The sequence below is a fragment of the Poecilia reticulata genome, chromosome 12 (genome assembly GCF_904066995.2).
Source record: "Poecilia reticulata chromosome 12, P_reticulata-male-v2, whole genome shotgun sequence".
In the NCBI taxonomy this organism is placed as follows: Eukaryota; Metazoa; Chordata; class Actinopteri; order Cyprinodontiformes; family Poeciliidae; genus Poecilia; species Poecilia reticulata.
The window spans coordinates 22,476,358-22,596,713 of NC_088841.1; the positions used below are offsets into that span (position 1 = coordinate 22,476,358).

General features: G+C 38.5%; 7 protein-coding genes and 2 long non-coding RNA genes across 13 annotated transcripts; 2 read left to right on the forward strand and 7 right to left on the reverse strand.

The window, feature by feature from the left end:
* Positions 1–16,673: 16,673 nt before the first annotated feature.
* Positions 16,674–34,303, forward strand: adra1ab (adrenoceptor alpha 1Ab). Its single transcript, XM_008424673.3, has 5 exons — positions 16,674–16,913; positions 17,303–17,357; positions 19,347–19,448; positions 23,493–24,668; positions 29,691–34,303. Exons 4-5 carry the CDS (start codon positions 23,750–23,752, stop codon positions 30,167–30,169), a joined length of 1,398 nt encoding a protein of 465 aa, XP_008422895.2. The 5' UTR covers positions 16,674–16,913; positions 17,303–17,357; positions 19,347–19,448; positions 23,493–23,749; the 3' UTR covers positions 30,170–34,303.
* Positions 25,623–35,775, reverse strand: LOC145554168 (uncharacterized). The gene is made up of 3 exons (XR_014090209.1): positions 35,719–35,775; positions 35,504–35,569; positions 25,623–27,464 (listed from the first exon to the last, which is right to left on the reverse strand). It is a non-coding gene; the product is annotated as an uncharacterized LOC145554168 (long non-coding RNA).
* Positions 35,776–41,075: 5,300 nt separating this feature from the next.
* Positions 41,076–43,505, reverse strand: LOC145554412 (tripartite motif-containing protein 16-like). Its single transcript, XM_081614079.1, has one exon. It carries the CDS (start codon positions 43,478–43,480, stop codon positions 41,762–41,764), a length of 1,719 nt encoding a protein of 572 aa, XP_081470205.1. The 5' UTR covers positions 43,481–43,505; the 3' UTR covers positions 41,076–41,761.
* An 848-nt stretch (positions 43,506–44,353) lies between these two features.
* Positions 44,354–47,898, reverse strand: LOC145554380 (E3 ubiquitin/ISG15 ligase TRIM25-like). Its single transcript, XM_081613967.1, has one exon. It carries the CDS (start codon positions 47,884–47,886, stop codon positions 46,177–46,179), a length of 1,710 nt encoding a protein of 569 aa, XP_081470093.1. The 5' UTR covers positions 47,887–47,898; the 3' UTR covers positions 44,354–46,176.
* Positions 47,899–54,408: 6,510 nt separating this feature from the next.
* Positions 54,409–56,662, reverse strand: LOC103473974 (E3 ubiquitin/ISG15 ligase TRIM25-like). The gene has a single exon (XM_081613989.1). The coding sequence runs from the start codon at positions 56,495–56,497 to the stop codon at positions 54,824–54,826; it is 1,674 nt and encodes a 557-aa protein (XP_081470115.1). The 5' UTR covers positions 56,498–56,662; the 3' UTR covers positions 54,409–54,823.
* Positions 56,663–59,593: 2,931 nt separating this feature from the next.
* Positions 59,594–87,427, reverse strand: LOC103474003 (dihydropyrimidinase-related protein 2). 3 transcript variants are annotated; one of them, XM_081614070.1, is made up of 15 exons: positions 87,273–87,427; positions 86,631–87,040; positions 74,275–74,363; positions 74,015–74,199; positions 72,199–72,363; positions 71,742–71,803; positions 70,223–70,303; positions 69,195–69,263; positions 68,648–68,768; positions 67,653–67,809; positions 67,395–67,536; positions 65,976–66,146; positions 64,180–64,359; positions 63,934–64,099; positions 59,594–62,801 (listed from the first exon to the last, which is right to left on the reverse strand). In XM_081614070.1, the coding sequence occupies exons 2-15, from the start codon at positions 86,901–86,903 to the stop codon at positions 62,710–62,712; spliced, it is 1,953 nt and encodes a 650-aa protein (XP_081470196.1). In that variant the 5' UTR covers positions 86,904–87,040; positions 87,273–87,427; the 3' UTR covers positions 59,594–62,709. The 3 variants fall into 3 exon arrangements, with proteins under 3 accessions (XP_081470196.1, XP_081470195.1, XP_081470197.1); XM_081614069.1 differs by having other exon boundaries at positions 86,631–87,427; XM_081614071.1 differs by lacking the exons at positions 86,631–87,040; positions 87,273–87,427 and adding an exon at positions 83,736–84,068.
* Positions 75,507–83,964, forward strand: LOC145554410 (uncharacterized). 2 transcript variants are annotated; one of them, XR_014090372.1, is made up of 2 exons: positions 75,507–75,786; positions 83,165–83,964. It is a non-coding gene; the product is annotated as an uncharacterized LOC145554410 (long non-coding RNA). The 2 variants fall into 2 exon arrangements; XR_014090373.1 differs by having other exon boundaries at positions 75,507–75,777.
* Positions 87,428–91,106: 3,679 nt separating the features above from the next.
* Positions 91,107–103,940, reverse strand: bnip3lb (BCL2 interacting protein 3 like b). The gene is made up of 6 exons (XM_081614075.1): positions 103,687–103,940; positions 99,473–99,698; positions 96,502–96,577; positions 96,288–96,391; positions 94,668–94,817; positions 91,107–93,914 (listed from the first exon to the last, which is right to left on the reverse strand). Exons 1-6 carry the CDS (start codon positions 103,742–103,744, stop codon positions 93,866–93,868), a joined length of 663 nt encoding a protein of 220 aa, XP_081470201.1. The 5' UTR covers positions 103,745–103,940; the 3' UTR covers positions 91,107–93,865.
* Positions 103,941–105,330: 1,390 nt separating this feature from the next.
* LOC103473972 (serine/threonine-protein phosphatase 2A 55 kDa regulatory subunit B alpha isoform-like) lies at positions 105,331–117,933 on the reverse strand. 2 transcript variants are annotated; one of them, XM_081614074.1, is made up of 10 exons: positions 117,628–117,931; positions 114,742–114,810; positions 113,230–113,327; positions 112,980–113,145; positions 112,226–112,338; positions 111,939–112,116; positions 110,539–110,703; positions 109,093–109,262; positions 108,002–108,093; positions 105,331–106,900 (listed from the first exon to the last, which is right to left on the reverse strand). In XM_081614074.1, the coding sequence occupies exons 1-10, from the start codon at positions 117,632–117,634 to the stop codon at positions 106,621–106,623; spliced, it is 1,338 nt and encodes a 445-aa protein (XP_081470200.1). In that variant the 5' UTR covers positions 117,635–117,931; the 3' UTR covers positions 105,331–106,620. The 2 variants fall into 2 exon arrangements, with proteins under 2 accessions (XP_081470200.1, XP_081470199.1); XM_081614073.1 differs by having other exon boundaries at positions 112,980–113,327; positions 117,628–117,933.
* Between the last annotated feature and the right edge of the window lie 2,423 nt (positions 117,934–120,356).

Consider the following 120,356-nt stretch of genomic DNA (forward strand, 5'->3'; position numbering starts at 1 on the left):
ACCTGGCCATTGGACTGGGGTGGTGACCTGAAGTGAGTGACACCTTGGCGTCAAGGGCGCGACAAAACTGCCTCCATACCTGTGACGTGAACTGCGGTCCCCGGTCAGACAGGATCTCCGTAGGTATTCCATGTAGGCGAAAAACGTGTTTAACGAGCAGCTGCGCCGTCTGAAATGCTGACGGGAGCCTTCTGAGAGGAACAAGGTGGCAAGCCTTCGAAAAGCGGTCGATAATAGTGAGTATAGTGGTCATACCTTGGGATTGGGGAAGCCCCGTTACAAAGTCGATTGCAATGTGCGACCAGGGGCGCCTTGGGATGGTCAGTGGCTGGAGAAGGCCGGCCGGCGGGCGATGAGACGGCTTGTTGCGGGCACATGCTTGACAGGCTAGAACATATTCCCTTATGTCCCTGTGCATGGCGGGCCACCAGAAGCGGTGCGAGACGAGCGCTATCGTCCTGCTGACTCCAGGATGGGCGGCGAACCTAGAGGTGTGGAACCACTTAATTAAACGTGACCGTACCTTAGAAGGACGTACATCTTGTCCGGAGGTCCGTTCCCTGGGCCGGGCTCGTTCTGTTGAGCTCGCCTCACCAGATCCCTAATTCCCCAGCTGAGCGCACCCACGGTGCAACTAGGTGGGAGGATGGTGGTGGGTCCCTTCTCGGAATCCTCCGGAGAATGCTGGCGGGACAGCGCATCGGGCTTGACGTTTTTGGATCCTGGGCGATAAGTGATAGAAAGGTTGAACGGGAGAAGAACAACGACCAGCGGGACTGGCGAGTATTGAGACGTCTTGCAGTCTGCAGGTAGGCAAGATTCTTATGGTCGGTCCCAAACTAAGACCGGGTGCTCGGAACCCTCCAGCCCAGTGGCGCCACTCCTCGAGGGCCAGCTTTATCGCCAAGAGCTCCCTATCCCCCACGTCATAATTCCTCCTCTCCGCAGGGGTTAGCCTACGGGAAAAAAAAGGCGCAGGGCGGCAGCATTCTTCGTCGGGGGCTGCGTGTTGAGAGAGAACTGCTCCTGCCCCCGTGTCTGAGGCATCCACCTCCAAAATGAATTGTCTGTGGGATCCGGCTGGGTCAAAACGGGAGCCTGAGCGAACCTCCTCTGAGGTTGTTAAAGGCCCGATCCGCACCCTCAGTCCAGGAGAAGGCAACCTTAGGGGAAGTGAGACCGTTTAGCGGGGCGGCCGTCTGGCTGAAGTTTCTTATAAAGCGTCTGTAGAAGTTTGCGAAACCCAGGAACCTCTGGAGCTGCTTTCGTGAGTTGGGAGTGGGCCAGTCAATCACTGCCTTAATTCTCTCGGATCAGGTCTAACTCGCCCCGCCTCGAGGATGTATCCCAGGAAGCTGATCGAGGTCCTGTGGAACTCGCACTTTTCAGCCTTGACAAAAAGGCGGTTCTCGAGGAGGCGCTGGGAGACGAGACGGACATGCGTGCGATGGTCAGAGAGATTACGGGAGTAGATTAATATGTCGTCCAAGTAAACAAAAACAAAACGTTCAGGAAGTCGCGCAGGACATCATTGATCAGGGACTGGAAACTGCTGCAGCATTAGAAAGGCCGAATGGCATAACCAAATATTCAATTGTCCATAGGAGTCTTAAAAGCCGTCTTCCACTCATCTCCGTGACGAATACGAACGAGGTGATATGCGTTGCGGAGATCTAACTTGGAGAAGATAGCCGCTTCCTGCACTGGTTCAAAGGCAGATGAAATGAGGGGGAGTGGGTATTTGTTCTTAACAGTGATGCGGTTGAGCCCTCTGTAATCGATGCAGGGTCGAGGACCCGTCTTTCTTACTAACAAAGAAAAACCCGCCCCACAGGAGACGAGGAGCGCCTGATGATGCCGGCTGCTAGGGATTCCCTGATATAATTCTCCATAGCCTGGCGCTCGGGGAGAGAATATTGAAGAGACGGCTGGAAGGAAGAGGCGCACCCGACAGAAGGTCGATGGCGCAATCGTAAGGGCGATGGGGGGGTAAAGAGAGAGCTTTGTCCTTACTAAACACTTGTCTTAAGTTGTGGTATTCCGCCGGAACCAGGGAGATGTAAGCGGGATCCGCCCCTCATCGCTGGCCGACGGAGAACTTGGCTGGACTGCGGATTGGAGACATGAGGAGAGGCAGTTAGCGGACCACGACTCGAGACGGTTGTTAACCCAGTCCACGTGGGGATTGTGCTGCTGTAGCCAGGTGAGACCTAAAACCAGAGGTGACTGGGTGGTGGGAAAAACAAAAAAGGAGATAGTCTCACAATGATTGCCGGAAACCACTAACTGAAGCGGCTGGGTCCGGTGAGTGATCTTGGGAAGACGCCCCCCATTTAATGCGGCAACATCGAATGAGACGGGAAGCCTTACTGTTTCGATGTTAAACTGTTCGACTAGGGATTGATCAATGAGGTTTTGTTCGCTGCCTGAATCTATGAGTGCTGAGAGGGACAAAGACTGGTTATTGAGTTGCAGGATCGTAGGGAGTAAAAAACGGGAAGGGGTTGGTGAGCGAGTTCGGCCCATCAGTTTCCCCATTCTGACTGACGGACCTTCGTGTTTGGGCGGACCGGACACAAAGCAATATAATGGCCCGGCTTGCCACAGTACAGACACTGATTTAACTCTCTACGCCGCTGCCGTTCCTCCGGGGTCAAGCGCGTACGGCCAATCTGCATGGGCTCCGGCTCTGGGTCGGGTGCCAGATCCCCGGGCCGCGCGGGTTGGGACACCTGCTGAATAGCTGAGCCAGGGAATCTGACAGGCTGCCTCTCCTGCCTCTGGCTTCGGCGCTCCCTGATTCGGTTATCCAGGCGGGTGGCGAGAGTTATTAATTCATTTAATGTCTTGGGCTCGTCTAAAGGAGCCAGCTCGTCTTTTATGCCCTCACTAAGTGCGTGAAAAAATGCGCTCTTAAGGGCGCAGCCGTTCCAGTCTGAAGCCGCTGCTAGAGTGCGGAACTCGATCGAGAACTCTGCCACGGTTTTTTGCCCCTGCTTAAGGGACCATAAGCGACGGGAAATACTTGCTTGATCGGTAGTGTTCCCAAAGACCAGCTTGAGCTCATCCACAAATTCTGAGAAGGAGCAGCCAAACCTTGTGGGGTCCGTAAACCTTGCCTCCGCCCACCTGAGCGCCTTGCCCGTTAGGAGACCTAAAACGAAGGATATCTTGGCATCGTCACTTGGGAAGGAGGGCGGGGAGCGGTGGAAAACCAGCGAACACTGAAGTAAAAATCCACCAACCCCTCCGGTCTCCCCGGAAAATTTATCCGGAGTGGGCGCCCGGTAATCGGCGCTCACACTCGGTTGAGGAGTTGGCTGAGGAGGCGCCTTGTCACCCGCCGAGGGCGTCTGTTCGGGCTGCTGCTTCTGGAGTAGAGATGCCAAGTACTCTAGGCGCTGATTCGTGACGTTTTGTTGTTTACTCAGGGATCGTAGCACAGCCTCATGAGACTGGATTAGTGAATGCTGCTCTGCGAGGGTCTCACTGAGTGCGTCTGCTAGGTTCGCTTGGCCAGAGTGTTCTGTCATGGTTTTAGAAGTATACTGAACCCACATGCAGCAAAACACCCAGGAGAAAGCTCGAGATCAAAGGTTTATTAACAAACAGATCCGGAGAACTGTGGACGGGAGGCGGAACAGAAACGTCAGGGCTGGGGAGCAGGAACCAGAGCGATGCCAGTCCGGGGAGCTGAGGGAGAGAGGGGCCAGCCCGAGGGTGCTTGTCAGAGAAATCCGGGTCCGGCTGGCGGATGGGTCGGGTTCGGATTCGATCCGGCTCTCGGACTCGGTTTAACCTGGAGCGAGGAGATGGAATAGTTAGAGCACGTAGAATTAACAATGCAAGGCCTTCTTACTAGTTTCCGTTACCGCGGATATCAACACTCTGGCGAGGAAGTGTTGTCAGGTGGCTCCTCTTAAGCTCCTGGTGATGATCTGATGATCGGCAGGTGCGTGGTGGCACACCCGTGGGGTGGAGCGTCGGAAGGGAGCTGGGGAAACCCCCCTCTGGTGGTAGCTGGCGGTGGCGCAGGGACGCAGGACGACAACAGTCTCCTGTCCTAACATAACATGAACTTCACTTTTTTTGCCACACATTTATTTTGAAAGAAATCCAACTGGCAGAGGAGGACATGGAACCAAGGAGCCTCGTAGCAGAGTTGTAGTCTGGACCACTGAACCCAAGACCAAATCAAAACCAGCACCCCGTGCTATATGACAATAAAATTTAGTGCACCTATCAAAACTGCTTCTCAAATTGATCTGAAAGATTCACTTTCCCATAAAAATACTTATTAAATACTTAGAGCTGAAATAAATGTAACCAGTATCAATTCAAACTCATCTTCATTCTGTTTTGCTTTCATCTCTGTGCCACAATACACAGATCTCCTGCCATCCCTAAAAAAATAACACCCTGGGCGGTTGCCCATATTGCCAATGTCAGAAATTGCACCATTAAACATAGCAATTAACAACGCTCAGCTATGAACACTGTCCAAGGCCCAATAAGCAAGAAGTAACCAACCAGGAGGAGCACCGTGACTGTTCTCATCCTCCCTCCTGCTGCAACGTCTGCCACCATGACAGGTGACGAAAACAGAGCAATGAGCATGCTCTGTGTTCCTACGTTGTTTTATTTATTCACCAATTAAATATAAATATATTTTAATGAAATAAAATAGCTACCGCAGTGTACGCAGAGCATTACAAGAACAAAGAACGGCTCTCAGTGAGGCTTCAGTACTATAGGACTTAGTCAAGATCCGTCCAGAAGAATCGGATCATCCATGAATGTCATATTACTATATTGCACTTTGGTCACAGCGTTGTCCCATATCTGCAACATGTCAGTCATCATAGATGCAACATGTGTCTCTGTACAGCTAGCTTTGCTAGCATCACCTCCACAGATCTTACCTTTCTTTAAGCTTTCCTTCCAAGTGACGTTAAAAGTTGGACGAAGTCCCACCGTCTGCTGCTGATTTTACATGTCGCCATATCTTATGATTTATGCAGCGCTATTATATTACTGACGCTCAGAGGAAACCACTGCGCATGTCTGGAGCTCCGCGTGCGAGTAAAGGTGGAGCCGATGGGTGACAACAGACACTAAGTCACGTTATTGCTTGGATTTTACGGCGCCACCTTAAATCCCTGAACTTCACATTTTAACGGAAAAAAAGAGCAACTCGACTTGGATGTAACGAGTAACGAGACAGTTTTGTAGAAATGTAGTGAAGTAGAAAGTACAGATACTTACTGTAAAATGTAGTGGAGTAAAAGTAGAAAGTATCCATTATTAAATCTACTTAAGTAAAGTACAGATACACGAAAATTGTACTTAAGTACAGTAACGACGTACTTGTACTTCGTTACTTCCCACCACTGCCTGTATTAGACATGAATGGAGAGCATTCCTATTTCTAAACTTGAGAAACTGGTCTCCTCTGACCCCAGACGTCTGTTGAGTGTTGGAAGAAGAAGGGGAGACGCCACACAGTGGTACAAATGGCCTTGTCCCAACTTTTTTGGATTTGTTGACGCCATGAAACATATTTTTTCTCTTAAAATGATACATTCTCTCAGTTTAAACTTTTGATCTGTGATTTGTGTTCTATTGTGAATAAAATATTAGATGCTGGCACCTCCACGTCATTGCAATCAGTTTTTATTCACAATTTGTTTAGTGTCGCAACTTTTTGGGGATCCGGTTTGTATGTTTGCAGCCAGCTTCCTTAGTAATACTTTTTTTAGTTTACCCTGTATTCTGGATAACTGCCAAGTTATCCAGAACACTTAACAGTTATCCAGAATAACTGGATAAGTTATCCAGAATAACTGGATAACTGTTATCCAGTTATTCTGGATAATAACTGGATAACTGCTAAGTGTTCTCAGCAGTTATCCAGAATTCTTAGGAGTTTTCTGAAAAATTGTTAATTTTTCAGATAAATTAAATGTTCTTGTTTGCGCACATTTTTTCCTTCCACTCAACTTTCTATTAATGTGCTGAGCTTTATGGCTTACTCTTTTTTGGAAGGTGTCTATAACTATCAGCTTTCTCCTTAATCTTAATAATGTATTAAGCATCCTCTTTGTTTCTCTTATGCAACATCCACATTTTACTTTAAGTACAATGAGTTTAACCTTGTGAATAAATAACCAGCAGCATTGGAGGCTGGTATTTATTCTATTATTTGGATGCAGATAAAATAAATGATACTCTGCGGAAGGCTGACTTGTTTGCCGTGGGAGCATGACTAAGCCTGACTGCTTTAAAATGCACCAGCATCATGAAATAAATGCAGGAGCGGATAGCAGATGTCTCAAACATTTACGTAGTTTTACAGAAATAAACAGAAAAGTAAAAAAAATTTTCACAAATCTGCAAAATTCACACAAAATCAACAAATCTCCACATTTTTTCTTGAAAGAAACTGATTTGGAAACTTTTTATTGTGCCTGATTTTGTTATTTTTTGTTACTTATGTAAATTATTGTCATTTTGGTTATTACAATACCAAAATTTCCACTCAAATTTATATTTTGGTCTGTGTGACGATGTCATTTTTAAATACTAAATCTTTGATAATTATTTCAGTTACACTGTAGACTTACTACCGAACACCTGTTTACTCTGAGTAATTTTTGAGTAAAAATACTACTAGAGTACTTTTTTTTTTGTTGAAAAAACTGAATTGGAAAAATTTTCTTTTACTTTATTTGTTCCTTTTTGTTACTTAAATTAATTATTGTAATTTTTCTCTTTAAAATACCATAAATGTCCATTTAACTTTACATTCTGGTCCGTCTGATGTAATTATTAAATAATTTGATCAGTTATTCAGTACTCGAGTCGCCTTTTTACCAAATACTTTTTACTCTTAAGTCATTTCTTTTTTATTTCTTCTTGAGTAAAAACATGTTGCTACTCTGCCCACCTCTGAATGTAATTAAGTAAATGTAACTGGTTACTTCCCAGCTCTGGTTTCCCTCTTCCTGAGCCGGCGCCGTGACGATGCGGACCGTTAACGGAGGTCAGGACGCGCCGAACGCATCAATAACATCGTAAGGATGATGAACAGGCTGCTTCTTCTCTTGGTTTATTGTTTCAGGCTGATTTATTTATAGCCTCTTCGACGGGTCAGCAACTTCACCACAGGTGTTTGAGGCATCTGTGATCAAACTTTCGCCTCCTTCAACGCAGACGTAGAGGTAATATATTTATCTTCAGTGACAGAGACGTCTCGTGTGTCTGCTGCCTCTGGCTGAATCGATCTAAGTTATAGATCCTCCTGCTGTGCGGTTTTCTGTTGCAACTTTTATGTTGTGCATTTTTTGCACATTGTCCTCCCTGAACTCTGAATTGTGTTTTCCAGTTGCTTGAAAATGGGGGGAAACGATGGAGATGTTTGTTAAGAAGCAGACGTATAATTATTAGAAGTGATTGATGTCAATCTGGGAAGGATTGTAAAGTCCAGGACTGACAAATAGAAAGCTTTTCAAACAGCGACCAATTTCCTCAGGACTGGACGTTCCAGCAAATTCACTCCAAGGTCAACCACATGCAATGATTTCTGAAATTACAAAAAAACAAACTAAAAGCTTTACTTTGCGTGCTAAATGTTTACATTTTTTACTAGATGACAGAGTAAATGTGGGCATTTATTGCATCATTTATCATTCGTCATGATCAAAATATGAATTTTTATTTATCATGAAAAATTCCAATTAATGATGTTTGAAATCATCAAGATTGTTAACTTTACTATTTTCTCCACTGTTTTTTCAATTAAAGTATCAATAAATATGAAAATATTTGAGCAGGTTAGTGATGCAAATCTTGATGGTCGGGACACCGAATTGTCCATCATGTTTCTGTAGTAAAAGATGTTAAGTCTATAGAAAATTTATTACTGGGTAATTATCTTATTCCCTTTTTTTGTTTTTATTTTCTGAAACTCCCACTGGTCACACTTTTATTGTCATAAACTTCCATTAGATTTCAGACGGTATTGCTGTGGTTTGAAAAAACAAATCTGTGTTGTATTTAATTCGTCAATCCTCCGTTTTCCTTCCGTTTATCTGCAGATTTTATGATTGAAACTATAAACTTTACATAACCTGCAGCCGAGCCGCTGTTTGGGGAGTTTCTGCGTATTTTTTGCTACCTTTCTAGAAGCAAATATCAGAACTGCTTAAAGGTCAGATTCCTCGCCGTCTTGGCAGACGGGCGTCTGGAAGAGGCATTATTGCACCACGATTCCCACTGCATCCCCTCATAACTGATGATCTCGCTTTGGCCGACTGCAGGCATTGAACCGATTACACTTCGGCAGAGTCTTCCTCTCTCTCCCCACTTCTGCTGCCAGGGGAAGACAAACACACAGCCTCCACTTGGCACAGAAATATGTTTTGTTGCTATCAGCTTCAGCTGGTTAAATACTAAATTATTTATAGGTAGGTAAAGGCTTGTGTTGGTGAGATTGGAGAACCTAATTGTGCCTCCATTTTGTGTGTTTTTGCAGAGACGATTTGCCTTTCAATGAACGTCAAGTTAAGAGGAAATTAAGGGCAGGAATTTACCGTTTAGCTCATCATTTATCATGATCCAGATAAGAATTTAGATTTATTATTTTCATGAGAAAACCTCCAAAAACTGTCCTTATTGTCAGGACTGTTGGTTATACTATTTTCTCCACTGCTCCTTCAATGAAAGTATCAATAAATTTTTAAAATACGTGAGAACTAAAGAAACGTATTACAAATTTGAATGTTTCTAAAGAGCAGTTTTTGTGTTTGTGGGGAAATTTTATTTGAATATTTTATTCACTTTTAATTCTGAGAAAGAGTGGTAGATAATCCAATAAAGTGGATTTCCATTAACATACAGGAAACTGCAAAAGGTTACCTGAAAGTAATAATCAGGGCGCAATTCTTCAGTTTTGTCAATCAGTCATTGGGAGGAATGGTTGCCAAGGCAACAGATATAAAATTGTGACAAGAGTGAAAAATTAAATGAGTAAATATGTAAAATATGGGGCATATTTGGTAGTTTGAATTTAATAAGTGTCTTCTTCCTGCTTCTTTTCGGATATGGAAGTTTTGTTTTTGTAGGTTTTTTTTTATTATTGTTAATGTTTTCTTCTTGTTTGAAATAATTTCATTTTATTTCATATGCCATAAAACCCTGAATGTACACTTGTACATTGGGTGTTTTCACGCCTGATAGTCTGGTAGATTTGATTGGGTTAAGGACCAAAATTGCAACATTTGTTACATTTTCAGCTGCTGCAGTTCGGTTTCACACCGCAATACATGAAGCGATCCAAACTAATTGAATAAAGCTGTTCTCCTCCTCGCCTGTGGGGGCGCTGCACAAAGAACTACTGAAGGAAACGACACAAAAAACTCCTTCACAAAATAAATAAAAATGGAGTAGCGTCAGGTTTTTGTGGTTAGGATTTATGTTTTGTCTTTGGTAAAAAGACTACAAGTTAATTCTCCAGCTAGCACCAGACTCACACGTTTGTTTTGGTTGCATTTACCCAAAATGCCCTGCGTTGTAGTCCACTTCCTGCTTTTGGAGCAGTTGGAGTTCACATATGCATTTGAACCACACCAAAGTTCACTTCAACCAAACCCAGGTTCATAGTTGTTTTATTTAATTGTTACTTTTGTCTCAAGTTAGCTTAATAGTTTTAGTTAGAATGTGTTTAGTATATTTTATTAATTAGTTAATACTGGTTAAACATTGTTTACTTTTAGGCTAGTTTTAATTAGTTACAGGAGTAGTTTAGGCAAACCAGAGTTCATTTCACACCTCATCAAATAAACCGGTGATTTGGATTAAAGTGGACTAAACCGGGTTGATGTGAATCCTTGATTTCAGTTTAGAAACAAAGATTAAGCTAACATGTTTTTGGACTGTAGGAAGCTGAAGAACCCAGAGAGAAACTATGAATACTTGGAGAAAATGCAAAAATCTCTGTAGAAAGACAGAATATCATGGAAAAGTAATTTATTTCAAGAATTTAATTAAAAAGTGAAAATGTAATATATACAGTTATGTATTTACTACCACAGTTTTTCCTTCCACTCAACTTTCCTGCTTTATACACCTAGATACAACCCAGTGTGAACAGCCAGATTCCTCATCTAAGACCTTTTATGTCTGTAACGGACTCTTCTGGTGGAAGGTGTCTGCTGAGTAACACTCACACTTTCTCCTTCCACTCAACTTTCCATTAATGTGCTTGTTTACTGAGAAGAAAAATATGTTTACAAAGCTCGACGTCAGAAAACGATGACGTCTGAGTCAAATGATCCATAGAAGATGAGTGGGAAAAACTCTGCAGAGGTCACCACTCAATCACAGCCACCCACACTAAAGGGCGATTTAGACACTCCAATTAGCCGAACGTCTAATTTATCAGAGTCACTACCTTTCAACCCACATATCAGAACAAATTATCATAACCTAATGAACGGACATGGAGCACCAATGGAAAAAAGACGCAGACATGAATAAACTGAACCTATTTTTATAACATCATACAACATTAAGAGCAGAAAATAGCAGCTAGATGGGTAAATGTGTTGAAAAAGTAGCAATATTCCAACATATTTTTACTCAAGCAAAAGTAAAAAAGTATTTGGTAAAAATTTACTTAAGTACTGACCAATCGTTTAATATTTAAAAATTACATCATTAGATGGACCAAAATATAAAGTTAGGTGGAAATTTTGGTATTTTAAGAACCAAAATGACAATAATTTTATATAAGTAACAAAAAATAAGAAAATCGGGCAAAATAAAATGTTTCCAAATCAGTTTCTTTCAAAGAAAAACTTTAAACTGCAGGTGTGTGTCTGAGACTGGAGAGTTTTTGGTTACAGCATGTTTGTTTTTCATTCAGTGGGTAGAAAATACAGAAATTTTACTCAAGTAAGAGTTGAAATACTTCATAATAAAATTACTCAAGTAAAAGAAGAAAATACAGCTTGGTAAAAATACTCCAAAAGTAAGTAAATAAAAAAAAGTAAATATAACCAACTCTAAGAACCCAACAAAACTATTTCTATAGGTGAAAAAAGCCCCAAAAATCTCAAATATAATTGTTTTTCCATATTTAAAAAAAAAAAAGTTAGTCAAGTAAATGTAATTGAGTAAATGTAACTAACTACCCAACTCTGTGTATATGCAACAATCTTTTCTTTTGCCGTGGTCGATACAGCAACCAGTTGAAGAAAACCCAAAAGCTTTGTTTCCCGTTTCCAGTTATTACTCTTGGAACCATCATTTGTCAAAATGTCAGCTGAGTGAAGCTTGCAATTGCAATTTCCTTGGTCCCAAATCAAAAGGGGTGACAAGTAAGATCGAATTTTACACAGACTGCTTTCCGTTTCGAATGGGGGAGCGTGCATGTAGACTCATTCAGATTTGGCTGGAGCTGAAAATGTCGAGTGAGAAAACAAAGGATCTGCACTAACCAGCATGTGAAGAAAGTTAGCATGTTTTCTACTGCTGATAAAGTTTATTGTAATAGTTTTAAAACATTTTAAACCATACATTGTGTTGAAACCTTAAATAATCCTAAATATCTAAAAGTAACTACCAAGACTATTTGTTGATGATTCCTCATTAAGAATGTTGAAAATGTTTTCTCAAAAGTAGAAAAAAGCAAATTTCTGAGCTGGAGCAAGTTGACAGAGTTTTACGTTTCCTCTGTCAAAATATAGTAGCGATATTTGAATGTCTTTCATGCTGAAACATATGACTGTCATCTGCATTTATCTTTAGCCTTATAGCATAGTTGCCCAAGTCATATTTATTCAAAATATTTTTTAATATTTGAATAAATACAGTTATTAGGCTAACAATACGTAAATTGTAATGCTGTAATGCTGCTCACTGACTATGACTACCCTTGATTTTAGCTGTTAAATTGTCAACATAATCCGCAAAAGTTTAAATGTGCGCGTAATTTATAAAAGAGAAAATGACTACAACACTACAACAACTAAGATAACAAGGTCAGGAAAAAGGTTTTTATAAAAAAAATGACAAGGAAGAGGTATGCAGGTCAGCTATGCTAGCTTGACTATAACAACTTAACATGTGGATGTGCTGTGGAATTCTGTGTTTTGGTTCAGTGAAAGAAACAGAAGGAAAAAAGCAACCTAAACACATCAAATCTGACAGATCGTCAGTAGATCCGGTGTTTAGATTAGCTAATCAATCACCTCTGTGTTAGCTTAGCTAATAGCAGCACTAGCTAATCCACCACAGCAATCAGTTATTAATAATCGCAAGATAAACAACAAGCTTGAAAAAATTTAACTGTAAAGGACTGAATGTTCTTTGTGCAGGAAATGTTTGCGTGTTTCTTGGTGTTGAATCCTGATGCCCTAGTGGAGCTGTTGTCAGTCAGTTGCTATGGGAAAGGGGGTTTGTGTGTAGCAAAGCCGACAGAGTGAGAAAAAATAAGAATATGAGTAATTTTGAGTTTTTCTTCCAACGGTTTTTCTGTTACTTTTAAATTAATAACACATGTGTATCCGGGTTTCGTTTTGCAAGCAGAATTGTTCCACCATAAGTTAAAAAAAATCGCCTTTGAGCGAAATTTCTGGATGTAAATAATAAAATGCAACGTGTTCATAGAGAAAATACAAGTGGGCCAAGAACACAACCATGTGGAATCCCCTAATGGGATTCCACATTAAGTCTGAGAAAAACCAACAACTTACTGAACAAATCAGACTTCAGATGCTATTAGCTTCAAATAATAACTATTTATTATTATTTATTCCCGTCTGGTCTGGGATGTGCCATTTTTTATATGAATAATTTAGACAAAAACTATAAAAACACTGAGGTTCATGTAGGTGAACTGCACTTTATAAAACTGCAGAGGTTCACAGCTGATAAAAAGCACTTCATGGTTTATTCTCAACTTTTTAGAGAATTAGCTTAAAAAAATTAAAGGTTGAGTGGAAAAAGCAGAGCTATATGGTAGATTTATAAATGGAACGGGTTGTTAATTATTTGTCTGTCCCAACCACAGAGCGCACAGAAAAGTCAAACAAATGGCAGCAAAGGAACCGATGAAGAGCAAAGGCCAGATTTACCAAACAACCATGGGCTAACTGGTAAATAATACCAGAAGCTAATATATTTAACATTTTAAGGTATTAAATAATAACCATCATTATTGCTTTAAAGTATTTTTCACACCATTGTCTGAGATATTTGGACAATATCATATTAAAATATGGGTACAGAATTATATTTGAGAGAGTTTGGGCTTTTAGTTTTGTTGGGTTCTTAGAGTTGGTTACATTTACCTTTTGGGGAAAAAATTACATTTAGAAGTATTTTTACTACACTGTACCTTGAGTAATTTTATTATGAAGCATTTCTGCTCTTACTGTAGCAAAATTTGGGGATTTTCTACCAACAGATAGAAAAACAAAAATGTTTTAACCAAAAACTCACCAGACACACACATGCAGGTTTTATTAGTTTCATGAGTTTTTTTAGTGAAAGAAAGTGATTTGGAAAAAAAAAATTTTTTGCCTGATTTTGTTATTTTTTCTTACTTGTATGAATTATTGTTGTTTCTTAAAATACCAAAATTTTCACTAAGCTTTATATTTTGGTCTGACTGATGATGCAATTTTTAAGTATTAATTGATTGATAATTTGACCAGTTTCTCAGTACTTTTTACCAAATACTGTTTTACTTTTACTCGTGTAAAAATATGTTGGAATATTGCTACTTTTGCAACACATTTACCCATCTAGCTGCTATTCTCTGCTCTTAATGTTGTATGATGTTATAAAAATAGGTTCAGCAAAAATATGTTGAAGTTGTGCTACTTTTATTCCAACTCAATCTGGTGATGCATTTAAAGAAACATTGAAACAAAATGGAAACAGAAATTGCAGGTGCTTTTCCACATGGCCCTCTGCAGACGGATTGACTACGCATTGTATATAAACGGCGCTCTCTCTCTAAATGGATATTTTTATCTCTCAGAATTAGTTAATTCGTATTATCTCAATGTTTTAAACGTAGGTGGAAACGGCTGCATTGAAGGAAGGTTTTTCACAGACCAGGACCTGCAAACTGGTACCTGAACATTTGTGGATCTTGCCAAATAAAAGATAATTATAAATGTTGACACACATTAAATGTTCATCTGGCAGAGACCATAAAACCCAGCAGGAGGTGCTGAGAAAACAATCGACAGATGATACAGCAAACATTTCATTTAATCTAGATTCGGCTTCAGTTTAATCATCTCATTGAGAAAAGATGTAAAATGAGAAAAGGGTTTAGTTTATTTTGTTTTACCTTCTCTATCCGCTTTTTCACTCACCCCTATAAATTTAAAACCATATACTTCTTGCTTCAACGTAAAGTTCACTTCTCTTCCTTTTACCTAATTCAGTTGCTGGATTCTTTAACTTTGCTTCTGCAGCCCCTGCTTTATTTGTGAATTTCTCCTTTTCAGTCCATGTTTTTGATCCAGGCTTTCATAGAAACACAGCCGCCAGGGTCAGGTTCTTATTCTTGACATTAGCGCGGAGGCGAAAGCTTTAGACGCGAATTCAAGTTTCTCCTAAACCGCCGACCCACGCAGCGATGCACAAAACAAACTGTCAGCTTCGCAGATTTCCAGGCAAATGTGTCATCCTGCTTCAAGGTCGACGTCGACGTTTAAAAGGCGAAGAGCGTCTCGCAAAAGATGTATTTATCTTTTTTGAAAGATGGAGAAAATACTGAACCATCTATTCTCAACTTATTGCAGGATTTATAGATGTAGTGAATTATATAAATATAGTTTTATGATCCAAAAAATTCTCAATTTCTGGTGTAAACAGTTGAATCAGAGAAATAATGTAAAGCAAAGAACATTCACACAGCAGATTTTTGTTTTGCTAAAATCAGATTTTTTTTCACAACGTTGCTCATATTGCTGACTAAATGTGACAAAACGTGACTACCAGGATTATCAGTATTTACGATTATTGATATTAAATATCACAAAGTCATAACAACACAAAAGAAGCTAATAAAAAGAAAGTAATGGACATTTCTTTGAGCATCTTTTTTTTATAGAAGATGCATTTCACTGACAGACTTCTTTCATCATGTCATAATTATAATCTTTTTCATGTTTTATCATAAATTGATTAATTCTCTAATATTTCTTCTACAGAGTCCCCTCCTTTTTTCTCCTTTGTCTGTTTATTTAGATTTATTTTTATTCTCATTTACATGACGCAGGAGAACGACTCTGTTACCTAAATGAAACCTGGAGTTGTAGGTATTATAGATTTAGTGCAGTGCGCCACAGCAAAGAGGAAAATAACGTAGAAAAACCATTAAATAACTCAAAATCACTGTTTTTCTCACTCTCCGTCGGCTAAGCTGCACGCAGACTTGTTGCCATAGCAACAGACAACAACGGCGCTTTATGTTTCAGGATTCAACACCGAAAAACACTCAAACATTTCCCACAAAAAAGGGAACAGAACATTTGGTCTGTCACGGTTTTATGTTTTTAGACTTGGTGTTAAATTTTTTGATTATTATTAAGTGATCGGTGCGGTAGATTAGCTACAGCTGCTATTAGCTAAGCTAATGCTTAGCTAATCAACCAGCAGGTTGATTAGCTAAGCACCATCAACTGCTCATTTAAACACCTGCTCTACTGATTGATCTGCCAGAGTTTGTGTTGAGGTTGACCTTTTTATAAACTTTTTAACTGAACCGAAACACACAGAATTCCACATCACATCTACATATCAGATTGTCATAGTCAAGCTAGCATAATTGAACTACTTCCTTCAACCACACTATTCTGTTTCCTGAGCTTGTTGTCATAGTGTTGATATTTAGTACCAAAGCAATGGATTGCTTTTCCTGGAATATATCATCTATTTAAGATTTAGCAAATTATATTGACAACTAAACAGCTAAAATCAATGCTAGTCATCGTCAGCCAGCAGCTTTTTGCCCTCCCGCAGAGATATGGAGGCAGGATCAACATCAAGATCCACGCTCTAAGTTGGGAAAGTTATTATTTTAAATTTTTTGAATTAAATATTTGCCACATTAGCTATTCTAGGAAAAAAATTATTTCTATTTCTACCACCAATTTTGGCACCATCGGGTCTCTATAGAATGATAAAAACTTGCACATTTTTACCAAGTTTCTTAGTAAAAACTTGGCAAAGTTTGTGCAGATATTAGCTTAAACTTTGCTGTATTTTCCTTATTGTAGAAACAATACAAAAGAAGAATGAACCAAAAAAAGGATTAATGACAAAAAGGCAACAAATTATAGCAGTGTAGATATTTTTGATTATCTCTGATGTTAGTGAAGCAATGTAATTATTCAAACAAACAAGTCGTTACTATGGAAAAAGATAAGAATCCAATGAGATGTAAAGCACTTTATGAGCTTACTTAGACTTTTAAGTAGTTGTAATGTTTTGCTACAATTTAGTATCAATCAAGACATTTTCTAACCTGTTGTTTTTTATCTCTATTAGCCTCATTATTGGAACCGTAATTACCAGATCCAGCTCATAATGTTATTAAACATGCAGCGCTCCAGAGGAGGTAGTTTGGCTGTTGGTGTGTGAGGACGCAGGCAGACCCTCACACCTCAGAGCGTCTGAGCGGGAGGCGGAGCCTCAGCGGATCAGGTTGGAGGTCCACTCTGGTTGTATTTTCCATCAGAGGAGGCAGCAGGATCGACTGCAGAAAGGAGGAAATGACTTCCTCCACTTCGTTCTCCAGGTTTTCTCTGGCTGCCTCGGTGACGAATGGCTGCCCTCAGAGAAAATTAGCTCAATTCTCCTCTCACACTCCCAAAAAAAATTGAAAAAAGGTAGGACTTTCTTTTTCCTGTTTTTCTCTTTTCATCCTTCCTGTACTAAGCTACCTATCAGTGCAGTGAAGCTTCCAGCTTATAAATATTGTGCTTGTAATTTGGAATGATTAAACATTATGAAAATGTAATCCTTTAAAAGAAATACAACAGGTAGGTTGATTTAGGAGTCGGAAATGAAAATAAAACCCCTAAAACAAAACGCTAATTTAAATTTAGCGGTGGATTCCAGCAGATGCATCCCATCAGGGCAGCGTGATCACGGATGTCGCTCAGGCATTGAATTATGAATTTCAAGCAGTGACTCATCCCTGAGGAGAATGGCCAACGTTTTAGGAAATGGACTTCTTCTGATGTAATTCATCACTCCAGTGCTTTTTGCTCTGCAGACGACTCAACAACTGTTAGCATCACAGAGTTTGGAGACGCGCCGACGAATCTAAAGTGAGTTTTTATTGAGCTGCAGCGTGTAAGTTTTACAGAAATATGTTTGTCTTTTACATATTTGTTAAGTCATGACCAGAGTTGGGTAGTAACTAGTTACATTTACTCCATTTATATTTGCTTGACTAATGTTTTTGTGGGGAGGGGGTTATGTGCTTTTTGCTTTTACTTGAGTAAAATTTCTGGATTTTCTCCCAACTGCATGAAAAACAAACATAATCCACTTAACTTTACATTTTGGTCCATCTGATGATGTGGTTTTTAAGTGTTACATCATTTGTTCAGTTACTCAGATCTTGACTAGACATTTTTTTATTGAGTATTTCTACTCTTACTTGAGTGAAATTTCTGGATTTTCTTCCCACTGAATGAAAATCAAACATGTTTTAACCCAAAATTCAGACACACACCTGCGGGTTTTGTTAAAGTTTCATAAGTTTTTTATGGAAAGAAAACTGATTTGGAAACATTTATTTTGCTTGATTTTATTTTTCTTTTATTATATAAATTATTGTAATTTTTGTCCTTAAAATACCAACATTTCCGCTTAACTTTATACAGATTATGTAATTTTTACATATTAAATTATTGATATTTGAACAGTTACTCTACTTTTTTACTTTTACTTGAGTAAAAATAGGCTAAAGAAGTGATACTCTTACTTGAGTACCTCTGGCCATGACAGTATGATATAAGACATATAATCTGAGGAAATCCATCGCCTCTGTCCAAAAACAACCAATCAGAGCCAGGAGGACGGTCTTAGCGCTGCCAATCAACCTTGTGTATGCGCTGCTAAATGTGTTAATGGTGGAAAAACAACGTACCGTTGCAGGAAAACATGCTCTGCCATCGCAGCATAAAAGAGAGCATTGAACAGCGCGTACACAGGCATTATTGACATCACTGAGGCTTATTTTTCATGAAAGTTCCATACTGCAGCTTTAAACGGGTTAAAACAAATGCATTTCAAACTTTCAGAAGTTTTATTTCTTTGAAGACAAAGCAACTTGTTCCCTCAACCTTTCAAGTATGCTCTGAAACCCATTAAAATATATTAAAATAGTGGCTGAAGTCCCACTAACGTGTCTATTTTTATCTGAATTAACCTCCTTCCTTGTTGGAGTCTTGTACATTGACGAAGAAAATCAGGATTGAAGTTGTGGAGACATCTAAAGCCGTGTTAGGTCTTTATCATGAGATCCCAACATTTTATACAGCTCTGTTCAATTATCACCTAAAATGTGCGATGGGATAAAAAATAAATAAATTTTCTGTTACGAATTTAACAAAATATGAATACTTCTACCAGACCCCGGGCAACATTTAGAGGATAATCTCCCAGAAAAATATTCCTGCTGAAGCAGAAAGCACCAGTGGTTTGCTAATTGCTGTTGACTAGTCTGAAGGAGCTCTGAGGAGGAGCTGCACCTCGAAGGCGGAGCTAGGACCACCCAGGCGTTTTGTTCAGCTGAGTGGTTGCCATGGAGATTAAAAAAATTCTCAAACATTCATGAAAGAATTAAAGCGACAGACCAGGAAATATTAGTAATTGTAAATTAACAAAACATGAATACTTCTATGGCGTTTAGAGGAAAGTGTCTCAGAAAACCTTTAAAAAACATGGCCGCCTTACAGTACATCCACACCATGTGTGATAACGACGCTCCCTCGTTTTTTTCAAGCCACATTAGTCCGACTAACAGCCCCGCTGATGCCCTGCCTGTTTCAAACCGAACGGCGTTTTCTCCATGATGGTTCCCAAGCATCAAGGACGAAGCTTTAGTCCATTACATCCTCGAATGCAGCAACGAGAGCTGAGCCGCCTTTACATTTCACATGTAAATTATACCGCTGGCTGCTGGCTTTTGATCAAATCTTATCTCTGGAGGACGAGAGCAGGTGTTCAGTTTCAGCTACCAGCAGAGAAAATGCCGTTTTCTTGGGAGGCATCATTGTAACATCTCCATTATTGTCGTGTTTTTGCAGCACAAATTGAAGAGAAAGAATGAAGAGGAAGGCGGTGTGATGCTGCTTCCAGTGAAGCGATGAAGGTTGGGAGGGCATGGAGGCGATGACCAGCCTGAAAAGGTCATTTCACACATTATAACCCATCATCATTTCATCTGTGTGCTGCTCTCCGCCTGCTGCCCTGCAACAATCTCACTGTACATGAATGAAACATGAACTGGAGAGTTTGGCTGCATCACGACCAGCCGCCGTGCTGAACCGGGAATTAATGAAGCCGTGTTATCTCCTCAATGTTGTGCAGCTCCATTGCTCATGCTAATTGATTCATTTCTGCACCAGATTCACAAAGCAGATAGCAAATGCAGGAAGGAGGAAGAGAAACTCGTCCCATTAACTTGAAAAGATGGCAGCCATTCTCACCTGTTTTTCTCAGATTCTGTTTTTTTGGCTCTTTTATCTTAAATGTCATACAATTTAAACCCTTCTAGACCTAACGTATCAGTGACGATCCAGCCAAATTTGCGGAAATTTTGCAATTGATCTAAAAGAAATTATAGAAAAAAAAGTCGCAATTTCTTACCTTGAAAAGTCAAAACATTTTCTAGAAAAGAACACAGAAAATTTGAAATTAATCTAAATAAAATTTCTAGAAAATTTTGAAATTCCGAGCTTGAAAAGTGATTTTTTTTTCTAGAAAACAACTCTACAAATTTTGCCTGCTCTAGAAAAGAATTCTACAAAACAATTTGGAAATTTATGAGCTTGAAAAGTCAAAACTTTTCTAGAAATTATTAAACAACTCCAGCTAGAAAAGTGTCATTTTTAAGCCTGAATAAAATTTTAAAATACTGTCTTGTTGATATGAACCGATATTTTGTAAGGAGGTGAATACTCTGCAGAAACATTCAGTTGTGAACCAAATTATCACCCTGCAACAGCAGCAGCAGCATCAATGGCTTCACCTGCCAGTGGTCGTAATGTTATGGGGTTTTAAATATGTGGCTGCAACAACAGGTCTATTTATCAAAGCCCATGCAAGTAAAATCTGCCGATTGTCACCCAGGCGACCTCCCAACATAAACATGTCGCCTGCCGCTGACTTACTGCGCCGCCCATGAATCGCCTCCAAACCAGAGAGCAAACAGCATATTGCTGCAGAGGAGTGAAGCATCACTGATGCTGCTTTTCCTCTGCCCAGCGCTCATTTATTTCCTGGTTGACCCTCATTTCCCTCTAACACACCGACACTCCCACACTCAGACGGAGAACAGAAAACTACACACAGGGGAGCAACTTTGTACTTTCTGAGGTTCCTCTCTTATGAATCATATCATTTACACACACAAACAGCTGCTTAATAGAGGAAATGCTGACGAGAAATAATATTTACACCATTGTTTTGGTGTCCACCTTAGCGCAGCACCTCAACAACATACATTAGATGGCAAAGAAAAAATACAAATTTGGAAACTTCTGAGTTTGGAAAGAAATACGTTCTAAAAAACTCAGACTAATCTTTATTTTAGTACAAAAATAAATTTTTGTAGACAAAATTTAATTTCTGAGCTCGAAAAGTGAAAAATTTGAATGCTGAAAATTTTCAGAAATTTCCTAATTTTTTTCTAAAACATTTTTTAAATTAATCCCACTGGTTCCAGTTGATTTTTTTCTTATAAATATTCAAGTTTTTGTAACTCAGAAAATTTCCAGATTACTTTTAATCTCAAGGTCTCTGAGTTCTTTCTCAATTTTCAGTTTTTCAAACTCAGAAATGTCCAGGTTTTAACCAAAAAACTAGTCCAGTAAAATTTAAAAATGTCAGTTTTTAAATTTTGGCAGAAAACTTTTAGGTTTTCTGCCATAAACCTAAAAGAAGGTTTATGGCAGAAACCTACTTTTATCTACAACAGCCTTAATACTTTACTTACACCCGCTAAACAGGTTGCCACTATAAAAAATCTCTCCACCATTATTTGGCGCCCCTGTAGAGCAGCACCCACATGTGTTGCATGGAGCATAACCTGTTGTTTTACAGCACTGCCTCCTCACACTAAGAAATCTCATTACAACTGTATTCAGAGTCACAGTTCATTCCAAGCAGTTCGCCTCTTTCATTTCTGCTCCGCCTCAGGCTCATGAAATCGCAGCATCCAGTGATAGCGAGTGTGAGGTTCCGCCTCACAACAGGACGTGCAGCACAACAAGTCTTTGATTCTGCGCAAACGTGCGACAATGACTTTTTTCAAAATGCTTTTTCATTCTGCTGCAGCTTATCTCTGTAGGTGACATTTCTCACTCTGAAAGGTACGGAGTGAGACTATCGGCACCTGAAGCGCTCGCAGGGAGCTTGTGTAGCGCCCACCTCACGGTTCAATTCTCCGCCTGTCATCCGACGAATGACATAAAGCCCAACACACACACACACACAGACAGACCTTCAGCAGAGCTGTCGCTGGCGCTTGGTGGACTGTTTGCCCTTAGAAACATAATTATATGGCTTTCATTTATCGCCACGCTGCATGCTTGGTTGGGTTTCTCATAATGCTGCAAATGATTTTGCTATTGCTCCCTGGAGATCAACATTTCCACTCTGGTGTCTTTGTGTTTACATCTTATTTTAATTCAAAGTGACGATGCTGAGCGGTAGTTCAGAGCTTCAATATGGTCAACTCAACTGAACCTACAGTTCAGATAATATTAACCAGGAGGTATTTTGGTCCAAAAACAACTTTTAACTTTAATGTGAAAGAATTAAAAAAACTGGGAAACTAGGAGTAGATCAGTGGATCGGAGCCGGGAAAGTAAAGCAAATCGGCTTGAAAAACTCAGATATTTTCTAGATTAATCTCAGAAATTTTATAGAAAAGAACAAAAATGTCTGAGCTGGAAAAGTCAAAATCTGAAGAGGAGCTCAGAAATGTTAAGATTGATCTCTGAAATTGTATAGAATTTTTCTTTTGAAAATTTCTGAGCTTCAAAAGTCAAAATTTGACAAAAAAAAAAAAAGATTAATCTGAGAAATTTTAAACAAAAGAACCAAATTTCCAAATTCAAAAAGTCAAAAATTTCAGCCAAAAAAAACGATTTTTTATTAATCTCAGAAATTTTGTAAAAAAAAAAAAAAAAAAAAATATATATATATATATATATATATATATATATATATACACTGCTCAAAAAAATAAAGGGAACACTTAAACAACACAATATACTCCAAGTAAATTAAACTTCCGTGAAATCAAACTGTCCACTTAGGAAGCAACACTGATTGACCCGACGAGGGTCCCCGTTGTCAATCAGTGTTGCTTCGTAAGTGGACAGTTTGATTTTACGGAAGTTTAATTTACTTGGAGTTATATTGTGTTGTTTAAGTGTTCCCTTTATTTTTTTGAGCAGTGTATATATATATATATATATATATACATTCATACATATATATATAAAATTGAAAGTTTCTGAGCACAAGAAATCAAAAATTGACATAAAAAACTCAATTTTTCTAGAAATAATTTGGTAGTTTCAGAGTTTGAAAAGTTGACAACTGATGTGGAAAAACTGAAAGACTTTGAAATTAATCTCAGAAACTTTACATAAAAAACTAAATGTCAAAATTCAGAAAGTCAAAAAATTCCACCATTTCAGATAAATATCAGAAATTTAGTAAGAAAAAATTGACATTTTTGAGTTTGAAAAGTTGAAAATTGGTTTGTAAAAAGAATAAAACTTTGTAGAGAATAAATTTCAAAGTCAAACATTAGAAATTTTAATTTAGAAAAATTTGAAAAGTTTAAAAATTTTACGTTCACCAAAGTGGGGTAGTAAATAACTCCTGGATTTAGGCCTTAGGGCTGCAGCTCATTACTAGATCACATATTGGAATCAATACATCTGATCAGTTTCATTCCGTTTGTTTCACACAGTTTTTCCTTGGACTCCATCTGGGTGTCTTTACTTTGATTTCGCTTGCAGAGGCAGAAAGACAACAGGCGGCGATGCTTCTGGATAATTGTGTGTTTTCTCTACTTCATTACTCTGATCTCTGCTGCAGATCTAATGAAGGGAGAAGATTGTTATTTATACCTTTTAACCACGTCTCAGATGTAATGAGCTTTGTTTTGCCATTTGCGTTTAATGTGTTTTGTCATTTGGCTTCTCTACCAACAGAGAAAGAGCATCACTGCGGTTTGTTTACTGCTAAATGTCACTACTATGAATCTTTCTTCTTCTACGGATATCCTGACCAATGGCTGCTTTTTGAGCATTTCCAGACCGACTGTCACCAAACTTGACGTTCAGCCAAAGGACCCAGACCTCATGATCTATGGGTTGTTGGCAAGAGTCAATGGTGCATCTGCAAATGAAGCGGCAGAGCGGTTTGTGCAGCTGGGGAAGCTTTTGTCCTCTGTTGGAGCGCGACCATAATGGTTCCCACTGAGAACACAAGTGTTTTCTCGCCAGATGACTTCTGCCCCAACTGCAGCTCGTCTGCCCAGTCCGAGGTGCATGTGGCGAAGGCGGTGGCGTTGGGGGCGGTGCTGGTGGTGTTTCTGTTGTTTGGCGTCCTCGGTAACATCCTGGTCATCCTGTCCGTGCTGCTCCATCACCAGTGGCGATCCGTGACGCATTATTTCATCGCCAACCTGGCAGCGGCGGACCTCTTGTTGAGTTCGGCCGTGCTGCCGTTCTCGGCCATCTCGGAGGCGCTGGGCCAGTGGGTGTTCGGACGCTCCTTCTGCAACGTCTGGGCCGCCCTGGACGTCCTCTGCTGCACCGCCTCCATCCTCAGCCTCTGTGTGATTTCCATCGACCGCTACCTGGCGGTGAGCTACCCCCTGCGCTACCCGGCGATCGCCACCGGACGGCGCGGCCTGACGGCGGTGGCGGCCCTCTGGGGAGTCTCCGCCGCCATATCGGTGGGCCCGCTGTTCGGCTGGAAGGAGCCCGACCCGGAAGACGAAACAGAGTGCCGAATCACGCAGGAACCTGGATACGCCTTGTTTTCCGCGTTGGGGTCTTTCTACATACCCCTGGCCATCATCCTGGCCATGTACTGCCAAGTCTACACCGTGGCGAGACGAGAAACCAAAAGCATCAGGGAGAGCACAAAGGGAGAGGAGGTGGAAATGGGCGGAGTCACACTGAGGATGCACAGGGGGAACGCGGCGGCTCAGGCGGGGAAACACGAAGACGGCGAGGAGTCGAGGACGCACAAGCGGCCATCGTTTCCTCTGCCGAAGCTGCTGAGGTTCTCAGGGGAAGAAAAGGCGGCCAGGACGCTGGGCATTGTGGTCGGCTGCTTCATCCTGTGCTGGCTCCCCTTTTTTCTGGTTTTACCAATTGGTAGGTAACTACAAAACGACTTTTTCATTACTCATTTTTGCGTGACATTCATGATGCAGGGTTTCCCCCAGTGTATTAAAAGCCTGGCGGGCCACCAGGCTTTACTTGTGCCCCCACCAGGCTTAGCATTGCTTATTTATTTAAGTTTTTTTAAATGTTTGCATTTTTAAGACTTTATAGTTGGTGTTCAGATGTCCATCTTCCAATAACACAGAATTATCAAGTCATATTTCCAAGTTTCCTGTCAACTGTAAACATTTTTTAACTCAAAAACACGCCGGACCACTGGATCATCGCCCCGACCACCTGGTTTAGCCGGTATCATCAAACCTTGTGATGATACTGTTCGATATTCTGTTCTCCTGTCACCTAAAGACGTGGCTATTCGGAGTGGAAAGCTGCAGATATCGCTCGTCTTCTGTAGTTTAATAATTTTCGTTCAAATTACAATTCCTTTCTAAATGGTTTCTTCACACCAGAACACAAGACGTTACAAAGCGAATATGTAGCAATTGAGCTTGCAAGGCGTTTTATAAATGTTTGATTTTTTAATGTAATTACTATAGTCCCACCACCACAGTGTTGTCATAGTGTTGACAATTAGTAGCAAAGCAGCTTTTCTTAAATGCGCATATTTCAGATTTAGCGCATTATATTGACAATTTAACAGCTAAAACCAATGCTAATCATCAATAGCCAGCAACTTTTTGCCCTCCAGCTGAGAGATGGGGTGAAGTCACTCTGCAAGGGGAGATAAATATGATCTATGGATGCACTAAGATTACATTTTCTGACATTTTGGTTTATATATTCACAACTACACATTTTAAAACACGTATAGCTGAAATTTCTACCCAAGTAGAGATTCAGTTTCTTATTTTAAGTGTTTGTTTTTTTTGCTGCGACCATGAGAGCTATGCCTTATGTTGTGACGAGAGTTCAGAGGTGCCAACATAACATGTCTGAGTGTTTATTAAAAGCAAAAGTAACAGAGTTGCAGAGAAACTGCAAAACCACAATTTCAACCTTTTCAGAAGCGAGTATCTAGTAGTAAATTGCCGTCACAAGGCAATTTGTTTGCAGCTGCAGCAGATTTGAGCGATTCAACCAGAGGGAGCAATTAAGCTCTGCTTTTCCAAGCGCGGCTCGGGTTTGATGCGCCTGCCAAGAAAACAAGTTATTATGTCAGATGATTTATGCAGGAGAAAATGGATATGTCTCCAATGTCTTTGTTTGGCCTGGATAGATTCACGCAAATGGAGCACTACTATTATTCAATACCCCTAATCTTATGTTGGCATATACACAGTAAACTTAAAAAGTTCACTTTAAGTCTGGAAAAGTTTTTCAAAATGTTTATTGATGAATTTCCACAAACAGGCAAAGTTAGAGACATAAAGAACATTTTTGTTTGTTTTTTTGCTTTTGTGGCAAAACTGTTAAACTTAACTGTTAAACTTGACAGTTTTAGACAGGAAAAAATTGGATTAAAATACATAAAAGCATATTAAAAATATTTATTAAAGAAGATAACATTTATAATTTGAGAGGATCGCCAAATACGTCAGAACTATCTACTTATAGAATACTCTAAAGAAACCAAAGAGTATGTCCATTTTTACTTAAGTAGAAACAATGTAATATTCTATCAAGGCATAATGAAGTATATTGAGTGAGTAGAGCGAACCCACTGACGTGTGACGCGCGCTAGATCCTGCTAGGTGTTAAGATGCGGTTAGTCAGCATGGGGCGCAGCGCTGCTGACCGCCTCTCCACCGTCATATTGTAGTTAGCACAGGCCTGGATCTGCGTGGTGGTGGCATGCTATGCATTATAGTAGAGTTCAGCTGAGAAACTTTCCACTGATAGTGATTGGTGGAAAGTTAGCTTACCAACAGCAAGGATACATAGCCAAGAGCTAGCTAATGGTATTCAAAAACTAAAGTTCTGAGAAACTTTGCACCGGTAGTGACTCGGTCTTAAGCCACCTATCTATTATTATTTTTTAATACAATCCTTCGGTTAGCTAACTGTTGGCTTGTCAAATAACTGTTGGTAGCAGTTAGTTAGCTTACCAACAGTAAGCTAACTCTCGGCTATGTATTGTAATAGTGTTCAAAAACTAATGATCTGTAACTCACTCTGAGAAACTTTCCACTGGTATCTTCAAGCTTTCATTTTAGTGACCCGGTTTTAAGACACATATTATTTAATACAATCCTTTGGTAAGCTAACTACAATTAGCTTACTAACTACAGCTGGTACCAACTAACCAACTGTAGTTCATAGTTAGTTGGCAACTAACAAATAGAACATTGTGTTTCTATTTAAGCCATCTGTAGCTAGCTTATTGTTTACTATAAGCTAACTCTCAGCAAATAAATGGTTTACATGCAGTACCTCGCAGACCACTAGGGTGTGCCAGTGGGCCACAGTTTGAGAAAGACTGCTCTAAATCATTAAGTCCAGTGGAGCAATTTTAGCCAAGATGTGGAGGAACAAACAAATTGTAGTACAGCAAATGCATCATGTTGCCAAGATGATACCAACCAAAATCCCAGAGGAACGTTGAATCAATGCCACAAAAGAAAAAAGAACAAAGGCAACTTTCATTTAAGGACCAAGGAAAGATTAACTCTTTAAAATGCAAAGCTGTAACATAAATTAGCGCTTTAGCAGCCGCTTTTGTTGAGGCATGAACTATTGGCACTTTAATTAATTTGCTGTGAGCACAACAACAGGGAGGCCATCTTTTTTTGACTCCTGTGTCTTGACCCAACGCGGTCTATTACGTCGCTGAAAGGAGACAAAGAAATTCAATTACAAGCAAGCAAATAGAACAAACAAAACGGTACAATGGGCTTCCTCTGTGAGATGAAATGGAATAACCCACCTATTGCTCTCATCTAAGAGAAAACTATTATAGATAACACGCAGGAGGTTTAATGGACTGCAATAGCAGAGTCACCGCTAACTCCCAAAGCAGCCAGTCATCTAAGGAGAGTCATGCATTTCAATGGAGACAGACCTTCACAGCTCATGAAGCTGCTTTCAGACTATCACCGCCTCAGCGTTTTCTATGACATTCTCAGAAAAACCGCATTTATGTTCAAAACTCTGTAGATGAAAAGCTCGTTTCAAGCCTGCTAATGACAGCTTTCAATGAAGCTGCAGAGTTACTGCAAGAGCGCCAGTTGTTTACAAGGCAGCTCCATTTTCTGAACACCAAAGAGTTTGTAAACGCCTGTGACACATCGATTTAAAGAGAATTAACAGACCAGAAAACTGGACAGATTTGTGAATCTATGAGGAAAAGAACAAAGTGGTTTTCATCGCATTTCGGTTATAAAAGTTAATATTTCGAGCGTTTTGGATGAGTGCACATGCATTTTGAGTCCAGCAGTAGGCAACAGTCCAGCGAACAGGCGGGGAGCCCCAACAGGATTAATTTAGTCTGGAAACGGCTGGGAAAATGCCACATTTAAGCTTTGGATTAACATGCAAACAGAAAAGAGTAAAAATTTTCAGCTTCTGACCCTTATTTCAGGTTATTTTGTCTACATAATAAACACCAGACTTTCTAAACATAAGTTGCTCCAATCAAATGGGTTTGAGCTGCGTTAGTCTTTCCATTACATCTTGAAATTAAGTCACTAATTGACTGAGAATCCTGGAAATTTAAAACCTGACTAGCTCGATGAAAAGCTACTTGTTAGTCAGCTAAATCTTACTTTGTAAAATTTTGTATTTTTGAAGTATTGCTGATGGATTACTATCAAATAAATAACAATAACACTGGGAAGAAACAAGATAGTATGGAGTCGACTTATTGCAATGCTGAGCTCTCCTTCTGCTGAAGAACAGCCAGTTTATAGTTAACATTTCTAAATTAAAATGTATTCTGATTAAATTTTTTTAATCAATTGACTTAAAAATATATATTTGTTTTACATTATTGTCCAAACTGTCACTATGTCATTATGACATTATGGTTTGTGACAGAAAATGTGTGAAAAAATTTCACACATTAACCCTAACCCTAAACCACCAAAAATATCCAAAGCTAGGGGCTGGGTTATAGTGCTGTCAATCATGCCCGTGTACACACCACTGACTCTCCCTTACTTTGCCCTCTGTTTTGGGCCCAAGATGACTTCTAAAGCTAATTAGCATAGCTACAGATTACGATATATAAATGGTTTTCACAAGGATGATTGACAACGCTAAGCCCCGCCTCCCAGCTCTGATTAGTTGTGTTTGGTGCATTTCTTCAGACGACGATAGTATCTCAGGGAGAAGGTGGAGAAGATCAAAATTTTAACAGATTATCTGTCTCACATTATACAACCACCACAATATGGTGACAGCTCTAACAAACATTTTTTTATACAAATTATCTACTGCAGGTTTAAACATAAAATTCTAATGCTGCGTTCACACCAAACGCGATTTGAGCGTCAAGCGTTTCTGGTTTCCATTTAAAGTTTATGTGAAGGCGCGTTTCGAGCGTTTGACATGTGTGAAGCGCGTCCGATGCTGGAGTTGAAAAGTCTAACACCAAGCGTCAACCAATCAGAGAGACTCCGCTAAGTGACGTGGAGGCCTGTAGTTGGTGTCGTACCAGCAAAGTAATCAGAGAGAAAAAAAGACAAGAGGTCCCGTTATCGGCTGTCACTGTTGTTTGTTCAATAGACACTGAACACAAAATGTTCAGCAAAGACACCTGAACCTCTGTTATGATTGCAGAAGTTTTCACTGCATAATATTTTGGTGCCACTCTCTCAATTTCATCAGCCGTACAATGGCAGCTCTGAGACCGGCAACGGAAAATAACGGCTTGTTCCAAAGAGCGTCTAGAGCAAAATGTCAAGCAATTATGATGAGTTTGGTGTGAAAGGACCATAATCCTTTGTGAACTACAGAATAATTTGTGCACCAAATTCTTGCATAGTAACTTTCTGCAACATTTTAGACCCTCCCTTACACTTCTATCCAAGTTATTTTTTACTTCTCTTTCCTCAGGCTCCATCTTCCCATCCTGTAAGCCTCCTGAAACCATCTTCAAGATAACCTTCTGGCTGGGTTACCTCAACAGCTGCATCAACCCCATCATCTACCCGTGTTTTAGCCGGGAGTTCAAAAAAGCTTTCCACAACATGCTGAGAGGGCGCTGCGTAAGAACCGCTGTCCCTGTTACCAAGCAAGGACACATCGCCGCTTATTCCTCCAGCCCAGGTCCGACATCCAAAGCATCCTTTAGCTCTGTCCAAAACCACACCGCCGCTTCTTCTTCTTCATGGGCTTGCTGCAGGACACTGTCAATGTCATCATCGTCTATTGGTGGTCAAGACCAGGATCGGGTTGGACACGTTCAGGGGAAAGGTCTGTTAAAGGCCTGGTGCCTTTCAGCCCGGCGAACCTCGGTACCTCAGAACCCATCCACAAACGGGTCAGCTAAAGTCTTACGCCTCTCTCTTGGCATTTCCGGCGACGCCGTTTAATTGGCTTCTCGGAGTTCGGGACATTCGGTCTTGTTATCCAGCCTCCTTGGAGGAACAATTATCTACAACTCTGTCATCAAACGCGAGATAAAAATGACTGCAGATAGAGAAACATGCATGCTCAGCAGGAAACTTCTGGACCGGTTCTGCTGTTGGACTGAGCCAAGCCTCAACACAAAGATAAACGGCATTTCCTCGAGTGCTTGCCAAGGATTAAAAGAGATGCAAGCAATCTGCTAAAAAAGAAACTGCAAAGCAACAATGGGATGTGATTGATCCAAACATTCTGTAGTTTGCACCAAAAGGAACAACTGTAGGGATAATTACTACGAAGGAAGCTGGTGTCGGACTGAAGCCTTTTAAACGACAATGTCACAACAGAAATTTGTGGTGCCTTGTTTTCTTCACACTCATTTGTCAGGCTATTGCCAACATGTTTGGTTTTTGAAATTTAATGTGACAGAACATCATGGAGTAAAAATCCAGCTGTACTTTGATAATGTCAGAGGATTGAGAGAGAATATTAGTGAACTTTAGCGCCAAAATTCAGACTACTGTGCACCCAAAGGTGGCTATTCCTTGTCACACGAGATTATATCGAGTCTATATTATTGAGTCTATATTATTATAATATTACTGATCTGAATAATGATAAACAATCGTACTGGTATGTATGGTGGTCGTTAGCCTCTCCAAGCTAACTTGGCGGTCAAGACCCGGATTTGGTAATAACTAGAAATGTGCCGATCAGGTTTTTTCCTGCCGATACCGATACCGATCACCCATGAGTGCCGATCACCGATACCGATCACCGATACCGATCACATAATTATTTTTTTATTTTTTTGTCATAAACACTACCGGTTACGTTATGTGGAAAAAGGAACCATGAATTCACCTTAATTTAGACAAAAACTTGTTTTTAATAACTTTTCCCAAGAAGAAAACGAAACAAAACAGGCATTGTGTAAATTGTACTGCTATCAGTAATACTATCTTTAACAGACTGATAACATATGGAGGCTCTGAAGAGGCTAAATAATGCAAAGAGCCAAAATAAAACCTCTCAGCATTGCCAAAAAAATTCAAGTATAAAACTTAATATTCAAAGGCAAATACAGGTTCCATTACAATAAACAATCCAGAGTTACTGAATGAAAACTTCCTGATAGCATGGCGGCTAGCTGATTACTGCTAGTTCTGAGTGGCTGTTTCTGACTGAGCGGAGTAATTATGCAGAACAGAGAAGAGATCGATTATTTTTTTTAGAGATTATGTGTCTCATGTTAGGACAGCGAAAGTTTTAATACTTATGTAAAATGTATTTTTTTAGGTTAGATGCTGCAGCTTTAAACAGAAGTTCGGTGTGAGAGTCACTACCAGGTGGAGCAGAAGCGGCGCTCCGTCTGTGAAATATTACTACCTGTAGCGTAGCAGCGGTTCAACAGCGAGAGCAGAACCAGCGTCTTACATCGCAGCTCGAAGACTTAAATAATTTTGTGGGTTATTTGTTTAGCTTTCTGACCGTCATGCTAATCCGGGTGAGTGTTTGTAGCTGTGCGCTGCTTTACCTGCTGTCTGATCCTCCATATGTCTTTTTTACTGCAGTGAGCCTCGATGTAGCCAAACTCCGTCAAGTATGGCATTGTTTTTATGTCGTATTAGCTTCGTTGTGTTGATGCATTTTGAATTTTCCGCCGCAACACACAAACTTCCCCATTCACTCAGTGTGTTATAGTTACACATCGCTTAGGATTTGTTGCTGCACTTTTGCGCAGTGTGAAGGAAAGAGGAGACCAGCTGCACAGGCAGGCTGAGAAATGAGATGCAGGTGATCGGTATCTGCAACAAGAGCCAATGATCGCCGATCACCGATCATGTACTTTTTCACGAAAATCGACCGATTATGATTGGTGACCGATCGATCGGCACACCTCTAGTAATAACTTAAGTGATTACTCTCCTCCTCATTTGCTCATTACTATCTCCAGTTTAGGATATAAAGTTTCACAACAAGAAAGTAGCCACTGCTGCTTCCGCAATAGCCTTAATTTTGGCCCTAATGACGCACCATATTCAACAAATCGCATCATGAAGACCAAGGAAAAGATCAGGCAGGCCAGGAAAGAAGCCAGAGAAGTTATAGGGTGTTTTCACACCTGATAGTCCAGCAGGTTTGGTTCGATTGGGACCAGAATTGACACATTTGTTAGATTTTCAGCTGCTGTGATTGTTATTCAAACTGCACTGCGTCAATTTCAATCCAAACTAATTGAAAAAGCTGTTCCCCTCCTCACTTGTTGGGGTGTTGCACAAAGAACTACTGAAGGAAACGACACAAAAACCTCAAGAGAAGACACTGAGCGCAACTTCACAACACGTAAACAAATAAAAGCAGTCGTAGGATTTCTCTTTTGTCTTTCGTAAAAGACCACAAGTCGTTTCTACCGCTAGCGCTGGAATCAAACATTTATTTGTTTTTAGTTGTGTTTGCCCAAAATGCAATGTGCTGTAGTCCTCTTCCTGATTTTGGAGCGGTCTCCGGTCCACTTAGTGTTCACATACGCATTTGAACCACAACAGAATTCACTTTAACCGAACTGAGACCAAGGTTTATAGGTGGACCATAGTTCGATTTCCAGATTATACAGAAATTATACAGAAACTAGAATTATAAATTACAAAACACAATGGTGTGAATTCACCATTAGTGTCACTTTGGGTTGTTTGTAAAAACACAAATGAACAACCGACGTCTCTATCCTTCACTCCCATACGTTAAATCCTCACACAATCCTTGCGCAAGAGCAGCTAATAAACCAAGATTCCTAAACGCTCGAGTCTTGCTAGCTTAAGAATTTGGTTTTAATGTTGAAAACGTTTTTAAAATGTTCTTTTGAGAGTTGAACATGAGCCTAAAGTGGAAACTCTGCTTTAATTTCACTCTACCCACACCAAATTAATTAAAAGGAGAAGATTGGAAATTATAGTTTTGTACCAGTCATTTGACGATAATTAAATGTTTGTTACTCCGCAATCACTCCTCGAGCTTTGAAACAGTTTAATCAAATAAACTTTAGTGAAGCACATTGCCAGGTTTAAAATATTCTGAAGTTACCCAGAACTTGCTTCATTTTGTGAAGAAGAAAAAAGGTACATTTTTATTTTTCAAGTCAATATAAAAGCAGCTCTTGTTGTGGTGAAAGCTTTAAACACTGCTAGCCTAAACCGAGCGTATCCATCATGTCTGCATCTGTTTTTCGCCTTTACAGCTGGTTTCTCGAGTGATTGTCTTGAAATTAAGTCAAGTGTCACATCTGACTACATCAGTTTGGACATTAGTCATGGAAATAAATGCACAAACCCCCTACTAGACATTCAGCTCTCATTTTTCGAGAAGCAGCAGATCCAAAGGGTGATGCTGCAGCCGTCGCATTAAGTGATGAATAGATCCAGGTTCCCGTTACTGGAAAGTCGGGCTTTAACCCAATCAGTCGACTGAGGAATGTGAAGTGTCGTCACAAAGGGTGATTATGATGAATCCTGTCGAGGCAGCAGAGCAACGCAGATTGAAACTGAATCGACAGCCTGTGGTTTGTGTCAAACTGGAAGTCTTTTGCTGCTAGAGTATCAGGGTTTCTCCGAGTGAATTAATGTGAAATTTTCATTGATAAAAAAAACCCTTACTGGATTTGATGACTTGTAAAAATAATTTTCATTGCAAGACTTTTGTGAAAATGTGCAAAAATTGACATTCTTTGTTTGCAACACAAGAAAAACACCAAATCCTTTTGCCTTGTTTATAGTGCAAATATCTTACTACATGTTAAATAAGACAAAACTAAGTTTTAGCAAGATATAGGAGCTTGTTTAAAGCCAATAATCATTGAATAGTGATCAAAATATCATTTCACTTGTGGGAAAATGTCTTATTTTAAGTTTAACTAATACTTTGAAAAAACTATTTTAAGGAATTAAAACAAGCTAATAAAACTTACTTTTAAATTAGTTTTGTCTTATTTAAAGTGTAATAACATATTTGTACTAGAAATACTTGGTAAATGTTGATGTATTTGCAGCATATTTCATGTTCTGGAAAGAATCATCCTGATAAAGTTACCAAAGTTTCCTTCAGTGTTGTCTTCTGGAATTATTTTCTGTCTTGTTAAATGTAACAACAATATATTGCAATGCACCAGATGTCTAATCCTGACAAAATGCAACACAATACCTGGGTATGGGAGACTAAAATGATACTGCAAAGCTAAATAAATGTCATCAACCTGCTCAGTAAAACATGTTCTTCTGATACAGCAAGACAGGGACTCTATTGGATAACAAATCAAATATTGATCTACCATATTTCATTAATCAACAAGAATGATACAATCCCACAGAGTAATCAACTTATTATGGATCTTATAATAAGACACTTATTATGTCTTTTGTCAGTTCAGCTGCTTTCTGGGTTCCCAAACTTTCATACTTGTCCAACAAAATGGATCATTTTGTAGGTAGAAAAAATTTATTAAATAAATTCTACCCCCCAAAATTTTTTATTTGTGTTCCAAAAGATGAACATTTGCAAGAAACAAACTCAAAATTTGAGATTAATCTCAGAAGTTTTCTTAAAAATCTTGACATGTTTTGAGCTCCTAAAGCCAAAAATGTTTAACTCCACTAAAGTTGAAAGTTTCAAAAGTTGAACATTTTGAACTTTGAGCTCAGAAATGTCCAAGTTATTGATTAAAACCTTCAAAGATTAGTCTTAAAATTCCTGAGGCTTTTCACTAAATTTTTTTTACTTTTGGAGCTTAAAATGTTTTCATGTTTTTTCGAGAAAATGTCTTAGATTAATCTGAAAATTTCTGAGTGAAAATTAGTGTGAAAATTTCGCACTAATTTTAGACTTTTGGAGCTGAAAAATTTCCAAGTGTTTTATAGAAAATTTCTGAGGTTAAGCTCAAACTTTGAAGTTTTTTTGGCTGAAATTTACTGTTTATTTTTCCATTTTCAAAAGCCCTAATATGAAGTCATAGACCCGTTCTACTGTACAGTTAGTTAGCCTCAGCCTTTTTATGTTACTGCAGTTAAACCATCATGTTTGATGCCGTTAAAGCAAAATAAACAACCTAGTACTAAGAGATCATATAATATCCCACAAAATCTTATGTCACTTACAAAAGTGGCTTGAATTGGCTCAACACGATCGATAAATGTTACACAATATAAGCTAAATATTAGCTGAAAAAGACAGCAAACACAGGATAAACACATTTTACTAAATAAAAATAGTTCTCTATTATCTCTCTATTATCCATTTATCATCTTTACCTGCGTATTCTCCCAGGATCCAGCGGCCACTGAGCCTGAAGTACGGACTCTGGACGGGTCACAATCCTTCACGGACAAATACGACAAGTTAGCTAAACATGCTACTCGCTACATTAGCTATTAATTTAAGGTGATTTATCTCTCGACAGTCTTAGATACATGTCAGGATGGTGAAGAGTACGAAGTACAGTTCTTCTATGAACAGGATCTCCCACCTGAACTGTTGGTTCTCAGAAAGGAGCTCCAGATTGATTTCAACATGCTAAACATGAACAAGTAAAAATTAGCTTAAAATGAGGTCTCTGTCTCCCTGTAACATCAGGCAAGGAATAAATAAATATTTTTAGGATGGTGCGTAAAACATATCTTAAAAATCAAACATTTTATATTACTTTTTGATAGGTATTTTTTGACAACCTACTTAAAAAGAACCACAGACAACTTTTGTGAGTTTTTACCAAGCTTACCAAGAGAAGACGCTCGCGCGTCCTGAAACCCTGCAGTTAGAGCTCGTCTTTTATTTTCAGAGAAAGGAGAGATAGAAAGAAGGGACAAGTTATCAACAAGTTCTTCACACACAACGTCATCTCGTCTTTTCCCTCGGTAGCGATTTCTCAAGGTTGGAGGGCTGTTATCAGTGTGAGAAAGTTTTAACACAGACAGTGAAAGGCCAACGCTTCTAAATGAAGATCACAATTATCTATAGTAGTATAAGACTGCTAAGGTAGAATTAATAATCTAAAGTAATATTATAAATGTAAGGATTATAACACAAAAATCCTCACACTCTCCCTCCTCTTTCTCATTTTACATGTGTGTAACTATTAAAAGAAAAGAAAAAGAACAAAGGAAAAAGGAAACAAACAATAAAATGCATAAAAGAAAAATATCAGATATAAAAGAAACTCCACAAAACAAAATGCTATTTTTCTTTTTTTATCGCCAACACCATTTGTTTTCACATTCTCAGTGTAGGAATCATTCAGCAAATGGTTTAATCTGTTTATTGATTACAGATCATTATCATATAATCGTCTTTTCAGCGCGTCTTCATCCATATTGAGCAAGTCGTTCTCATGTGTGTCAGATGTTGGTCTGACCAGCTGATAGCTGATCACAGCCGTGTTAAACGTCTTAGGCATCAGGCTACGAATGCATGGAATGATGCAACTTCTGAACTGGCAAAAACGGATCAGAACACCCAGAATAGGAGCTCCAAGCTTCAACAGCTGGTTCCACCAGGATACAGAAGTGAGCCATGAAAGAAAATCAAAAGAATGTGATCCATGCGTTGAACTTTCCATGTAGTGTTTAAGTTCCTCCAGCTCATGTAGAGCGTCAGAAATATTTCCACCGGTTCCTGTTTCATCAGGAACAAATGTGCAGCACGATGAGCCAATGATTTTCAAACTCCCCCCTGAGAGGCTGTGAGGAAGTCTAGTACAACACGGTTTCTCAGTTCAGTCAGCTCTCTCACGGCGCCATTGGCCAGCTCAGGCGTGCTGTTGATGAGTCGTAGTAGGCCGTACTTGTTGATCTCAATGTGGCCTTGAATCTCAGCTAACAAGCCAGATATCCACACAGGAAGTACCAGTCAGCCATCGGTGAACAGCTCATAGCTCCCAAAGTGTCTGTGTTGCTTCTCCAGTCCAAAGCAGAATAGAATAATCCCTTTTACTCCACTTGTCGTTTCTTCCTGCTGAGAAGCTGTGCCGTGGATGGGCACTCAGGCCATGGAGACACATCTTTTCCTCATCAGTGATGTTCCCTAGTTGAAGACCTGAGCTGTGTGCAGCATAGGGCAGCTGTGCACATACATAGCAGTTGACTTGGTTCCCCTTATAAGCGGTCCTGTTCATCAGTTGGCAGCATAGATTGGTGCTGTAGTCGTGTGGGTGTCACTGAAGGGGGGGACACGTCTGCTTCCTTCTTTGTCCTGCTGAAGGTGAAGGTCTGGGTAAGGGTTACACGTCTCAGCTGGGACTGGACAATTACAACAAATTATGTTTTTTTTTCTTCTGATGTGTCTCCGCTTCTCCTTTGTTCTTAGTGGAGAGTCTAAATATGAAATAAAAATAAAAAGAACGACCGCCATCTTCTTCCCCAGACTCTGTCTCTTTGTTACAAATTCTTGAAATCATGAACATTTATTTCTGCAATCATGTCCTTGTGTCCTTCTGCTGATCTCAAACAACCACATAGCTTCCACCTCAGTGAATAGCACCAGGTCCCACCAACTGTGGCAGCACCAAAAGGACAAATCAAAACAATTTACCAATCAATTTAAAGCTTAGAGATTTATATAATTAAATTTACATACATTTTCCAATTTTCCTTTAACAATATATTTTTTAATGATTTGTTTGGTCTCTAGTCTTCAGGATCATATTTAAAAAATATGTGCACATTCAAAAAGATATCTCAACATATGTTTTTGGATTCCGCAACAAACTAATCAATTTTCTGTTGCTGAAACATTTCACCAATTTGAATAAAATCAATTTTCTGTTATAATATTAAAATCTAATTTATCTGTTCAACTCAAAAGCAAACACACATTTTATGCCATATGAATAGTCTTCAACACTTAAAAATATATATTTTAATTTCAAACAAATCCCTTCAATCAATCAATCAAATTTTATTTGTATAGCACATTTCATCAGCAAGGCATTTCAAAGTGCTTTACATAATTAAAATAAAAACAGAAATAAACAGTGAGAAAGAGAGAGATTTAAAAAAAAACATTACATCATTAAAACGTCGAAAAGAAAGATAAAGAAATTAAAAACATTAAAGACATAAAAACATGGAAGACATCAAAACCTGCACTCTAACCCTAATTTAGCTATAAACAACTCTAAACAGGTGGGTTTTAAGTTGAGATTTAAAGGCACCCAGTGTTTCAGCTGTTTTACAGTTTTCTGGAAGTTTGTTCCAAATCTGTGGTGCGTAGAAACTGAATGCTGCTTCTCCTCGTCTGGTTCTGGTTCTGGGGATGCAGAGCAGAACCAGAACCAGAAGATCTGAGGGGTCTAGACGGTTGGTACAGTAATAACAGATCTTTAAGGTATTGTGGTGCTAAACCGTTCAGTGATTTATAAACTAACATCAGTATTTTAAAGTCTATTCTCTGAGCTACAGGGAGCCAGTGTAGGGACTTTAAAACTGGTGTTATGTGCTCTATCTTCCTGGTTTTAGTGAGAACCCGAGCAGCAGCATCTGGATCAGCTGCAGCTGTTTAATTGATTTATTAGTCAGACCTGTGAAGACGCTGTTGCAGTAATCAATGCGGCTAAAGATAAACGCATGGATGAGTTTCTCTAGATCGCGCTGAGACATAAGTCATCTAATCCTGGAGATGTTCTTCAGGTGATAGAAGGCCGACTTTGTGACTGTCTTAATGTGGCTCTGAAGGTTCAGGTCAGAGTCCATCACTACTCCCAGGTTTCGAGCTGATCGCTGGTTTTTAGTTGTAATAACTGAAGCTGTGCATTGATTCTAGTTCGCTCCTCTTTAGGTCCAAAGATAATAACTTCAGTTTTGTTTCTGTTCAGCTGGAGAAAGTTTTGGCACATCCACACATTGATCTGTTCTAAGCATCTATTCAGTGATTGGATGGGTTCAGAGTCACCTGGTGACATCGTGATGTAGAGCTGTGTATCATCCGCATAATTGTGGTAGCTAATCCTATGTCCTGTTATAATCTTTGCCAGTGGGAGCATATAAATATTGAAAAGAAGGGGTCCTAGGATTGAACCTTGGGGTACCCCACATGTGACCTTTGACCTCTCTGATGAGAAGTTTCCGATTGAAACAAAGAAATCCGTTCTTTATGTAAGATTCAAACCAGTTGAGCACTGGACCGGAGAGTCCGACCCAACTCTCCAGTCGATTCAGTAAAATGTCGTGGTCAACAGTGTCGAAAGCTGCACTGAGGTCCAACAGAACCAGCACTGTGGTTCTCCCACAGTCTGTGTTTATATGGATGTCATTGAACACTTTTACAAGGGTCGTCTCCGTGCTGTGGTGAGCACGAAAACCAGACTGGAAGGAGTCAAAGCAGTTTGTTATTGTTAGGAAGTTATTTAATTGTTTAAAAACAGCTTTTTCAATAACTTTGCTGATGAATGGGAGGTTGGAGATCGGCCTGTAATTCTGCAGTAGGGATTTGTCCAGATTGTTCTTTTTTATCAGTGGTTTGACAACTGCTGTTTTCAAAGCCTGGGGGAAAACACCTGAAGAGAGCGATAAGTTTACTATTTGGATCAGATCATTAGCAACAACAGGCAGGACTTTCTTAAAGAAATGTGTGGGTAGGACATCCAGACAGCAGGAACCGGAGCTTAAACTAAAAAAAACAACAAAAAAAAACTGTCAGCTGGTTTCCAAAACTTAGAAATAGTCTGGAACATTTTTTTTTTCAGGACTGTAATTCAATAATTCTCACTGATAACATTTTTATTTTCATTTTCATTACTAGCTTTTTTTAAAAAAGATAAACTAACATCAGGGCTTCCAAATGCCCTTCTATGGGGCCAGAGGAGTAACGCCTGTGGATCTTGTTGATCATTTTTATCAGCTAGTAATGTGAGAGGGACATCATCTAGTCCATAGGATAGGAGGACAAGCTTGTCAAACCAGGGTCCAAACTACATTCCACACGTCAGTCCTTTAAGACAATCACCAGATCAAGCATTTTACCCAAGACGTCTTCAGGCCTCTTCTGCTATCACAGTTGTGGAAACATCTAAACATTATCTGCAAACTTATTTAATGGACAAACACATCTTGCAGAAATACAAAAAAGCAGATATAATATGTAAATAAATGACAAAAGTATCATCAGTTCCATCAAAAATGAAATAAGACTGAAAATGAAACGTTCTATTACATTGGATTCAGCTGAAAACAGATACATGCTGCATGTTTCATGTTCTTAATGTGTATTTTTGTTTACATTTCACAATTTACTCACCACTTTTTGTTGATCTGCCACATAAACTGAATCCTAACAGACTAAATGTTGGTTATACTTCATCCTGAGTGTTTCTGACTTGTTGCTGCAGCGCCCCCTGCCACTTTTCTCTCCACTTCTCCTCCTGAGAGGGTGAAACCTGCTCCCAGCTCTCCATCTAATGGGTACATTGAGTTTCCTAAACCTGCTGGGTATCACCCTGTCCAGAACTGAGGAAAACTGCTGGCCTGTGGAGAAAGACTCACCTGGTTCCTGACGATCTCCATCCAGGTGTCCCACCCTTCTTCCCCCTGTGAGTTAGTCAGACTGAACCTCCTGCAGCCAACTAGTTTCACAGACCACGCATGTTAACAGTCGCTCGTTCTCTTTGTTACAACCTGCACTTTTAACCAGGTTGGTTTTAGTGACTCCAGCGAGTCTTAAGGATGTTTTACATATAGTTTAGGGCTAAAAGCAACGTATCAAACTTTTTCCACCTTTTCTCTCCAGAATCAAACATCATAACTATTTTACGACTATCAAAGAACTTTGAGGTGACACATTAATTGAATGTCCACAACATGTTTTAGATTTTTCTTTATGCTGAATATTTATTAGTAAGACAATTTTGCGAGGATCAGTACAGCTTAATGCAGTAGCAGAAATAATCAAATAAGTAAAATCAACCATCTATCCTACCTTTCCCTAATGCTGACACTGAGAACTAAAAAGGGAACCTTGGAGAGACGGACAGAGCGTAGGATTGTTGGAGCTCAGAACCGGCCTGATGATGAGGAACATGTTCCAGCAGAGGTTTCACTTGCTAAAGCAAAACTGCTGTCAGATAAAAAACTCACCAAAGAATCAAACCAGTGGGTTCAAAGATTTGGATGAATTTGTGAGGAAGACGCCAACAGCAAGACACAATCACAGTGGAAACAGGGGAGGAAGTTCAAACTGCGATTAGAAAAGATTAGAAAACTTTCAACATTTCTATGTAATTTTGGATCACAATATAGAAAACAGAATCAAGTTCAGATCACTTTGATCCAAACTGATTTAACAACAAATAAAACATCAAAATACATGGATAAAAAAATTAAAGGAAAACCTTTAGAGTCCAGAGAAGTTTTGATTTTCATGAAATGTTTCTGTCATCAGAATGAAATAAATCATCAGCAGTGATTTCCTTAATGGTTCCTGTAACACAAAGAACTAAACCGGAAAAATAAAGAAGATCAGAACAGCAGAGACACCAGAACCATGAACCCTGATCAACAACCTGAGAGACAAGAGGAAATCTATCTGGGTTTACAGAACTCTGCTGAGGATCCCAACTGAATCCACACACCAGCCAGTATCGGTTCAGTGAATGTGGTCTGGACTTTGTGGAGGAGAGTCATGGTTTCAGAGACGCTGTAGAAGGACAGAATACCTGCTGTGTGATCCAGGTACACTCCGACTCTGGAGGAAACTGGACTTGAGATGGAGGTTGAAATGTTGTTGTGTTTAAATTCATAACCGAATAGAGAACAATAAAATGCCCAAGATTTGTCATTAAATCCAAAAGCACATTCATCCCCATCTCCTTCTCTGCTGATACTCTTGTATGCAACTGATACATAAACTGCCCCTCTCCTCTCCACCTCCCAGTAACAACGTCCAGTCAGATTCTCTCTACTCAGAACCTGATAATAATAAGTGAATCTGTCCGGGTGACTAGAATAAAACTGAACCTGATTCATCCTTGTCACCTTCCTGTTACCCGCTGATAGTGCCAGAAGTCTGAATGCTGTGTTTGGATCCAGAGTGATTTCACATGAATATCTTAAGAATCCAGCTCTGCTCTTTGGTTCTGGTCCTGACAGTAGAACATCCACCTCAGTGACCATCAGTGAGATGTTTGTCCATGAGTCTCTCAGGACGTCCTGTAGTTTGTCTCTGAGCTCTGACACAGCTGCTGTCACGTCCTCAAAGTGTCTCAGAGGACGGATGTTGATGATGGATGAATGTGTCGACTCACTGAGTGCTGGCAGTGAGGGGTATTTGAGGAGAAGCTGGCTGTGATCCTCTGTGTGTGAGAGCTGCTCCAGCTCAGCATCTTTCCTCTTCAGCTCAGTGATCTCCTGCTCCAGCTTCTCCTGAACATCTTTGACTCGACTCACTTCAGTTTCCTGCTGGGATCTGATCTGCTGCTTCACCTCAGAGCTTCTTTCCTGGAGGAGACGGATCAGCTGGGTGAAGATCTTCTCACTGTCCTCCACTGTTTTATCAGCAGAGCGATTGATGGCCTCCACCTCCTGCTGAAGCAGCTTCACATCTTTCTCCTGGTCCTGGATTCTCTGCTGGATGTTTCCTCGTCTCTCCTCCAGCTCTCTCTGCCTCTCAGTCCTTTCTGCTGCAGGTGGTACTGTTTCATGGCCTTTATGTTCATCCATAGTGCAGATGAGACAGATAAACTCCTGATCAGTGCGGCAGAAGATCTCCAACAACCTATCATGCTTAGAGCAGATGTTCTCCTTGAGGTTCTTGGACGGCTCCACCAGCTTGTGTTTCTTTAATGGAGCCACATCATAATGAGGCTGAAGGTGTTTCTCACAGAAAGAGGCCAGACAGACTAAACAGGACTTGATGGCTTTCAGTTTTCTTCCAGTGCAGGAATCACAGGCCACATCTTCAGGTCCAGCATAACAGTGGTCAGCAGGAGCAGCTTGGAGTCCAGTCTTTTTCAGCTGCTCCACTAAAGCTGCTAGGATGGTGTTTTTCTGCAGGTCAGGCCTCTGTGTGAAGGTTTTCCTGCACTGAGGACAGTGGAAGTTTTCCTTTCTCTCACCTTCATCCCAGAAGTTTTTAATGCAGTTCATACAGTAGCTGTGTCCACAGGAAGTCGTCACCGGATCGTCATCGTCATCTGTCTGCCAGATGTGCCATCTGGCAGACAGATGGCACATCTGTCTGCCATCCAGACAGATGGAACAGGAGAAAGTCTCTCGATCCAGCTGAACTGCCTGCTGCTCCATTTCTGCTCTCAGTAGCACTGACTGTTAGTTTTATTTCCTGAGAACAGAAACAAGCTGGAGCTGTGATCCACCAATCACATGTCAGGGCAGAGAGGCTGCAGGCAATCAGCTTCCAGCTTCAGCAGGTTCCACCCAGACTCTGTGTGTGTTTGAGACCAGGAAGAGGAGCACTCTGAGAGCTGTAATAGTTTAAGCTGAATCATCTTCACAGCAGTTTTCTGCTCAAAATAACCGACTGAGACTCTAAACTCAGGTTGCTAACATGTTAGCTCTCCACAGCTTCAGGAAATAAAATGAAAGAATCGTTTCTGCTGAAGAAACTAGATGTGTTTGGTGGTTCAGGGAAAATATGCCTCCTGTTTCCTAACTGCTCCATAATGACAACAGAGTCCAATGTTTGCATCGCATTCATATTACTTTGTAATCTGACTTTTTATAAAGCTATAAAACTTTAACCAAACAGCATTTAGCCATTCTACTGCCAGCTCTATTTCTACATTTAGTTTTCAGAGAATCATTAATTCAAGGTCCAACATCTGACCAGTTCTTCTGGGTTTTATGACACGTCTCCAACTTTTCTCACAGGTTTAAAGCTCAATTTTCAAAATGTTGACAGTGGAGGAGCTTTAAATTCCTCTTCATTTCTGCTACTAGGATCTTTCTGTGCTGGTGGATGCAGAGTGTTGTTATTGAATGAAGATGAAACCAAACATCTGATCTTTTTCAGCAGCAAATAAGAGACTCTGGAAGAAAAGTTTAGGCACAATAGACGACCAATTTATCTCAATAATGATTAGAAAACTTTCAACATTTCTCTGTAATCAAGTTTCTTTATTGAAGACAAATAACAGACATTTTTTCTGATCTAAATCTAAAAATACGAGAAGAAAACAACATCAATTCAGATTTTATGTTTCAGATTTTCTGGATCACAATATAGAAAATAGAATCAAGTTCAGATCACTTTGATCTAAACTGATTTAACAACAAATAAAACATCAAAATACATGGATAAGAAAGCTAAAGGAAAACCATTAGAGTCCAGAGAAGTTTTGATTTTCATGAAATATTTCTGTCATCAGAATGAAAGAAATCCTCAGCAGTGATTTCCTTTATGGCTCCTGTAACCAGTGTTTTGGTCAAGACCATCTAACTCGAGACCAAGACAAGACCAAGATCAGATCAGAGCGTATCGAGACCAAGACAAGACCAAGACTTTCAGGGTCCAAGACCAAGTCGAGACCAAGACCGAGGGAAGTTGAGACAGAGTCAATACCAAGACCAGCGGCCTGTGCTACAGAACACGATAAAATAGTGAATTATGACCAAAATTACTTCTCAAATTTATCTGAAATATCCATATTCCCATAAAAACACCTAGATATTAAATACTTAATAAATTTTACCAATATTAAAATGAAGTGCTTCCATATTTGTGCTACAATCCGCGGTGGTCTCGTGCTATTCCTAAAAAGATAACACCCTGGGTGTTTGTCCATATTGCTCATGTCAGAAACCATCACTGTTTGCACCATTAAACATAGCAATTGAGGTAATGCCCAGACGGCAAATAACGCTCAACTATGAACACTGACCAAGGAGCAAGAAGTAACAAGGCGCTCATCATGACTGTTCTCACCCTCTCTCCTGCTACATAAAGCCAGGCAGTCTGACACCATGGCACATATTACAGCTGCCACTTTGAACGAAAACAATCATAGATCAATGTGCATGCTCTGCGTGCTCTTTCGTTCTTGTGTTCTATTTATTTGTTCATTTAAAAAATATCAATGTACATGATTAAATAAAATAATGATAGTTACGGCAGTGTACGCAAAGTATTACAAGAACAAAGAACGGCTCTCAGTGACACTCCAGTCCTATTTTCTAAGAAAAGAGCCGTTCAGAAGAATCGAACTGTTCCTGAATGTCACATCACTATATTGCAGACTTTTGGACACCGGGTTGTCCCACATAAGGGACAAATCAGTTAACACCTCCGCATAATAATTAAGTGCAATGAGTGACAACTTTTTTTCTATCACAAATGCTTATGTGTCTCTGTACAGCTAGCTTTGCTGACATCATGTCATCGGAGCTTACCTTTCTTTGAGCTACTTTTCTAAGTGACGAAAAAAGTTAGATGTAGTCCCCACCGTCTGTGAAAGCAAAGCGATGCTGAGTTGGCTGTGGCCATCGGATTTCTTATGATTTATGCAGTGCTATTCTATTACTGATGATTAGACACACATCTTCGGCCGCTCAGAGAAAACCACTGTGCATGTCCTGGAGCGCCACGTGCGAGTGAAAGGTGGAGAGGTGGAGTAACAGAAACACGTTATTGCTTGGCTTTTAATCGGTGCATTTTGCATCCACGGAAAACAAAGATGTTAACAAATAAACTGGATAGTATGCTGTACGTTTAGTGATATTTTCACAGTTGCTGTCTTGACTGGTCTTGAAATAAAATGCAGAGTCCTCAGCGCTCGAGACCGAGACAAGACCGAAACCAAATGCGGTCCAGTCCGAGACGAGACCGAGACCATTAAAAAATGGTCTCGAGACCAAGACCGATCTCGAGTACTAAAACACTGCCTGTAACACAAAGAACCAAACCAGAAAAATAAAGAAGATCAGAACAGTAGAGACACCAGAACCATGAACACTGATCAACAACCTGAGAGACAAGAGAAAATCTATCTGGGTTTACAGAACTCTGCTGAGCATCCAGAGTAAATATAAACTCCAGCCAGTATCGGTTCAGTGAATCTGGTCTGGACTCTGTGGAGGAGAGTCATGGTTTCAGAGACGCTGTAGAAGGACAGAATACCTGCTCTGTGATCCAGGTACACTCCGACTCTGGAGGAAACTGGACCTGAGATGGAGGTGCAGATGTTGTTGTGTCTAAATTCATAACCGGTTTGGTAACAATATAATGCCCAAGATTTTTCATTATATCCAAATTTACATTCATTCCCACCTTCTGCTCTGCTGATACTCTTGTATGCGACTGATACATAAACTGTTCCTCTCCACTCCACCTCCCAGTAACAACGTCCAGTCAGACTCTCTCTACTCAGAACCTGATAACATCCAGTGAATCTGTCTGGATGACTAGAATAAGACTGATACTGATCCATTACTGCCACCTTCTTGTTCCCCTCTGATAGTCCCAGCCATTTGTTTAATGTGTTTGGGTCCAGAGTGATTTCACATGAATATCTTAAGAATCCAGCCCTGCTCTCTGGTTCTGGTTCTGGTTCTGACAGTAGAACATCCACCTCAGCGACCTTCAGTGAGATGTTTGTCCATGAGTCTCTCAGGACGTCCTGTAGTTTGTCTCTGAGCTCTGACACAGCTGCTGTCACGTATTCAAAGTGTCTCAGAGGACGGATGTTGAAGCTGAATGAGTGTGTAGCTGTAGTGTCCTCCAAGTATGGAGGAAGGAATTCTAAGCTGGAAGATTTGGTAGACTCACTGACTGCTGGCAGTGAGGAGTAGTTGAGTTGATCCTCTGTGTGTGAGAGCTGCTCCAGCTCAGCGTCTTTCCTCTTCAGCTCACTGATCTTCTGCTCCAGCTTCTCCTGAACATCTTTGACTCGACTCACTTCAGTTTCCTGCTGGGATCTGATCTGCTGCTTCACCTCAGAGCTTCTTTTCTGGAGGAGACGGATCAGCTGGGTGAAGATCTTCTCACTGTCCTCCACTGTTTTATCAGCAGAGCGATTGATGGCCTCCACCTCCTGCTGAAGCAGCTTCACATCTTTCTCCTGGTCCTGGATTCTCTGCTGGATGTTTCCTCGTCTCTCCTCCAGCTCTCTCTGCCTCTCAGTCCTTTCTGCTATAGCTGACACTGTTTCATGGTCTTTATGTTCATCCACAGAGCAGAGATAGCAGATAAACTTCTGATCAGTGCGGCAGAACATCTTCATCACCTCATCATGCTTAGAGCAGATGTTCTCCTGGAGGTTCTTGGACGGCACCACCAGCTTGTGTTTCTTAAATGCAGCTGAATCATAATGACGCTGAAGGTGTTTCTCACAGAAAGAAGCCAGACAGACTAAACAGGACTTGATGGCTTTCAGTTTTCTTCCAGTGCAGGAATCACAGGCCACATCTTCAGGTCCAGCATAACAGTGGTCAGCAGGAGCAGCTTGGAGTCCAGTCTTCTTCAGCTGCTCCACTAAAGCTGCTAACATGGTGTTTTTCTTCAAAACAGGCCTTGGTGTGAATGTCTCCCTGCACTGAGGGCAGCTGTGGATTCGTTTCTGATCCTCTTCATCCCAGTGACCTTTAATGCAGTTCATACAGTAGCTGTGTCCACAGGTAGTCGTCACCGGATCCGTCAGTAGATCCAGACAGATTGAACAGGAGAAAGTCTCTCGGTCGAACTGATTCTGCTCCATTTCTGCTCTCGGTCACAGTGACTGTCTGAGATTCACTTCCTCGAAACAGAAACTGGTTTGTCCTGATTTATGACTCGTGTTTCAGTGCAGAGAGGCTGCAGCCAATCAGGTTCACCCAAAGCAGATCTTGGTTACGCCTCTTAGTTCAGATCATAAAAATAATCCTGCCAAGGTTACACCCAAAGTTTTATCAGACCATGAGGTTTATCTTAGTTAAAAAAGACAATAATGGATACAAATGGGCCAAACTGATCATGAGAAATATACTGAATAAAGGAAACATGATTGTAAAGTAATATTATTAAAGAACATGATTAAATATTACCATTTACAATAGCACAAGCACTCCTGGATGTCCATATTTTTTTAGCTCACTGTGGACATGAACTTGAGGTGAAAATGTCGAACCCTCCATAATTTCTAAGTTGGAGAACTTGCAAAGTCACAGGATCTTCAAATACTTGTTTTCCTTTCTTTTCTAGAAAATTATAGTTTAAAGTCTGATCATTCTTGCTGCTAAGTTTAACTGAACTGTGCAATGAATTTATTTGTTGCAATATATGTTTTTAACTTGCATTGTTTCAAAATTAGCTTCATGTAGCACCACGGCTTAAATACAATATGTTAATGTAGTGTAGTTAATTATTTTTAAGTCTTCCATACTGCTGTTAATTGATGTATTACTGGATTGGACAGCGCCTATTGGTCGCTATGTGATGCATTGAGTCCAAAAAACCTTTCTATTCCAATGCAGGATGAGCAGAAATCTGTCACAAAATACTTGTAGCGCCATCATTTGTAATTAGACATATCTATTAAATACAACTTAAAATGAAGATGAGAAAACTGATGTTTCAGGGGCGGATCTATTGGGGTGGCATCTTACGACTCTGAATTCAATAAATAGTTATGGCAAATCGGACACTAAGTGCATTAAACTCTTTTTTCCGACATTATTGAATGCAAACACAATGTAACCTGACGCCCACTGCAGAGACCACTAAAAGGGCAGGTGCTCAAAAAAAGGGCTCATTTAACCGCATTTTAGGACAGAATATTAAAGCCACACAGCTTTCAGGGTTTAATAAGCAATGATAAATTACAAAATTGTGACATATACAATCAAAGCTAAGGAAAATCTCTATATAGAGCAAACAACTATGCATATGTAAGATATTTTATTAGTAATTTCTTTCTGCAGGTCTATTTGTTATATGAAAGTATTGCAATATTAAAACCCGCAATTTAGCAAGATATGTAAATCAGAGCTAGACCACCAGACATATTTTGTCTTTACAGAATTACACTATTAAAAATATAAACAATTGCAACCTTTTAGTCGACTGTAATCTATAAAAAAAGAGCTGCCTGTTTGCTACACTTGCAGTGGAGATGAAGATGGTCCATTCAGGAAAGCAGAGCTGGATCAAACTTTAACGTGGAACTGCAGAAAAAAAAAAAAAAAGTAAAATTTGAATTGTTAATGCATGTCACCATGAGAAAAGCCTACTGAGTTTTGCTTAAAAAAATAACTTGAAGTTCACGAGACAAAAATGAGTTATTTAATTTAAAAAAAAAGGTTTTTAAACAAACAAACAAACAAAAAATGTCATGCTGAATTTTAGTTTCTTGACCCACTTGCAAGTTCACACATAAAACCAGAGAATGCTGATCAGTGTAAGTTTAATGTATGTTCTTTCCAAAAATCAAATCTGATTGTGCTCCAGAGAACGGGTAGGTCAGCTCGGGTTTGTCTCGTTTGGTGGTAGCGCGGAGGGGAAAGGCTGGGATCCGGCAGCGTACTGCAGATCAAAGATGCAGTCTGGAGGAGAGCGGCAGGTGGAGATGTTCGGTCTTGGCAGGAAGTGATCTCAATGTCCAGACTTGATTCCAACAGCTAGTCGGGTTCTGAGGGAAGACAAAATATTACTTAAGTCTCTTAAAACATCCATAACATAATCTTTGGTTTGACTCTGACCAACAAGTTGGGCCATGGAGCGATGAGTGAGTGCTCCACTGCTTCTTAAAGTCCACCAGCCAATTACTTGGAATCAGCTGCCTGTGCGCCAGCCTGTCACAAGTAGGCTATACCTCGCTGCAGCAAACAGAAAGGGGCAGGGACGGACCACTGTCAGTCTCATACCTTATTTGGAAATGGGACCATTGCAATTCGGAAGCGAAGGCGCGCCATTTCCTGTATTATCCGCGATCTCCTGTTTTTATTTTCTTTTTAAATCTGTGATACATCTTCACCTTTAGGAAGGAGTTTCACTGTCAGCATGTATTTGAACTTCAAACTTTTATTTACTTAAGCGCAGGTCACAGTTTTTGACAAATTCTGTAGTTTTCGGTGTACTTCTAAATCTGCTCCTTGTGTGATAATGCCATGGATTATAAGGTTTTACATCACACATCAGAAAACAGATTGGGTACTTTCTTAAACATTACATCATGATTATCATTTTTTTATTGTTTGCAATTTTAACAAAAATAGTAAAAGGTTATTAAGGTACCTAAAAATTCATACATTTTAGGTACTTAAAAATTATGCCTAAAAATTACATGAAAAGTACCTTAAAGGTGCCTAAAAGACAGACTTCTGCATATAAATCAGTTTTATTTTGTAATCAGGTTGCTGCGGGTTGCAGACTTCTGCCAGGTCCCTCTTGAAAATGAGATCTGGATCCCAGCAGGGTTTACCAGTGAAATAAAGTTAAAAAAGGCATTTTTTATTAGACTAAAATGTACACTGAGATGTAATTTAAAACATACTGAAATTAATAATTTAAAGTAGTGTTAAGTGAATTTTAAAAAAATCTATTTTGAGCATATATTTTAAAATATACACAAAATATATTTTAAATATACTTGAGCAAGTGTATGTTTACACTTGGGTAAATATATATTTTGTTCACTTAAAGTATACTTTTATTTAATATATTTATTAAAAGTGTATTTTGGTACAATTATGTTTGTGTGTTTAAAGTTCTAATTTTGAAATTGGTACAAGTATACTTCAGATATATTTAAAGGTAGTACACTTAATACTTAGTATACTTATAATGTACTTTCACAAATATAAATATGTTTGAAATATACTAAAGTATACTTTTTTTCACCTAGGAATATTGAGCATCTTTTCACACTGATCAGTACATCCAGGATTCTTTGTTTTTGTGTTTCTCTGTAATCCGTCATGATGGATTCGGTTCTTTTAACCCACATACGCAGAACACAACTCTGAAGACAAGTGCAAGTAAAAAGGTTAATTACAAAACCAGGTACAACAGAACGTTCTGAGGGGATGGATCTGGACCTGGTCAGCGGGAGTGCTGGATATCTGAACACAAAGAGGTTGGGTAAGGTGAGTTCAGGTGCTGTGGGAATTTGTCGTCTTGAAGTAACTACAGTCTTATTTGTAGATGGATGAACTGGACCGGGGGAGGCTATTGTGGTTCCGGGGCTGGAGGTGAGGAGAGGCGGAGGATAAGTGGAGGAACTTGTTCTCCTTGGATCCAGGAGGGAGCTGCCGACCGGGAGCTTTGATGAAGGTTTGTAAAAGCGAGGAGGTTCTGGAACTGGGGCCACCAATGGGTAATCTCCACGGGGCCTCGAGGGTTTGGACCAGGCTGCCGATAATTCTGGCAGAACAGGAGCCAAAGGCTTCATGGAGGAACAACCATTCCTGGCTATCACTCTGGCCCTGGAGTGTCGGCTGCTCCCTCCAGATAAACTCCTGCAAACGACGGTAAGTGGCAGCAGGTGTGCAGGTAGGGAGCCACAGGCTGCGCCCTCCAGGAACAGCCCCAGGAAGCTCTCTGGTGGAGAAAACTGGAAAACACCAGCCAGCCTTCCTCACATCCCAACACAATCAACATCACAGATTTTGTGGTGCTAATTTAGAAATATTTGTAAGGAATTTTTACAATATTTGCACTAATATATGATGTTAAGTGTGATCTTTTATTCATTGCTCCAGCGGCCTTGGACTATAACTTGACATTCAGTAAGGCTGAGACAGCAGTCACTTGAACCCAAATGTTCTTGGCCAATTTTGAGAAAAAAAAATTGATACATTCAGAATAAATGGGGGGATCTGTTAATTTTTGTGTGAATTTTTCAGTTGTTTGTGAAAAACTGGGAGGCCTATTGCTATAATTTGGAGTCCAGCCGACACTGGCGGCACCCAGATTCTTGGAGCCTCGTGATTTCTAGAAACTGAGGTTTTACAGAGTTTCAAACTTTTCTTCGCACCAGCCTTGTTGAGTCCACCTTCATCAAACATTGTCTCTTTTGCTTAGGAAGTATTTTGCTTGGGGAGGTTTTGTGCAGTCAAACCCTCATCCACCTACAAACCTTGTTCTCGGTTCGGTTGAAGAGAAATCTGGTGTTGTTTGAATGCATATGTGAATACCAGGCAGACCAGAGACCACTGCAGAAGCAGGAGACGGACAAACAGAAATAAGAATACAGGTAAATAGAGAAAAAATAAATAAATATTGCACAAAAACATGATCAATTACATTCCTCATCAAACACATAAACAGATATTGACACCAGAAAGCAAATAACCAAGCAAAAAAGTAAGACAAGCTTTTTGTTTAAGTTTCCAGAACTCGGCAGATTCTCCAAGCCAAACTCCAGCCAGTAGCGGCGCAGTGGATCTGGACTCTGTGAAGGAGAGTCATGGTTTCAGAGACACCTTTTTCACTGGGACAGGGGTTAAAGGTTATTGTGGTATCAGGGGTTAGAGCTGCTGCTGACTGACTCACCTGTTATTAAGTGTGGTAAAAGGAACACAAGTTAAATACGTTGGTATTTTTTCCTTAACTTATTAAATGCTACTGAAAAGGAGACAAACTGTAGCTAAGCTAACTATGCTAAATGGTTGATAATTTCACACAGTCTACCCTCCTCTTGGAGAACAGCTGGGTTACAAATTGACAGTATTTTCTTTCTCTCGTGTGAAAATCTGACCTTATATATTTCCGTGGCAGCATAATAACTGCCTCAGTTGTTCTTCTCTTGTTCTGACTACTACTGAACACCATTAAGTTAAGCAGGAAATATTTCATGCAAAACCAGGGGGGTTCAGTGAAAATATGGATGTGTGCTTTTTGCTGAGGGAGGGCTAACATTTCATTTTTAATGCTAAAAGTCATATTAAAATCATGATATGATTAAATTTGCAATTGACAGGGCCCCATTTTTTCTATTTCTGTGAAGAAAAAAATATCTATATTTTTATGAGGGCTCCTCTAGCGCAGCGTCCCCCTCTAGCCCAGTGTCCCTCTAGCACAGCGTCCCCCTCTAGCGCAGCGTCCCTCTAGTGCAGCATCCCCCTATAGTGCAGCGTCCTTCTAGTGCAACGCCCCCCTCTAGCGCAGCGTCCCTGTCTAGCGCAGCGTCCCTCTAATGCAGCGTCCCCCTCTAGCGCAGCGTCCCTCTAGTGCAACGTCCCCCTATTGCGCAGCGTCCTTCTAGTGCAACGTCCACCTCTAGCGCAGCGTCTCTCTAGTGCAGCGTCCCCCTCTAGTGCAGCGTCCCCCTGTAGCGGAGCGTCCCTCTAGTGCAGCGTCCCTCTAGTGCAACGTCCCTCTCATGCAGCGTCCCCCTCTAGAGCAGCACTCATCTAGCGCAGCGTCCCTCTAGTGCAGTGTCCGCCTCTAGGGCTGCGTCCCTCTAGTGCAGTGTCCCCCTCTAGTGCAGTGTCCCTGTAGTGTAGCGTCTCGCTCTAATGCAGCGACCCTATAGCACAGTGCCCCCATGTGTCAGGGCTAAGAGGCTGCAGCAATCAGCTTCCAGCTTCAGCAGGTTCCGCCCAGAATCAGTGTGTGTTTGAGACCAGGAAGAGGAGCGCTCTGAGAGCAGTAATAGTTTAAGCTGAATCATCTTCACAGCGGTTTTCAGTTCAAAATAACCGACTGAGTCTCTAAACTCAGGTTGCTAACATGTTAGCTCTCCACAGCTTCAGGAAATAAAATGAAAGAATCGTTCCTGCTGAAGAAACTAGATGTGTTTGGTGGTTCAGGGAAAATATGCCTCCTGTTTCCTAACTGCTCTATAATAATAGCAGAGTCCAATGTTTGCATCGTGTTCATATCAGTTTGTAATCTGACATTTTGTAAAGCTGTAAGACTTAACAAAACAGCATTTAGTAGTTCTACTGCCACCTCTATTTTTGCATTTAGTTTTCAGAGAATCATTTAATTCAAGGTCTAACATCTTACCTGTTCGTCTGGGTTTTATGACACGTTTTCTACTTTTCTCACAGTCAGTTTTTAAGCTCAATTTTCCAAATGTTAACAGTGGAGGAGCTTTAAGCTCCTCTTCATTTCTGCTGGCAGGATCTTTCTGTTTTGGTGGATGCAGAGTGTTGTTGATGAATGAAGATGAAACCAAACATCTGATGTTTTTCAGTAGCAAATAAGAAATTCTGGAAGAAAAGTTTCTGCACAATAGACAACCAAACATTCAATTTATCACAATAATGTTTAGAAAGCTTTCAACATTTCTCTGTAATCAAGTGTTTTTATTGAAAGTGTCCAAAGAGATAAAAAACAGACATTTATTTTCTGATCTAAATCTAAAAATATGAGAAGAAAACAGCATCAGTTCTGACTTGATGTTTAACGTTTTCTGGATCACAATATAGAAAACAGAATCAAGTTCAGATCACTTTGATCTAAACTGATTTAACAACAAATAAAACATTGAAATACATGGATAAAAACATTAAAAGAAAACCTTTAGAGTCCAGAGAAGTTTTGCTTTTAATGAAATATTTCTGTCCTCAGAATAAAAGAAATCATCAGCAGTGATTTCCTTTATGGCTCCTGTAACACAAAGAACTAAACTGGAAAAATAAAGAAGATCAGAACAGCAGAGACACCAGAACCATGAACCCTGATCAAGAACCTGAGAGATAAGAGGAAATCTATCTGGGTTTACAGAACTCTGCTGAGGATCCAGAACCAACATAAACTCCAGCCAGTATAGGTTCAGTGAATCTGGTCTGGACTCTGTGGAGGAGAGTCATGGTTTCAGAGATGTTGTAGAAGGACAGAATACCTGCTCTGCGATCCAGGTACACTCCGACTCTGGAGGGAACTGGACCTGAGATGGAGGTCAAGATGTTGTTGTGTCTAAATCCATAACCACTTTGAGAACAAATTAATGCCCAAGATTTATCATTATATCCAAAAAAACATTCCCTCCCACCTCCTACTCTGCTGACACTCTTGTATGCGACTGATACATAAACTGTTCCTCTCCACTCCACCTCCCAGTAACAACGTCCAGTCAGACTCTCTCTACTCAGAACCTGATAATAAAAAGTAAATCTGTCTGGATGACTAGAATAAGACTGAGCCTTATACATTCCTGTCACCGTCCTGTTCCCCTCTGATAGTAGCAGCCATGTGCTTGCTGTGTTTGGATCCAGAGTGATTTCACATGAATATCTTAAGAATCCAGCTCTACTCTCTGGTTCTGGTTCTGGTTCTGACAGTAGAACATCCACCTCAGTGACCTTCAGTGAGATGTTTGTCCATGAGTCTCTCAGGACGTCCTGTAGTTTGTCTCTGAGCTCTGACACAGCTGCTGTCACGTCCTCAAAGTGTCCCAGAGGACGGATGTTGATGCTGGATGAGTGTGTCGACTCACTGAGTGCTGGCAGTGAGGGGTAGTTGAGGAGAAACTGGTTGTGATCCTCTGTGTGTGAGAGCTGCTCCAGCTCAGCATCTTTCCTCTTCAGCTCAGTGATCTTCTGCTCCAGCTTCTCCTGAACATCTTTGACTCGACTCACTTCAGTTTCCTGCTGGGATCTGATCTGCTGCTTCACCTCAGAGCTTCTTTTCTGGAGGAGACGGATCAGCTGGGTGAAGATCTTCTCACTGTCCTCCACTGTTTTATCAGCAGAGCGATTGATGGCCTCCACCTCCTGCTGAAGCAGCTTCACATCTTTCTCCTGGTCCTGGATTCTCTGCTGGATGTTTCCTCGTCTCTCCTCCAGCTCTCTTTTCCTCTCAGTACTTTCTGCTGCAGCTGACACTGTTTCATGGCCTTTATGTTCATCCACGCAGCAGAGATAACAGATACGCCTCTGATCAGTGCGGCAGAACATCTTCATCACCTCATCATGCTTAGAGCAGATGTTCTCCTGGAGGTTCTTAGACGGCTCCACCAGCTTGTGTTTCTTTAATGGAGCCACATCATAATGAGGCTGAAGGTGTTTCTCACAGAAAGAGGCCAGACAGACTAAACAGGACTTGATGGCTTTCAGTTTTCTTCCTGTGCAGGAATCACAGGCCACATCTTCAGGTCCAGCATTACAGTGGTCAGCAGGAGCAGCTTGGAGTCCAGTCTTCTTCAGCTGCTCCACTAAAGCTGCTAGCATGGTGTTTTTCTGCAGGTCAGGCCTCTGTGTGAAGGTTTTCCTGCACTGAGGACAGTGGTAGTTTTCCTTTTTCTCACCATCTTCCCAGAAGTTTTTAATGCAGTTCATACAGTAGCTGTGTCCACAAGGAGTCGTCACCGGATCCTTCAGTAGATCCACACAGATGGAACAGGAGAAAGTCTCTCGATCCAGCTGAACTGCCTGCTGCTCCATTTCTGCTCTCAGTAGCACTGACTGTTAGTTTCATTTCCTGAGAACAGAAACAAGCTGGAGCTGTGATCCACCAATCACATGTCAGGGCAAAGAGGCTGCAGCCAATCAGCTTCCAGCTTCAGCAGGTTCCACCCACACTCAGTGTGTGTTTGAGACCAGGAAGAGGAGCGCTCTGAGAGCTGTAATAGTTTAACCTGAATCATCTTCACAGCAGTTTTCTGCTCAAAATAACCGACTGAGACTCTAAACTCAGGTTGCTAACATGTTAGCTCTCCACAGCTTCAGGAAATAAAATGAAAGAATCGTTCCTGCTGAAGAAACTAGACGTGTTTGGTGGTTCAGGGAAAAAATGCCTCCTGTTTCCTAACTGCTCTATAATGACAACAGAGTCCAATGTTTGCATCGTGTTCATATCAGTTTGTAATCCGTCTTTTTATAAAGCTGTAAAACTTTAACCAAACAGTATTTAGAAGTTCTACTGCCAGCTCTATTTCTGCGTTTAGTTTTCAGAGAATCATTTAATTCAAGGTCCAACATCTGACCAGTTCTTCTGGGTTTTATGACACGTCTCCAACTTTTCTCACAGGTTTAAAGCTCAATTGTCAAATTGTTGACAATTTTGCAGGCGCCTCCTGTAGAAAAAAAATCAAAAGATTCCTGACTTTTTTTGGGGAATTTCAAATTTAATCTAAAGAAAGTCACAATTTTGTCTTTTTCTTTCCAGAATGTGAGATTTAGTTTGGGGAAAAAAAATTATTTGAATTATAACTTTTTTCTTCAAGAATTTGAAATTATTATTTTTTTTTAAAAGAGTCAATATTTTGAATACTGAATAAAGAAGTTTAGACTTCTCCCCCTCATAATCCTGCTTTTAATCTGGAATATAAATATCAGATTATTCCTTTTCTTTCAGCCCTAATCCTCTTCCATACTTTTCACCAGATTTTAAAGAATCCAAACAATTTTTCTGTCCTTTTCCAAGCTAAATATTCTAAGAATTTTCCTTCTTCGAAATAAAATAAACACATGGAAATGTAACTCTTGATGGTTGGAAATATTTACACAAACTGACCACTAGGGGTCACAATACTATCATAAACCTTGTACATAACTTCTTCGAAAGAAAATTCATTAGTTTGGCATTTATAAAATAACAAAAAGTTAATTTAAACATTAAAAGTATCAAGTTAATTCAGACTTCAGAAAAATATGTTGTAGTTGATTCCAATTCGTCACTGATGTATTTTATTCAGCAGCTGCTGTTGAATGATGAAGGATTTACGACAAGCTGGATCTGTAAACAGGACAGCACCGCCCCCTAGTGGAAACCTGTAATATCTCTGGATTCCTCTAAACACGTTGAGATGCCACACGATTAGAGTTACTTGCTTATATTTAATTCAAGTTTGAATTAAGCTATTTGGGAAATTAATTTATTGTTATTTTAGTTTTACAAATAAAAATCTGAATAAGATTTGATGTAATTACAGTTCCAAGACCCTGGGGTGTGTCTGTACCAACTTTACACTTCTTGAAACTGAGGTTTTGCTCTTTATTTATTTATTAATTATTATTATTATTATTATTATTATTATTATTATTATTATTATTATTATTATTTATTTTATAAAAAAATAAAAATCTTTCACAGATTCTCAATTGGATTTAGGGCTGGACTTTGACTGTACCGTTCCAACACATGGATACACATTGACCTAAATCATTACAGTGGGTCAATGGCTCTGACTTGTTGTTTTGAACAACATTATACTTAGTAACAATTAATTAACCAATGACTAATCATTGATGATGTCATTTTGTTCCCATTGCCAGAAGACCTTCTTATAGTTTTTTAAACTTTGACTATAGGTCAGTTTAATTATGTAATAAAAATGTACCTAGCAAATTTTAGAACAGATTTGTAAAAAGAGGAAACAACTTAACCTGAATTTAGATTTTCTTAATATTTAGACTCATTACAGCAGCTGTGGAAATCATTTTAACAATCCTGAATGTGAAATAAATCAATCCAAATGTTTCTTCATCTTACAGAAATGTGAAAGTCATGATGATGAAGGAATATGGAAATGAATGAGCTAATTTTTTTGTTGTGTCATTTTTGCATATTTGAAATCATGGCTGAAAAAAAGCGTTTCTTATCAGTTGATATAGATTATTATTGATTAGCTTTTTGTTTTAAATATCTGAAATACAACATGTGGCGTAACTTTTCTTGTTTTCACTGCACTTTGTTTAGTTTTAAACAGTTATGAAGCACAGTGTTGAAACCTTAAAAAGTGCTGCTGACAAGATGTTGCTAAGTAACCAAAAAGTGAGTGAGTTGCCAGGCAACCAAAGAGCAACTGAGAGTTAGCTGATTTCACAAACTTTGCTCCAGTGAATATTTTATTTATTGAATATTGACTATTCTATCAGATGTATCATCTACTGAGATATATAAAGCTATTGATTAATTTGAAATATATTTAACATACTTAATTTCCCTCTGGAATAAATAAAGTATTTTTGAATTGAATTTTGAATTGTCTTCTGAGTTAAATATCTAATATTCCCTTCATGTATTTACAGGTCAACTATATGTTTATACCTTTTCCTTTATGATTTCCTTTAGTTGTTAAATTAATTATTCATATAGAATTATTTAATTAAAAAAAGAAATTAAATAATTAAAATTAAATAAAATTTCCTTCACAATGAATGAAGTATTTTTAAATTGAATTGAACTGAATCTCTGACGGCAGTTGGTAGAATCAACAAACTCACTCTTTGGTTACCTAGCAACTCACTCACTCTTTGGTTACCTAGCAACAACTTGAGTAACTTGCGCAGCAGCAGTTTAAGGTTTTTGCTTTATAACTTCTTAAAATTAAACTTCATGCTTGAAATAAACAGCAGCAGCTTGAAGTGAAAACTGTATGTGAAACAAGAAAGGTCACTCCACGTTTGGCAGTATTTCAAATATTAAAAAAAAAATACTAATCAATAATCGACTGATATGAATCAAATACGTCGTCACTAATGAGTGAAGCTCCAAGTGTCAAACAAGAACAAAAGTAAACCCTTCTTACTCTGAAGTCCTTGTTTCGTTTATTTTATTTTCCGCTGTTCACATGATCTTTTCGTCATAACAAGCAAGCATCCCAGAAACCCTACAGCCACCAGGACAAACACCATCACACAGTTTCACTTTCACAAAAAGTAGGGGGAGAGCTTACAGAGGAGGAGGTGTGGGGTGACTACGGGCCTCAGGGGGGAAAGGCGGCGTTCAACAGCATCAACAACCTCAGAGCAGAAGGAAGAACCTGTCAGTCTGCAGCATGTTGGGTACATACATGTCACTCATATAGCGTTAGCATAACATGGCATAGAAAGAAAGCGTCCAAGCTGACAGAGCATCAAAGGAGTAAAACTGTGCGTGTAAATGGAGGAGGCATGAGACACACAGAGGACGCCAGTGGAGTCGACTGGCACATCACAGTCGACTCTTCTACGTCTGCAGAATCTTTTCAGAACAGTCTGGAGTCCACACAACAACATAATTAAAAAAATATGTCAGTGCAGAGTTGTCGGTAATAGCGCCGGGTTGCCATGACAAACAGAGGTTAGAGGTTTGTCGCCAACAGCCAAAGGAGTGGTGAGAGAAAAAGTTCAGAGGAAGGGGGTGAAAGCGCGGTTCGCTGCCAAGTCGTGTTACTGTGTTTTTAAACAAACTCAACGGCGTAATAAATCTTTAAAAACAGTGGGCTTTCAAAGGATTTCCAGTCATTACAAATAGGCTAATGCTTCATGTAACGGATGGCAAAAGAGAAAAGTAGTGCTTTATTATTCAATACTATTCACAGCCCAGATGAGCACAGACCAGCTAGCATTAAAGCTAAAGCCATTTGATGCAAATTAAATCTTTTACTTTAACAATATGATTAAAATAAAAAGCTTAACCTGGTCTTAAATGATGAACTGACTGAAATTTCAAATGTTTACTCATTTAATTAAGATACTTTTACTGAATAAGTAGTGGAAATTATTACCCAGCTGTTACTGGGTAAAATTCATGATTTGCACTTTATCCTATAATTTTGCATTTAAATATTTCCCAAATCCTAGAAAAAGTGTGGGCTTTTTTTTCCCTGAAAATTGCAGTTTATAGGTGCGAACACAAGCTTGCTAACATTAGCTACTAGCATGCTAACATCTAGATATTAGAATTAGCTGTGGCTAATCTGCTACTGTGGATGTTGGGTTGGCCTGGTTCCTTTATGGTAAGACTTCACTAATTATCTGGGGCAACATTTTGCTGTGGATATTACTAGCATGTTGTTGTTTTAATTAATAAATTATAGATTAAAATGCTAGCATTTGCTTAAACAGGAGTTAACATCCTAACAGACTACAACTAAATATGACATTATTGAGACTAGTATTAGCAACTATCATGCTAGCATAAAGAGAGACTTGCATGAATTGTCTATCAAAAGAAATCTTTAAATAAAAAATTATGTTTAAAGCTAATCCACTTAATTAAAGAATTAACTCCAGGTTGTGTTTTTACATCTAAATCAAGATGCTAACAAAAGCAGAAGTAGCTTGTTTTTGGGAGCATGAAAATTACAATCATTAGCTTTGAACATTACCACATTACCATACTATAGCTAGTTGATAGCATTCTAATATCCAGATATTAGCTGAGCCTAATACTTAGATGTAGATGTCAATATTAGCATACTAGTGTTAGCATAATAGTTATTAGGCTATTGTTTTTGTGGAAGCTAGTGCTTCTGTAGCATGCTAACAATGAGCACATAATTGTTTATAGCCCATAAAATTAACAATTTTTTAGCAGGCGCCTCCTGTAGGTGTCCCATCCCTCATCTGCATCAACACTAAATATCAGTCAGAACTACGTTAGCTCATGTCTATGTTCAAGCGTAAATCAATAGTGCTCAGCCCTTAGGCACCTAGTTACAGAATAACACTAAAAAGCAGTTTGACAACAAGGTAAAAACTCTAAAACATTAGAACATTTCAAGATATCGATCTCGTTTTTCCTTTGCGTAGGGCTCAGTCGAGCTGAAAAGCCCCTACGAAAGCACAAAAATCTGGCACCTTTGAATCGGTTAATCCTGGCTATTTTACATCTTTTTATCTTACATCCTTCACTTACTTCAACAACAAATAAAAAAAAGAACAAAATCAAAATTTCAGTACAACTTCTGTTTGTTCAGGCACATAAAAAGTGGAAATGAAGGAGAGATTTCGATGAGTAGAAAACAGTCTGTATGCTAAAGCAGCAGTTGGTTGGTTGGTTGGTTGGTTGGTTGGTTGGTTGGTTGGTGGAGGACGGCTGGGATTTCCCAGCTTCCGCTGTGAAATTTGGACCTTTGTGACTCAGGAATGCAAACAAAGTGGAAAATCAGTCACTTCCCAGATGGGACAGATCTCACTAAAAGGATGTAAAGAGACAATAAGGCATGGGAAGGCAAAGTCTGACAGAACAAAACTTCTCAACCACCAATTCTGCAATGCAATTATGACTAAAAACAGAAATGAAACGTGACGGTTTTCCAACCATCACATGCCACAGAAACACTTCAAAACAAACAAACAAAAAAAGATTTAAAAACATCTCTTTAATTATTTTAACTCTTAAGGCAGCATTCATTGTAAATTATCAACAGAATTTGAGATTCGTGACCTTACTGCTGCAACACTGTTAAGACTGATCAATTTGGTACCCATTCTTCATTTTAGCTACAACCAAAACAAAAAGGAAAAGAAATGAACCCAAATACAGCATCTTGTATAAACACGGCCTTTCTTTGTCCTAACTGACTCACCTGAACCCTCAACAAAAACTGCAAAGCAAAAATTAAAAGGGACAAGTGGAATAAAGTAAGTACAATATATAAAAAATCAAAAACAATGCAGTCAAAAGTGCTCAAAAAGCAGTGTTATTTTTTTCTCTTTCTTCCTTTTTGTTTGTTTTCTATTTATTTCTAACTGTGTCCAATAGAGGCTGGGGAAACAGGAAAGTTGGTAGGTGAGAAAAACTGCATAGGAGGAAGTGCCGGAATCAACGGTGAGGCGCAGTGAAAGGTTCGGCTCCTCTCGACCTGATCTCACTGGCTGAACGCCATTATTTGACAAATTTCCTCCTAGGCAGGGTCAAGGGTCAGGGTTTGTGAGGCGGAGCTTTAACCCAGGCTGGTGATGTTGGCCCTGCCACCTGGGGGCGCCACAATGCGCTGGGTGTTCCTGCGTGGAACGTTGTCGTCAATCTGAGCACCTGTGTGACCAAACAGAAAGTCAGCTGTTATGGTTCCTTGAACAGGTCAAAACAAAACATAGTCATTACATTTTCGAGACGTTTTAGGGCGTCCTGTCACTTTAAATCCAAGTAATTTACTTCTGGCCATGCCTCCAACTCAATGTTTACAGATGTGCAAACATACAACCGTACATCTTTGAAAACCAACAAGAATGGAGCAAGTGGTTTCTGGATGGTAAGTCAACAACAAAACATTTTCCAGTAGCCATTGTACAGCACATGTATCCTGACCATCCTCTTCATGAATCTGTATTAGAAAAACAGAGTGTCTTTAGTAAGAGGTTTCTTCAAATTAGCTGTAATATGGACTGCTACAGGCGGTGATCACCATTTACAATAACTCTTGTTTTTGAATTAATATGAGTGACAACAACATTTACTTTCCCTTTGGGTTCAGTAAAGTATTTTTGAATTTGAATTGAATCAACACAGAGTAAAACCAGCTGACCTAATTTCTTGGAGCTCATCTTGTGTTGCTAGGTAGCGAGCGGAATTCCGCTGGTGTTGCTAGGTAACGGGCCGGGATGCTCTGGGATTACTAGGTGAAAGGTCAGTGCTTGTTGATTTGTGACGTTGCATTCCTCAAGTTTTTGAAATGGCTCATTGTCCAGACAACAAAAAATATTAACTTATTGTGAAAAAGCAGTAGAAACCCAAACAGATTCATTAATTCTCAGTTTAATCTACAATTTTTCATATTTATCATGTTAAAATCATGGTATTATCCATGACGGTGGATTAATGGTATTATACGGTTTAAAATAGTTGATTAGATCAGAAATGTCCAGTTATTGACACAGAGAAACTTAAGCCAACCCCATGTCTGACATGGTACAAATAAAGCAAAGCTCCTCATTGGTTCCTTACATTTTCAAATATGAACAAAAATATTCTTCAGGTTTTCTAAAAGTTTTTTACCAATTAGCCAAAAGCTTGGCTTTCTTCAAAGTGGTGGCAGTGCCTTTGAAATCTTCAACTGGGTTATATTTTTGAAATAAACTCAAAGTTTCCCCTCTCTCCTACCAGACAGAAACAAGCTACAGGTTCCTGACTGTGAGTAAAGCTTATGGACTGATGGTTCCTGACTGACCGGACAGGCTGAAGCCAGACTGGTGCAGGTTGCGGACAGGCTGGCTGGGTTGTTTGGCGGGTGAGGTCTTCGCAGAAGAGACGGGGGTCATGGTTTTAGGAGTGACGGACACCTCGCACACCGGACCGTCGTACAGACCTCTAGGTACACCCCTCAGCTCAGCCAGCTGCACAAAGAAAAACAACACGTAATACTCAACACAAGAACCAAAACGACAGTCCTCAAAACAACAGTGCTGAACTATACCCTGCTGCGAGCCTTTATCCTCTTGTAGACGAAGTCAGGGAACGGTTTACGGGCCACGAAGCGTCCTGAGCCCTCGGTGGCGTGGAGAGTCCCCTCCTCCAAAACAATCTTACCCTGGCTGATGACCACCAGAGGCCCGCCACGCACCTCCAGGCCTTCAAAGATGTTGTACTCTACAGTCTAAGAAAAGACAAGTAAGCACATAAAAAACAGGGTTATTTTTCACAAACTAGAAGAATTTGAATTCATTCTGCCAATTTGCATATTTTGGTATTTATCCCAAGTTACAACTGCTGAAATAACAAAACTTAAAAGAAGCTCAAGACAGACTTCCCCCCACCCCGTCATTAAAATGGAGTAATATTTTATCATAAAATGTCAGTTTGTCCACAGATTTAATTAATATGTATTGAAATAGCCAGAACAAGAGATTAATTTGCAACAGAATGTTGAATGAATCTGAGTATCAGTCTAGTAGAACGTAATCTTTAGATAATAACCTGCATAAATTATCAGAAACGCAAGCTAAAAGCTACAAAAGCTAGCAGTGCACAGCTATAAACACTAACAGCTACTTAACTGATATTTGTTAACATTAATGGCTGCCTAAGCTAACATCTAATAATACTAACAGCTATTAAAGCTAACAAATACATAAGCAACTTGAGCTAGCATTTCACAAAATTAGCACTTACCTAAAGCTAACAGACAATAACCAAAATTTAACTGACATCTAGTCAAGCTAGCATCTACCAAGCTAAATTAGTCTAGTAGATATTAAATTGGTAGTTATTAAACTACTCTAGTAGATATTAAAGCTAACAGTGCTTTAATAATAACATCTAATTAAGCTAACAGCTATGGACTAATTCAACTAATGGCTACTTAGGCTAGCAGAAACCTAAAAAAAACATTACTCATGCTAACAACTAGCTTATTTTAAATGACACAAGAACAAACTATTTTCAATTAAGAGAATAGTTGACAATATTAATAGCTTAGAAATGCAAAAAGTGACAAGGCTTAAACATAATCGGTGCATCATCTCTGGAGGTTTTGGGTTTGAGTTCTTTTAGGTTGGACCGGATTCAAGGTCCTGTTATCTTGACTAACATTACAAGTCCTTCCAGATTCTCCAAACTGGAGATCATTCTACCAGATGGACAGATGATGACTCCACAAAAACTGACTTACAACACATCCACAACTATTCCTTTAACCAATTTGTTACAATGTGTTCCCTGTGGTCTAATGCTAATAAAAGAGCTAATTGTATGGACAAGAGGGATAAGCTGATGGGGAACACAAGCGTTCATTTTTATCCCAACAGATGAAGTTTGGCCGATGAAGAGGTTTGTGTGTTTGTGTGTGTCCGCTCTGCTCTCTCCTAAAAGCTACTGAAGTTAACGCTGAGGTCATGGCAATCTGGCAAAACTTTATCCCAACATGAGCTCACCAGAAGGATTAGCCACCCCATTACTCACACGCTGCTATACATAATTTCTCCCATGGAACAAAAAGAGGCTCAAGGACATAACAGGATTAAATTAGCAGATTCCCAGAACATCCACAGCAATGGTCTCCATGTCCTTCTAAAACATACACAGACAGGCAGCCTGCAAACAATCAGACCCTGATCTGTTTCAGTTCTCTGGCAGATTTTATGAATGACATCACTCCCTCGACACCGTGTGAGGCCCACGCCCTGTTCAGCAGTCTTCCCAGCCACTACAGCAGTGGACTAACATCCACTCACTCCCACTGACACCGGTTTCAGAAAATGGAGGACATCGTACGGAGTTGTGGCTCTTGGCAGAGATGATCTTCGTGACGTCCGGGTCCCAGAGCAGCAGATCCGCGTCCGAACCCACTGCGATGCGGCCCTTGCGGGGGTACAGGTTGAAAATCTTGGCTGCGTTGGTGCTGGTGACGGCTACAAACTGGTTTTCGTCCATCTTACCAGTCACCTGGAATACATTACGACTGAGCGTTAGAACTGGCTTGATTCTCTAAGCTTCTATGTTGCATGTTTAGTCGATTGTTCCTGACCAATTGTTTGACTGTTCTCATTTGTTTTGTTTCACCAAAAGTGATTTGTATTTGCCTGAAACATTTTTGAAAGAAAAAACTTTTTGTCAAAAAAATAAGTAAATTAACCAGCTGCTTAGGGCCCCCCACACCACCAGGGGGCCCCCAAGAGCACCAAGCCAGCATAATAAAAATACATATATTTTTAAAATAGCTTTGAATAACACAAACTAAATGGTATTACACATGAAATAAACTATTTCTATATTGTTTTTATAGTTGCAACACAAATAATGGTTAATCTCTTCCTGCTGATGGCTGCTGTTGGTGAAATATTAAATTTATAAATTTATTATTGATCAGCTGATGTCACTTTCACATGGTTAAAATAATATGCTACACTTATGGAGCTAAATTAGTGTCAAAGTTTATTCAAAAGAAAACAATAAACTGAAAAAAATAAATATTTGAAACAGAATAAAAGGATGTGAAGCTGAAAAAAAAATTCAGATCTACAATAAAGCCAGACTGGTGCATGTTGTGGACCAGTTCCTTGAACAGGTCAAGTAGAAGACAGTCTGTATTTGCTTAAACTAGCATTAAAGCTAAAGCCATTTAATGCGAATTAAATCTTTTACTCTAACAATATGATTAAAATAAAAAGCTTAACCTTAAATGATGATTCATCTTAAATGATGAACTGATTTTTATTTTCAGTTTAAAACTTTTTTTCAGTTTCGATTTTTTTCCTGTTTCAAAATAATATTTCAGCTTCATTTTTTCACTTTAATACCTTTTTCAGTTCCAAATCTTTTTTCAGTTTAAAAAAAATATCAAAAATAAATTTTCAGTTTCTAATAATTTTTTTTCGTCACTTGCATATATATTTTTTCTTTTGACCAAACTTTTTGGCCCCAACTTAGCTCCATATTCACTTAAATACCACTTCGCAAACTCAAAATTCAATTTTTTTTTTCCAGTTTGTTACTCCTGTAAAATAAAAATCAATATAATAACATTGGTATGATTTAAGTTAATTAAAAATAATGATAATAGGCATTTACACACATAAAGTAGCTCAGGAATTATAAAGAATTTGGTGTTGACATGTTGGGATGGGGGGTCCCAAATTAAAATCTGCTCTGGCCCCCAAAAAGGCTTGGGCCGGCCCTGGCCAGGACACCTACCACACATTTGTCCCAGATGATTGACATCCTCTCCTCTGTGCCATTGACACCCTCAGGAATCAAGGTGAAGTCATCTTTCCCTACAGCGCGCTGGGCCGTGTTAAAGGGACAGTGCGCACTTCCTGTCACCTGCAGGTCACCACTATAAAGATGAAAAAGGACAGCACACACATACACAGAAAGAAAGAAAGTGAATATAACTGGAATGCTGAGACAGAAACATTTCCAAATGTGTCTCCAGTTGGATCCAACTTGTACCAGGACAGCAGGGAGTTGAGATAGTCCGGAGTGGCCGGGTCAGGGCTCAGCGGAGGGGACGTGACATAAGCTGCAGCCTTGGCCCAGTTCTTACTCCAGTAGTGTGACCCGTCCGTTCCCAGGCTGGCCGTAATCGGCTCTCCATAGACCACAGTGCCTGGAAAAATGGTTAAAGTAAAGTTCTGCTGCCAGACAGAGGCAGGCTACTGCAGCAGCATGTTAGGGACACGGTATGGAGAAAATGTCTGTCAAAAAGTTTTTGAATAATTATGAAAATTTAGGAGATTAATTTCAAAATTTCTATTCTCTCATTCAAATTTTTAACTTTTCAAACTCAAATATTGTAGAAAAAAAGGGAAGTTTATGAGTTTGAAATTTTTTTTAAATTTTTTAGATTAATTCCAAAATTTTTGTCACGTTGATTTTATCGAGTGTCACTGAATAAGCATTTACGACCACTGACAACAAAAACAACAAAAAATGTGGCAGAATGAAAAGTTAGAAAAAATGTAAAATTTTGAGAAAAATGTCAGAATTTAGATTTTTTTTAAATTACGATTATTTTTTCTATTTTTCAGAGGTCCTCTCCTGTTAGCACTTATAGGAGATAATATCAATAAACTTGAAAATTAAAAAATTATATATCACAATGAAAAAGCTTCAACAATTTATTAAATATATAAATAAGATGTTTTTTAAAAATCATAAAATTGGCACTTTCTCAATTTGCATATATGTAAGTATTTTTTATTTCGGGTTGCTGTGTTGCATAGAGGCACAAAATGCCTCAAGCTAATAAAAAATAGCACTTGTCATATAAATATGTATGTATGTAATAGCTTAAATAAAATTGGAAATAATATATTGAGTTATTTACTAAAAATATAATGAATTATCCATGAAATATTTGTATTCACATTATGTTATTGTTTTGCTTTGTAAAATCAGTCAAAATTAGCAAAAAAAAAAACCACATTGATATATCCTTTCCTCACCCTTCTTCCTAGCCTGAGCGATGACATCAGCAGCGCTCTTGCTCATCACCTTGGTAACGTACAGCGGGCAGTTCGTCTGATTGGCCACCGTCACCGCGCGGTTAACAGCTTCCGCTTCCACCTGGAAAACAAAGAAAAACACTGTAGATGTAGACATCAAAAGCTCCTCTAAGTGTCTAATTAGCTGACTTTTATTAGTTGCATCAGTAAAAGAAGGTGAACACAAATCAAATACAATCTTTTTTAGCCCTGACTTATGTTTTACAGTCAAGCTTAGACATTAACATTGTGCTTTTTCCCACCAGGCAGGAGGAAAAAGGGAAGAAAATACATGTTTTAGCAATAACACAGTGTTATCTTTATAACAGATGTCCTGATGACAAACCCCATCCTTTGTTTTGGCGTCTTGTTTTCGCCAAGGCAGAGAGTCGTCCAACGATTATAAAACTGTCAAACACTTTAGTACCAAGCAGTGAACGACTGGAAAGGTCAAACTGTTCTGGCAAAGAAAAAGGCAGGTGTAGAAAGGCAAAGTCCAAGCATTCACCTCCTCTGGATGGCTCAACACGTGTCCTTCAGGTCCGGTGATCCCCTGCTCCAAGATCCGCCTCTGCTCCTAAAAACGCACAAACACACAAACAAACTCGATGGAAAAGTCAACCACTGAGTCATGTCCAGGTGTTTCCGATCAACAGCTGAGAAAACCGATCACAGCCATGACCCCCGTAACCGACTGTCCTCATCTGGTGGCAATTACAAACGTCACGCGGCGGCCAACAAGCGCGACTCGTACATGTTACAACAGGATTACAGGCCACACAAAGCATGGTCATTATGTTTTCTGCACAAAATTATTGTAAAATAATGACGTTTTAGTCTGCGTATCTTGGGCTCCTTTCAGAATTAGCTGTTTGAGTGCGTCTTGTCACTTTAAATCCAAATAAATTCCTGATGGCTACACCGCCAAATCAGCATTTACACATGAAAATAGCTTTATTTTGAGACAAAAAGTAGTCCATACCATTTAAAAATAATAAAAATATACAATGTGTCACAGTTGACAACTATCAGAATCAGAATGAATTGTATTGTCATAAAAAAATAGCAACAGTAATAAACGTGTATATCAATGAATATAAGAATACAGAAACACAGAAACAACTGGGATGTTAAGGCAAAATAAAAATAAATAAAATATAAGATGATTTGCTTTCAAATGAATTAGCTGTGTGTTCAGGGAAACAGCAGCTCTTCAAGCAGCCACTGTCCCGCACATGAAGCAGTAAAACCATTTGGCCAAATGTGCAGGAATTCCTATTGAGTTGCTAGGTAACGGGTGGAACTCTGCTGGGGTTGCTAGGTAACGGCTGGGCAGTGCCTGCTGAATTGTTACATTACATTCAGAAACCAAAAAACTTTTACTGATTGCCAAACAGCGGCTGGCTGGGAGGATTCTTTAAGAGTTTTGTTTGTTTTCAGAAAAAGTAGAAACTCAAAATGGAAGTACAGAAATCTGCAAAATTAGCTAAATTTTTAGATCCTGGTTACGGGGAAACAGACAGCTCAAATTCATACCTCAGCAACGATGTCCCCGTTCTCGGCGTGAACCTGGGCGATGGCTCCCAGATCGCGGATCACGCTGAACACCTCGTACACCTGCATCAAAGAGAAACAGGGAGATTAAAATGTTTTATTTGAAATCAAATACATATAGTGCTGTGAAAAAGTCATTTTTCAGTGATATTTTCACCATGTTACCCTTTTATAAATGTCAGTTTCCAACTGAAAATTTAGTTAGCAAGCTAAATATTGAGTTAGCAAGCATGCTAGCATGTAGTTACTAGTTTAAACAGCAGTTCATAAAACCCACCTTTATTATTAATAAACTTCAGTTTATTAATAAGTAATTTGAATATTAGCTAAATATTTAGCTCTGAGCTAGCTAACATTTTGCTTGTTTAGCTCTGTGCTAAATATTTAGCTCTAGGCTAACAAAATATTTCTAACTTACTTTGAACTTATATTGAACTAACATTTCTAACTTACTTTATATTGAACTAACATGTAGTACTTAGCTCAGAAATAAAGAAGGCTAAGTCAGAGCGTTCCTGCTCTGAGTTAGCCAAATATTTCCGAGCTAGCTCAGCTCTAAATATTTTATTTGGAGCGTAATATTTAGCTTCCTCACTAAATATTTATGCTAGAGTTAAATATTAAGTCGGTCAGCTTCCCAACTAAATATTTAAATAGCTAGCTGAGTGGCTTGTAATCTAAATATTTAGCTAAATAATTAAACAATTAGTTTGAAACTGTGACATTTTATAAATGAATAAATAACATGATGATAATGTGACTTTTTCTTTCTCTTATGACTAAATAACCCAGATTATTATCTTATTTTCACAAACAGCATCTCATTGTTCAGTCTGAAAACAAGAAAACTGAGCTGAAAACATTTTTTCCCAAGGTTTCCACCATTTACTTGCTAACGCAGAAAAATGGGTTCACTGAAGGAATCATCGCCTTCCTGCTGCCAAACATTCAACACTGCGGCGCCGTCAGAGTTCAGCGGAAACAAAAGAGGAATAAACTGCAGCCGGCATTCCTCACGCAGGTGCAAAAACCGACAGAGATCTGCTTCAAAGCTGCTTTCGAACGGGATTAATTCATTTTCACCATGACTCAGAGTGAGATCTGCGCTGAGATATGGCTTTTATTACATCTCACCCTCCCAAGAGAAACACTCAGACTATCATTATGAGAAGAAGCCTCGCCAAGACAAACACACTCTGGATTTGGATCCAGCTTTGCCAAAAATCAAGCCAGAGACACGATTTGTTTTATTACAAAATCATATCGTAAAGTCCCAGCCGTTCCCAGAAAATACAGGAGAAATGAGTAAACTCAAAATCACTACATTCAAGCTTTATTTAAAGAAATATTTCATTTTAATCTGATTTGCAAGAGAAGCTGATCTGCTACAACAGAAATTCTGCAACATGATGTTAATTTAATGACAGATTTATCAATTTTCATACGGCAGAATAATTCAGGGTGGATGTAAATGTTGTTTGGGGAAATGAAGGAGCCGTACCTGAGCATCAGTAAGCTGGAAAATATCTTTATACGCCAAGTAGACCAGGAAAGAGTTGACACCTGAAAATAACCAGATTAAAAAATGATCATTAAAGCAGAAAATATGAAGATCTCAAATGATTGAGAATGAATTTCTTTAAGCAGACTTTATGGGTGCCAATGAAAGCAAACTGTCGGTGGTTTGATTACAAGAAGATCTCACTCCAGATTTAAATCCTTCATTTATTTACTTTTCTTCCTCTTTCATAATTTTTTGAAAGTAAAACAACAAAAAAAACCCAACCTTCATAGTCCATTAAGAAATTGTATATTTCTCCTTAAAACTCCTTAGATAATTTATTTGGAACAAATATCAGTTGTCAGAAAAATTCCTTAGGTTTTTCCAGGTTTCTGTGGATTTTCTGCCAGTTTGTTTTTGTTTCGCTGTGACGTGCAGACGGATCAGACGTTCGTACCGTGGTCCTTCACCAGCGTCTCCATCTCCTCCTGGATCCCCTTGTGCCACTCGGTGATGTCGACGTGCAGCGAGTAGTCGCAGCAGGACTTGCCGTCGGCCCATTCGCGCCACTGCTCGAAGGCGGACATGAGGCTGACGCCGGGCTCGGGAATCACATGGTCAACTGGAAAAGGAAACCACAAGTTCGACCGGAGCTTTTTAAACGGGCAAATTCAGTGCAGCATTTCTAACAGGGTTTTATTTTAACATTGTTTTAGATGTGAAGTTTATCAAAATGTGTTTATTTATTTATTCTTTGAATTCCTTTTGTTAAGTCAACAGGTTCTTTCTTCAGACATTTATTGGTGTTTTAAGGTCTGCTCTGCTGCTCTTGGCAGTTGGTGGTTACCATAGTAACCAGTAACCGTCAGCTCCTCCCCCTTTTTTTCTGTTGCCGTCGGTAACTGCGGGATGTAGTAGGATCAGCTCTATGTTTTCTTTACAACTGTTATATTTTAACATTTATTTTAGACAAATTCAATAATATACAGAGTTCCATGAGTAATTTTACCTTGTCTTGTATACGTTTTTAACTGTTATTATTATTATTATTATTATTATTATTATTATTATTATTATTATTATTATTATTAATGTTGTCCATTTTAGATGTGTTTAATTTTACAAGTGTTAACTGATGCTAACTGACGCTAATTGCCCATTGAGAGCTATTGTTTTGCACTTTCTTTATGGCGATTTATTTGTATTTTAGTTAATGTTTAGGGACAAAAGCTGCTGGACTGATGTTAGCCACCATCTTGGTTTCCTCTTTTGTTACAATAAATAAAATGAACCTGAATATTTCTGTCATATGTCAATCTAGTGGACCTGACATGAACATTGAAAGGAAACACATTAATGATCTTGAATGAATCTTGTAAACATGAGCAGAATGAGATTATTCTAAAGAGTTGTTCCGATTGTACGGCTCTGTTTCATCTTCAAAATGGCGGCAGTTAATGTTGCGTCAATGTTCCAGACCTGACTGCAGCAGTCAGCGTTTAGCCTGGAGTGACAACAGAGTTTGTTTTTGCTGCTGACTCAGCACAGGGAGGCCTAATGTGACATTTAATTAAGGTTTCAATTAGCTGCTTTGTTTCTTATAGTTCACATAAACATCAAATATATTTAACTTTTCTTTTTAAAGCTGAAATAACAAGGAATAATAGCTAGAACATTTATTTTTTGTATTTAAGCTATTTAATAGATGTTTTATATGTTGACTGATGCATTTGTGAAATTTTTCCCAACCAATAAAGGATCTTTTTGAGAGATAATAAGGGATGCATTTTTCTTCTTCAGATTTGTTGTACATATAAGTTGAAATTACTTATATTGTTGTTATTATTATTATTATTATTATTATTATTATTATTATTATATTTTTTTATGTTATTTCTGATGCTTTCTGTCTGATTGGTTGTGGGTCAATTCATCAATCTAGCAAATCTAACAAGAAATATTTCTGAGGAGAAAAAGACCAAAAAAATCACAAGTTCTGTGTGAATAAAATAAAGTTTGATGTGATTAATATGAAAGTTTGCTTATAATCCAAACTGTATTTTCTGGTAATAAAGCCATAATATATTATCAGATGATAAAGTTTTCCGCCACAGATTTCATCAGACGGCATGAGTAAGAATTTATGCAAAATCAGGGATGTCCAAAGGGTGGTCTGGGGGCCTTTTGTGTCCCTTGAAATTATTTTCTGAGTCAAGAATGGTAAAAACAACAATTCAACAAAAAATGAGAACTTTTTCAGTTGAGCGACTCACTGATCATCGTGGTGCCACCGGTCAGCGCCGCCTTGGTCCCCTGGTAGAAGTCATCGGCCGCCGTCATGCCCCGGTCGGGCATCTGGAAGCGCGTGTGCACGTCGATGCCGCCGGGCAGCAGCATGCGACCGTGGGCGTCGATGGTTTTCACCCCGCCGGGAACGATGAGGTTCTCTCCGATTTGTCTGAAGCGGCGACATGGAAACGGGTTGGGCCGAGCAGCGAACGGAGGACGCCATAAACAAGTGACGTAAACTCACTTAATGACGCCATCCTCCATGTAGATGTCGGCGCAGAACGACTGGTCATCATTCACGATCTTGGCTCCTTTGATCAAGAGACGGTCACTCTGACAAAAAAACAAAAACAAACAAACAACGACAGAACATCATCAATCAAATCAGTGGCTGCTTTAGTTTCCAATAATTTATTGATATCCATTAAGTGGAAGTGGAAATAAATTATTATAGAGGTTGCTCTACTGGGTCTCCTAAAGCAGCTTTCCAAAATGTACATTAAAATAATTCATTTTTATTTCTTTAGTGCCAGTTCAATACAAATCTCAGTCTTTTAAAAGCAAACAAATCCAACCCTCTTCAATCCTACTAACAATATTAATAAACCGTTTTATTTCTATTTTACTCGAGAAAAATCACTTGAATAAACAGACTTGTTGCCATAGCAACTGACACAAATGCCACCTTACGTTTCAGGATTCAACACCAACACTCAAACATTTCCCACACAAATAACAGAACATTCAGTCCGTCACAGCTTTATATTTTTAGGTTTGATGCTTATTTTGTGATTATTAATGATTGATCGCTGTGGTAGATTAGCTAGCATTGCTATAGATAGCTAAGCTAACACTGCGGCGGTTGATTGGCTAATTTAAACACCTGCTCTACTGATGGTCTGTTAGAGTTGGTGTGTTTAGATTGCCTAATTTTTATTATTTTTTTGTAACTGAACTGAAACACATCAAATTCCACAGCACATCTACATGCCAAGGTTATCATAGTCAAGCTAGCATACCTAGCCTACTTCCCTCTCCCTCAATTAGTTTTTTCTTAATTAAATCTTTTTCCTGACCTTGTTGTCTAGTTGTCATAGCGTAGGAAAGCACTGCGTCTCTTTTTCTTCCATATATCAGTCGTATATTTACAATTTAGAACGTTATATTGACAACTTAGCAGCTAAAGCCAATGCTAATCATTGTCAGCTAGCAACTTCTTGCCTCCAGCAGGGAGATGGGATCTTACACTCACGTTCCAAGGGATCCAAACAAACAACAGTAGTGATATGTATGTTATACACATAGAGAAGCTTCGGAAATGTTGGTATGGAGGGCCTCATTGAAAATCTGCTTAGGGCCCCAAAACGGCTTGGACCGGCCCTGGCTAGAAGACAATAAAAAAACCAGACGGACACACCCATCCTGCCTCAGCACTGCAGAGAGACACGAGGAGCCGACCAATGAGAGAGCAAACTATGTGATCAATCATCCTTGCCTGCTGCTGTACCAGCAGAGGAAGAGGAGGCAGAGGAGGGGAGCCCCCCAGCTCCACCAGTGTCCCCGTCTCTCCCTCTCCAATGAAGGCGTAGCCGGTCTGGTCACAAGGACTCGGGCGTCCCCGGCTAACAAAGGCCTCTCTGTTCGAGGCGGGCAGCAGCAGAACCGGACCTAGAGCCACTCTGGCTGCACTAAACGGAACATCTCTGCAAGGCTCCGGGACGTCGGTCCAAACGTTGCTCAGCTTTAGGTCTGGACGGTAAATCCTGCTTTAGAACCAAACTAAATTTATTTGGCAACTCAAACTTCACTGTTGGATGAGGAAAGTGAAGCCGTGTTCAAAACCCCTTATTGTCGCAACTCAGATGGAGGGCTGAAGCAATTAATAAGAATCGTTCTTAATAATTATTGATTAGTTTTTTTTGTTTAGGATTAGTTTTGTGGGGGCCACAAATGGCCCACATGCCGCACTTTGGACACCCCTGATTTGGTGAATGTTCTGGGTTTGAATCGGGTATGGTGAACAGGAATAAAGCAAACAGGAAGTGGACGACAGACCAACTACGATGAGTAAAAAATTATCTGTAATTCTTCAAAACTAAATATTTACACCCACTTTTCCACCTAAAATGATGAGTTTGGGAAATTTTCCCACCTGATTAGCTCCCACGCTGCAAAAACACAAAAATCTCACCAACACTCTTTGGTCTAATTTCTATGTAAAATATATTATTACACTCAAAATAAGACAAAACTAACTTACACGTAACTTTTAGGTTTGTTTTTAATCAATAATTCTTTATTAGTAGAGATGTACCGATCCGATACAAATATCGTATTGGCTCCGATATTGGAAACAATTCTAGATTGGGTATCATCATCCATAAATCTATTCAGTCTATTTCTAAACTTTATTATTCATTTTACATTATATTTATGATTTCTAACTGAACTTTCTGAACCGTTTGAAAGAAGTTTGTTGCAGGTTATTCTTACACGTTTGACCAACATTTTGTTTTTGACTTTATTATTTATTTCACGTTAATGGCACTGACTGAAATGACTAATAATATTTTTGACCAAACCTGTGAAGCTACTTGTGTATTTAAATGTTCAGTATTAGTGCAAAGTTATCAGATAAATTTGTACTTTTGTACATTTATGTCCATGTTTTAAAAAAATATAAATTTTAAGTGAATTCGGTATCAGAATCGGCCGATACTAAACCTCAGATATCAGTATTGGAAGTAAATAAAGTGAATCGGTGCTTCAGTAATTATCAGTGGAATGTTGCAAGTTGAAATGTCTTGTTTAAATAGATCATTTTACTTTTTCATCAATATTAATGAATTATTTAGTTTAAACAAACCCCTATAAATTGCTGAAAAGCTACTTCTAAGTTAATTTTGTCTTATTTCAACTGAAAATAGACAAAAAATACTTAATTCGGATGAACTCCACCAATTTATTCCTTCACTTAAAACCGAACTTCATATCTAGACAGTTATAAATGTAATTAAAAAAATCTATTTTGGGGCTGGACATTTAGCATACTGTTGTTTTTGTAACGAGAACAGCTGCAGTAAAGTGACTCCTTAGTTTAATGAGAGAGAATTACAGCAGCTGCAGGCTGTAAATCCAAAACGATGATGGAAAAGACGCTAAAACTCACGTTAGAGACGAGGAATATGAGCTAAAATCATGCCATAATTTAAAAAAAAAACAGAAACCAGAAAGTAACCTGACAAAATGCAGGATGCAGGGTAAAAAGTCTGGCTCAGGCGTAACCTGGCAACATTTTGTGTTGTGTTTCTGAAGGGGAAAATATCCTGGGAAACGTTGAGGAAGTCAGGTGGAGAAAAGCTGCCAGCTGAATTACGCGTCTCCTCCTGGATGAAGCAAAAACGAAAACGCAAAACAACCGGATTTCTGTTCACAAAGCTGCAGGAAAAACCATTAAAACGGACTAAATGTGCAGAGAAAAACACCACAAAATGGGCTGAAACCTGGTTTAAAATATGAAACTTTAGCTCAACCACATGAAACATCTATAAGACAAAATAAGCTTATGAAAACGTATTTTTCCCAGGTAGTGATAAAAAAGCCCCTCAATTTTCAGCTGAAGGATTAAAACTTTACTCTCAACTTATTTCCTGCTTGTTAGCAACAAAAAATGGGTTTTATTTTTAAAAAAATCTTTAAAAGCAACATCTTAAACTTATTAAGGCATTTTTTGCTTTTATTTTTATTTTGCTCCACAAACCTCCTTTAGCTTCAGAAAGTTACAATCAAAAATTTTAAAAATGGGCATTTTAATTGGCATAACATTATTCTTTTGGTGTTTACATTAAATAATTATCTTAAAAACCCTTAAATTTAATTTAGTGATGCTGTTTACTGCAGCCAAGTAGCATTTGCTTAGTCTTTTTTGCTATAAAAACTTGAAATATGTTGTTTAATTTATCCAAACTGTCTTTTTGACTCAAAGTTTGTAATAAAATCCTCTCCCCTGGTCGTTGGCCCCTCGCTGACCTGCTTTCTGCCGCCAGGCGTCGAGGATCCAACAGAGTCTCTGTTGTGATTACAGCAGAGTTTGTTTCTGGGTTTTTATGAATGAAGACACTCAGATTGAAGCTGAAAGGCTCAGAAATGCCAAGCGGAGTCGGACGATGGGCGGCTGATTGGACCGTTGGGCCATCAGCTGTGAGACGTGATGGCCAACGGCGAGGCAGGGCGGTGGGAACTGGTTCCCAGCACCAGACCAGCAAACACTGCTGGTTACAACAGCATAAAGGATTTAGACAAAGGAGAGGAAATTTCTGCCAAAAAACTCAAATTATTTAAAAAAAATTAAGAATCTCTAACTAGTTGTAAAACTGATACATTTGGTGAAGAGCCACCAATAGATCACTCTGCTCTCTAAAATGTGTTTGTTCTGAGCTGAACTGAACTTTATTACGTCTTTATAACAAGAAAGTTTCTCATATTTATTAGTTTTATATCATATATTCTGGGCTGCACAGTGGCACAGTTGGTAGAGCTGTTGCCTTGCAGCAAGAAGGTTCTGGGTTCGATTCCCGGCCCCGGTCTTTCTGCATGGAGTTTGCATGTTCTCCCTGTGCATGGTGGGTTTTCTCCAGGTTCTCCGGTTTCCTCCCACAGTCCAAAAACATGACTGTCAGGTTAATTGGCCTCTCCAAATTGCCCCTAGGTGTGAGTGTGTGTGTGTGTATGGTTGTGTGTCTCTGTGTTGCCCTGCGACAGACTGGCGACCTGTCCAGGGTGACCCCGCCTTTCGCCCGGCACGTTAGCTGGAGATGGGCACCAGCAACCCTCCCGACCCCACTGAGGGACAAGGGTGCAAGAAAATGGATGGATGGATATCATATATTCTCATGCCCACCCCCTGACACAGCGGCGCCCTTGGCAAAGAGCCAATCCGCTCACGTCAGGAAACACCAAACGTTAGCTGTACGTGTGGGAAACGAGTTCGTAAGGCGGATATATCAGAAACCATTTAATGATCTCTGAAATGTTTTTGTATTTTAGAGTCCTTCAATTTGTCCTGATAATCTACAGACGGTCTTAAAATAGAAAATCTATTTTTATCCTCCATCCTGAACAAAAGACTTCTTTTGTTTCCTAAAATAACTTTTTCTTTCTGCTCTCATCTAAATTTATGGCTCACATCAGAATGAAAACATGTTTTATAACTCGGTCTGATTTTAAAGTGAAAGTCAGATTAACTTAATAATGATATTATATTTCAGGCAATACAATTTATTTAATGCCTTTTTAAAGCATATTTTCTTAAATGGGTTCCTATTGAGAGATTGTTGGCAGTCACTATCTTAAAAATTAATGACTCTCAAAGTGAAATCTGATCGTGACATGCAGTGAATAATCCAGAATAATAAATAGATTAAATTACTTTTTTACAGAAAACTACAGCTTGAATGATGATTTATTATTAATATTTTCAGGTTTTTATATCAATTTACAGGAAAGAAAACATCCGTTTTATTTTTCTTTCATTATAAAATTTCTTTTTGGTTACATTAGATTGTTTTTCTCAATTATATAATCAGATATTGAAAAGTTTAGACTATGAAATGTGTTTCTGTGGAGAGATTATGAGCAATCAGTGTGTTACCGTTAATGCTCCAACTGACAGTTACTTTAGTGATCCATTTTTCTAAAGATCAATTGGATACATTTTTCATTTTCTTGAGCTTTTTGTATTAGAAATATTCAATAACCAATTAATCGTTTCAGCCTTTAATTACAATCTGAATGATTAATCAAATAAAACTGAATATTTTTCAGGTATTTTTGATGTTTGAAATATTTTTCTCCCACTTTTTAATTCATTTAGTCATCAAAAATATCTATAATGGATTGGTGGAATGAAACATATGGAAGACCAAAACAGACGTAATTTTAAAAAAAAAGTAGACATATTTGTTTGTCCTTTCATTTAAACATGTATTTTTGGCAAGAAATGTATATATTTTGTTTTGTCTTTTCCTTGTATAAGCTTTACATTGTCTCCTCTGTTTTCTTTAAGCATTTCTGGCTCATTATGCAAATAAGTTGAAGCTTTAGAAAGTAAAGCTTCTTTTTTTAAAACAAAACTCTGTTGTTGCTCAGATATGGTCAGAGTCAGTTCCCACATTTTCGCTGCGGAAGCATCCAGGTGGTGAATTTGCAGATCCTCATTCATATTTAATGGAAGTGCAGCTGGACTCAGCATTCAGACTCAGCTAAATATTTAACTCAAACCGATTCATGAAGAAAAAAAAAGGTCGGCCAAACACTGACATCATTTGTCTCCCGTTTGGCTTTTCCTGCTTTGGGTTTTAATCAACTTAACATTCATTTCCTGCGCAGCGTCTGTTCAGTTTAATGGCTCCTCGATGAAATTAGAAAGAAAAAATAAAAAGAAAAAGAAAAAGAATTGATAGGAGATGATAGAAAAACTACAGCTTAATGTATTTAAATCTCAGGTTTCCAGAGACATCAGCTTTGTCTCTGACCCACTTTTTCTTTCAAGTGCTTCTCAAGAATAATCACGTCTATCCATTTACGTCCGACTGCAGGAACCCCCTAATCCGCTGATCTCTGCGCCGAGCAGCAGCTGCTCCTGCAGCGCTTCAGCAGAAGAAGAAAATCTACAAAACCTCCCATCAGAAACACATCCAGACCCACAGATATCCTGTTTCTGCTTCTAAATGATACTTAAAGATGTCAGATTAAATAAAAAATTTTAAATCAGACAAACAAAAGTTGAAAATATAAACATAAAAGGTAGCTGAACTGCAAAGACACAAAATATCACAAAGTATTTTTGTCTAAATTCTAGTGAAAATGTCTCAGTAAAGTTGGAATAAGATAAAACTAACTTACAAGTAACTTTTCAACAAGAAACAGGAGCTTGTTTTAAGTCAGAAGTTCTAGTTCCGCTACACTGTTACCTAGCAACCGCAGCCAAGCCCCGCCCGTCGCCTAGCAACCCAGTACGAGTTCCACTGGCAGATTATTTCACTTTAACAAGACATTTTTCCCATGTTATAAGGAATAAGCTCCTGTATCATCCTGAAAAGTTACTTGTTAGTTTTGTCTTATTTCAAATTTACCAAGATACTTTCACTAGAATTAAACAAAAACACTTTTGTGTTTTTGCAGTGTGATTTAATTTCAATTTCTTTATCCAAATTCAGATAAATAAACAAGAAATGAGGCAACACAACACAAAGCAGGATAAAATATGTCTAAACGGTTATCTTAGTATCGATTAATTGGATAAAAACATTTTAACATTCTGCAAATTTTCCATTTAGCCACTTATACAATAGTACAAATACTTAAAAATATTCAAATAAAACAGTTCAATTCCATTTTAAGTGACAAAATACACACTATAACGCAATAACAGCAGAATTAACTAAGTGAACGCTTGATTGTTTGTAGTAAAATAAGAATCTGTACTTAAAACTAACGTCAATATGTGGAAAACTCAAATCTCTCTGCTGAGCGATAATGTAAGGCTGAAATACTGATTATTTGTGGATGATAAAAAAAGATTTCTTTTACAAATTTTAACCTGGTGAAGCAAAAGCTGCGTTCAGATTTTTGGGTAAAATATATTTATAAATAAAAAGGTAAAATGTGCATGTTTTTTGGGCCTAATTACTGAGTATTAGCACAATTGATGGAAGAAAAAGTAGATTTCTTCCCAAAAAATCTCAGAAATTTTGACATTAAGCTAAGAAACTTCTTGTTTAAAAATTTGTCAGAAATTTTTTTTGAAACTCACAAAATGTCATATTTTTTCCAGAAAATTTAATCTAAAAATTTCTGAATTTTTTCCTCAAATTTTCAAGTTTTTTGATGAAACTTTGCTCATTTTTTCCACTACCATGCTGTCTTACAACTTCTTTATTTTTGAGCCTGTTTTTATTCCAGTTAATGGTTAATCGATTACTAAATTAGCCATCGATTTTTTCAGTCCGATTACAACGCTTCATACCTCTATCTAAAGAAATCAAGAAATAAAAGCTTTTAAATAATTATACTATACTTTCTCTATACACGAATGGAGAAAAATAAATGTATTCCAAGAGACAATCAACATCTCATTCCTCGCCTCAGTTAAGGTCAGAGTTCATGATCCAACAATAAAAAGAGAGAGAGAGAGAGAGAGAGAGAGAGAGAGAGACACCAGGCAAAAGTAGCATTCGCGGGACAAAATATTTATCTTAATAAAAAACAAGAATTTTCCAATGTGGCTGAAAAATCATTGATTGATTCAGAATCAGTTGCCAGACAAGTTCTCTGCATCTCTAATTTCAAAACTGTAACACAACAGAAATCGTCCAACAAAACTACAATCAGAGAATGTTTCTGATGTCTTTGTTGTCGGTTTGTGAAAGAATGATCCGATTCCGGTCACCAGACAATTTCTCTTCCAAAACCTGACAAATAAATCTGAATCGACCAATAAAATTTACAACATTTCAGAGATTTTGACAGAAATTTTGACAGAAATTTACTCTTATTTTTCCTTTTTTCTACAACACACCACCACAGACTTTGCATGCTTGCTGCATTAAAAAAAAAAAATTAAATAATTTTTTTAATTTGACATTTGAAATTAGGAAATTTCTGATTTGCAGAAAATTTCTGATAATCTAAAGTTAGATTTTATTTTTTTCCATCTTTTTTTGAAAATTTCTGAAATTACTCATAAAATTCCCGTTTTTTGGCAGAAATTTACAAATTTTCTTCCTTTAATGCATGTTTGCTGTATTAAAAAAGCATATTTTTTAGGTTTGTTTGAATAAATTTATTTTAGTTGATAAAAATGGGATTAGGGTCACTGATTCTAAACACTTGCTATATTTATCCCAGATTAAGGAATAAATTAAGGAATAAAAACTGATTTTGGTGCAGATTTCAGTAAAACTCTGAATAAACTTGGGTTTTATCCTTTTATTAAACCACTTTATGTTGCATTTTACATTTTATTGTGTAAGAAAATGTAAATTAAAAGTCTCAATCTCTATTTTTGGACTCCCCTGTTGTACATAAATGCAAAAGTCCTGATGTTTTATCTTTTTATCTGATTTAAATTCCAGTTTAGAGACAGTGACCTCCTTCCTGCCCTGCCTGCCTGCATGCATCCTGCCCTCACTGCACAGCTGAAGCAGAAACATGAAGGAAATAGGACCCTGCGTCCCCTCCCTGCTCTCCACTTTCCATTGAAACCATCATCCCTGCAGCTCTGCCATGAATTCAGGGGAATAATCTGCTTCCACCGCTAATATCGGCTAAAAATAGGGCGGAAGGAATGAAGATGGCTGTCCTGGAGGAATGAATAAATGGATAAAAAGGCAGTTTGAGGAGGGGGATCGCTACGCTCCCACCAGTTGGTGCCTAACAAAGACCACCGGCGTGAAATCTCCACTGGCGTGCAAACCGCAGGAGACAAAGCGTGGGGGACTGAGCTCAGATTCACGCAGACACTTGTCGCAAAGATGCTGCGGACACACCACTGCTTCTGAAAATTATGTTAAAAGACGAACTCCTGCAGATCTGAGCTGAGATTTTGCGTCACCACACGCACCCCGGTGACATCCCGCGTCCACGCCCGCAGGCCCACACCGAACCCGAGCCGCGGGACCGACCCGCAGGAAGCCGGGGACTCACCGTGATGCGGGGGATGTTCTTCTTGCCCTGGTATCCGGACATCTTTCCCGGCGCTCCTGCTCGTTTTTGGAGATTTTTTTTTGTTGATTTTTTTTTTTTTTTGGAGACGGAGGAGTGCGGATTACCAGCGTGCAGCCTCTTAAAGGGAGCGGAAACAGCCGAACCTGGAGCGACCCAAACCGCCTCGGAAGTTCAGACCCGAACCCTGACAGCCGAACCCAGCTCTCCACCGGCGCGCCGAGACCCGTTACCTTCCCAACGCGGAACCAGACAAGAGCAGAAAGGAGGCGCAGCCCGCACTGGAAGGGTCCGCACCGCGCATGCGCAGAGCCTCGCCCTGCTCCATTGACAGGCGAGCGGCTCTAATGCCATCAATTCCCTTCATGGATTAGGATGGATGGAGGGAGGGGATGGATGGAGGGGGGGGGCTGCACACATTCCCAGGAAGAAACGCCCAGCAGCCATCTTAACCCAGGATCTGATTTTATCACAAACTGGCTCCAAAAACTGGGAATTTTATTAAAATAAACACGTTTTTTCTGCATCTAGACAGGCTAAACTATGAGGTCAAATGGAAAGCAGGAACATTTACAGGCGTTAGGAGATTGTTTTACAAATTCCTTTAAATAAAGACTAAAAAACATATTTTTAGACTAAATAATAACCATAATAAATGAAACATTGACCAACATATTTAATCTGTGTGATGAAACGTAACTAATTTTGACTTTGAACCGCCTTGATGCTGAAATGTGCTGTACTAATGAACTTGCAAAATTTGAGAGAATATCAAATAAATCTGGATGACTGTTGCTAAGTAACGGCTCAATTTAATCACACCAAAAATGTTTCTATTATTTACTTCTGGGGGTCAAATTCATTTTCCTTTAAAAAAAATTTACATATTAAGATTATTAATAAAAAGCTTCATCTGCATTCAATTAGTTCATCTTAAATTAAATAATATTGAACATGTTTTCATACTGATCTGGAGCTGAAGATAGAAGAACAAAGGAGAAAATTCCTGAGATCCAAAAGTTTAAATTTTGTAAGGAAATAACTGAATTTTTTTTAGATTAATCTCAGACATTTTCTAGAAAAAGTAAAGGAAATTCAGCAATGTCCACGTTTTCATATATATGACAGTAAATGTAACTTTACGTCAGGTAAAGCTGAAGCAGCAGAATAGTAGAAGAAGGAAACACTGCCACCTGCAGGTGGGAGTTTGCATCACTTAAACTTAATGTTTTTCTTCTTTTTTTTTTTTTTTACCGTTTTAGAGAAAAATTTGCAATAAACCCAGAATAACATCTGTGCAAAAAAATGCAGGAATCTGTTGATTTAACATGAATCTCTGAGCTTTGATTTGATTGATAAAATAATATTTAAGCATTTAAATGTTTTCTTTATGCATCTCTCTGGAGCCCAGAGGGCCACATTAAACGCTGCGGCGGGCCGGATTTGGCCCCTGAGCCTTGAGTTTGACACATGTAATCTATTTAGTAAATTCTGACATTTTCCCCCACCAGAACCAGAACAAAGACGCTCCACCACTAAACCTGATGATGTTTTTAGCATCAGAGCCATTAAATGTAACTGCATAACACTATATAACTTTTAAAAGCTGTAAACTCTACACTAACATCCCTGCAGTAAAGACAAAGTAAAGCCATAATGGGTGAGTTTCTTATATTTAAGGGCGGAAAAGGCTCGGTTCCTTAATGCTGCCAATCAATATGTAACATGATGCAGCGATTCAACCCGACCCAAAGCGCTGAGCAGCAGGAAGCTCTTAAAGGAGCCGCAGCGTTAAACATCAACAAGAGAAAAATGTTCAGGTTTTAATCAAAGTTACAAAAAAAAGCAAAATTACAGATTTTTATTATCTATTTTTATGTTTGATTAAATATGTATTTATTAAATTATTGAAACATTCAAATGTTTTCCAGATTTTATCAATAATCTATTTTTTAAATGATTTAATATTTATTAACTGGTTAGACCATAAGTTTATTTGTGATTTGCTTTTCCCTTAAATGTTTAGGTGTTCAAATATTTATGAGGAAATAAATAAAAATAAATGCTTACATATACTCCAAGATTTTTATAAATGCAATTTACATTTATTTTTGTTTTATTGTAACTTCTTTTAAATCAAATCATCCACATTAACATTAATCTAAAATTTTTCTCAAGAAAAAAAGAAAAAACATTAGAAACCTCTGAGTTTAGAAAGTCAAACATTTGCAAGAAAAGAACTATTTTTTATATTCATTTCTGAAATTTTCTAGAAAAAAATAAGGAAATTTCTGAGCTAAAAAATGCTAAAACATGCAAGAAAAAATTTTGAAAATTAATCTAAAGAAATTCTCCAAAAAAAATGAAAACTGAGTTTGAAAAGTGAAAAATTTGCAAGAAAACATTTATATTAATCTCGGAAAAAACAAATTGAGCTCCAAAATAAATTCAGTGTTAAATGTTCATTAAAGTTTTTGATAAAAACCAAAATATTGTTTATTGCAATAACTTCTGCACCAATTTATCACCCAGAACATTGTTTTATAGTGACCGGCCTGTGTGTTTATAAAAGCGCCTCATCTACTCATTAATTCATATATAAATTGTGTAAATGAATCTTTATTTCAAGACTTTTTCGCCCCGTAACCATCAGGGTGAAAAAGCCAGAGCCACTCCCTTCTGCATCCAACGCCTCGTTTCAGCGCAATGCCTTCTGGGAAATGCAGTCCAGCCAAGTTAACCGCTCCTGCAGGATTCAACTGAATCAATTTGCGCACGTTTAGATTTAAACAACAGATTGTTGAATGAAACATTTGAGTGCAGAAAAAGCGGGTCGTGTCTGTGGTGCCATGAGGGGCTGAAACGGAGGGGAATTACCCGCCTGTCATCCAGGTTCTGGAGCGCCTCCTTGCCGGTGCTCTCCCGGATCTCCACCTTCCTGGGCTGGGAGATGTCGCTCTGCCGGTCGATGACTCTGCCGCCGGCGGCGCTCCGTCCTCTGCACGCCGACAGCGCGTCAAAGTCCAGCGTCTTCGCCTCGGAGGAGCCCTCCACCGGGCAGAACACGCCGCAAAATTTCTGCCTGGGCCTGTTGGGGCTGTCGGCACCCACGCTGTGGAAAAAAGGTGGCACTTCCCCAGCGGTGGACATCTTTTTATGATTAGTTTTTCCTGCCTGCACAGACGCTCAGAGCCGCTCCTTTTCTCTTTCTTCTTCTCTTTCGGTCCTCCCTTTCTCCAGATGGACAGCCGCCGCCTTGAGCCGGTTCCGGAGCGCAGGTGGTCGCACTGTGACAAAAGGAAAACAGCGCCGGGGCTGGGATCACTCCCACAGTGGCAGAAATAATGGAGATTAGATTAAAAAGGGAGCTGCTGAAGCGATTTCTGCAACAATCCCGAACTGCCTACTCATCCGTCTAAACAAACCCGCATCGCAAGGTGGGGAGACCACAGCGCGGCTTTGTCACATAAACCGACCAGGGAGGAGTTTTTCTCTCTCTGTTCGCCGATGAGGAATTACCTGTAGCCGGTTCAGATCGGATTCCTCCCAAACGAGCTGATTGGACCGATCAGAACCTGAATTGGAACCGATCAGGACCTTGGAGAGTTCCTGAAAGTCACACCCAGACCGGGAATGGAGGGCGCTGTCCCTCCAGCACCACACCCACACCTTCACTCCCAAAAGTTTGGCCACTTCCACTAGTTCCACAGCAGAAGCTGTCAGGCTATTTTCTGAATAAAGATGAACTTTAGATGCGAGGAAGCTTTGTAGGGTACAAACTCTGTCCAATTTCTGTCAAAAATGGACTGAAATTGTGTAAGAAGCAGCAAATCTGTGACAACATAACGATACCTTCCTTTACTTGCTAGCTTTGCTGGAGGATATAGCTTCCAACAGCAGTTAGCTTTGCTATGATGCTAACCTTAACTTCAAATATTACATAGCTATCTTATATATAATGCCAACTTTACTTTCCAGGTATGGTTAACTTCCCATATTAGCTAGCCACCTAGCTAGCCACCTAGCTAGAAGTTAAAGTTTGCAATGCAAATTTTAACTTCAAATATTCTTACAATGCTAACATCTGATATTACATGTCTGTGCCAAACAAACTACAAAAATATTATCTGTACGACAAAACAAACTTTAGATTCAAATTAGCTAGTTTTCCTGTAGTACTAACTTTAAATTCCAGTTGTGGCTAACTTCTGTTATTAGCTAGCTGTCCAGTAGTGCTAACTTTATCTTTCAGACGTGGTTTGCATCATATATTACCCAATTGTGCTGTAGTGCTAACTTTAATTTTGAATATTAGCTAAATATCCTGTAAAGCTAACTTTAACTATCAGTTTTGGCTAACATCTGATATTAGCTATCTGTGCTGCAATGTTAACTTTAACTTCAAGTATTAGCTACTTATCTTGTAGTGCTATCTTTAATCGCTACTGCTGTGAAAAGTATTTGCCTCTTTGCAGATTTCTTCTGTTAGTTTATTCAGGTAGCCTTGATAAATAATCACCAAGGCTTTCTAAAGATCTGTTTTTGGCAGCTCTACTGTGAATCATTTTGGTGCCTGAGATTCATCTTTAGCTTAGCATCATAAGTGGAGCGTTTCCGTGAGTTGTAACTACATTAGTGCTGCATGGCGATCAATACCAGCGCACTCTAACACATGTCAATGTCTGAGCAGACAAAAGCTCTCCCTGGCTGAGGCCATGAGAACGTGTTAGCAACGAGGCCATGCCGGCCCAGTTTCCATAACAACGCGGTGGGCAGCTAATGGTTCTTTACTGCGACCATTAAATCTCCCGGGGGATCGAGTGGGGGTGGGCGTTTCCGCAGGGAAACAGGCGTCTGAATATCAGAGGTAAATCCTGAATGTATGTGTTTTTTCTCCAGCAGAGACAGATGAAAGAGTTTGGGGAAAGTTGGCAGCAGGCCCAAAAAAAGAGAGAGAGTGTGAACTGTGTGGAGAGTCAGGGCGCGACTTTGGCATCCGCAACAGATGTAGGGCACACTGACATCAGCAAAACATGACATGATCCACTTACTGGGAGTGTGAACATGGACGGATTACTTTGGATCGGTTCTGCCTGTTCAGACTGAAGTATGAACAGACACTGTGCACATTTTCCCCTAATTGTCTAGTTTTTATTCTAGATTAAATGATGACATGAGGTGGAGAAGACACAAAAAAACAGAAGCTGTTATTTAGCAGCAATGATGGCGTAGAAACTGGAAAGGATTAATATTCTGACATCAAAAGTCAACATTTTGAGGGAAAAGTCAGAATTCTAAGAATTTTGAGATTAAAGTCATAATTGGAGTCATAATTCTAAGACAAATCATTCTGAGAAAAAAAGTCAGGATTCTGACTTTGATCTTAAATTTTCTGAGACTTAAACCAGAATTCTGAGATTAAAGTCTGAAATCTGAGGGGGAAAAAGAAATCTGAGCTGCTAGCAACAGTCTTCAGTCAGAAGCTTCTTCAGACTGACTGCTACTGGACAAACTTACCTTGTTGCTTTGTGACAGCTAGCGGCTAAACGAGGTTAGCTAGCATTACTGCGGCAGTGCTACTAGATGAGATCAGAAGCTAGAGCACAGCTAACGGCTACTGCAAGCTAATGTTAGCATCGCGGCACAACTTGTTACTATTTATGATGTGAACAGCAGCCAAACAAAGCTGACTTTGTGAAATGTTCCTCTGATATGGAGGAGAAAGAACAAATTTGTCAGATATTCCACCTACTCCCTATTTCTCCGCTTGTTCAAGTGTTAGTGAAAGCTGCAGACATAAAGTCTCACCATGGAGACGGAGCTGGCCGCCACCCTGTAACCCATAGCAACGCCATCAGCTGCAGTGGGCGGAGCCGCCGGTGTTTAAGCTTCTGATTGGCCGATAACAGGTGTCCTGACATTCCATATAAGGAAGGTGGCGGAAGCAGCGTTCATTTTTAAATGTCAGGAATAAACACGCTGGATATCCCTGCAACATGTAATTAAATGGTTATTTGTAAACACAAATACATTCTAGTTATTTATTTTACACAATATGGTTTTATATCCCTATAATTTTTTTATTTTTGTGTACATCTTGACAGGTTTAAGTGAGACTAATTGTGATAATTTCAGTGTAACTGTGAGGATGTAACAGAGAGCAGTGCAGACTGTCTGCCACCAGAGCGCGCTGCTTCCCTCCAAATTAAAGGTTGATTTCTGTCCATTTGAAACCAGAGCTGTCCTGTCCAGCTGCTGCACACCCAGATATACGTTGACAGCATCCATCGTTTTCTCCAAAGATGCAAACAAACATATGAATATTAATTAATTAATTAGAACATTATACATTAATCCAGTAATTCAGTTTATATAGTTGAACTAATAGTCATATTTTCACATTTTTAGTCAATTTTGATAATTATGGCGTGCAGCTAATTAAGAAGCAAAATTTAAGAACAGTTTTCCTTCTACTAAACTTTCCATTATTAAATTAGCATAAAATACTCTGATGAGACATAGTCCTCACGAATTAGCATCTTGCAGATTTCATTAGAAATGTGCAAAAAACTTTGTCAACATTTGACAAATGTAGAAAAAGCTATTTTGGAATTGCTGTGTTTTTGTTCAAATAAGAAACACATTTAAAATCACATGTGAACAAGTTTGCGCAAAAAAAGTGTTTTCATTTCAGTTTAGCAAAAATAAACCAATTTCATAATAGTGGCAAAACCTTTTAACTAAAAACAAGAGTATTTTAAAAAATGAATTTTTCCATTAAGTGAATTTATTTCAAAATGTCCAATTGTGCAGTTATGTGGTTGAACATGAATCCAATATTATCAATGAGTCGAACAATAAATAGAAAAACAGAGTCCAAAAAAAAGTTTCAAAAATTATACTTTTTACAAAATGTTGAGACATGGAATTCATTCAGGCTGCTGAAGAGCGAGAGAAAGCAACACTTCAGTTAACATAAAGGATAAATTTATCACCTCAAAGTTGTTTATTGTTGTCCATTAAAGCTTTTATACTCCTTCTGTTATTGATTATGCTGGATTTTAAAGTTTTGTCACCTTTTTGGGATGGATTCTCATTCTCACCTGCTAAATTTGTTATGCTAGCTGTGCTAACTGCTGACACTAAATACTCCGTGATGGTTGTAATTGTGTTTTATAGCAGCAAAACTCTGTTTTACAGTGACGTGCGTCTCTCACACAGTGTGACGTCACCGCAATTAACAGAAATCAGGTGAAAAAGCTAAAAAATGATTACAAAAATAACATTTTACCAATTGTACTGGAAATCGTCCAACATCTTTAACAAAAACAAAAAACAAAACAAAACCAAGCCTCCATTTCCACTCAGGTCATGTTTATTGACAAAATGTTTATCAATGTTTTCAATGTAGCAGGAAAAAATTAAAGCAATTAAAGCATCATTACAAGAACTTCTGTCAGACTGTCGCAGTCTTACGGAGGAGAATCTCTCTCCACACTTTCCTTTTCCTTCAGGAAGGAGTTTTATTTTCCCGCTTTTGAAACATTTTCACGTCAAGCTTGATTCCCAGTGTGTGCGTTCACAAGCTCTTCTTCGACAGCAGGAAACGAAAACGGTTCAAAACAAATAACAGGAAAGAATACAAAATGTAAGGTTTAAATGCAGCAGGAACAAATACAAGCACCAGCACAAGGGGGCAGCAAACGGAAACAAAACAGGAAGTTAAAAAACAAAACAGGAAGTTAAAAGGTTTTTAAAGCAGAGGCATGCTGAGCTGTTTTTGTCTCGCGTTTGTGGAATCATGGAGATTGTTTCGATGAGGGAACGGGGAACGTTCTTGATTTGTTTCTGACCAACAAGTGCAAAAAAGAGTAAAAATCACAATTTCCATCTATTTCCTCCTGAAATAAAAGTATCTGCTGATCGACCCATCGACAGATACGTCTCGACAAATTAAAATATTATGATGATTATGACTTACAGCCAATGGAAACAGAAAATTCAGCTCCTCAGAAGCTTAGAATAAGACCAATAAATCATTTAAAAAATGAAATAGAAACAATTTTCTTCAAAAGAAACATTGATGGAAAGTTTAATGGAAGGAAAAAACTTGGAGAGAACAAAAGTAAATTTCTATTTTGAAATTACAGATTTTTAATAACATCTTAGGAGAAAGAAATGTGTTAGTTGGTGATCTGATTACTTTATTTAGCTTAATCGGGTTTAAGAAGTTATGGAGGCGAAGGAAAAGTGAAATTAATTCATTTAAGAATCGGAAAATATTGAAGTCATGGTCATTTAAGTAAAAGGTAAAAGATCAAATTTAATTAGAAATTAAAGTAAAAAGCCCTTCATTTTTTTTTATATATATATTTTTTTCTTTTAGGAATTTAATTTAGAGATAAACTGTAGAAAATCTAATATTTTTTAATAATAATTTTGATAATTCATCAACACGGCCAAAGTCAGAGCGTTTTCTCTGCTCCGATTTAATTTCTAAAAACTGAATTTAGTTTTTTTATGAGCTGTAAATCATAATCATCCATCTTTTTTATCGTTTTCTCGTGAGGGAACGGACACACGACGGACTTTCAGGCCGTCATGCGAGTGCCGTCTGTTAGTGCTTTTCTACGTTTGCACAGCCACATTCTGTCACCTGCAGATCTACGGATCTACGGAGTGCTTCACTGTTTTCGCTGGAGTGCAAAGTGATGCTTTCCTTAAAGAAAAGCATCTCCAACTATAAACTCCTAATAGAAACGTTACATTTCTTTGTGAAATATTTACTTCTTGAAAAACATTCAGGAAAAAGTCGATTAAAATGAGTAAAACAGAACCTGAAGAGTTCTGCACTGCAAAAACAACATTTTGCCGGGAGTTTTTGTCCAGTTTTTAGTGCAAATATCTTAGTGCGCTTGAAATAAGACAAAACTTACCTAAAAGGAACTTTTCAGCAACAATTAGGAGATTGTTTTATGTCTATAATTCCTTAATATTGATGAAAAATTACTAGTTCCACTGGCAGATTATTGCTACGACTGAAAGGAGCAAATTTTCACCAAAAAACTCTGAAATTTTTAGATTAATTACAGAAATTATGTAGAACAAAAAACAAGAAAATTTTTTAGCTTAAAAAGTCGAAAACTTGGTAGAACAAAATCTCAGGAATTTTGAGATGAATCTCAGAAATTTTCTGAAATTTCTGAGATTCAAATGTCAAAGATGTTACATTTTTGAAACTCAGAAATTGGCCAGTTTTTTCTAGAATATTTCTGAGATTCATCTCAAAATTCTTGAGATTTTTTTCCCCAGCAAATTTTCCACTTTTGGAGCTTGAAAATTTCTACATTTTCTCACGAAAATTTCTGAAATTAATCTAAAAATTTCTGAGTTTCTTGGCAGAAAAAAATACTCTATTTTTCACCAATATTAAGGAATTATTGACTTAAAACCAGCTGCAATATCTCGATAAAAAGTTATTTGTAAGTTTACTTTGTCTTATTTTAAGCATACCACAATATTTCCACTGTAAACTACACCAAAACTACTTGGTAATATTTAGTTTTTTTACAGTGTGTGCAACCCAAACTGGTTCCCAGTTAGTGTCAGAGTGGCTTTTTCTCTCAATACTGGTCAGAATAAAGGTTTGCGTTGGCTGCTGTCTCTGTAGACAACCACTGTTAACAAAAATAAATAAAGTAGACATAATTAGTAGAAGAAGAAGAAACAAAAATGGCCACTTTCAGGAAAAGGAAAAAAAAGGCGCGATCACATTTCCAGACGTTTGCGTTTGGCTCTGAATTTGGTCGTGATCGAGAGCTGGGCTACTTCACGCAGGTGGCACAATCTCTGGTCAGTCTCTGTTTTCAACGCTGCAACAATCCGCTTAGAAACTTCTAGAGGGGAAAAAAACGACCTCAGAAAGCTGCAGACGGTTAGAGGAAAACAGGAGGAGGGAGGGAGGGAAGGGGTTAAAAAGAAGCAGGAGGAAGAGGAGGCAGGCAGGAGAGGAAGAGGGATGAGAGAGGGGCAATCTTCTCACAACAGCACAAATCCTCCAGAAACGGCTCGTGGCAACTTCTCTTCTTCAGGCACTTTTCTTCAGTTTGGGTTCAGAAGGAGCTGGCCGGCGGCGTGGTCAGCCTCTTCCCGATGTAAACACTGAGGGAGGAGCAGAGGAACATCAAAAAGGACCAAACAGAACCAAACAGAACCAGCGCCACTGCTGCAGCCAACACCCACATTTAGAAAGAAATCTCGTTTTTCTGTCGCCTGAGCCACGACTGGCAGAAAACAGGAAGTGGCAGGAGGATGATTTTCATTTTAATTTAGTTTCTTAACTCGTTTTCATCAAAGGAGCAAATAAAGGAGCTCCTCCTCATAAATGTAGGGATTGTAATTTAAGCAAATAAAATCCTGAATTGTTTTGATGCGTTTCGTTCCTGTTCGGCTTCATTCTGACAGCTGCTCTGCGCTCCCCCTGCTGGTCGAACTGGCGAACTGCACTGGTTCAGGTTTAATTACAGGATCAGCAAAAGATTGATAAAACAGCAACATGGTTTGTGTAAAACATATAAAAATAAATGAAATAATAAATATATAATGGATTCCTTATATAAAGTTTGCATTACGTAATCCTGCTGCCCTGCTAAAAGCCCGACTTCATCATAAAATTTAATAAAACAATTAAGTTTGAGGCTTTAAAGGAACACAATATGGAATAGTGAGAATGAACTCCTATATAGGGAAACCATAGTTAACCCTTTATATAGTGACAAATATGCTAAATTTATATAAAAATTGAAGCTAAAGGTGTTAACTGAGTTGTTTTCGGCTACAAAAGTGGTTGAAATGATTAATCGATTAATCGTCACAATAATTGATAGGATAAGGTGTCAGTCAGTTAATTCGTACCCCAGGCCCAGAGCGAGGATGTGCGATAGCAGCAACGAGGGGATGAAGACTTTGAGGAACTCGGCAGAGAAGATCCCGCCCTTCTTCATGGCGCCGGTCTTCCTCATGCTGAGCATCACCGAGCGACGAGGGTGGCGGAAATGAAACTCCCTGCAACAGAAACGGCCGTAAACACACACCGTAAACACACACCGTAAACACACACTGTAAACACACACCGTAAAAACACACACCGTAAACACACACCGTAAACACACACCGTAAACACACACCGTAAAAACACACCGTAAACACACACCGTAAAAACACACCGTAAACACACACCGTAAACACACACCGTAAACACACACCGTAAACACACACCGTAAAACACACACCGTAAAAACACACCGTAAACACACACCGTAAACACACACCGTAAAAAAACACCGTAAACACACACCGTAAAAACACACCGTAAACACACACCGTAAACACACACCGTAAACACACACCGTAAACACACACCGTAAAAACACACCGTAAACACACACCGTAAAAACACACCGTAAAAACACACCGTAAACACACACCGTAAACACACACCGTAAAAACACACCGTAAACACACACCGTAAAAACACACCGTAAAACACACCGTAAACACACACCGTAAAAACACACACCGTAAACACACACCGTAAACACACACCGTAAACACACACCGTAAACACACACCGTAAAAACACACACCGTAAACACACACCGTAAACACACACCGTAAAAACACACACCGTAAACACACACCGTAAACACACGCCTCAACATTAACTCTGATCGCTTCATTCATCTGCTAAACAGAAATAACTTTGTGATTCTAAATTAATTAAAACCAGAGACATTTGGACTGATTTCACTTCAGACAGAAAAAAAAGGTCAATCTTTCTTTAAATCAGTATTTGGAAGGAAAACATTTGATGCTACTTGATGTTTGTTTTAGTTTTTAGCTGTAATTATGGCTAATTATTAATATAAATATCTGATAAATGAATTAATGTTACAGTAAAATTGTTTTCCAGTCACTCTGTTTTAAAACAAAACGATCCATGAAGGCAAATCTGTTCACATGCTAACATGCTCTAAGACAGGGGTGTCCAAACTGCAGGTCAGGGGCCGTTTGTGGTCCTTGCATTGATTTTTGTGGCCCCTCTTGTGCAGTTCAAGAATGACACAAATGTGGCTTTCTGTACTTTTTTTAGGATGAGATTTTCTTCTTAAACTGAAAATGTTAAATACAAAACAAAGAATTTTTCTCTTTATAGTCTATTTTTGTAGTTTTTGCTTATACTAGTCGTGTCACAAACATCTAGCGAGTCGTTAATAAAAAACAGAAAATCAGGCGCTGTATACAGCAAAGTTTATAGAAGAAAACTTTGCTCTATTTATGTTTTTAAACTTAAAAAAAACATTTTAAACTTAAAAAACGTAAAATAAAAAAGCTAAGTGACTGTTAAAACAAGCAAAATATTTTGTTCATCATTGTTGTCATTATATTGTCATTATCTGTATAATGACTGACCATTTTCTGTGCACAAACAAGGACCGGGATGCCTGTTGCTATGGAAACGTGGGGAGGCCTTACTTGGGGGGAATGTTTTCCGGTCGACTGGACCAGTCGGCGACCCAGTCTGCGTCCTTCATCAGGATGTCCATGTCCCTCTCCTTGTCCAGGGCGTCCTCCTCAGACTGAAGGGAGCAGGAAAGGCGCGTTATCAGAAACACCGTCAGATCACGGGGAACAAGATGGCAGCAGGACTGGCGTTTCCATGGAAACGAGATGAGCAGAAACACCTGACCTGGCTGTCTCTTCTGCCGGTGTCCACGTCGAAGATGATCTGTCCCTCGTCCTGGGGGGAGTGGGGCCGCGGCGGGCTGCAGAAACCAAAGAGAATCTGACTGATACAGTTTAATAAAGAAAATACCGCAGTTTCACTGATTAGTTTTTACAGTGTGAAAATGAACCTGCTCATCCTACTGTCACACAAAGCTCCTACTTAATTCAGAAACATTTAACTCAGACTCATAAAACTCATAAAACTATTCTGGATAATGATACACTGCAAAAACACAAAATATTACAATGTAATTTAAGTAAACTTTCTAGTGCAAATATCTTAGTAAACTTGAAATAAGAAAAATCAAACTACAAGCAACTTTTCATCAAGATATAGAATCTAAATTCTTAAAATTTATTTAAAAAGTAGTAGTTCCACTGGCAGATTATTACACTTATAAAATGACAAAAATATTTTGTTACAAATTAAATAATCTGCCAGTGGAACAAGTACTATTTAATCAAAATTAGGGAATTATTTACATTAAACAAGCTCCTATATCTTTCTGAAAAGTTACTTGTAAGTTATTGTTTAATTATTTAAAGTGTACTAGACATTTACACTAGAAACTAAACCCAAATTACTTGGTAATGTTTTGTTTTTGCAGTGTATTATCATCCAGAATACTTTTTATTTTATTTAACATTATTTAAAATTCTTATTAGACTTAAAAAATAAGTTTAAAAAAATTGAAAGCTGTTTTCTAGTAAATTGTTACTTATCTGGCAACTTACTGAATCTGGCAACTAAAAATCAATCTAAAAACAGGTCGCTTCAATCAAGAGCTTTTAAAATTTTAAATGTTAAATTTGTCCGACAAAAATCAAAATGTTGGGTCGGTCATGTTTTTCTGCGTGGGGAAGCATGTTTGGCTACGTTACCATGGTGATCTTGGTGGGCTTAAATACGTCCAGTTTGGCTACCATGGTGATTTAAGTGAGCTCAAACAGACCCGTCTTGGTTACCATGGTAATCTCAGTGGGCTCAAGTAGATTGACATGTTGCCATGGAAATCTAGGTGAGTTTAAATACATTCAATGTTGTTGCCATGGTGATCTAAGTTCACTCATATAGATCCGTCGTTGTTGCCATGGTGATCTAAGTTCACTCATATAGATCCGTCTTTGTTGCCATGGTGATCTAAGTTCACTCATATAGATCCATATTTGTTGCCATGGTGACCCAAGCTAGCTCCAGCAGCTCTAGCTCTTTTAATAATGGAACCTCCGACTCAACATAGCAACACTGGCAACATAAACGGAAGAAAAAGTAAAATAATTAGTTTTTGTCAACTCAGGCTCCCTCCACACCTTGACCTTTCAACAAGAGAAGCTGAAGTGGAAGAGCCAGAGGATTAAGCGAACTAAAAAACGCTTCATGATGATATTATTACTCAGAAAGCTGCTGGGTCTGCTGTGTGTCTGGATCCGGGTTGCTGACTCAGCGTTCTTGGCTTGGAAACATGGTAAGATGTCGACTCACTGGTGGCTGAAAGTCCAGCAGCTGATAAGATCCCCTCTATCACACCAGAGGCACATGATGAAGGGTCGCATGTTTTTAACTCATTTAATAAAACAATGACATGTCGTTGTCAACATCACCGACATAAATAAAACTGCTGACGTTTTCCTGACCCTGGACTTCATGACTTCAGTGTTTTTATTTAACTCACAGAAATGATTTGTTCTCAATGAGGGAAAATCCATCAGAACATTTTAGTTTTCATTAAAAACAAAATGTCAACACAGTTCATGAGACAATTTCTGAAACTTCTCTGCACTCAAACGTTTCGGTCAAACGTTGAAGACGTTTTTATTTTACATAATAAAAGACATTTCCACAGACTGAAAGGAAGATTGGATATTTTTTATATTCCTTTTTGTTTTCAAACCTGCAGAGTTTCTAAACAGTAAAATTTAAACATTTACAATTAGACACAAAAACAAAACAGTTTTAATTCGCTGTTATATGATATCATTTATTACTGCTCTACATTCTACAGCAGGAACAAGATGAACTAAAATATAAATAATTTCATTTTTTAAATGTCTCTAAAAAACCTCCACAAAACACAAATTTAACCATTTTAATAATTTTATCTACTGTGCAAAATATAAGCCAACATTTATTTCAAAAAGTCATTCTTGATAAACGTTCCTACTTTTAAAATGATTATTTAGTCAATAATTAAGTCTGCTGTTTTGTTTATTTTTTCCTGTTTATTCCGTTTTAATGTTTTCTGAATGTTGTTAAAAATGAGAATTTGTTCTCAATCAATTTAACAAGTTAAATAAAAGATAAAAAAAATTTAAAAGATGAGGAATAATAAATATTGTAAAACTGTTCTTGCTAAGTTTTATGGCACAGTGTCAAACTCTTGATCTCAAAGAGTTTTTTGTGGCAGAATGTTGATAAAACCCATTAAAAAACATCTAAAATATGAATAAAATCCATTTCTGCCTTCAGTGAGTACTTCTTAAAGTTAAATCATATTTAACATCTTTCCACATTCATGTATTCAGGCAAAAACAGATTCATTTTGATTAATAAAACAGAAGGTTTAGAATCTAAAGGGCTAAATAAGAAGTTATGGTGGGCCACATTTGGCCCCCGGGCCTCGAGTTTGACACACGTTTTATGGAATTTAGTAAATAGAAATAATTTTGGGATTTTTTACTGACCTAAAACAAGAAATGTTTTGTCTAATTTAACTTCAGACATTGAGAAGAAAAATCTTATTATTGAAAACATCAGATTTCAAATGTAAATAACGTTTTCTCTTGAAAAGAGTCTAAATAAGTGCCATAAAAATGTGACGTATCAGCAGTTTTATTACAAACCTATGCAGTGTGAATATGAGGTACTTTCCAAACCTTGATAACACCTGGTTGAACCTCCAGGCTTCTCCAGGATTGTTTCCTCCTGGGCCTACCTGTCGCAGGACGAGTTGCTGCGGCTCGACTCGTGCTGCGCGTCCAGCAGGATCTTCTCCATGTCTCCGTTGTGGATGGAGGAGGACGACGGGACGTGCTCCAGCCCCCCCACCATGGCCTCCTCTTCCTCCACCTGAGGAAGGGGCAGCAGGCCCGGCGCCGGCCCGGCCAGCGAGGACGACTGGGCCTGGTGGGTTCTGTTCATCTCCAACTCCACCCAGGACCCTGCAGGAAGAAACCGGACCGGTAGTTTACTCCTTTATGTTTACTGGAGGTTAAACCAGGATAAGTAACCAGAAATTACCAGAGAAGAAGAAATAAAACGCAATAAACATGATTATAGTTATGAAAATTACTCAAAAAACTAATTTGTTTTCATATAAAGTTTCGTAGGCCTTTAATAATCACAAATTTTGCTAGACAAGAAATTGTTTCAGAAGTTATCGCGATAAATGATATTGTCATTTTGAGACAATTTTAAAGTGATATAGTACAAGAACACATTTTCAAATATCAATAGACTTTAAATTTTAATTAACATTTAAGACTGGAACTGGAAATATCCAAAAATAAACAAAACAACAAATAAAATGATTTATGAAAACTCTGTAAACAAACATATCCTTCAAAATAAGAGCTTCAACTAAAGACTTTTATCATCCAAAGAAAGAAAAAAGGACAATAAGTCATAAAAATAGACATTATTCAAATTGTCTTAATTGATTTATTGTTTGTTGTGCCAAGCCTTGTTATTTGGTGAATAAATGTAAGTTTACTATCAGATTCATCAACTTTGAGTGAAATTCAGTTTTTATTTTCACAATATTAAGATCTAAAAAAGAACAAACCTGTAATAGAGTTTTAAAATAATAATTTAAAAGTCAAACTCACCATAACTAATTTTACTGGAAGATAAACTGTCCCAGAAGTTATTGCAATAACATAATAATATGTTGTTTTGAGGTCATTTCAAGTCATATAACGCAAGAACACAATCTCAAATATAAATAAACTTTACATTTTAATAAACATTTAGCACTGGATCTAGAAAACATTTTAAATAGTCAAAATAAATAAACAAAACAACAAATAAAATGAATAAAACGGACAGGTGAGACCAAAACGCCAAACTGAAATCTTTTATCATCCAGTTTTCTTGGTAAGAAAAGAGAAAAACAATTAATCATATAAAAGAAAATTATTGATTCTGCTTTAATTCATCATGTGATTAAATTATTTATTATGACAGGTCTAAGTCTCAACAACTTTTAAGTTATTTTTGAATTTTAACTCAAAAGATTCTGATAAGATTTGAGTCACGATATTTGACTCAACAAAAGACTTTTATGCCTAAAATTAGTAAAAAAAAAATTTTTATTTGTGGCACTAATTGTAAACTTACAAAACCCGTGTTTATGTTCTTAGATTTTGTGACAATAAAGTTGGCTTCATTAGGTCAGTTTAGGAAAGTTTTCACTTATTAGTGAGGCCAGAGTGTGGATGAGAAATAAAGCAGCCAGACGGTTGGTTCTATTTATTGCCGCGTGATGAGCTGGCAGTAAATGCTGCCTGTGTAAGCAGACGTTGGCTGGGGAATAAAACGCTCCCACCGGCTCGTACGTGAGCTCTGGCATGGACCTGCAGCTCAGAAGGCAGCGGTACAAATATAGAGGAGGAGGAGGAGGAGGAGGAGGAGCAGGAGTAGGAGGAGGAGGAGGGGGAAGAGGGGAAGGGGGGCTGTTTGTTACAAACGCTTCAGAGTAACAAAACAATGAGGAAGAGCAGAAACACGTAAACAGGAAAACACGGCAGAAACGGAGAAGCTGCTCCTCTGGTCAACCTGCGGATCACGCAGCGGACCGCAGGCCATTGTGCTGGCCCGGCGGGCTAAAACCGCGTTGCCATGGCGACCATCGCTCAGAACATTCTGGCCAGACGGACAATATCAGCTGCTGGATCGTGATGTGACCTCTGAGCTGGACCGGAGGGGCAGACAGGAGCAAAATGACATGTTTTCTACCAAAACAGAGCAACACGGACGGGAATATGAAGAACAATCTGGACACAATCATGGACACAAGATTAGCCAAATAATCTAATTAATCCAAGAGTTAGAAGATAGCGCACTGCAAAAACACAAAATATTTTTGTCTAAATTCTACTGAAAACATCTTGAAATAAAATAAAACCTAACTTACAAGTAACTTTTCAGCAATAATTCCTTTATATTGATTAAAACGTACAATTTATATTGGCAGATTATTTAACTTATAACATGGAAAAGACATCTTGTTATAGATAAAAGTAGAACCAGAACGTTTTCATCAATATTAAGGAATTATTTACTTAAAACAAACTCCTTACTTACTCCTTACTGATAAGTTATCATTGTCTTATTTCAAATGTACTTTGTACTTTATTTTTGCCTGGAAATTAGACCAGAAATACTTGGTAATATTTTGTGTTTTTGCAGTGCGTTTGAGGTTTTGTCATGTTTTTTACTTCAAAACTTAGCAAAGAGCTCAATCACATCAGAAGATGAAAAGCAGTTTTCAAGTTTTTCAAAAATGGATAAAAGTCTGAGCTTTTGATTTAAACAAAGGGTGCTCAAAGCGGGGTCCGAGGGCCGTTTGTGGCCCTTGGGCTAATTTTGTGTGGCCCCGTAGACTACAATTCAGGTATAAATTAAATAAATTAGCATAAAACTATGACTTTTAAATTTAAATCTATTTACAAAAATGTTAAATGAAACAGAAAGTGATCATTTTCTCCAACATTTTTGCTTTTTTTATTTTATGTTAACAGTACAACATCTACTCATTGATTTATACTCTAAAGTACACCTTGGTAGGCCTGTTGCAATAAACGTGTCACTTTTTTTTATAAATTGTCACAGTTATTATTGTGATAAGCAATTTTATGACCATGTTCAAGTAACATATTGATAATGGCATAAAACAACCAGAACACTCGACACTGGAAGATATTTTAAATATCCAAAATAAAGAACCAAGAACTATAAATAATAAACAAACACAACTGAACCCATAAATACAATAAAAAAACCTTCATAAAAATATTAACCATCAGAATAGAAATTATCGAGCTCATTTTAATTTATTATGCAATAAATTGGTTAGTTACTTTTTGTGACAGGTTTACACTTTGGTGCACCAAAATCTGCCTTTAATTTATGCTTTATAACTTGGTTAAAAACAGAATTTCATTTCAAAATGAAGAATGATTTATATACTGTTTTTACTTTTGAGAATACATAAATTATTTTTCAGTTTTCTTTCATGTTTAGTTTATTGCTGAGTGTTACTGACAACAGGGGTGCTCCGAGTGAAAGCACCCCTACAGCATGACACTGCCACCACCATGCTTTACAGTGGAGAGGGTCTGTTCAGGGTCACACTGCACACAGATGGGCTGTTTTTACTCATTAGTTAGCTTGAGAAGGGATCGATTGCACAAAGTTTTATTTTGAGAATGAGAATAAAATCATTAAACATTAGGATTAAAACATCTAGCTACAATTTAAAACATGTTTTACGTCATCCACCTTTAACAAGCGTGAACCATCCTACTCCCCCACTTTTCTCATATCTATAACTTTTGTCCCCTTGTTGTCATGACCATAAATAGCAGGTCAAGTCACAGCTCCCCCCTAAATAGTGCTGTAAAACATTTTCCAACCCCTGTGAGCTGGGCCTGAGTCAGTGCAGCAGTGTAATATTTAATGAACACCTCATAATTTATGTCATAGTTATATCTTATATACATATGAATCAGTTATTTACCTTACAAACCGCTGTTATTAAGAGTTAACTATCAAATATTTGCGTCAATTTCACCACGTTGGACATCTTCCATCTAGGCTTGTTGACAAGAGTTCAGCCCGCCTCCAGGGAAGCACTGATTGGTTCACGTCATTGTCACTCTAACAAGCTGGAACACCATTGGTCCACAGACTGTCAGTAAACACGGAACATTACGTTCTAGCCCCGGCCCCTTTCGCTGAGGCTTCGCTTGCAAAAAAAAAAAAAGAAAAAAAAAGAAAAATGTGAAAATTAAACCACTGTTGTTGACACACGCCGATCTATAAACAACTTTTATTTATAAACCAGAGTATTTAGAGACGATAGCAGCGGGGAATAATAGGCTATTTTAAGGGAGCTTTAGGGCATCGGGTTGGTAGCAGTTAGCTTACCGTTAAGCCCCGAGTCTCCGTTGTTGTCTGTAGAAGTGACGTTAGCCGCGTCGGACATTGTGGTTCCTAGTGAGGAGGGAGGGTTGCATTAAGAGCTACAACTGCTCCTGTCTATACACATTCAGACGAGCTTTAATATAACCGAGCCGAGGCGTCGTCAGCCCTGGGCAACAGAACCAAAAAACTGAGACGCTAACAAGCGCCGTTTGTTTTCGTAGGCTTAGCTGGCCTACAGGCGGCACCAGCCAATCACAGCTCCTCGGAGGCGGGGCCGCGGGTTGACGTAACACCCTCTGTTTGACACAACAGGGGTGGGTACGGAACCAGATTACGTAAGGAGTTAGAAAAAACGAAAATGAATGGCAAGTCGATGTATCATATTATAGCTATATGTAGTTAAAGGAAACAGCCAGACGAGAGTGTAGTTTTCAGAAAACATAAGCTCAGGGTTAAATAAAAATAAAGTTAAATATTTTAATGCGGTCTAGTAAACATCTAACCACCTAATACAGCCTTTCACAAAAAAAGTGAAATATTATTTCTAAACAGCTGAAAATCCATTTATAGGTAACTATGATCCTTATTTTAAAGAAATGTATTTGAAAAATATTTTTGAAATAGCTGAAATATTATCAATTATGAATAATTGTTTTAGACAGCAATATCTACCTTTTTAAAATTCCTTTATATTACAACCTGACTTGTCATATTTCAGATCCACCTTTAACTCTAAAGAATCTTCTATTGTCACAAAAAGAAATCCCACTACTTAGATTAAAACAAATAGAGCCAGAGTTCATTATATGCTACAATGTCTTACCATACAGAGAGCTACTTATTAGCTTGAAAAGTATAAACATGGCATCTAAGTTTGCCTCAGACGGTGGGGACATGCATGCCCCCACGTACACAGTCACCACTCTAACCCGATGAGTGCTTATTCACAGATTTCTGTAACTGGACCCCATCAGAGCAGATTTTAATCCACTGACAGTTCAAATCCAAGAACTTTTCCATGATGCCTTTGAGCAATCTCGTTAAAAATAAAAATAGTAAAACCCAGAGTTCTTAAGAGTTGAATTTTATGCATCGGCAACTAAGATGTGAAAATTTGACCTCATAAAACAGAAAAAATTAATATTTAGGCTTTATAAGCTACAGAAGGTAAATTTTAAAGGTGCTGTAGCCAAGTGGAAAGTTTAGTGGAAGGAAAAGGTGTCAACAGGAACGTCAACTTCAACGGCGACATGAGGACGCCGTTTACATTTCAGTAAGGATCCTGAATTTCTTTTAAAGACCTCACCAGTACCACATGCTAATTCACGCCAAAGAATAGTTCATGTTTATCTACGTTTTCCTTCCACAAAACTTTCCATTAATATGGTTGGATACAGCTCAGCTTATCTTCTGTGCTTTATCCCAATTTTCATAACTGAAGGTCACATTAAATCTGTTGTTTTGATATTTTGTCATATTGTAATTTTATGAATTTTTCAGCCATAATCAACAAAGGTTAAAAAAAATAAAATACATCACTTTTTGTATAATAAATCCAACTTTCACCTTTTCATATTATACAAAAATGTTGAACATCTTAATTTAAACAAAAACAGACGGTGAAACGAAGTCACTCAACCAAAACGATGCAAAATAATTCCTTTATTTTTCCCTTTCCTTCCACCATCAGAGTAAAATTATAATTCCACCTTACTGGAGGAATCCCCGTCCTGAACAAAATAAAAAATAAAATCCTTATGACAGTAATGTTTCCAGTGGTTAAAATAAGTTATTCAGTGCCACAAATAATTTTACGGTTTTTAAATCGGAGTCACACAATGCAGACATCCAGAGGACTGAGTTTGGTGCACAAAAAGAGTCCAGTGTGAAACTTAAGATCTCTGAAAAAGGAGCTAAAAGTCCGGCTTTGTTTCACAAAGTGGAACGGAAAACAACCCGCGACGTTTTCAACAGTATTTCATATAAATATGACAATCATAATTTTAACGATATTATCTTTGTAAAGCCTTTCTTTATTACCCGACGGCTGTTGCACACAGAGAAATAAAAATAAAAAAAGAGGAAGAGGATCCGATGCAGAAAGACGGCCATCTTGAAGGGAGATAAAAGAATAACTTCTGGGGTTTGGAGAGTAAGACGGAGAATTAGGGACACGCTAAGAAGATGTAAAAACAAATAAAAATACCAGAATAAAGTACAGTATCAAGAGTATAGACATTTTACAAGAAAGTCATAATACATGAAGAATAAAGTTGAAGTAAGACTAGAATAAACTCGCAATATTACAAGAATGAAGTCATAATTTTGTGAGAACAAAGTTGTAATAAGAGAATAAATTCATATTATTAAAATAAAGTTGAAATATAGAAATAAAGTCAAAATAATACAAGTTGTAATAACACAAGAATAAAGTCGTAACATTACGACAATTCTCGTATTATTATGACTATATTCTTATTCTACTGCAGCTTTGTTCTTTATTTTTGTAATTTAATTCTTTATTTTCCTTTTTTTTCTTATTATGATCCCAATTCTCCGTCGTAGCTCAGACATGGTCAAACTGTGATTTTAAAATCATGAAAGAAATGAGTAAAAATGTGATTTCTTTGATAAATGTAAACACCATAATTTCATGGGAGACAAAAGAATAAAAAAAGTTGTTTGAATTCTACCAGAGAACAAATCAGAGGGACCGTTTATAAAAAAAAAGTCTAGCCAAAGTTTGAAGAAACGATGGGATGAGAGGTAAAGGTCGGGTCGGCAGGCGAAAGGAAAAACATTGGCACGACTTTAACAACAAGGCAGCGGACGACTGGAGAAACCCGTCCACACAAAGGTCACACAGGGGTCACGGAGCTCCTCCAGATGATCCTGCAGGTTAACCCCCCTCCCCCCAAACCCCACCATTCGTCTCCATTAGTTCACTTTATCCTGGAATATGTAGAGGTTGTTCGTGGTTGCCACGGCGATGATGTTGTCCTGCGGATGCCAGGCGGTGTGGAGGATTTTCTTGTTGAAGTCCAAACTGTCCACGCTGATCTCGTCCTTCTTGCGCTTGCCGCCGGTGCAGACCTTCCGCGGCTTGAGGACCTGCAGCGGCTTGCTGTTCTCCCGCGACGCCTCCAGCGTGGCGTCCCGCCGCTGGCCGCGCTCAAACATCCGGAAGAAGTTGTTGTAGGAGCCGGTCATCACCACGCTGCCACGGGGAGGAGGGCGAGACGGAGACAACAAAAGAACAAAAACACTGAAAAAACTCTAGCTTTTCTACGAGTATGTGGAAGAAGAAAGTTTAGTGGAAGAAAAACCACTTTGGTGTTGATTTTTTTAAAGAGCACCTAAGAGGTTCCCAGAGGGATTTGGAAAACAAAGGATAAGACTTAAAACTGCTTATTTTTTGCTAAATGATCCAATTTAAATTGAACGTCTTGCCAGCGTCAAAATATTTCTACCTGTATCTTAAGTGCTTCTCACTTTCAAACTGAAAAATTATAGAAGAAAAGAGAAAACAAAAAAAATGTAGTAAAATTAAATGTTGACTTCTTCTAAATTTGTTAGATGCATTATTTATCTTTTTCTTTCAGTTCAAATGTGCAAAACCACTGAATAAGAGTAAATTTCCACCAAAAAACTCTGAAATTTTAAAGATTAACTTCTGAACATTTCTAGAAAAAAAAATTGGAAATGTGTGTTTGAGTTTCAAAAATCAGAAATGTTGAGACTCTTGAGTTTCAAAAGATGTTTGACTTTTTAAACTCAGAAATGTCCATGTTTTTTCTATTAAAGATTAGTCTCAAAATTTCAGATTTTTTCCCCAGCAAATTTTCAACTTGTCAAGCTCAGAAATGTTTTTGCTCTTTCTAGAACATTTCTAAGATTAACCTAGAAATTCATGAGGTATTTTTTCCAAGGAAATGTTCAATATTTTAAGTTAAGAAATTTTTATGTTTTTTCTGGGAAAGTTCTGAGATTAATTAGACATTTTTCAACTTTTCAAGCTTGTACGTTTCCTTGTTTTTTCGAGAAATTTGACCAGATTAATCTCAACATTTCTGAGTTTTTCTGCTGGAAATGCACTACTCTTTTTTCCATCTACAATACACCTCTGTGAATTAATCCAGGAACCTGTTTTAATCCAGGGAGTGGAGATAATTAAACCTGTTAAACAGAGGAATCATTCAAATCGGCTCAACAACTGAACGGATGACACAGAGGGAAAACAAAACGCTCCTCTGGGCGTCCCGACCGGCGACACATTAGTCATGGATTCTTAGAGTCATAACGGGCGTTGAGCTCCTACCTGTCGTTTCCGTTCCAGCAGCACTCGAACTTGTCGAAGATGCAGTCGTTCTCGTAGAGCGAGCACAGCTTGCTCCTCAGGTATTCATGAACCTGAAACGATTCAACCAAACAGCCGTGAAGCAGCAGAAGAATCACTTCTTCCTACAGCTCTGATACATGAAATGGTTTTATGGCAAATGTCCGTTACAAACTGTTTATCCTGACCTCTAGTGGCCGCTATGCAGATTACAAGGAGTGACTTTAAATGTGTTTTTTGTTTTTTTTATTTAAGGTGGGGCTGACTTCAGTTGAGTAATAACTAGTTACATTTACTTTAGTAACTGGAAAAAACATTTACTTTTACCACAATGTACTTTTAGAAACTTTATTATACATCACTGCTACTTTTACTTGAGTTAAATTTCTGGAAATTCACTAGATAAAGACAAAAACCTGCAGTTATTATTCAAGTTTCATATGTTTTAGATTGAAAGAAACTCATTTGGAATAATGTTTGTTTTTGCCTGATTTTATTTATGACTTAAAATTATTAATTTATTCTTTTCTGGGAAGAAGGAGCCGTTGCTTGGGTTAATATTTTGACTATTATTGTATTATTTCAACTTTATTCTTTGACTTTTTGTTTTCTTAGCATGTCCCTAATACTATGTTGTACACAATGATGTTATTTATATAAATTATTTTCATTTTGGTTTACTAAATACAAAAGCTTCCTTATAACTTTATATTTCAATCCATCTGATTATGTAAATTTTAAATATAAATATTTGATGTTTTGATCAGTTTCTCAGTACTTAAATGGTTTCTTTAAAAAGTATTTACCTTTTTTAATCTTTAATAATTTCTTGGACAGCCACTTTTTTATTTTATTTTTTTACTTTTCCTCAAGTAAAATTAAGTTGAAATATCTACTCTTACTTGAGTATAATTTTCTGTCATCTTTGGATACCTGAACATCTGAAAGGAGCAGGAATATCCAGGAAATGGAATAAAAGCAAAGCATTTTATTTATTTACAGATCCTAAGAGAAATAAGGAATCAGTTTGAGCCAATCAGAGTCTAAGGAGACCCAAGCATCAGCGCTCTGACCTGGTACGTCTCCACCGGCCGGTTCTCCATGCTCAGGTCCCAGATCTTCACAGACAAATAGTCTCTGGTCATCATGTAGCGTCCGTTGTGACTGAACTTGACGTCTGAGATGGACGATATGATCTCTGAGAAGAAGGAGCGGTTGCTGGGGTTTTCTGGCTCCTCAAACACTGGAAGAGAAGAAGACGGAGACCAGCTGTGACCAGAGGGATCCTCACTTCATCCGGCCGTCATTACAGGAGGGAAATGAGGGTTAATGTCACGAATGAACTGTAGAAACTCAGGTTACCGTGGTGGTTCCAGTGCTGCTGACCAGAACAACAACTGCTTCTAGCTCCAATAAAAATATTAAAACCTATTGTTTGGATGTCATGAAAGATGTCATAAATCATCATGTGATGTCACTCCTGTCGGCCATTTTTCAGCCATATAATGATCGAAAATTTAAGTATTGGGACAAAAATGTTCTGGCAGTTCAGTACGAAGGAGCATTAAAGAAAAAAGAAAGAAAAACTAAATCACGAGAATAAAGTTGGAATAATACAAGACAAAAAAATCAATAATATATTAATAAAATCATAAAACAAAAAGTTATAAAATTATGAGAATTAGTCGCAATAATAACAAAAAAAGATTTTAACTATACAGTAATAAAGTCACAATATTATGGGGATAAAGTTGAGAAAAGTCTAAATAAAACATCAAAGAAATTCATGATGCAATAATAAAGACGTAATAATACAATAAAAAAGTCACAGCATTATGAGAAGTCGTACTATACGAGGAATAATGTGGAAAAAAGTCATAATACAAGAATAAAGTCATGCAACAAAAAGTCAGAAAATTTCAATAATAAGTCATAATACCATGAGAGAAAAACGTATAATATGAGAATAACATATCAGAAAGTCATTCGAGAAAAAAGTCGGAATAATACGAAAAGTCGTAATAATATGAGAAAAAGTCAAAATACAAGAATAAAGTCATAAAATTAGGAGAGATAAATTGTAATCTTATAACTCTTACATGGAAAATAATAAACATTTAAATGAGGAATTCTGAGCCTCTTTTGAAGTTATACTGCGGTATCTGTTTACAGATAAGGAAATACTTTATCTTTCAACACATCAGAAGTTAAACAATTTTTAAAATAACTATACATAAAAAAAATCAAGAGTTAAAGGATTTGGTTACATCAAATCTTAAGTAATTTTACAATTCTCTTCTGGCAACATAACATTTCTATTCAGCTAATATTATATGACTTTACTCTTATAATTTAAAAGAAATAAAAATCTCAACCTGTCCCTAATTCTCATGTCCGGGAATTTACCCACTTAAAACGCTAATCTGTCATTTTATTATTATTTTCATTGATGAAGTTTTGATTTTACTCGCATCGTTTTTCTTTTTCCTTTTCCTGCTTAGGAAGTGGCGCAAACTCACGCTTGGAGTGCTTGTCGCAGAGAGCCGACGCCCTCATGTCGCAGAGGCGGATCGTCCCTTTGCTGCTGCTGTAGACGAAGGTGTTGCACTGGAGAGGATGAAACTCCGCCGCCGTTATCACCTCGGTCAGCTCCTCCATGTTGGCCGGCTTGATGTCCACGATGTCTGGGGAGCGCGCAGTCAGGGAGCGCCAACAACACGGCTGAATTCACACTCAACTTAATTCAACTTGTATAGAAACTCCGGTTCGTTCGGAGAGGTAAAAATTAGCAATGGAATATAAAAAGAAAAAGAAAAGAAAGCCGGGTGTTCTCTCAGATGAGCATTCGCTGTCAGAATAGCATACATGTAGTGAGTACGCATGCGCACTAAGAGGTCCGCCACATCTACATGAGCTGTCAGATCAGCATACGCGACCAGATACAACAAAAATAAGTCAATAAATTAATCTTCAATGATAACTGGATAGATATACACGCGTTGTCATGGTTTCAAAGTATATTTATAGAGGATCTAGCTACAGCCCGTCGAAACTGGCCTCCCTGCTACTCGATGATGGTCTGACTAGCTAACCGCTAAGTCGGGATGTCAGCTGTTAATACGGCGATCTAACTTTTACGTCATGATATTATGTTGCTGATAAAATTAAAGCATGTGGAAATGACAGCGCATACTTGCCTGACAGATATAGCCGTCAGTTTGTGTTACGCGTATGACGTCCTGGCAGTTTATCAGCGTCATTTTCCCTAAAAAAAATAAATAAATAAAATTAAAAAAAAAACTACAAAAATTGGATCGACTGCCTCGTTTGATTGTAGAAAGTAGCGATATTCATAACCATCAAATAGTACGAAATATTTCATAAAGTAGCCATGGCTTATTAAATTTCAACAAACTAATTTTAACGGTGTCAATTATGTAAAATTAGAAATTTGCTCCGTCCTCCCTTGACATCTTGACAGAAACCAAACTTTAAACATTTATATTTAGGGAGATTACATATTTTAAATATCAAAACATCATATTTTATAGAAATCGAGTAAGAAATAAGGAGCTACGAACATTTTTGTGACACATTCCTGCTCACATTGGAACGGTCTTGTTTTGCGGACGTGACTCAATGACTCACAGTAATGGCCGCCAGGTTAGCGACTAACAGGCGATGTCCAAACCAGTAGTATATTAATAGAGAAATCATTCAGTCGCTAAAATCCGACAGTTCTCCATTTTTGTTTACATTTTATGAAGCAGGAAGTTGTGATCAGCGTCTTCTTCAGAGGTTTTGTGTCGATACCTGCAGTACTTCTCAGTGCAGCGCCACTACAGGCGAGGGGTGGAACAATGGAACAATCCGGACGCCTAAATCTAAATAAAGTTTCTCAGGTTGTGTTTGAGGATACTGAAGCTGCGGTCGGTGATCTCCAGGTTCCACAGGTTGATGCGCAGGTCGTCCGCAGACAAGTAGGTCTCGTAGTCGCTGTTGACGGAGATGGAGTTGATGTGGTAGGTGTGAGCGTTGGAGAACACCCGGCGAGGGCTGGCCTCCACCATCAGGTCCATGGGGATTAAAACCGGGACCTGCAGCAGGAAAACGGCTTTCATTCACTGAAATGTGCAGAAAAACTAATAAAAATTCAGATTTTCTTTGAATGCATCACGACAGCATCGTGGTGTGGTTCTGACCGACCCGCAGTGCCGTGATCGTGTTGGGATCTCTGTATCGGCCATCTTCCTCTTTCAGGTTGTAGCCTTCTGGTCGCTTGTCTCTTTCACTTATTTTCCACAATTTTATAGTTTTATCTGCAACAGGAAGAGGAAACAAACTCAAAGTTAACAAATTTCAAAGTCAAATACTTTCAAAGTAAGGTTTCAAGCTTTTGGAGCTTCATTTAGTTAAATATTTACAGTCAAAACCAGTCAGTGTGCGATAAATGTTTAGTATTCTGCTCCAAACATTTGTTTTGTTGTTCCAGTCATTTTATTTTTGTATTTTTAAACATTCTATAAAATAAATGTAGGTATAAAATACAGTCAAAGGACCTTCGCACCATGTTTATTCATAAATATGGTTTAAAATCAGAGACAAACTGAAAATTTTCCTGTTATTTTAATATTTCTGCATTTAGTTTGATAAATGATATCAACCAATATTATATATATTTCACTGGTTTCAACACTTTTAGGAAAAAAACAACCAGAAAAATATCGGTTGTTCATATCAGCCCAGTTTTATTTATCCGACCGATATTGGCGTGTTAAAAAATGACTAATATCGGCTGATATCGGATGTTTTGGCCGATATATTGTGCGCTTCTAGTTGAGAATAAATAAAATCCAGCTTTTAGCATGTTTAAATGAAGGTTTATTATTAACTCTCCTCCTTGTTCAGGTCTGAAGGACGCAGAGGAGAAATGTTTGGCCGATAAAACCTGCAGCTTTACCGTTGGTGGACAGCAGGAACTGAGCGGCGTTCTTCTGGGGAAGCCAGCGGATCTTGTTGATTTTCTCCTCAATTTCTAAACTCTTCAAGTAGTCGAACTCGGGCTCGTGGCTCTGGAAGGTGCTGTAGACGTTGTACTCGCTCCTGAACTGGGGCAGGTTCTTGTTCTGCCAGGAGAAACACGGACACTTATGAGACGAAGCGCGACTTAATCTAGAAAAAGACACACCGAACGTTGAGGAGGGCTTTACTTCTACTTCCTGCTGGAAGATGACGACGCGGCCGCCCTTGTCCCCGGTGGCGAGCAGCTCCCCCGTGTGGTTGAACTCAACCGTCGATATGATGTCGGCTGGGCAGAGAAACGACATCAGAATGAAAACATTTAGTTACTAAACGCAGCAGTAGCAGTCTGTGTCGGGGGGAAGGAGGGCGGACGGAACGTGATCGGTTCCATTTTCACTCCAGTTACTCAAACCATCTTTCACATCCTGGACTCCTCTCTCTCTCTCTCTCACGCGCACACACACACACACACGCACACGCACACTTTAATGTCCACTGGAGCAGAAAGACACTGAGTGCCCAGATTGTAGTGAGGGGGCCTTTGTGCTGCCTGAGGCCCAGAATGGGGTGTTTTACAGTTTGCAGAGACATTTTGTCAAGTGGTATCCTTAAACTTTGATGTATTTTACCATAAAATATGGTGGTGGCTGCATCATGCTGTGGGAAGCTGGTCAGAGCTGATTGGACGATGGTCAACCCCCCCAAAAAAAACCTGTCAGAGTTTAACCATTTTGTGCTGATTTGTCAAATAAAATATTTGGATTGAGACAATTAATCGTGATTAATCGATAATTGAAATAATCGTCAACTAATTAAGTGATCGATTAATCGTTAACTGGAACGTGAAAACTAAAGAAAAACTGTCCAAATATATTTGCGCTTTTCATTTAAGATAATTACAAAAACTTTGTAGATGTTTTACCCAGAATTTCAAAAGTTTCAGTTTTAGCTTCACCTTGTTCAAATATTAATCAAACTTTTAATCAATAAAATAATCACCAGATTAGCTCTACACTGTATTAATATTAACTTAAGCAGAAAGAACTGAACTTCTCACATGTTGATATAAAAGTATGTTTTTAGCTGTATGTGTTCACTAAAGAAATGCAGTTATTGCGTTTTGGGCAATAAAATGTTTATTTTCCTCTTTAAAAAGGAATTATTTGCATCTTTTATTGCATTTCTATAAAAGAGGGGTCTTGATTACTTAAAGACCCCATAGGAGGATGAAAAATCTTAAGAATGTGCCAATTAAAAAAAAAAAAGGATCGATTAATCATTATACTAATCGATTAATCGTCCAAGTATTTGATTACTAAACTAACCATTACTTGCAGCCCTGATAAATAAACATTTCAGATTTGTCTCCTAATAAAAGCTGCATCCTTAAAGTTCCCTTAATACCAAAAAACAGTTTTCTGAAGCTCAGATTTTAACTCATTTCCATAAAACTCTGAACTTCATAAAGTTTGGATTTTCCCCATTTGGAAACCAACAGCACCATTAAGTCTCATGACTTAATGGAGAAAAGGGAGGGTCTTCGGTTATAAAAACTTTTAGGAATTTCAGATAAACTTTGGGGAAAAGTAAGGAAACATTTCAACATAAAGGATCAAGAGCTCCGATATCCAGATGCTAACCAAGCAGAATCAATTAGATTTGGAGCAAAATGTCGTATGAAGGATTATTTTAAATCGCACCTTCAGCTACGTCGTCATCAATGGCTCCCTTCACCTGGGAGAAGCACCACTGCATGTCGCCTCCGGGTCCTTTCAGAAGGAAGAAAACCTGTTAGATTACATCTCTATCATGTTACACGTTTATTGCATCAATAAGTCCAGAAAAACTGCAATAAATACCAGTTTAAATTATAAATGCATGAGATAATAAGTCAAATAACTGCATCTTTGGTCATTTTCTTGCTAATGTTTTCAAATTTGTGAATATAAAAGGTCAAGTTTGAGCAGCGTCATGAAGTAAGCAATGAATAACAGGCTGGTGTCGCAAAAGCTTACTAACATCCTCTTTAACTTCTGCCGCAAACTGAGCCAAAAAACACAGAAATTTGTCTAAAAAAGATAAAACAGTCTAAATATTTTACAAATTTAACATCCACACAATTCATGTGTATTCCAGTATAAACTCAGAAGAAACTCTTCATTTTTTTATTTCAACAGCAGATCATAAAAAAAACTGAAGACATCAATTACCCAACAGCTCTGGTCAGAGTTCTGTGGCTAACACTTATTACAGGAAGGATCTCCAGTAGCAGTCCGTCTCGCACCTAATCTGAAAAAGCCCCTGACTGAAGACTGTTGCTGTATGACGTTCTAATGACATTTTAACAGCTGAAGAAGAAACTTTGCTTCCATTTTGATTAAATAAATATGGACTCATGAGAACTGGAACCATTTATGATGGTGTCAGATCCAGCTTCTGTTTTTGGGTCAGAACTGCATAAACAAATGATCAGTGGGAACTAATGCAAAACATTTGATCAATTAGTTAGAAAACCACTGCAAACATTTTTCATTAGTTACTGGTAAACTTAGTGTCTGTTTATTCTAATTTTGTTTCTGATTAAGACAATAGGTCAAAATTAGAGTACATTTTATTTATGTTATAATTCTAATGATTAATCTACATTTTTAGGCAAAGAAAAACATTTTTTGTTGTTTTAAAGAAAGAAATATACATTTGTGCACATATTTAGAGTGAAACACTTCATAGTTGTGAAATTGTGGTTACAACACTGTGAGGTTCTCATACCAGAGCATGTCTGGACTCAGTTTTCTTCCATTTCTCAACAACAGCTCGCAGATAATGTTAATAAACATTTTTTAAACTGCTCAATTATCCTGCCATAAAAAACAAAAACAAGAACTATGGGCTATAACTTTAATTTCATTCCTTTATATGTTTGAATGACAGCTGGTAAAGTGTAAAATGCCTCTTATATTGTTAAAGAAAAACAGTCTCGTCTAAATCTGTCCTATAAGGAAACAACCACTGCTTAAAAAACACAAATTGACTAGAAGCTTAGATATTACAGCTCAAAAGCAATTTATAAATTTATAAAGATTTTAAACGTTAAACTACATATATATACTTGTAGATATAAATATCTACATGTGAAATATTCACAGCCCTGAAGGCATTTTTTGTTTTTAGATTAGATTCCTGTTTGGGCTTGATGCTACGATGGACCAGTGATTTATAAACAGATTTCATCACCACTGCAGAACAGCAGCAAATATCCAGGAATAATAAATATTACAAACAACAAGTAATCTTCTTCTTTACATCTTTTAATCACTGAAGTTATACTAAGAAATGGAAGCAAACATAAAAAAATAGCAATTAATTTAATTTAGGAGACGTTAAATCACGCTGAACTACACTTCTTTTAGGTCAGTTACAATTGTCAAAAATATTTTTATCTGCTAAAAGCCAGAAAAACAAAAGCATCGTCATGACTTTCTTTAAATTTCTGAAGTTTACAGTTGGAGCTGCATAAGATTTCAATAGTGCAATCAGAAACGAGAGCTGAAAATAACACAGGAACTATTTTAAACGGACTTTTAATGTATCATTTTAATGGTTAATATGCTGAAAGTAAAAACAGGCATGGTGTGCTGAAAGGAGAGAAAGAAAAGTTAGGAAAAAATTATTGATAATGCCCTTTAAATGCAGCCCAGAATCTATAAAATATGTAAAAATCTGCTGCTGATCTGCTGTTGATTTTACTAATGCCAGCTGATTGGAGATTTAAAGGGGAACAGCAACAGCAACAGAGATGGATTAGTAATGCATGTCTTCAGTCAGAGGCTTTTTCACATTGGTTGGAACACTGACTGCAACTAGAGATCAGTCCTTCACACATCATCTCCATCTAAAATGTCCCTATGAAAAATATTGGATATCTTTCTCAATTTTCCTTTGGAATAAATAAATTATTTCATTGTGCCTTTCGTGACGTCATCAGCCCCTCCCAAGGACCACATTTTAGAGAATAGAATAATATCTTTAATTACACGTGTGCGTTTCTTATAAAGTGGTCGTGAAAGAAACAGACGGTTCTTCTGGGTGATCCGAGTCAAGTGATCCGGCTCTCTGAAAGTAGCCGACATTCCCACCAGCAGCGCTAACGCCACGGCTCGCCTCGTCAAAGCCAGCAGCCCGGGTGTGTTTAGGGACAGCTAGACATCCCGTGGAAACCAACACGTATTTTCCAGTCAAAGCAAACCTCCCAGTTTCATGTTTTGGTTGGCCGGACCGGAGCGCAACTCTTGATAATGAACCGTTAGAGCTGAAAGAACTGCAGCAGAGCTCGGCTAAAGCAACTGTTAGCTTGCAAAAATAGTCCCAGTGATTCGGTTACCAGCGATCATCTGCTACCAGCAGCTGGCAGAGACAACCAGTCCGGGGGGGGCACACTTGTTTCTGCTGGCTAGCTAAGGGTTAGCACTGCTAACTTTGGCTAGCTGGTTAGCTTCCGTTACCCCCACGCAACATAAAACGAGTCGTTACGAACCAGCACCACGCAGCAGTCGGACGGGGTGAAGCCCAGCTCCAGGCTGAATTACCTGCCATGACGAGACACGCAGCGGAGCTGGATCCTGCTCCCCACTCCCACGCGCTGATCCGTGGGATCTGAACTTTTTCTTCCGCTCAGGATCCGATGGCGGTGTGCACAGACCTGCACGCTGCGCCCCAAATGAACCGTATAACCAGTTAATTTATTACACCCCCTCTTTATTTCCCGCTCTTCCTTCGGCTGGTTCCTGTAGATGTCACCCACTCTTCCCCCCTCGGTGCGTCTGTCAGCCGCCCGGCTACTTCGCATCCCATAAGTCACTTCTTCTCTTCTTCTTCTTCCTCCCCACCCCTCACCAGACGTTTTTCCGCACGTGAATCAGAGGGTTCTTATGCGCGCGCATGTATCGCAGGAAATATCTATCTATCTATCTATCTATCTATCTATCTATCTATCTATCTATCTATCTATCTATCTATCTATCTATCTATCTATCTATCTATCATCAAATACAAAAACATTGGAACACCCTCTACACCACAGGTGTTAAACTTAAGGCTCGTGGGCCAAATGCGGCCCACCATAGCTATTTATGTGGCCCTTTACATTTGAGAGGGTCACATAGACTGATAACAGTTTTGTGCTTAGATATTATTTTACAAGTCATATCAAATTAGTTTTCATTCCTATAGGACCAAATTACATAAATGTGAAAAGATGTTAAAATTATTTATGTTTTAAGAAGTACTAATCAAACACGCTATAATATTTTAATAGTTTCTTAACAAGTAGTATAATTGTTACATTCTGTCGCATCCGGCCCTTTAAGGACATTCGTGACCTTGATGCGGCCCAAAATGAAAATGAGTTTGATACTCCTACAGTAGAAGCTACCTTCAGGGGAAACTGTCTCAGCACTAGCTAACTAGCTAGCTTAGCATTAGTTTCCACTCTATGTATTAATGCAGAATAAATGAAGAATTAATCTCTTCAGTTTATAAGTGTTAATAGACAGTTATAAGCATCCTTAAAGCGAGTCTCAAGTTTTGTGGGTATTAGTACCTCCACCGAATACTGGATACTTTATCCCCAAAAGCAAACTGATGTCTTATGAAGGTGATCCGAAAAGAACCCACAACAACATCAAGAGAATGAGCAAATATGGCCTTCATGGGAGAGTTACAAGACCAAAATCCCCCCAAAAACAAAACAAACAAAAAAAAACACAAGTTGTCAGGACCTTGACAGCTCACATTTTGTTCCTGTGGATTTGGAGACAACGTCTGGCTGTTTCCCTCTAGGAGTCCTTTTGGTCGTACTTTGGGATTATAGGGTACCAAGCTGCTTTTGGTCCTTCTACAGCCGCGGTCAGATCTTGGTCTGCATTACTATAATTTCTGGTCAAAGTTTTATTTAGTTTTTCCTTTGTCACTGATTCAGTCCATAACCTTCATTGGCAGAGTTTCTAGGTACAGCTAAAGTGTTGAGGGGATCTGTGTTGGAGGTATCATGATCAGGTTACTACTTTTGCAGATGATGTTGTCCTCAAGTATCTTTGGTACTTGAACTCCTCCTTCTTCATAAATGTCTGGCGACGTACTGGTTTGTCATCTTAAAGAAAGAGTTGAGCTCAAAGGCTATTGGCCTACTGGTCAATCTAAGTTCCTGCTTTCATCTATGGTCACAGGTTTTGGGTAGAAAATGAAAGAACAAAATCGTCGATACAAGCAGCCGAAATCAGGGTGTGTGGACTCTCCCTTAAAGACAGCGTGAGACTCTTGGCCACTGCCCAAAAGTTGTCCAAACAGGGGTACAAATTGCATTTAGAGTCCAATAAATGCAATTTACAAGAGTCACAACCAGCTGAAGAGGACATTACATCTACATAACTTACATAACATAGATTAACTATCAACATATTACTGCATTACTGCTTTTGGTGTGACTAAAATCCCTTTTGAATGTTTTCCTTCTTGCAGTATTTTCTGAGTCATGTGTGCTTTAAAGGATCCACTTCTCGGCTGGAGGTACCAATGCGCTCCATAAATGTCTTATAGCAAAAACACGCAGGCCTTGACTTGGGTGAGCAACAGCTCCGCCGCCCACATGGATACGTCAGACTCCGTTTCTCCTTGAAAGACTGAGCATGCCAAGTAAAGAGGACTAAAATACAGCGTTTGTACACTACTGCAAAAACAGCAATGATGAAAAAGGGAAGAAAGGACACAAATGGCAACTCTAAAAGAAAAGAAGTAGAGCTGTAATTCTCTGCTTTACAGTATTTCTATACATATTTGTAATTATAAAGTCTAAAAATGCTTAAGAAGTTTTCATGGCAATACATTTAAAAGACAATTTAGAAGAAAAACATTTAATTTTATTTATCTTCCAAGCTACTGCCAGTCATACGAAGTTACATATTTTTCGCCACCAGAGGGCGACAGAGTTTTAAAGAGCTGTGATTTAAAACCCAGCCAGATTTTTAAAGTAATTTCTAGCTGTTTTCTTCAGGACTTATAAGGACATAATGTTAAATTATATGTAAATATATTCAAATTAATTAAAGATAACATACTAACTAAAACTGCACCATAACTACTGCCATGTAAAGAAAGAAAGGAAGAAAGTTTGAAAGAAGAAAAAAAACAATTTAACTTGCTCTGACACTTTTGCCTATTTTTGCTTATAAAATAGCCCAGATTAGATGGAAAACATTTTTGAACATCAATTTTTAAGTCTTGTGAATTTCAGTCTGGACTTTGACTAGACCATTTTAAC

What these genes read in the sequence shown, in the direction of transcription:
- LOC145554412 (XM_081614079.1), bottom strand. Translation starts at nt 43,480, where the DNA reads ATGGAGCAGCAGGCAGTTCAGCTGGATCGAGAGACTTTCTCCTGTTCC.
- bnip3lb (XM_081614075.1), bottom strand. Translation starts at nt 103,744, where the DNA reads ATGTCCGACGCGGCTAACGTCACTTCTACAGACAACAACGGAGACTCG. An exon ending in CGGAGACTCGGGGCTTAACG is followed by an intron (nt 99,699 to 103,686) that starts GTAAGCTAACTG and finishes TTCTTCCTGCAG; the next exon opens with GGTCCTGGGTGGAGTTGGAG. An exon ending in CCGGAAAACATTCCCCCCAA is followed by an intron (nt 94,818 to 96,287) that starts GTAAGGCCTCCC and finishes TTTCTGTTGCAG; the next exon opens with GGAGTTTCATTTCCGCCACC.
- LOC103474003 (XM_081614070.1), bottom strand. Translation starts at nt 86,903, where the DNA reads ATGTCCACCGCTGGGGAAGTGCCACCTTTTTTCCACAGCGTGGGTGCC. An exon ending in CGGTGGCACCACGATGATCA is followed by an intron (nt 72,364 to 74,014) that starts GTGAGTCGCTCA and finishes TTCCTTTTCCAG; the next exon opens with TTGACCATGTGATTCCCGAG. An exon ending in ACGGGGACATCGTTGCTGAG is followed by an intron (nt 69,264 to 70,222) that starts GTATGAATTTGA and finishes GTGCGTTTTTAG; the next exon opens with GAGCAGAGGCGGATCTTGGA.
- adra1ab (XM_008424673.3), top strand. Translation starts at nt 23,750, where the DNA reads ATGGTTCCCACTGAGAACACAAGTGTTTTCTCGCCAGATGACTTCTGC. An exon ending in TTTTCTGGTTTTACCAATTG is followed by an intron (nt 24,669 to 29,690) that starts GTAGGTAACTAC and finishes CTCTTTCCTCAG; the next exon opens with GCTCCATCTTCCCATCCTGT.
- LOC103473974 (XM_081613989.1), bottom strand. Translation starts at nt 56,497, where the DNA reads ATGGAGCAGCAGGCAGTTCAGCTGGATCGAGAGACTTTCTCCTGTTCC.
- LOC103473972 (XM_081614073.1), bottom strand. An exon ending in TGATGACGACGTAGCTGAAG is followed by an intron (nt 113,328 to 114,741) that starts GTGCGATTTAAA and finishes TTCTCTGCCCAG; the next exon opens with CCGACATCATATCGACGGTT. An exon ending in GGCCGGTGGAGACGTACCAG is followed by an intron (nt 108,094 to 109,092) that starts GTCAGAGCGCTG and finishes GAATCGTTTCAG; the next exon opens with GTTCATGAATACCTGAGGAG.
- LOC145554380 (XM_081613967.1), bottom strand. Translation starts at nt 47,886, where the DNA reads ATGGAGCAGAATCAGTTCGACCGAGAGACTTTCTCCTGTTCAATCTGT.